The sequence below is a fragment of the Maylandia zebra genome, linkage group LG22 (genome assembly GCF_041146795.1).
Source record: "Maylandia zebra isolate NMK-2024a linkage group LG22, Mzebra_GT3a, whole genome shotgun sequence".
Lineage (NCBI taxonomy): Eukaryota > Metazoa > Chordata > Actinopteri > Cichliformes > Cichlidae > Maylandia > Maylandia zebra.
In genome coordinates this window covers 16,863,534-16,978,199 of record NC_135187.1, presented here as the reverse complement: position 1 = coordinate 16,978,199, position 114,666 = coordinate 16,863,534, and the positions used below count along the sequence as shown (strand labels likewise).

The 114,666-nt window shown below is 40.3% G+C and overlaps 7 protein-coding genes across 14 annotated transcripts; 4 read left to right on the top strand and 3 right to left on the bottom strand.

The window, feature by feature from the left end:
* Positions 1-559: 559 nt before the first annotated feature.
* On the top strand, positions 560-18,747 carry ptpn2b (protein tyrosine phosphatase non-receptor type 2b). 2 transcript variants are annotated; one of them, XM_004549173.4, is made up of 10 exons: positions 560-798; positions 1,330-1,420; positions 1,509-1,609; positions 6,235-6,333; positions 8,115-8,252; positions 8,870-9,079; positions 10,800-10,961; positions 12,476-12,672; positions 13,306-13,401; positions 17,801-18,747. In XM_004549173.4, the coding sequence occupies exons 1-10, from the start codon at positions 712-714 to the stop codon at positions 17,820-17,822; spliced, it is 1,203 nt and encodes a 400-aa protein (XP_004549230.2). In that variant the 5' UTR covers positions 560-711; the 3' UTR covers positions 17,823-18,747. The 2 variants fall into 2 exon arrangements, with proteins under 2 accessions (XP_004549230.2, XP_004549229.2); XM_004549172.4 differs by having other exon boundaries at positions 12,476-12,681.
* Positions 18,748-20,724: 1,977 nt separating this feature from the next.
* On the bottom strand, positions 20,725-23,601 carry psmg2 (proteasome (prosome, macropain) assembly chaperone 2). The gene is made up of 7 exons (XM_004549171.4): positions 23,375-23,601; positions 22,407-22,578; positions 22,054-22,112; positions 21,832-21,950; positions 21,571-21,750; positions 21,215-21,335; positions 20,725-21,115 (listed from the first exon to the last, which is right to left on the bottom strand). Exons 1-7 carry the CDS (start codon positions 23,429-23,431, stop codon positions 21,035-21,037), a joined length of 789 nt encoding a protein of 262 aa, XP_004549228.1. The 5' UTR covers positions 23,432-23,601; the 3' UTR covers positions 20,725-21,034.
* Positions 23,602-26,997: 3,396 nt separating this feature from the next.
* zgc:136493 (putative 2-ketogluconate reductase) lies at positions 26,998-37,325 on the bottom strand. Of its 4 annotated transcripts, none has more exons than XM_004549168.5 (7): positions 37,143-37,325; positions 36,890-37,011; positions 30,409-30,787; positions 30,143-30,314; positions 29,024-29,202; positions 28,853-28,949; positions 26,998-27,817 (listed from the first exon to the last, which is right to left on the bottom strand). In XM_004549168.5, exons 2-7 carry the CDS (start codon positions 37,004-37,006, stop codon positions 27,661-27,663), a joined length of 1,101 nt encoding a protein of 366 aa, XP_004549225.3. In that variant the 5' UTR covers positions 37,007-37,011; positions 37,143-37,325; the 3' UTR covers positions 26,998-27,660. The 4 variants fall into 4 exon arrangements, with proteins under 4 accessions (XP_004549225.3, XP_024654290.2, XP_024654291.2 ...); XM_024798522.2 differs by having other exon boundaries at positions 36,896-37,011; XM_024798523.2 differs by lacking the exons at positions 36,890-37,011; positions 37,143-37,325 and adding an exon at positions 32,835-32,880.
* An 8,038-nt stretch (positions 37,326-45,363) lies between these two features.
* On the top strand, positions 45,364-65,947 carry LOC101473406 (neurocalcin-delta B). Of its 2 annotated transcripts, none has more exons than XM_004549165.2 (4): positions 45,364-45,560; positions 59,870-60,300; positions 62,084-62,189; positions 63,742-65,947. In XM_004549165.2, the coding sequence occupies exons 2-4, from the start codon at positions 59,923-59,925 to the stop codon at positions 63,834-63,836; spliced, it is 579 nt and encodes a 192-aa protein (XP_004549222.1). In that variant the 5' UTR covers positions 45,364-45,560; positions 59,870-59,922; the 3' UTR covers positions 63,837-65,947. The 2 variants fall into 2 exon arrangements, with proteins under 2 accessions (XP_004549222.1, XP_004549221.1); XM_004549164.2 differs by having other exon boundaries at positions 45,365-45,560; positions 59,867-60,300.
* A 2,443-nt stretch (positions 65,948-68,390) lies between these two features.
* On the bottom strand, positions 68,391-88,912 carry grhl2b (grainyhead-like transcription factor 2b). Of its 2 annotated transcripts, none has more exons than XM_004549163.3 (16): positions 88,533-88,912; positions 86,677-86,848; positions 86,072-86,139; positions 84,359-84,731; positions 83,692-83,750; positions 83,397-83,553; positions 82,507-82,618; positions 78,494-78,588; positions 74,705-74,863; positions 73,798-73,855; positions 73,482-73,621; positions 70,623-70,660; positions 70,393-70,484; positions 69,545-69,630; positions 69,351-69,415; positions 68,391-69,261 (listed from the first exon to the last, which is right to left on the bottom strand). In XM_004549163.3, the coding sequence occupies exons 1-16, from the start codon at positions 88,550-88,552 to the stop codon at positions 69,147-69,149; spliced, it is 1,809 nt and encodes a 602-aa protein (XP_004549220.1). In that variant the 5' UTR covers positions 88,553-88,912; the 3' UTR covers positions 68,391-69,146. The 2 variants fall into 2 exon arrangements, with proteins under 2 accessions (XP_004549220.1, XP_076735374.1); XM_076879259.1 differs by lacking the exon at positions 88,533-88,912 and adding an exon at positions 88,245-88,519.
* Positions 88,913-96,968: 8,056 nt separating this feature from the next.
* Positions 96,969-99,644, top strand: znf706 (zinc finger protein 706). The gene is made up of 3 exons (XM_004549162.4): positions 96,969-97,070; positions 98,650-98,785; positions 98,911-99,644. Exons 2-3 carry the CDS (start codon positions 98,651-98,653, stop codon positions 99,004-99,006), a joined length of 231 nt encoding a protein of 76 aa, XP_004549219.1. The 5' UTR covers positions 96,969-97,070; position 98,650; the 3' UTR covers positions 99,007-99,644.
* A 4,562-nt stretch (positions 99,645-104,206) lies between these two features.
* LOC101471951 (14-3-3 protein beta/alpha-A) lies at positions 104,207-113,077 on the top strand. Of its 2 annotated transcripts, none has more exons than XM_004549159.5 (6): positions 104,207-104,344; positions 106,195-106,544; positions 108,112-108,235; positions 108,876-109,039; positions 111,327-111,422; positions 111,521-113,077. In XM_004549159.5, exons 2-6 carry the CDS (start codon positions 106,197-106,199, stop codon positions 111,596-111,598), a joined length of 810 nt encoding a protein of 269 aa, XP_004549216.1. In that variant the 5' UTR covers positions 104,207-104,344; positions 106,195-106,196; the 3' UTR covers positions 111,599-113,077. The 2 variants fall into 2 exon arrangements, with proteins under 2 accessions (XP_004549216.1, XP_004549217.1); XM_004549160.4 differs by having other exon boundaries at positions 104,334-104,414.
* The last annotated feature ends 1,589 nt before the right edge of the window (positions 113,078-114,666 follow it).

The window sequence follows — 114,666 nt, the reverse complement described above, 5'->3', positions numbered from 1 at the left end:
GTTATTTTCCAATTACATAATGTAATAACAATGTATCTATGTCAAAGATACATTTGCTTTTTGAATCATTGTTAAAATGTTTTAGTTTTAAATACTTTAATAAATACCCCCCCCCCCCCCCCCCCCCCCCCTCCCGGCCCCCCAAGCAATCTTTATTTGCCTGCCAGGCTTTTAATTTATTTGATAGAGGTAATAAAACGGATTATTTGCCATCAGAGCAATAGATACTGAATGAAGCTTTAGTGGCATAGAGATATTCTAATAATTTACAAAATACTAATGTAAAACACACACACACCAACACACACACACACACACGTACACACAACAGACAACTTATAAAAGGGAGCATGGTTAAAAAAAAAAAGCTTAAAAAAATGCGCACCAGTGCATTTTTAATATGAAATTAGATAGAACTCCGTGGATGTATACTGTAAACTAGTCCTTCAGACAAAGTTTTCTTGGAGTTTGACATCTTGTTTGTTCGCTAAACATCTTTGATGCATTTGATTCGTTAACCGCTGGAGGGACCTCTGTGGCGCATGCGCACCTTTCTCACTTTTGGATGACAACTGCGGCAGAGAGATAACGGACAAACACTCAGCGAGAGCTCCGCGGCGAGGGCAAGGGTTCACTGTTCGGGTAAAGGTTTCTCTGTCCTAAATAAAGTAATGAGGTAGAAAGTCAAAAAGTTAACCAACCCAACCGGCTATGGAACAGATTGCCACGGCTACGGTGAAGATGGACCAGAAGTTTGAGGAGATAGATTCAGAGGGCCGGTGGCAGAAACTCTACTCAGTAAGTCTGTTAGCATAGCAACCGCAAAGCTAACGCGGATTGTGAGTACTTAAAGCGCGCATTTATTGGAGTAAAACTAACAGTCCGGAATGCATTTACTATAAAGTTATAACCGTCTTTCCTAAATAATTTCCTTTGTAGCTCATTTTCATGATTTGCGTTATTTTTAGAAGTCGCTGACATACTTTACTTTTAATGTTACCGAAAGCTTAGTCAATGTCATAAGCCCGTGCATATGGTTGAAGCGATTAGCTACATTACATAGCTACGGACTTGTTTACACTGTTAAATCCGCTCTCCCCCCGGGAAGATCCTGCTCTTAGTTCATATGTAATGACTGCCGAAAGTTACCGCGTGTGTTTACGAGTAAACCAACTGGTTTTCTGATTGCTCTCATGTGATAATATATGCCTAGTGAAAATGCTCAGAGAGGGGCGGAACTGAAAATGTAACCGCTTGAATTTGGTACACGTAGTGATTTGTTTCATTACTTTTTCTTTTGTGTCGCTAAACCTTACTCCCGCTGTCCAGGAAATCAGGAACCAGTCCCACGAGTGTTCCTACAAAGTGGCAAAGTATCCGGAGAATCGCAACAGAAACAGATATCGGGATGTCAGTCCATGTAGGTAAACATTTGTATAAAGGCCAGACTGTTTACCTGTCAATTCACAGCCCACGCCCAAATAACATTTCCCTTATCCCACTTGCAGTCGATCACAGTCGGGTGAAGCTGAAGAACACAGAGAATGACTACATCAATGCAAGTCTGGTAGTGAATGAGGAAGCCCAGAGGAGTTACATCCTGACTCAGGCAAGTCCAAGGAGTTCTACACCATGGTTAACCCTCTGAGGTCTAAGTCATTATATGTGCTATCTCCTAACCCTAATCCTGCCCCACAAATGGTGCTTGGAATTTTATCAAACTAAAGCAAATACCTGAATCCCAAATATCTGTTGAGATGTTCAAAATATAACGCTGAATGTGATTCAGAACACGTTTTGCTTTTGTATGTACTATTTTATGTAGTTTAACAGTATCATTAGCGCATCATAAAGTGTTTAATAAGCTTCCACAACATGGGTCCACAAGATAGACAACATAATCATGGTTATTTTGTTGGCTTCAATCTGTTTTTGTGCAGTAGGACTTAGATGCCTCAAACTAAAACATACTTTACTGCTCTGTCATGTTTTTAGTTTGAAGTCTGCGCTTTTGACACAAGTTGAAACCTTAGACTCGGTGAGGATAAGGTTAAGATGCTAGGTCATCTTAAATCGGTCATGTAGTTTGGACACCAGAGTGTTAAGGATCTTGCTTTTAGGTCCATATAGTCCATTATTTATTAACACTGACTGATTATTTAGGCCCTAAAATATCTCTCTATATACACTTTTAGTTCTGTAATATTTATATGAATGTGGCTTTTCCCCCCAGTTCTTATCAAACTGTGTACATGTGGCTAGTTTGCATAATAGTTTCTGCATATGCCCTTCTTCTCCTCATAATTATTTATTATGTTAACCTGTGTACAATTACCACCCGGTTTGTTATTTAACCTCAGCCTCCAATTTCTAAAAATCCACAAAACCCAAACTAAAAGAGCTCAAAATAAATAAAGCAGGTTGGATGTTTCATTTGCTGTTAGACAGAGTTATTTGCATGTGGAAATAGACATAACACGGCACAGCAAATCCCTGAGCTGAGTAACTCAATCTGTTATCACAAGAAAACGAACTTCCAGGTGAGAATTTGACTAAGGGCGACCTGTTTAGAGATATCGACTCACACTTTTACCCCCATTCTCACATCAAAGAAGAAGCAAAGAGTTAAAGTCTGCATTAAAGTGGGAACATTAGGATTTTTTTTGTAATATTCAGGTTACTGGCTTGACTTGGCAGACGTGAATAGACCTGTTTGTAAGAGGTTATTAATGAGACTTACCTCTGAATGTAACCTAACCCTGTTTGACAAACAGAAACTGAAGTGGTCCTTCTTGCTTCCAGCGCCTCCTGAGACCAAAGCTCTTGTTCAGAATACAATTTTAATTTCTCCTAGTTATTTTGGATTAATTGGACCTGACAGTATAAAAACTAAGCATCACCAAACAAAGTTGTTTTTTCTTCTTATGGGGACACTTGGTTTGTTTTACACCATAAGACAATACAGTTACCAGTGTTTGACCCTTTAATCCCCAATTACTGTGGCTGTAAAACTACAAAATAATTCTGATCTTTGAGCTGGCATTTGAATTTTCTCTCTATCCCAAAATGTTTGATGAGTTATGGTAATGTGAAGCACACATGGTAAAACCTAGGCAGAGCTGATTTCCCTGTCTGTATTCAGACTACAGTACCTTGTAGATACTACTGTGTTGCCATGATACATCAAATATTGCCATAAAGTTGGTTTTCTCTATCTTCCGGATCAGTTTGAATTTTGTCTGTAGGACAAACAGTGACAGAATTACAGTCAGTTAAAGAGTGGCTGTGAAATGGACTGGCCGCTGAGCCGATGGTATATAAAGGGTGAACTTTATTGAGCAGAGTGAAGTATAAGGTGCATTATAGCTAAAAAAGTAAACCCCCCCATATGAGGAAAGCTGGTCATAGGAAGTTCCATAATGATCCATATGTGCTTATTCAAATCCTTTACACACATGGCACACCTGTGGCGGCTTCATTTATTATTTTAGCTCAGTTGTTCCTGATATGGAGATTAGCAGTCAGAAGTAGACAGTTAATCAAAATCCACATTGTTGTTACTGAGGCAGCTGAGCTATCATATGTCTGGTTGCACAGGTTCTGAGGTCCATTACACAGATTTAAAAATACTTCTTAGTAATTCTGTTCCTTTTACTAATTCAGACATGTTTTTGTTGTTAGTTTTATTGTTTAGTTTAATTTGCTTTGCTCATCCAGCCAAAGGACCGTGTCTAATGCCACAGCAAGTTCTTGTGAACTGTGGCCGTCTCTAACACAGTTCACAAGAACCACTATTCCTCTGAGTTTTTGTCATATTTTAGTGAAATAAAATATGCGCGTGGTGATTATCTAATAGCTCTTCACTTAAACTGTGCTGAAAGTCAAGGTCACATTTTTTTGTGAGTTGTAAAGGATTGTGACGGATGAGCTACTGTGTCATTGACGTTATGGCCAATTTAAATTCAACGTCATGAAAGTCCAGTAGTGCTTATTGTATCAATATTGTGCTAATAGATGTTTACCAACACTGTCATGACCTCTCTCATCCTTTATATTTAAATTCAGGACTTTGTATTAGCATGGCAGTTTGTATAAGATATTAATATAACACTAAGATATGGTATATATTAATTATACTCGGTGTGGTCAGTATATCTTCTGTGGTTGTGTGTTTGCTAGTAACTCAAAGAACAAGATATGGCAAAAGACATCCTGAAAACTGTGGAAATATATTTAGTTACATCATAAGCTGTGGATATTACACATGAACTGAAGCTTTCGTGTTTAAAAACAATCGCTGAAATACAGAGATGCTTTTGGAAGCAGCACGTCTCATCCAGCTTGCAGGCTGGCTGCCAGGGTTGCTGCTTGTCGGATAATGATGTCTAAATCTCTCTACCACCGGTTGTAATTGCAGTTTTGTTGAAAATATTTCCTTATATCACTAACTCTGTCAGTGATTTTTTTTTAGCCTTTACTAATTAAATCAGAATGACTGCAACAACATATTATATAATGACATTAAGATAAAAGTCATTTGAAACCTAAGAAATACCACAAGTTTGTGAAGCGAGAGAAGAGAGGTAGGCTAGAAGCTGTGAAACACTCACGTTAACAGAGTTTTATTTATCAGAAGGAACACTGATCTTTTATTGCTTCTTGAAAAGAATTAAAGGGTGTTTTCACATAATTAGCCTTTGAAATTCTTTTTATTGCTACGTTATCTGGCGTGACTAATAGTTGTTGACATTTTGAGGACACAGTTATTACAAATATCAGCTGAAATTCTCTCTTTAAGAGTCAGGAATTCATGCCACAAGAGTTGTGGTGATCATGTGACGGGTTTCAGTTGGTGCAAAACGTTGTATGAAACCAAAACCTTTACCATTGGTTCTTAACCAGACGTGCATTCTTCCTACACAGATTTGAATATTTTCAAGTCTTCAGGAAATGAAAGGACAAATGACTTCAACGGTCATCACCACAGTTAAACAGCCCGGGCTGATAAGACTCTTTATTTATGATTCTGCTCACCATGCACTGACTGCTACCTCGCTAATTTAAAGCTACTGAGCGTTTTCACGATTAAACACGACAACCCTGTATCGCGTGTTTCTCACTTCAGTAACAGATTGTAAAGAGTTGGGCCGGAGGATATTTTTGAGATGTTGACTAACAACATTTTTTAGTCTAGTTTTACACACTTGAGTTCTGTCAGTCATCCATAACATCCAGTGGGTTATTTTTTTTCACACTTTTTGTTTTCTTGTATTGCTTCTTTGGAGATGAGTCATCTGTGGTTTGTTAAAATGTTACAGCATCCCACTAGTCTGATCAGAGTCAGCTGAAAGTAGTTACACAAAGCAATCATTACACATTTAAAACTATAACCAAAATTGCAGCAGTTACTTTCCACATCAATAAATGTGATGATGATTTTTTTTTAAAACTTTTAATCCTTTAATTTTCTTTCTTTTTAATCCCGTATGTTATGTTTTCTTGGCTGTGATGATGGGCTTCTCTGTGGCTGACGACTGAAGACCGCGTAAAATGTTCCTCAGCATAACTCCAGAGAAATGGCTCGTGAGGTCAAGTTAATTCCTGTAGCACATTTAAAAACAAAGTGCTGTAAAATTATCAACAGAGTTTGAAAAAAAGGCATCATAAATTGAAACTCATTATGATTGAAATGCTGAAGAATAAAAAAGAGTTTTCAAAGAGTTTTGAATGTGTCTAATGTTGGAGAGGTCCTGATGTGAAGGAGCAGGGTTTTTTTAATATCAAAGAAATGAGCCGGTCATCTTGATGTTTAAGCACTTGTATTTTTTATTTCTGTTTAGCAGGAATGCAGCAGAGACTACTGACTACTGTACCTCTGTCTTATGTATTCTGAACATAAAGGCAGACTTTTAAGAGACTCATGAAAGACCTTTGACATTTTGATGGTTTTCAGCCCACCAATAATTTACTCAGCTCAGCCACATGGTAACCTTTAGCAGTTTTGATCTTTAACTCTTGCTGTCATGCGGCAAATCTCTGCGGCATGCTGACCATAAGATTAGAGACCAACCTCTGTGTGTTGCATGGCTAATATATTGAGTGGATCTGATGTTATTGTTCAAAGCATAGACATCACATGAATTTGTTTTGTGGACCTCTCACTCTTCCAGCTGTGTAACTGATTGAAGCGTTTGTTTGTTTTTCTGTTTATTTATTTATTTATTTTGTCCACAGGGCCCCCTCAGGAACACCTGTGGTCACTTTTGGCTCATGATCTGGGAGCAAAAGACCAAAGCAGTCATCATGCTCAACAGAGTCATAGAGAAAGGCTCGGTGAGTGTAGAGTACAGCAGATACAGATTACACTCTCTGGTATGACTTCTGTTATTCGACTGTGTGCACCCACACACAGAAATTTGCAGAAATATCAAATAGACCACAGAAAAACTTGTCAAGAGATCGACTGTTTTATCTTCAGCCACACACACACACACGCACACTTACTTGCTTGCTGGTAGTGTGAAATAATTTAAGCACTTTTTAGTGCTCATATTAAACTTTTTAAATGGTCAGATGTCAAGTAACACACCACATTTACATCCACGATGAAATATCCAATAATCATGACTGCATCCATGGATCCAATGACATTTTCCTAAGAACTTCACAGCGAGGTCTCACAGTGTTTCGGTTTGATGTGTATTTGCAAAGGGTTAAATTTTCCCTCGTCTCATCACAACAGTAGAGAAATTCCCACATCCAAGTCTTGACTTGACTTCAGTTGTTAATTACTTTTAAGCTGGCCCAGGCCCACACTCTCTGGTAAATATTTTCATTCAAATCCTTCACTAAGCTTTAAGTAATCCTGTTAATAAACAGGGAAACAAACAAATGGACAGACCTAAGCATCACGTGACCTCCTTGGCAACAAAAAGCCAACATTTGGTAAAAAGAGGCAGTCGGTGATGGCGATGGATAATCTCAACCCCCCAACTGAGGCCTCACAGACAGCTGTTTACTCAACAGGGTCGGTTCCTTACACATCTTAGTATCGTCCTTTTCTGTAGCGATTTTAAATCTGGCTGAAAATGCAATCTTTTGTTTTTATTTTCCAAACCAGCATTCCTGAGATGTCACAATGTGATATTAAGCCCCTTTTTTTCATAATCACAACATTATCTGATAACAGCTCTACTGTGTTTTTTTTGCCTATACTGGCATGAAACCTGAAGGAATTTGTTTTTCTTACAACACTGGCCGACAGACCTCGCAAGGATGGCTTAAGTTGTCTTTTTCGACACGCTCGTGTTACTCTGCACACACTGAAACAATAACCTGGCATCCTTATATTTACACACTGCAAAAGCCATTTTGGAAAAGCTCCATTTGAGTGGGAGAAATGTGTTTTTGTGTTTTTGTTTGTTTGTTTTTTGTCTGGATGCAGAGCTGCAACATGAAACGTGAAAAAATGTGGGTTTATAAATTTTAGAGGCTTAATCTGTATGTACTCTCGCCCTCCTCCTGTCAGCAGGATTACTGGAATTCAGTGTTTTGACAGTGTGTTCACACACAGATGTATTGAGTGGATCTGGGATGCAGCCAAACCTCTCAACTCCTCTAACTCCAGTGATCCTGCAATGTTCAGATTAAACACGCACACTAAAAGTCTGTCGTGCAGAGCAGCTGTGACCTCTCTGTTTCTCCGTAAAGCAGCTGAAGTGGATCCTGCTGGGTCATGAGATTCACTCTGTGCCGGTTTTCTTTGAAATGAAAGATACAGAGCACCTAATCAACAGATATTTTTAAACTCACAAGGATCTTCTCTGTAGATTGGCAAAGTTGAGTGATAAACTTAGACTTGCTGAATTGGAATTGAACAAGGCTTTACATTTGGCAGGGACTAACTGACATAAACGTCTACAGGAAGGAAGTACACAAATACTTTTTTTTACGCAGAGTTATACATGTTTTGTGTCATGTGACGTTAGCGTCAGTGTCACCGGGTAGAATTAAGAAGATATTTGACCGCAATGTGTGTAAAGTTATTATTCAGCGTCCCTGAATAGCCGCTTCTACTTCTCCTTTTAATGTGTGTGTTTCCTCTCATGTGATAGGAAAAGTGTGCCCAGTACTGGCCCACAGCAGAGGAAAGGGAGATGGCCTTCAGAGACACACGCTTCTTGGTCACACTGCTGTCAGAAGACACCAAGTCTTACTACACCACCAGAAGGCTGGAGCTGCAGAACATTCAAGTAGGCCACAGCATTACTCAGTGTGGGGAATTACCAGCAAAAGGTGGCGAAGGAGAAGTAAAATTTAGAGGTTTCACACCAAAGATTTGCCCTTATTCACTAATGACACATATTATTATTATGTTTTGTTTTTTTATCAGATTTTTACAAAGCTTTTCTCCCACGCAAACAAAGGTTTTGCAGTGTGGAGGTGGGAAGATGTCGATGGAAAATGTAAATGAGGTGCAAACGATGCAAGAGAGCAGTCTGATACGTTTTAAATAAATGGCAGATGCACAAAGTACAGCGTAAAATCAAATCATTTAATTTTGAGTTTCTGTAATCCTCCAGCTACTTGTTTCATCATATTTAAAATGAGCGCCAAAAGGAGCGTTCTTAATGGAAATTTACAGCCAAGTTTATTTTGCTGGATTGGTGTTTTTTCAGGAGCAGGTTTATTCAACAAAAAGAAACTGAAAGTGTTGTTGCTGACTTGTTTGCCAAGTCCAGTTCTTAAACTGAAGTAACCTCCAGTTACCCCAGTCAGCACTGATAAAGACAACTGAAAGTGTAAATACACATAGAGCAAAGTTTTAGAGTTTAACTGCTAGTGAGCCCTGCTTTATCTCCTTTCACAGACAGGGGAGAAAAGGGAGCTCTACCACTTTCATTACACAACGTGGCCCGATTTTGGTGTCCCCGAGTCCCCGGCTTCCTTCCTAAACTTCCTCTTTAAGGTGCGGGAATCTGGAGCACTGGGCACAGATCAAGGACCAGCTGTGGTGCACTGTAGCGCTGGAATCGGACGCTCAGGGACGTTTTCACTAGTTGACACATGCCTGGTCCTGGTAAGTCCTGGGTCTTTGTTCTACGCAAGCTCCGACTGAATGCGTTTCATGTATTTTTGCTACCTCCACCAAGGAGATTATTTTTGTAGTAGTGTTTGCGTGTGTGTCATTCTGCCTGTAAGCACAATAGCTTGAAAAGCTTTGAATGAATTTTGATAAAACTTTGTAGGGGTGTAGAGTGGGGTCATGTTAATGGTCCATTAAAATTTGGCTTACATCCACCAATGTCTTCAGGGTCAACATATTGATTTAATGGTCGAAAATTACTAAAAAAGCTTTATAACTTAGAAGCTACAAGTCTTAGAAGCTTGCAGTGTATTGTCAACATATAGAAAGTATGGTATATAGAAAGATTTATCATATCATGCCACATTTGACCTCTGATCTTTCCTTCACAGTCAACAGATTGAGCTAAAGGTCAAAGAGATAATAATGCTATATAGAGATATTTTAAAATGTGTTTCTTACTGCCATTGTTTGTATTGACAACATAGAGGCAGTGCTATATGGGGATTCTAAGTATATGGTTACTTTGGACCTCTGTCCTCTTCTTCAAGGTGAAATAAGGTCAAACCGCCATAAAAGATCTTTTGTGTTTAAAACTCTCCTTAAATTCTGCTGCCTTTGTTTGTATTGGCAACATTTAAGAAATGAAACTGATACATGGGGATTTTAAAAATCACTTTATAGTTTGGATCGAAGTTTAATTGTGTCAGGTTTGACTTTTGACCTCACTTTTACATTTCACATATGCCTTTCCTTCGAGTTGACCTCAGAATCTGTTATTTTCAATGTACTACACATTTTCTTATTTACGTTGAAAAAGGACAAAGAAAACAAAAACAAAATATATATACACAAAATACAATACTGTTCTCTTAAATGTAAATACTGCCCAGAGGGTGCGCTGCCCTGGGCGAGGTTTGCCCTCTTTGACCTGTGCTTATTTTAAAGATTAACACACAAGTTATTATTTGACATTTGTATGTGCACTTTATGTTAAGAAATGGCATGAGCTCAGTAACTTTCGTAATGAATCTATTGGCGCTTAAATATGAAAATAATTGTGTTTGAATGTCTGACTGACGCACCTTAAGCACGTAGATATAAGAGAAAAAATGCCGAAAAAATAAAAGTGAAGTACATTTACGTTTATCCCACACTCCAAATACAACACAGTTTTGCATTTTGAGAAAACGCAGTGTAAGGGTACAAAAATATTTTTAAAACTTCTACACTGAAATTATGGCTGTCTTTGCTTGCCCTTCCTCCTAAAAGAGCACAGTAAGGTGTAGCTTTAGAGGCAGGTTTTGATAGTTTATATAACATCCTGGAAATAAAGCCTGTTGGGAAATGTCAGAAAGCTCCTTTTTCCTCTAAACCAGCTGGCAAGCTGTCACTGTGTTTGTGTTTCATTGACAGAATCTGGCAGGCTTCCAGAGTGATAATGTTGTACTGTAGTTAACCATTCACTGTCCTTATTTTATGTGAGAGTTTACTCACTATAGCCTTCCAAAACAGACAGTGCTTTGAATAAATACAGGATTAACTTAAAAATACAGACTCAAACATTCAGGTTATTTACAAGTTTATGCTGTAGATGAAAAAATAATGGAGATTAAATTGATTTGGATTTCCCTTTGAAAACATGGGTTAACATAAAGAGATTTGGGATTTCCTTCTGGTTAATGGAAATGTGTATTATTGCTGTATCTTCTAGATGGACAAGAGGAAAGACCCCTCATCAGTAGACATCAAAAGCATCCTGCTGAACATGAGGAAATACCGAATGGGCCTGATTCAGACTCCTGATCAGCTGCGATTCTCATACATGGCTGTCCTTGAAGGGGCAAAGTTTATCATGGGAGACTCATCTGTACAGGTAGCTGTTCCAGACAGGAATAAAAAAATAAAAAACAATTAGGTGACTTTCTTTCTCAATCCGTTGTTCGTGTGTAAATTTGGAGGCCTGTGTGTAGTCCCACTTTTTTAGCAGGAGTTATTTTTTTCTGAAAAAGATTTAGAATCAGCAGACTGCGAAATATTTTCATATTTTACTGGGGGCTTACTTTGTGAATTAGTCAAAGAGAGATGGTGGAATATTTGGGGATTGGAAAGCCAGGCTGACAACTTGAGATCTGAAGGCTCAAACAAAGTATTATAATAAGCCCAGTGTGAATTACAATGCAAGAAAATGATAACTAAAACATTGGTATTCTGTTCTTCCATTTAAACTCAGACTGTGTGTTGAGTCTGAGCTTTTCTAGGACACATAGATAAACACAAGTATAGCAGTAAATATAAATCAAACGCATGGTATCTGTTTACTTTATATGGAAGGAATATTATTTATCTACAAAATCCCCAAGTTGTAAATCAAGGGAACTATATTTGTCAGTAAGGGAGCCACATTATGGCCACACTGATTTGGTTGGTGTGCATCACTATGATCCTGCTGGGTGCAATGTGTTCCCAAGAAAATTATTGCTTTTTGCTTCCTGCGCACTTGTTGAAGTAGTAAACATAAATTTTTTGTTGCGCAAAAGGGCGAGTGTGCAATTGTAAAGCGCAAACTGCGTCCAGGATGGAAACAATTGTATTATACTGCTAATACAATATATGCTAATACAATACAACTTTGACTCTTTGCAAACATCTGCACAGACAGCATGCAAATGCTAAGCTAGGCAAGACTCAGAGTGATGTTAAAGCTGAGTGCATGCAGTCCTCAGCCCAGCACCCAGAGCCTGATCTTCAACACGTAACAAAGGAAGTGTTGAGCAGTCAGACTATACCCTCCATTACTCCCTGTTGATGTTTCTACAGTAGAATCACCATGGCGATTGCCATGTAACGTGTAGTGTAACTAATTACTCCCTCGAGGGAGTAGTTAACTAACAATAAATGTGTAATACATTACCCCAACACTGCTACAAACCGAATACAAAGTCAACTTTTAGTCTTTACTTACAAAATAACTGTTTCCGTCTTTGCTCTCTGTCTTCAGCAATTATTGTGGAGATGAAGACAAGAGCAGACAAGGACACAGCAGTAATGTATTCAGAGCTAATAGGTTTAGAAGACTGCGATACACACTACCAAATTCTTCTTAAAATTTAGGTTTTGTTTTCTTTTGAGAGTCCTAAAAGGTAGACAGATTTTACATTGTATTGTCTCTGAATCCTTATCCTTGAAAAATGCTATCTGAGACAGTCCTTTACATGCAGCACCAGGCGCTCTGCGTTGTATTTACGTATTTAACCTCATAAACCTAACCTGCTCTATATACTTTTGTTGCACAATGTCATTTTACAGAGTGGAAACACACAGAATGTTTTGTCACTGGAAAAAAGTACTGCTGTTCCCATCCTGTTTGCTGTCAATCTTTCCGTGTAGAATCAGTGGCGGGAATTATCCAAGGAAGATCAGGAGCCGCTATCAGAGTCTCCCCCTGCACCTCAGCCACAGGCCAGGTGTCCGACGGAGCGGCACAATGGCAGCCAGCAGGAGGACGGAGGGGACTACAGACAGGACGGCAAAGCGCCTGCACAGTCTCCCTGCAAGGAGCAGGAGCTCGATGGCAGCACAGCACAGTCAGTACAGTGAGTCTGATAAACAAAAAGCGTGTGTAGATTATCAGCCAATAATCAGCTGATTGACCTATTACTGGTTCAACTTCTAACAAAGTATGAATGTCAGAGTGAGGATAGATGTAAAGTGAATCCGATGAAACCCATAAAAAATAGAAGAAAAAATTAAACTGGGATTAAAAAGCCAAACAAAACAATGAAATTAACTGAAATGACACTTTGTACTTAAATTTTAAATGGCAAACTTAGAGGAAACATCTTTAGTTTTAGACTTTTTCAGTTTGATCACATTTGTCAGCACAGCCGATTGTCATTATAAAGTGTGTTTTAAAACTGGTCTGACTTCTTTATTCTATCCCAGGCAATTACTTCCCACATTATAATAACTGAAAATACTGAAACTTACACTGATTCTAATGAGAACCAAACTGAAATGAGAAAATCCACTCTGGAAACAAATCTGAGAAAAACTAGAATCTATAAAACCAGGAGTAAAAACTGATGACAAAATGTTAAACTATACCGTCTCTGTTTGGTGTCATTTGGACTTGGCTACAGGCTACATGTGTAAAAAAAAAATTAAATGTACCGTTGTTACTAAACAACTGTTTACCTGCGTTCCTCCTTTCTACGCAGAAAACGACGCAGGGAAGACAGCATCTCCAAATCGAGCACAGCCAAGACACCCCAAAGCAAGTCCAGGACAAATGACTCTGAGAGGAAGAGAAAAAGGTGATTAAAGTTTTGGTTTAAACCACTTTTTACTCTCTTTTTTGTTTTTTATAGTCAAATCATCAAGTTGGTGTTCTCTGGGATGATTTTTCATGCACCATGTCAGTACCTGCTGAAATTTGGACTGCCAAGCGTTACATATGTGTGTAAAAAATAATCAACGTGGGCAAATTTAGGTAGTCCATTGGGGTTAATTACCCCAATGGAAGTCAGGTACACCACTGTGTTGTATTTAATAAATGGCTTTAGCAGTAAGCGAGGTGTTAAAATGCATAAATTGAGGCATCGAATGATTTTGCACTCTCTTAGGTCTTTATTTTCTTGTAGACAGCGGAGAAGAATTTTTATTTGACCACTGTTACGATGTCAAATACAAGAGGATACAAGTCATTTTTCAGCTACACTTTAATTTACTTTAAGGGATACACAGGCTTTCCCAGTGTGTGACTTAAACCTCTAATAGCAGAAGTTACCCCAAGTCGGTCTTGAAACTTCATTTTTTTTAGCTTTTATAATTTTCTGTTTCTGTTTCTCATAATTCTTATGCATCGACTCCTCTTGCCTAGCCAGCTGACACACAGCTTACGTTCTCATGAAGGCACAGGTTGACACCTTATTTCTGATGACAGTGCACCTCAAGAGAAAAAAAAAAACTGCTTCTCACTGAATCACTTCTGAGAAGGCAGCCTTTGTTGTGTGACATGTCAGCGTTGTTCCAGTAATACAGGCAAAACTGCGCCATTTCTGTGAAGATCTTACACTGTTGTTGTGGTTCTCCTGGACAGTTTGGGCTGCATTTGCTGCACATGACAAGAGCTCGGCTGTCCGGCGGGGGGCGGTGTATCTTTACCCCCCTCTGAGGCAGCAACGACAACCACGGAGAGCGCGTTTAACGGACGAAATTTACCCGCAGCTTTAAAAAAACAAAACAAAAGAAAGAACACCCACTCTTGTACATGGAGGTCTGTGTGTTTGCGTGTGTGCAGGTGTGTGTATGTAAGTGTGTATTGCTGTGTTTTCTCTTGGGGTTTTGTTCTTCCTTTGATGATTTGCTTGGCTCTTGTGGTTTTGGAGTTGTTAATTTTGGCTGCACTCTAGCATGCTGCGCGAGTGTGAGTACATTTGTGGTTGTTGGTTTTCGAAACTCTGAAATGTCAGGTTCGGTTGGAACAATGCAAAATGCTAATTATTATTATGCATCATATATTTGAATTTGCCGTCAGCGTTTTATCTCTGCAGTAAACCCTGTCAAGAAAGTGGGCGTACGAAAGATTAATCAACAACCTCTGCTTTGAAAATAAAAGTCATGCAAGGAAGGAGGCCTGGAAAGAGAAGGCAGAAGCATAGATTGTCCCTTGGCAGTTATAGAAAAATACATCAGTGATTGGACCTTTGATGAAGCCCTCCATCCTGCCGTTCTGACAAATGAGGAGTGGGTCTGACTGAAAACCCAGCTGAGTCTACTGATGGTCAAACGCCCACAGCTTCAGTTTTAAAATCTTGATACCTGTGCTCCAGCGGAAATCCACTCGGTGTTTTGTCAGTCGATGTATTTCTGAAATATTCGGTTGTTGTAAGCAGCTGAAAGTGCGCCTCTATGGATCAAACGCCACATCAAGATGCAGTCAGCGCTAACTTTTGAAAAATCAGCAGTCTTAGCTGCTCACAGCAGTTTGCTTTCTGTTTTCACAAAGCTCATTTTAAGCTATTTGCTGGCTAACACACAAAATAAGCAGCACTGCCAAAGTAGCAGTGAAACACCAGAAAAGCTTTTTTTTTAAAAAAGGCTCTGGTTCCAGATGTGAATTTCCCCATTCATTTTCTCTATTTACTTTTCCTAAAATCCTCATACTGAGAGTTTTAGGCCTTGATCAAAGCCAAACAACCCATGAGGTAAAGCATGACCATAAAAATCTTTGTTTGGGATCACAAAATTAAAGGAAAACAAAAGAAAAAAGGTGCATTACTGGGTACACAATTAATGGTGAAGAAATTACTCGTCCCAATAGTGCAAAACCTAATCAAACTGAATTCTTTTCATTTCTGTATTGCTGTAAAATAATAGTGTTGTGTGTGTGTGTGTGTGTGTGTGTGTGTGTGTGTGTGTGTGTGTGTGTGTGTGTGTGTGTGTGTGTGTGTGTGTATATATAAATATATATATATATGTCTGTGTGTGTGTGTGTGTGTGTGTGTGTGTGTGTGTTTGTGTTTGTGTTTAGTAAAGGATAGTGTAGTTGTGTGTATGGTACAGTTCTTTGTTCCCGATTGCAGTGACAGCTCTTGCAGTTTCTGAACTTTCTTCCCACTAAGCAATCTGCAGATTTAAACATTGCCACGGTAACACCAGCCTCCACCAATCACAGACGTTGCCGATTCAATTTAAGATTGTGGGTAGGCTAGTTTTGTTTTTTTGGTTTTATGGCCCATAATCAAAAATCCTCCTGGAGAACATGAATGGGATTTTTACTTCTGGAACCTCACCTGTGTCATTGTAACATTTGTGAGAGGAAGCAGCCAGAAGTGCATCTCAAACACACAAATCAAAGAGTTCAAAGATATATTGATGTATTTTCAGGATGATAATTAAAAAACAGTCTAAAGAGTACACAGCTGATTGTAGCTGCCTGTGGCTCTGCTAAGGCGTACCCTGATTTGTGATCCTTTTTCTTCTAACTTAATGCAGACAGTAAAATATATTAAAATAATCTTGTTGAATTCGGAAAGCCTCCCTAAACAGTTGCCCCCCACATAGAAAGAATGCAGGTTTAAAGAACATCTGCTTTGGCTTAACTTTTTAAAATAATGAGTGGATATGTCTGGATTTGCTGCATGTTTTTTCTATCTTGAGGACTTTATTGTGTCTGTTTTCCTAGTGGATTTGTGTATTGTGAAGTGCATCAATTGTGTTTTGGACTTTATAAAGTTTGAATATTAAATCAGCAGCTTTTCTTACTTAAACAGGCTGGAAGATCAAAAACACTTCCTGTTGCTCAACTAACAACTAATTTTTAGATCGTTTTCTTTTCTTTTCTTTTTTCTTTGCTTGTGTGTCTGGAAATAGTTGAAGTGCCTGTAAGTTACGTAAAGCGCTTCAGTGTTTACTTCTATCCAACCAACAGTCCCAGACCTCAAAACGGAAGAGGCTGAAACTACACACATGTAGTTTGATGTGTTATTAAAGCAGTCAGAGTTAATGTAAGTGTAATTTCAGGCCCGACTCCAGCTCTACAGCAGTCATCTACGTTCTTCATTTTAGCACTGATCATTAGATCTAATGGAGAGGGCAACTTTTGCTTTACTTTACAAAAATATTAAACATTTCTCTGAGATGTGGGGAAAAGCTTGGCTGTATCCGTAACATACCATTGTTGGTTGTGATTACACTACGTCTTTACCCTTGCACGTTGGAACTGGAGGAGCTGGTTTGGTAGCTCACTTTGACTCTATGACTACATACTACAGTTGTGTGCAGGGCTTTTCCTGCCTAGAGGAATTTCTGGCACCCTCCAGAAAGTGCAATAAAAATCACTGCCATTGTTTGTTGAAATAGAATTTACTCGAGCATGATAGACTTGAATTAACACAGACTCCTTACCTTTACTGTACTCTGGGTGCGGCTGGGTACTACACTGTAGCATTTCTGTATACCTGAACTTCAGTAGTGTGTTGGTAACGTTCCCCACAGAAGCACAGATTCATACAGTACCACAGCCAAGTGTACACATCATCAGCAGCACAGGGCAAACCACACCAGCAGTCGAAACACGAGCAACTTCAGCAGCTGGATACTGTTGGAGGTTGGCCTTTTAAAACAAACACTGGGCACTGAAATATCATATTGGTATCTAAAGTCTTTCACATGCAAGGCAATGCAAAGCTAGTCCTAAAAGCAAAGAACGAAACAGGGATGTCTTTGGACGCTTTAAAATAACGAAACATTTTCGTGTTTCAGCTGAAAGCTTCTGAACCACTCGGGGGTTTTCCTGGCTCTCATCGAGCCTTTGGAGGGTACATAAATATGATTGGTTGAGACAAAGACCTCAAGTTACAAAAGGTTACTATGGTATTGCTGGCCATAAACAAATAAACAGTTGTGGTGATCTTTTTCTTTTGGGGGGGATTTTTGTATGCAGGAAACCCCCTGTGAGTGTGACGAGTTTTATTAAGCATAACAGCTGCTTTTGCTGCTCTGATAGTCGGTCTGATGTTGATGTGATCAAAGTGATCTTTAGATTCCTGCTTTCTGCGGTTTCATCACGGCAGCTCGGCCAAGCCTAAGATACTAACGGGATTTTTCGTAGCACGGCTTCCTTTGATCACTCTTAAGCTTCACTGACCGACAGAAAAAAGTTTTTTTGAGTTTAACAGGAACTTATTTTTCTTTATTTTCTTTTCACAGGGCGAAAACCAGCGACTACTAACCACCTCCACCTGTAGCCACAACTCTGGCAGCAAAGCCAACATCGGCAGGGAACTCCAGCTCTCTCCCAATCTTCCTCACCTCCATGTCCTCAGCTAGCGCTCCTTTTCCTTTTCATTGCTTGTGTGTCTTTTTTTTCCCTTGCATACCGGCCTATCATCATTAGTTAGAGCCAACATTTCTGTTTCTTCTACCATCAGGAACACATCACGTTCACCTCCGGCTCACCTTTCCGATCTCTCATCCTCATTGTTTACAGTGGACACTTTGACATTCGTTTAAAGACAAGCACACCAGCGCTTTACCCCTCTGGCCACACCTCAACCTTAAACTGTCAATGCTGCTTCCGGAGTCAAAAGATTTGTTTTTTCTTTCTCTCGCTCTCTTTTTTGGCATTAATAATATTATTTTGCAGCTTTCTCATTCTTTTACGCTCATTTACATTCATGAAATTCAGACTGAAAATAGGGGCTATGCATTGCCAATTTGTAATGCTGTTTATATGTGTATTTTTGGAAAAGGGTAAAAAACATTTTTTCAGAGGCAAAAGTAAAAAATGTTCTATTTTTTATAATAAATTACTTGAAGTTTTTCAGGTGATGTGGGGCCGGCTGAATGAAACACACTGTCTCGCTCCCATGTGAGAAATTCAGTGACATGTAATGTTTCCATGATGTACATAGTGTTCTTCTTTTTTTTTTTAAGAGAGATGTGTACAAAATGACATATTTTTGCTTGTAAAGGAAACCCTGAATACCAAAAGAAGAAGAAAAAAGGACGAAAGCTTATGTTACACACCTGGATAAAGTAGAAAGCTGATTTAAAGCTGACTTGTTCTCCTTTTGAAACAAATTGTCTTAAGTTTGTTTTTGTTTTTTAGAGTGTAATCTGTAATTAAAACTGGTATCATCTAGTTTACATACAAACTGTTCTTCTGTGGTTATTTATCTACAAACCTGTTGGTTTGGTGCTATATTAATGAAATATAACAATAATAATAATAATATTAAAACAATAATATATGTCTTCTTTTGGATGAAAAGAAGCTGGATAAATTGGAAGAATTAGTATTTGGTTAGCTAAAATTATCAGTTGTAAGCTAAACGAAGATTACAAAGACACATAACCATCCATAAAATTATATTTAGTCATTTTTTAAATGTAATTTTATGATGATTTGGTGTTCAAGATGTAAAACTAAACATTTTTAGTAGCAGGAGGATAGATTTTTGTCAGTTTTTCCTTTAGTTTTCATACTAAGCTAAACTAGCAGTATGTAGGTTGTTGCCCACAGTGGTTGTAAATGCTGAGACCCAGTAAATATAGTAAGAGCTATACAACAGAAAAAACCCAGTTTAAAATAGTTGTGTTTGTCCATGAACAATTTATTGTGTTCAAATTTTATTCTATGTTGTATTTTGTTGGTTTACTTCCGTGGCATCTTATAATCTTCTATCTAATTTCAGGATGTGAGAGAATCCTAAAATTTAGGATAAGAAATATTGTCAGTATTAAAATATTTGAATTAAAAACCTGAATTAAAACTATATAGAAAACAAAATGCAGCTTCTTGCTTAAGAAATGGGACGACTAATAAAAACAAGACTTGGAAGTGGGCGTGGTCAGCACCAGAAGCAGGCTGAACTGCTGATGACAGGACAGTTTTGACTGTCTCATTGTTGCAGCAGATTCATCAGACCAGGAAATATACTTCCAAATTTATTCTATTGTTTAGTTTTGAAGCCTCAGTTTCCTGTTCTTGGCTGACTGGAGTGGCACCCAGCGTGGTTTGCACTTCTGCATATCTCATTTGTAACCAGTAATTCTGAGTTACTACTGATTTCCTGTCAGCTCAAAGCAGTCCTCTGCTTCTCCTCTGACACCAACAAGGTATCCAGAAAATCACTGGATATTTTATCCTTTTCAGACCATTCTCTGGAAACTCTGGAGATGGCTATGGGGGAAACTCCCAGCAGATCAGCAGTTTGTGAAATACTCTGACCAGCACGTCAAACAACCACACCACATTCACCAGTGGCTTAAATGATTTTTCTTCCTCATTCTGAGGCTTGTTTTGAACTTTAGCATGTCATCTCAAGCATGTCTACATGCTTAAATGCACTGAGTTGCTGCCGTGTGATTGATTGATTCGATTATTAGAGCAATTGAAAAGGTATAACTACAGAAACAGGTGAGTATCTTTTGTACCCTAACAAAAAAATAACCAAAACAATATTCTTTTTTCCTCTTCTTCAATGTGGTCAATTATGCCTATCAAATAAACATTAAGTGGCTTGTGTGTACATATTTAATAACTTATTTATGCCTAAATGGCACTTAGTAGAGTGCTTTTATTACAAAAAATGCTTTGAACTCCTTAAATCTGCCCCTGATGAATACCCCCATATTAATTTAAAAAGATATAATTAAAAGTAATAACTTGAAAAATCATTAGCAGTAAAAACTGAACTGAAATGAGCAAACAAAAGTGTGAAAATGAAACTGAAAACAAATCCAAGATACAAAACTATACTAGGAATCCTCAACTGCTTATACACCATTTTATTTAATGTCCTCAGTTCAAATTTACTTGTTTCTTTCAAATTATTCAGATCCAGGACTTTATTTTATTGCTCTCCCTTAAAAAAATCTCTGCTGTCAGCAGGACATTCCTTTCCCACAAGTGGTCTACACACAGAAAATGATTCAGACTGAAAGGAAAACCACAAAATGGCTTGAATCGGAGCGTTGTGCTGTTGTTACCATTATAGGTTGTAGAAAAGAATCAAATTACAGAGAGGTGGGACTGCCAGGAATACAGCATGGAGCCTGGCCAACCACTTTCAGTTAAGTGGGTGGAGGCTTAATCCAGTGATCCACAATCAAGATGAATTCACACCACATTCCTGTAGCAACGTTTTATTAGAAAAACATTTTTTTAAACCAGGAAATAGCAGTCCAGAAGTGAATGTTTGGGTCACATCCTGTATTTGTACATTTTATTTTGTTATGTTTGAGTTATTTAAGATACATTTCCAAGACGGAGGAGATTTATGTGGGCAATTTCCATCTTTCTATATGTCAGCGCTGCCATCAGTCACCGGGTTTGACCCCAGTCGAGAGTTGCTGAGGTCTGAAAACGACAATATGTGGAGCAAACGTCTTGCATTAAACACAAATTATAGAGGGTAAAAAACTAAAACACTATACATATCAGAACAGTGCAGGCGGGATGCCGTTTCCAAACAGGAGACTCCAGGAAGTCGGGATCTTCCATTTGTTGGGCTGTTTGCTCTGAAAGGAGAATTGGAGAGCAATGATTCTCCTCACAGTGACATTACCACTCCTCTGAAACTTTAGGTTGCTTTAATGCTGCGCCGTGGTGTCACTTACATTATCGTCCAGCAGATGGAGCCAGTCGTTGAGGTGGTTCGCCAGAGCGAAGGCATCGGGGATGTTGTCACCTTCTGAACAGAAGAGCAGCAGCACAGCCAGCGGGAGGTCCTCTTTGCAACTGTGCAGCACACGTGATCACACAAACACAAATAATATTAACAAGGAAGTCTTACTGAGGCGTTTCAACATACTGAAAAAGTGTCTGAACACACCTTTATTGTGATTTATATTGGAATAATTATTAAACTGTAACAGTGACCCATGCTCTTACACACAAAAATAAAAATCATTTTAAAACCAGCTCCCTGTGTTTTTGATGATCTTTTGTCTACCTGCAGGTCTCCTGTCTCTACCTGTCTGTGTAAAGTCCTTTGGTGATGCCTCCTCCGGGGATGCAGAGTCGTGGTTCCGTGTTTCCGTCTGTGAGTCCGGGGAAGGCCGGGACTCGCTCCATTTCCCTCCAGCCCAGCTCCTTCAAAGCGTCCGCGCTCCCTTTCAGCAGGGACGGCGTGACCAGGTACCTCAAAGGAGTGCTAGCAGAGACACGTGTTTGTTGAGCAGACATGATTGAAAAATGCAAAAGTGAAGAAATAAGGCGATGGCGTCGTACTTACCCCTGCAGCTGCTGGTCATCTCTCTGGTAGGCGTGGCTGCTGGAGAGGACGACAGTCCTGGAGAAGCCGCTGGATTTGATCCAGGACACGAGCAGCTGACGAAACTTTTTGGTCTTTGACTGCAGTTTAAACAAAGGTAGAACAAAAGAAAACAACAATAGGCATACAGTATGAAAGGAACTCAGAGAATGAACTGACGTCATACTGATGACTGATTGTTACCTGAAGAATTGGTGCTCTGATCTGAAGGACCGCCAGCTTCAGTTCTGCTGCTGCGTAAACTGTGGATTACAGAGGGTTACTTTTCTTTTGACTTCACAGCAGCTGCAGACAAAACTGCTGATCACCTGACTGATGGTTGACAACAACAGGACTAATGTCAACTAATAAGACAGTGCTGATTAAAAACAACCAGAAGATCACAGTTGGGATAGCGGACATCCCAGCGCACAGCAGTAAAGAGACAGTAGACTTGAAGGGAACATTTCTGAGTTGTTTTGTTTTTGTTTTTAATTTCTGATCAGAAATGTCGACATCTCTGTGTTAGACAGGCACCAGCAGTGACCCAACTGTACCTTCAGCAGGAGTGTGCAGCTCCTCGCCATCTTCTTTGCTGCTGGCATACGGGTTGTTCCCGGCCATCGGGATGAGACAGTCAGTGTGTATGTGGCCCACCCTACTCATGTTCAGAGTGGACACGATGAGATCCACGGCCAGCTGACCCACGTTACCTACAGCCACCGCAGGCTGGAGGAGGAAAGAGGGAGAGAAGTAACAAAAGTAAAGAGAAGGCGAGAATCGTTTTAATCACTTTTTCCTTTTCCTGAGCACATTTTAGTTGTGCAAAACATCTGATAAAGAAAAACATGCGTTAGAGAGGTCCAGTTTTTACTAGGCCTCTAAGTTTTTTTCAAGTTTTAGGACAGTTGCATTTTTTTTTTGTAGTTTTATTGCACTGTGCAAGTTTAAAGTCACCCCTTATTTCTTTATATTTTGCAATAACAATGGAAAACAGGTGCAACAAATTGTTCAAACATACATGGAAATACAGCAGGCAAAAACAAATTTGTACTATTATTCTTTAACATTTTCCATAGATGTAACTAAAACAATGGGAATAAACGTTGCCATGCATTATCGTGACAGGGTGCGCGTAGTGTCATGTGTCATTCATTCATCCCTTGAGTTAGGTGTCTTTTATGAGCTTGAATGATTCACAGGTAAATATTTAGTGGCTTGACACACAAAAAGACTGCTCTGAAAATACAAAGAAATAAGGGCTGGCTCAAGACTGTGCCTCTGCGTCCCTCCACAGTGGACAATAAGGCTGTAACCGTGGCGCAAACACCCAGCTTGAATCCAAGGGGTTTAACAGGACTTTTGCATTACACGTGTAGGAATTAAAGGTATTTTTATACACAGCCAGTTTCTTGGATGAAAATCACAGAAGTGAAGCTTTTGTTTTCCCCTGGTGATTACACGAGTCTCATATGAAAGCATGAAGCAGGAACTGATGGGAGGATTATTTTCGTCCGTCACTCACCATGACGAGGGTAAAATCTCTGAAGGAGGGTGCTGAGCTCTGCGAGGAGATAAACATGGTGCTGTTCAGCCAGCAGGCACACACGACCCTACAAGCCTTCAGATAAACAAACTAAATTAAAAGTTAGACATCTAAATTACAATCCCAAGGCAACTTTCGCTTCTATTTTCATTCCTCGCGTTGTGGACCTGCTCGGCTCTGTGTCGACTGTTGATGACGGTTTCAGTACCACGCGGGGATGCCCAAGTTAAATGTTACAGTGAAGCTTTGTTTGTTTTTTAATAGTTTTAAGTAGACTTCTTTAACAAGCATCCACAGATTTGTTTAAAGCTCCAAGTGTTTTTTTTATACTTACTGTCATTTAAAGTGGTGTTTTATGTGTTTCTATTACGATCAGGCATGTTAACGGTCAGACTGTAGCTCTGCAAAGATTTACTGCGCGTTAGAGATCCTCAACTCTGTTGCCTCAACTGTGCTGTGTTCATTTATCTATCGATACATACATCCATAGATCCATCCATCCACCCATCCGTCCGTCCCTCCTTCTGTCCTTATATGTACTATTGTATGTGTGGTAAAAACATACATAATTTATTTACACTCGGCAGAATTGCACATATAAATATATATACATGCTTCACAGAAGCATCAGGAGTCAGCTGATGTTCATTCACGCTTCCTTTCATTTTTATTCTATTTTTATTTCTCTTTAAATGAAGGATGCCTTCAAGGATGTGGTAAAGGGATAATATATTCCTCTCCAGCTTGTTGTGCTTAAAGTAAGATTAAAGGTGGTGTAGAAGATGAAAATTGCATAACAATCAGACATGTAAGTTACTAAAGAGAAACAGCTTTAATTAGTCAGTTTGCAACAGGTCAGTAACATGGTTGGGCATAAAAAGAGCACCTTAGAGTGGCCGAGTGTCTCAGAAGTAAAGATAGCCAGAGGGTCAACAATCAAGTTTACAAATTCTGGAACAATTTTAGAATAATGTTCCTGAATGTAAACTTTATGAAGATTCTGAGAATCTGTAGGAATCTCTGGGCGCAACAGACAAGGCTGAAAAATCGATACAGGATGTCCGTCATCTGTGGGCAAGGCGTTAAAAGCAGGCCTGATTCTATCATGGATATCCCTACATCTGTCACAGGGTGGAAGTAATTTTAATCTTTTATTCTGTGAGTTTCACGGTGTCTGCATGCTTTTATTTTGAAAGTGAACTACTTCCAGCCCACATCTCCCCAATTAAAATAATGTCTTCGCTGGGCTAAATCTAATTTAAACTGAACTGAGGCAAAGTGAAAAACTGTTCTATGGTCAGACGAGACAAGATTTGAAATCTTTAAAGTCAGATGTGGTAAACAAATTATGAAACCAACTGAAGAAGATTTCAATGTAAGGGTCTTCAAGCAGCTTTTTAAACTTTTTTAATGTGTCTGAAACAAACAGAGCATCATTTAAAACACAACTTAATGATTCTGTTTACACTGTATGCAAGAAGCCATTAACCCTGAGTACCCCACATGTAAGAGTTCATCATTATTATTATGTGATGTACTGCTCTGACTGCAGAGCGTGGGTGTCTTCAGAGACATATTACCTGGGTAAAGGTTCAGGATGAGTCACATCTAAAGCTGCAGCTCGAATTTCTCCAGACTGCAGAGCTTTGACTAAAGCATCCTGATCAACAGCCAGACCTGAAACATGAAAAGTCACAAAATCAGGCTGAAAGCACAGAGACTGGTGAGGACTCGCATCTCTGCTGACGTTGACCAGGGTTGCAGTGGGTTTCATGAGGGACAGCTCCCTCATGTGGCTGATCAGGCCTTTGGTTTCAGGGGAAAGGTTGACAACGAGCACAACAAAGTCGGCCTCCCTCAGCAGGTCATCCATGTTCTCACAGTAACTCGCCCCCCACTGACTGCTCATCTTCAACTCTCCTGAACAATACACACACACAAAATAATCACAAATGTACAATAAACACTGTATTAACGTCAGATTTAAAATTGGGATATTTAATATATATTTAAACAGCATCAAGTCAGTTAAATTTCTGGTATATTGATCAGTTGAGTAGCAGAGGGAGTTTAATCAGTATCAAATGCTTTGGTGATGATAAAAATTAACACCAGGTGCACTAAAGTGGCAACAATGAGACAAACCTTAAAGCAGGAATTGGTTTTACAGGCGGAGGCTAGTGACATTTTTCTCTCTTCTTCTTTTCAAACTGTTTTGTCCCTAGTTTTGCATTTGGCTAGGCTCAGTGTCACTACTGGTATCATGATGCCTGGACCCTACAAAGGCTGCACTAGTAGTCCAAGTCCTCCAGCATGGCACGCCAATACTTGCCAGAAGATTTGCTTCCAGCACAGTCTCAAGAGCATGAAGGAGCTTCCAGGAGACAGGCAGTTACTGTAGGAGAGCTGGAAAGTCCTTAACTCATCAGCAGGACTGGTATTGGCCTCTTAGTGCAAGGAGGAGCCTGATAAGCATTGCCTGAGCTATAAAATAACCTCCAGCAGGCCACTGGAGAGAATGTCTCTGACTAAACAATCAGAAACAGACTTCATTAGGGGGTTCTGAGGGCCCGACATCCTGGCCCTGTGCTCACTGGAGCCTGGTTAACATATTCAATAGAATACCAGAATTGGCAGGTCCAGGGTGGGCGCCCTGTGCTTCACACTGAGATCTGATTTAATTTTGTGTTAAAGTGTTCCTTTAATTCTTTTGAATAGTGTGTATTCATTTCACTATAGCAGGATATTTTCGATCAGTTATTACAGAATTTTCTGTCGCATAAACTCATAAACTGTCCAAACTGTGCTTACCTTCTGTTTCTGTTGTGATACAGGATCTTCATATCAAACCCTTTGCTTCTCCGAGCAATTCTGTATCCGATGTGTCCCATTCCTATGATCCCCAGAGTCGACCCGGTGACTTCGACTCCCATCGGGTTTTGTGGTATACTGGTAGTATTGGGGTCAACAGCTATTTGGTGACCTATGAGAAACATTTTTCTGCTTGTAATAAAGTTGCTTTTCTGCAACCTTATTACATTATTACCACTAGCGGCCCAGCAAATTTTAGGGTTGCAGTTATGCTGCAGTAGGTCTAAACTGCTGGGGGATTCCCATTATGCACTGAGTTTTTCTTCTTCAGTCAACTTTTTCACTCGTATTCTGTTTATACACCTCTCTACATTAAATTATTTAATTATTATTAATCTCTGGCTCTCGTCCACAGCGTGTCTTTATTCGGTCTTCCTCCCTTAATCCCAACCAGTTGCGGATTAAGGGTGCCGCCCCTCCCCGAGCCTGGTTATTCTTCTTGTTGAAAAGGAGTTCTTCCTTCCCACTGTCACCAAAGCACTTGCACATATGGGGGCCATATGCTTGTTGGGGTTTTCTCTGTTTTCTTTCTTTTTTTCATTGTAGGGTCTTTACCTTACAATATAAAGCACCTTGAGGCAACGGTTGTTGTGATTTGGCGCTATATAATTTTAACATTAAGTTATAAAAATTGAATTGAATTAAAAAGTAGGCAACACAATGGCCTCAGTAAAAGAAAGAAATGAGTTCCAATAGTGACCAGTAGAAAACCACCACATTCACACGGAAAATAGGGTACACAAGATTTATTTTTCTTTCAAAGCTGGAGATGTAATTCTGGCCAGCAGTCCAGGGCATAAGTGCACCATGGTCAGAGTTATCAGCCTGGTTCCAAACAGGAAAAGATGGTCACTCATAAGGACAAGCAGTCACATATCAGCCTTGCAACTTCCCCAAAAAGACTTTCCACCCACCTAAAAGGCCTTGTGTTAGTAGGAAGTGAGTAATAATAATGAGTAAGAATTATAATAATAATTACACATATTTTCCACTGAAATGACATCAACATACTTTAAAAACATGTGACATGTAAAAATAAGAAGTTTTTTTTTTTAAACTCGATTAATAAACTAAGAGTGGTTGCATTCAAGCTGCAACTTTTCTTTCGTTCTTTGACTTTTATTGCAAGTTTTTTGCTAACGTGAACATGAAACAGTTTTTCCTCAAACGAATTAAAGTTTCAACAGTCAGTCAGAGATTCAACACAGTTTATCCTATAGCAGGAATATTGTCCTATTCTTCACAAAAACCTACGTTTTTACAGTTTGTTGCCCAACAAGTGTCCACAATAAAACCAAAGAGCCAAAAATAAATCTCTAACTAACACCAGCTCACCTTCTTTTATAGGAGGGACAGAAAAAAATAGAAAAAATTCTTGGCAATATTAATTAAAATCATTTCAACTTGACTTCATTGGGAACAGGTAGGCCATTCACAGCTGCTACGGCATTATCCACCATGCACTGAACCGTCCGTTTTATTGTAGCATAGGTGTAGGTGCCAACATGGGGTGTGATGAGTACATTAGGCAGGCTGAGGAGAGGGTGATCCCTGCACAGAACACAGCAAGAAAAGCATCAGGAGACAGCTGATGTTCATTCATGCTTCCTTTAATTTTCATCCCATTTTGTGTGACTGCATGCACAGGCTGGTAAAGGGGGGATATTTTCCTCTCCAAACAAAATGAACACATCAGAGAGAGCGAGGAAAAACGGCTCAGACTGAAACACCACAGAAGACAACAAAAGTGCATGATGACAGAATCATTTCCATTGTTAATACCTAACCAAATCACAAACACTCTCAGGGAGGTAGGTGTAATATTGTCACAATCTACAATGAAAAAATACTCTCATGAATTTCTCAAGGCAAAAAAATGGAATACTATTCAATGGCCAAGTCAGTCACATAATCTCAACCCAATAAAAGATCCTTTTCAGATAGTGAAGACAAAACTGAAAGAAGAGAGACCCACAAACCAGCTGAAAAAGAAGGCGGATGCAGTAAAGCTCTGGCAGAGTAGAAAACACAGCATCTGGTGACACTCATTGGTTCTAGACTTCAGTAAGTCATTGACAGCAGAGGATTTTTAAACAACTGTTGAAACCCGTCCTTATATTTAGCTTTTGTTTTTAGTTTTTCCAATTAATTTTGAGTGTCTAAAAAATGTGTAAATGTATATATAAACATGTCTGTAATTCCTAAAGAGTTAATCTATTACTTCTGTTGAACCCCTTGAATTAAAGCTGAAAGTCTGCGTCTTAATCAGACTGTTTGATTTAAAATCCACTGGGTGGTGAACAGAGGGAAAATTACAAAGATTTTGTCTTTGTCTGACAAATAATGGACTTAACTGTACATCTTGAAAAAATATTAAATGTAAGATTCTTCAAGCGTCACACTGAAACCAGCACTGCATGGCTTAAAACACAACTTAAAGGCCCCGTTTTGTTCTAATAAGAGTCTGTTTACACTGTATGCAAGAAGCCATTAACCTTGAGTGCCTCACATGTAAGAGTTCATCATTATTATTATGTGATGTACCGCTCTGGCTGCAGAGCGTGGGTGTCTTCAGAGACATATTACCTGGGCAAAGGTTCAGGATGAGTCACATCTAAAGCTGCTGCTCGAATTTCTCCAGACTGCAGAGCTTTGACTAAAGCATCCTGATCAACAACCAGACCTGAAACATGAAAAGTCACAAAATCAGGCTGAAACTCAGAGACTGGTGAAGACTCGCAGTCACAGTATCCTCACCTCTGCTGACGTTGACCAGGGTTGCAGTGGGTTTCATGAGGGACAGCTCCCTGTGGCTGATCAGGCCTTTGGTTTCAGGGGAAAGGTTGACAACGAGCACAACAAAGTCGGCCTCCCTCAGCAGGTCATCCATGTTCTCACAGTAACTCGCCCCCACTGACTGCTCATCTTCAACGCTCCTGAACAGCACAAAAAAAAAAGCAATCACAAATGTACAGTTAATGCTGCCACATTTATTAATGTCAGATTTCTTTAAAAGCTGGGATTCAAAAACACTATAGTGCCAAAAGCATTTGCTCACAAAACACACGATGACCTCAAATGAATGTCGTGTTTTTAATTCCGCTCCGGACTCGTGAATCTCAACCCAGCAGCAGCGGTAACGTTTGCACGTCCTCTCCCGTTAATGCGGCAGGTGAATAATCAACTAACAGTGCATATTATGTTAGCGCGATCTGCCTTTTTACAAAGCCTGCCATTACTGTGCATTTAGGTGACCATGATGAGAGAGACAGACAGAGTCTGGCTGGCTCAGATGCTGGCAGTTCTCGCTGCAGTCTACCGGTAGCATCTCCTTTCGGGCCAGGATAGACGAAAGTTCAGTAAGTGAATGTGTTTAATTGTAGGCAGGGACATTACTGGATATTCTTGTGTAATTGCTACAGAATAATTTATTTTATACTTTGTTATTGCTACAGAAGAATATTTATTTTATTATTTTACGTTTACAATTTTTTTTTCCTGGGGACCCTGTGACACCCCATTGAAGAGCCATAGGCTGGATCTCTTAAGATCTCACTGTTGGGTTTGTAAGGCCATGTTACTCCTAAATTTCTATCTTGTTCAAAGAGAAGATATAAAACAAAGTTCTAAGCTAATTGACCTCAGTGTTCTCCTTTTTTAAAAAGAATTGATAAGAGAATTGATAAAGAATCGAATCATTAAACAGAATCGAAAACGGAATCGTGAAAATCTTATCAATACCCATCCCTATTTACAACGCTACATCTGAGTTTTGCATTGGGTGAGTGAATACTTCTGGCAGTAGTGAAGTACTGTGTATCTATTCAGGTCACTTTAGCAGGATTTTTTTGATCTGTTCGATGAATTGGTGCTTACCTTCTGTGTCTGTTGTGATACAGGATCTTCATATCAAACCCTTTGCTTCTCTGAGCAATTTTGTATCCGATGTGTCCCATTCCGATGATCCCCAGAGTCGACCCGGTGACTTCGACTCCCACCAGGCTTTGTGGTATACTGGTAGTCTTGGGGTCAACAGCTATTTGGTGACCTATGAGAAACATTGCCATATTTCCAGTTTAAATATCTTTGGGTTTTACTCAAACTGCTCCACCCTGGGATCAGATTTCAACCTTTGACCTCACCTTCAACTATCTTTCTTGCGGATGCCAGCAGCAGACCCATAGCCATATCTGCAGTGGCGACACTCACCACGCCGGGCGTGTTGGCCACCTTCACCCCGAGACTGGTAATGTACGGCACATCCAGGTGGTCGATGCCCACTCCTCCATTGGCGACCACTTTTAGTGATGGAAGCGAGCTGAGCAGCGACGGCTTGGCTGCAGGGAAGGTGTTCCACATCAGTATGGCCTGGATCTTTGGGCCGTGCTGCTGGGGGTTTTGTAGAAAGTCTCTGAGGCAGATTATGTTGAAGTGTTGTTTTATTATGTCAGTGACCTCTTCGATGAAACCCTGCTCGCCCACCTCTGAGATCAGAGCCCACGGTTTGTCCTCTGCCATCGTCTGATTGGATAAAGCACAGGATTCGTAAAGGAGAGGGTAAACAGAAAAGAAAGGCACTGGGACCAGTTCCCACCTGTTTCCAAACTTTACACTACGATCTGGATTATTGCCTAGCATTGACATTAGTTAAAATCCAGTTTTATCTTTTTTATTATCCCCAAATGTATCATCCAGATGACTAGAACCACTGACAGGTAAATTGAATGACATTGGTAACCAATGCTACGGTGGTACCTGTCAAACGTTGACGTGTATTTAGTATTAAGTACATAAGAATTGCTTTTTCTAGTCCATTTCCTGAACATTGTAGTTTCACTACGGCAGACCCACGTCATTGACAGCTGCCGTGACACCATTACGTAGCCAAGCTCGTAGTGCATGTAGCTTGGGAAGGTTTCTAATGAATCGCTGCATTCTTAAAGATTTTGAATGGAGTCAGGTGACCAAACAGAAAAAAAACCCTTTTCAAATGGAGTTTAAAAAAATGGATGTACATGGTTGTATTTTCTGTGATAGTGAGTTGGCAAATCTTTTATTTTAGTGTATTACAATGCAGTACTTATGGTTGCAGGCCAGGGGACTCATCCTGCCCCAGGATGTGAAACAACTGTGAAAATAATCAAGACTGGAATCTGTTCAATGAATACTACCAATTTGCTTTTGTTGGGGGAAAACTCTGTAAAAGACCCAGGAGAAATAAAGACACAATGAGACAAGATCACTTTTTATGCTTTAACGTGCACACGGGTAAGCTGTTCAGAACAACTCACAACGTGTACAGAGGCTGGGCACTTTTTATAGGAAAGACAGTGAGAACAGGATAAGAAAATACAAAACAGATAAAATAAACAACTCCATATATGGCGCTAGTCTCGTCAGCAGAGAGCTGGGAGAAAGCTGTGAGAGATAAAACAATCTAAAACAATATGTCCCAAAACAGTATGTCTTTGCTGAGAAAGTCTAAAAAGATAATTCTAAACTAATCTAACCATAGACAAAAGGGCATGCTTGCACATTTAAAAGAAGGTAAAGAAACATAGAATCATTTTTCCTGTAACAGCTTTTAACTGAAATATTTGTATTCACAAATGCAGAATTTTCAAGGCTAACCCTGACTTGACTGGAAGAATGATCTAAATCTGTTTAGTAAGTTTCCGAAGGTATTTAAAAATGGATCAGCCCTTAAATTATTCTCATTACTTAATCATTTTAAGTTAATCTTACTGAGTGACCCAGAATTATGAAGAACAATTACCAATTAACAAAAAAGTTTCAACTAATTCCTCTTGTGGGACACCCACACTGTATGTGTGCAGAGCTTCAGCTCCATGCACTCAATGACTCTGGAGAAATTAAAGGACATAATAGTTGACATGAAATTCTCAGTTGATTACTCTACCTGTGTGCCAACATTCACAAAGATGCCGCAAGATTCCAGAGAAATTAAAGGAAATTTCTTCTCAACTGCAAGAAGATTTGACTGAATTTCCAATAGAAGTAAATCAAATGAAAAACATATTCTCTTCATATCCTCATTTTCATTTCTTCATTCACACACACACACACACACACACACACCTTTACTGTGTCTTCAAAGGCACACTATAATAAACGTAATTCTGATGTGTCAATCCTTTTTTTTTTAGTCTGTTGAACAAAAATAAGCAACGAAGGAGAAGCGCTACCATAAAACTTAGTGCAGGAGCGCAAGAAAATTTAAGCCGCAGATAAGCGGCGGTTAGCTTCACGGAGATCATTTTAAGGTCGTTAGGATTCTCAGCTCTCTTTTCCCTACTCCCTTATGTACCATCCTACTCTCTTTCCTTGACCTCGATGACATTTCGAAGTCAAAGAAAAGTTGTTAAGAAAAGGCGACAAGGTGTACTTTTGGAAGGTATAGCCCTAATGTTTTCTTAAAATCACCACGTTTTTCATTAGCTCAGTGTTTTAGGTTAAATGCTCTGTGAGACTGTCGGTCACAGCCCACCCCTGGACCAGGCTCAGCAGCACGACCCACAAAACCTGTTTATGTTGTAAATTCACTCACAGTTGTTGAGCTCTTTCCCGGGTGCTCCTCAGAGAGGAAGAACTCTTTAAGGAACGCGCAGGATTTCAAAATAAGGGCTCTTAAAAGCAGTATGACTTGAAACGACAGATGTCTCCTTAACATGGATTTCTTATTCAAACATTTAAACTTAGATCATATTATTACATAACTGGACGTCTTTATTTACTAAAAATGACAGCTCACTTATTGTTTTTAATCTTATATATATATATATATATATATATATATATATATATATATATATATATATATACACACACACATACACACAGTGGGGCAAAAAAGTATTTAGTCAGCCACCGATTGTGCAAGTTCCCCCACTTAAAATGATGACAGAGGTCAGTAATTTGCACCAGAGGTACACGTCAACTGTGAGAGACAGAATGTGAAAAAAAAATCCATGAATCCACATGGTAGGATTTGTAAAGAATTTATTCGTAAATTAGGGTGGAAAATAAGTATTTGCTCACCTCAAACATGGAAAATCTCTGGCTCTCACAGACCTGTAATGTCTTCTGTAAGAAGCTTTTCTGTCCCCCACTCGTTACCTGTATGAATGGCACCTGTTTGAACTCATCATCTGTATAAAAGACACCTGTCCACAGCCTCAAACAGTCAGACTCCAAACGCCGCCATGGCCAAGACCAAAGAGCTTTCGAAGGACACCAGGAAAAGTATTGTAGACCTGCACCAGACTGGGAAGAGTGAATCTACAATAGGCAAGCAGCTTGGTGTGAAGAAATCAACTGTGGGAGCAATCATCAGAAAATGGAAGACATACAAGACCACTGATAATCTCCCACGATCTGGGGCTCCACGCAAGATCTCATCCCGTGGGGTCAAAATGATCATGAGAACGGTGAGCAAAGATCCCAGAACCACACGGGGGGACCTGGTGAATGACCTGCAGAGAGCTGGGACCAAAGTAACAAAGGTCACCATCAGTAACACACTACAACGGCAGGGAATCAAATCCCGCAGTGCCAGACGTGTTCCGCTGCTGAAGCCAGTGCATGTCCAGGCCCGTCTGAAGTTTGCCAGAGAGCACATGGATGATACAGCAGAGGATTGGGAGAATGTCATGTGGTCAGATGAAACCAAAGTAGAACTTTTTGGTATAAACTCAACTCGTCGTGTTTGGAGGAAGAAGAATACTGAGTTGCATCCCAAGAACACCATACCTACTGTGAAGCATGGGGGTGGAAACATCATGCTATGGGGCTGTTTTTCTGCCAAGGGGACAGGACGACTGATCCGTGTTAAGGACAGAATGAATGGGGCCATGTATCGTGAGATTTTGAGCCAAAACCTCCTTCCATCAGTGAGAACTTTGAAGACGAAACGAGGCTGGGTCTTCCAACATGACAATGATCCAAAACACACCGCCCGGGCAACAAAGGAGTGGCTCCGTAAGAAGCATTTGAAGGTCCTGGAGTGGCCTAGCCAGTCTCCAGACCTCAACCCCATAGAAAATCTGTGGCGGGAGTTGAAAGTCCGTGTTGCTCGGCGACAGCCCCAAAACATCACTGCTCTCGAGAAGATCTGCATGGAGGAATGGGCCAAAATACCAGCTACTGTGTGTGCAAACCTGGTAAAGACCTATAGTAAACGTTTGACCTCTGTTATTGCCAACAAAGGTTATGTTACACAGTATTGAGTTGTATTTTTGTTATTGACCAAATACTTATTTGCCACCCTGATTTACGAATAAATTCTTTACAAATCCTACCATGTGGATTCATGGATTTTTTTTTTTTCACATTCTGTCTCTCACAGTTGAAGTGTACCTCTGGTGCAAATTACTGACCTCTGTCATCATTTTAAGTGGGGGAACTTGCACAATCGGTGGCTGACTAAATACTTTTTTGCCCCACTGTGTGTGTGTGTGTGTATGTATATATATATATATATATATATATATATATATATATATATATATATATATATATATAACACCCAGCACGCTCCTGCGGGCGGTTTATCCTTCAAGCTCGGGTCCTCTACCAGAGGCCTGGGAGCTTGAGGGTCCTGCGCAGTATCTTAGCTGTTCCCAGGACTGCGCTCTTCTGGACAGAGATCTCCGATGTTGTTCCCGGGATCTGCTGGAGCCACTCGCCTAGCTTGGGAGTCACCGCACCTAGTGCTCCGATTACCACGGGGACCACCGTTACCTTCACCCTCCACATCCTCTCGAGCTCTTCTCTGAGCCCTTGGTATTTCTCCAGCTTCTCGTGTTCCTTCTTCCTGATATTGCTGTCATTCGGAACCGCTACATCGATCACTACGGCCGTCTTCTTGTACGTAGTGCTGCATTAACATCATCTAGCAGACCTTCTGAGGGTACTTCACGTAATCTTGGTAACCGGCTACGGGGGATCCAGGTTTCAAGCTTGGCCATGATCCTATTTTTCAGGTCAGTTCCTCTCGCACTCAATTCTCGGGTGGGGGTGATGATATCTCCCCCCTGACCTGGCGTCAGGGGGGAGATATATATATATATATATATATATATATATATATATATATATACACACACACACACATTTCAAAGCTTTAAGCATTATTAATACCTCAGGCTCTTCATGCAAACAGAGTCAGAGAGAGTTATTTCGATCACGTTTGTTCATAATGTGATTGTTTACTTATTACCGTAACAACGATAATAATCAAGTAACAATTAAAAATTTGTAACGAGGCAATCCTTTATATCTTAACCCTTATGTGTAACCAAATTCAACAGGTGTAGACTTATTAAACAACGCGTGCGGACATATATGACAGTTATAGACAGATATACTTGACAAAAGGAGCTTTAACAACAACAACAACAGCAATAAAAGCAGCTAGCATTCAATATTATTATCTTATTTTTTTTATTCATCATTTCATAAGAAGCTTTTAGTTAAGGTCACTGCCCCACTTGAGTGGCTCCAAACTGTGGTGGTTTTACACACTTGCCTAACAAGTGAAAGACGCCCAGAGACGCAAATCCCTTTGGGGTTGTGTCAGGAGCATTCCACATAAAAATAAAGAAAGAAATTAAGAAATCATCCTTAAGGTGTGTGGAGAGGAGCAACAAAGTAGTGAAAAGAAATAGGTTTGCATAAAAATTAAGAATTGTTGAACAGAGGAAAATAGATACTCCTGCTGAAAAATAGTATTATCACTGTTTAAGGAAGTTAATTTGAAAGATCATATTTGTTAAGCAAAAATACAGAGAGACTGAAAGAGTCTGGGGCAAAACTGACTAGAAGAGAATAATAAAATAGGAATAAATGGGGATAGTAGATCCCTTACTGGATTATCAGCCTAATAAAAGATTAAAAGCTAAATAAGTTGAAAATGGAGCTGATTGAATTGAATACAAGTGCAAAAAGGATGAATTGGATCTGGAGCATAAAATAAACTAGATCATAATTATAATATATACAAATTAATAATAGCAATAATAATTTAAACTAATATTAATACTATTAATAATAACAGAGCTGGGATGAAAACCAGATAAATAAATCACACAAACACATAATAAATGAAATAGGGAGGTTTGTGTGGTGTTTGGCAAATATAGAAGGTAGTGGTGATGATCTAAGAACATCTGGTGTGGAGGGTGTGACAGAAAAATAAATAAATAAGAGCATATTTTGGTTAGAAAGAAGATACGAGAATCAAGATGCCATCAACAAATAGATCTAAGTGAAATGCAGGAGTGTAGAGGATAATAATAATGTCTCAGAGATTGCATGTCAAATGTACAGTGAGGTTTAGTTATCACTTAGCTTTGCTATGTGTTGTCTTGCTGTTCATATGACTCGGTTTAATAAACCCTGTTTCAAGAATTCTGCTCTTTTCCAGAGGATCTTTGATTTTAATTGGATCTAAAAACTTGGTTACCTTGTTGTCTTCAAAATTTCTGACCCAACATCATTCGTTTCCATCATTTTCCACGCTGCACACACACAATCTGATACTAAATGATACAGGTCACAGGATCTCCTGAATGTCTTCACTGTAAATGAGAAGCTGGACAATACCATTACTTTCTTTAGCTGGCACACAGGTTTGTGCGGGATCGTCGCCTTAAGAACCCAAGAGGCAAGTGCTGGAGCCCACAGGTTCCTTACACGCCGGGTATAGCACAGACTGCTCATTCTGGCTGAAAAGTTAGTGATATTATGCATATTAATTACGAGCTCAGTAACAAAGAGCCCGTAGGCTGACAAAATTATTCCAAACATTCCTGTGTGCTTGGAGAGCAAGTGTTTTTAAAATAAGTAAGAGAGCTACCTTTCAGCTGAAACCTGGGTGGTTTGTCTCTGCTGCGTCCTCAAACTGGCATGAAGAGCGAGCTGGTGGGAAAAGAGCTTGTTCTAGAGAAATATTAAACACATAAGACCTTACAAGGATTATTTCTTTGACAGCACATTGTGACATGTACTCCCTCCAGCACGGAGAAGAGAGAACGGGAAGAAACCACTGTTCCCAGCGACTGGGCAGGTGGCTGTTTCCTGGATGCTGATTGGTGCACCAGCCTTAGAGAACGATCAAAGGTCAGTCGCCACTGTCCATAAAGAGACAGTCCATGAAACTCAAAGGAAGTTTAGAGTACATTTGGTTTATAAGTAATCTGGAAACCATTTAATGACAAGGGCAGAGTAAAAAGAAAAAGCGTCATTAGTACAAAATCAAATAACAAATTTTTACATTATGAACAGTGTTTAACCCCCTAAATATTATGCATTGTACACATGCAATTCATCCTAATTAGCATAACTGGAGGCTATAAAAGCTTTATTTTTTTCACCAAACAACCCACATATGCTCAACCATAAGAATATAAGCCAGTGCATCCAGTTATCCCAAATTTCTAAAAGAGTTCAGATGGGTCACGTTCACATCAGTCATGATGAAAGTCCTGAAAAACTGGTGAAGTCAGAAAATTTAAGGAAAACTGAGGCTGTGGGAGATGAAGAAGATGTTACAGTAACTCAGACATTTTTTTCTGCTTATCCATTTCAGGGTCACAGAAAAGGCTGGAATCTACCCCAGCTGTAGGAGGGGAGGCAGGTTACACTTATAACAGGTCACCAGTCTGCCTCGGGGCTAACACAACTGCTCCTCGACTGGCTCCTCGACTGGCCCCACAGCAGCTTGTGCTCCCACCCTTACATCATTTACCCTGAAAACACATATGTGTCAGAGCCGGATGGAAATAGGAGCATTTTTAAACATGCAAGACTGGGACCAGTCGCAGTTCTCGATGATTTTGTTGAACGGTGAGATGAGCCCAAACTTCAATTAAACAGTCTGACACAATGGTCACTGCTTTCAGAAAATGCACTCATACACAAGAAGTCACGTACTTTAAGGGACGGAAGGCACAATTTTTTGAGTCTAATAAATATCTTAAAAGATTTACTGATTGAAAGCTGAACTTTGAAACAAACTATGAAGCTGCCAGCAGAGGAAGAGAAACTGTCCTCTTTGTGCTGACTAAGAGCTCTTAACGACCAAAAGCTTCTTACAGCACTGAACTCCTCTCTGAGCCTCAAATACTTGGATTTCCACAAGGACACAGATTACTTTGAGCATGCAACCACTAGGTGGCAATCAGACATTAATCTGTGACTCTGGCGTGGAGTGGAGACCTGCTTGAGACTCTGCAACAAATTAAAGCTATGAATCTTCAGGCAGCAGCCATGCTCTATCACGCAGTTTGCTAAATATATATGTAACATTATATATATATATACATTTTTAAAGATTTTATTACATTTTTAAAATCTCTTGTAAACAACTGTTTTTTAGGGAGATAGAAGATATGCTCACTTAGCAGTTTAGCCTCTTAAATTTAAAATAATGACAAAGTACATGAGCGGAGAAAGACTCTTGTTCTAAGTCTGCATGTCAGTAAGTATAATTAGAGAAAGGTACACAGACAGTGTGAAATACTTACTTTCTTACTAAAGAAAGTAAGAAAGTAATGCATGTATTTTGGTTTGAAGTGTTGTGAAATGTTGTGTCATCACATGATTTCACATTACATCATTTAAAACTATTGATACTTTTTAAATAATATAAAATGATCATTTTCAAATTAATGCAGGGTTTGTAGCAAAATGTAAGAATGTAGTGTCTTGTTTTGGTTTGATATTTTTTTATGTGTATATGTGTGCGTGTGTGTGTGTGTGTGTACACTTGCATATGGTCTGGTTATGAATCAGTGAACAATGATTTGTAAATTATTAAATAGTATTGAGCAGTGTAGGATCACATAAGTGTAAACATCACCCTACTCTTTTTCAGGCATGTAAATTGTGTTGTATAAAAAAACTCAACGTTGTATTTCTTTTGCTTTGTTTATTTTCTGTTTTCATATTTACATGTCAGAAATAAAACATTTAATCAGTCAATCAGTCAAGTATCACGCTTGTCATAAATACACAGTGATAACACCCCTAGTTTGGACGGTAAAATATTTGCAAAGCTTGCATACAAAGCTTGTCTAACCACCTGTCATACATGCATTGTAAGCAAACACAAGTTTGCCAGGAATACTGCTCTGCAGCTGTAGTTCTTTGAGATAAGGTAGAAATGCTAAAATTGAGGAGGGATATTTTAGGGCCACTTTTCTTGTTTGATCAAACACATTTTGTAGTGTTGCTGCAGAGCTTTACATATCACCCTCACCTGATGAACCCGAGGTGTTTGCTTTGATGTAATTGCCTCTGTGTGTGTGTGTGTGTGTGTGTTATGCATCAAAGCATCAGGGAAGGTCATGTGTGCAAGGCGACTGCAGATCAGCAGCTTTCCTGCTTTTTACTGTTGCATAATCTCAGGCTCTCCTCTTCTTCTCCCTCTGTCCTTTCACTCCTCCTCCACACCTGTGTCTGTCTTTTTCTTTTCTCTTTCTCCTCTTCACCGGCTCCTCCCATCCAGCTCAACCTCACCCTTAAGCGTGTACGGAGCTGCAAGCTTCTCTCTTTCTGTGGCCAAGAGTCATTTAGGCTTTCATTAAGCCAGTTCAGATCTCCAGCCAAGCTCCACTTCCATCTGCTGCCACATCTGACAGCAGGTGGCCTTTTAGCAAAGTGCTGACTCACATGGTAAACGCAGCGATTACATCTCCGCCTCATTGCACAGCACTTTCAGTGCTCTTCGTCTCTGATCACGTGATTCGTGTCAGATGAGAAGGTCAAAGGAGAGTTTGGATTTTTGGGGAAATACCAGTTCTTCCAAATAAACACGTCACAATTCATTATGACAGAGTTTGTGGCGTTGCATGTTCGAGTCTCATGTCTAAAGAAAGGTGACAGGTGTTACAGCTGGCCTTAGGTGTCACACTTCACATGACACAGCAAAGAGAGAACAGAGAAAGGAAAAGTCCTTAACTACACTGCCTGTAATAGATCGCTGACATGAGGCCCATCCTTACTCTGCTTATCGGCAGCACACAGCTCTGAAGTCGTGCCTTTTTTTCTCTGTATGAGCAGATAAAAATAAAACAAAAAGCCATGGAGAGGACACAGGACTTTTATATTTATTCAGTGCTGTCTTATCTACTTCAACATTTTTTATTTTTGTTTTTCATGTATATTTGAAATGTGGAGGAAAACACAAAAATGTGCTTCATTTAGATGATTTTTTTTTTCCTTGCATGAATGTACCCACGAGGGCAATTAGTGGACTTTGATATTACCATGTGAAACATAGTCAAGAACTAAAGCGAAACATAAAGCTCCGGCAGTAAAAAGTTCACATTTGCACAGTTTCTTCTAGATTGTAAGGTGCAAAGGTTTGTGTTCATTTAAATATAAAAAGAAATGCAATAAAAACTCATATTTACTCTTAGATTTAAAAGCTTTTACCATTTATTCAAGTTCTGTCAAATAAATGTTCCCAAAGTTACACATCTCAAAGGTGCTCTACTGAATTTAGATTGTTGTTGAACATTGTAATGTTCAAGAAACCAGTTTGAGATGATCTGAGCTTTGCAGCAGCCATCAGATGATGCAAGCAACATTTTTTTCTAATCTTCTGTTATCAAATTTCAATCAGCCTGTGTGAACTGCAGCCTCAGTCTCCTGCACTTAGCTGACAGGAGCGGAGGTTGGTGTGGTCTTCTGCTGCTTCAAAGTTCAGAGATGCTCTTCTGTATATGTTGGTTTTAACAAGTAGCGATGCTCAGTTAGAATTTCAGCTGCGTGCCTGAATGCAGTGAATTGTGCTAACAAGGAAAATGAACAGGTGTACCTAAGGAAGTGGACAATGAGTGCATATTGGCCCTGTTACCTCACGGCACAAACCTTCTTTACTCCCTGCATGTGCCTGGTGGCTGTAGGTGCAGACATGAGCTTCAGTGAAAAATCTGAGTGGTTGGTGAGGCCAGAAAAGCAAACCCATTTCCAGGTGTAATGAGTACCGCATACCTGATCTTTATTTAAAGGTCAGTTTTTCTTCACTTACATTAATGATCAAAATCCTGGAGACTTATCTCTACAACGTACAAACTGCAACAATGCAAACAAGTACATCATATCGACTGTACTTTTAAAGGTACAAAAAGATACTCCACATTGTTTCACTACTATTATTTGAACAAACAAAAGTATCTGATTATTTGGCTGTTCAATTCTAAAAAATGAACAATAACTGAGTAAATAAATAAATGAAAACAGATGGAAGATCTCACAGCTAATTAGGGTAATAGTGACATGAACAAACGAGGGAGGCAGAGACTGACAGCTGAGAAGAAAGGATAGGTTTGGCTTCATCGCTCTGTGAATAACTACACGGGGGACAAAAGTTAGTTGTGCGTGCATCAAAATGAAACTTTTTATTGGTTAAACAACAGGACAGTTTTTCTTAAGAAGTGCTCCTGAATCCCTACTGAGATTTCCATCACAGGAACATGTTTGTTTTTAGTACCATTGGTATTGGTTTCGGGCCTTTTCTCTTTCTTGCAAAGATTTCTCTGTATTCTCTAAATCTTGGTAATCTTATGATGACAAATATTAGGTTGGTGAAGTGTTTGCATACACAGCGGCAAATCCCTCCTGATAGACTTCTAATATTGCACTTTATCTTTTGTCCCCAAAATTATGTTGTTGGCATTAAATTCAGAAATCCATCCACAAATAACCGATGTGCTCACTTTGTGCCTAAAATAATTTACAAATCACAGCATTCTGTTTGCATAAACTGTATATTTTACACAAGATCCAGACAAGTCTGTCGTTGCTAGAGGACATCTGCAATCCATTTCTCTCAGTAAAAAGTTGGACTATTTCATATATATAAAACACCTGTCTTCAATGACTCAGGCCACTCTGTGAAGCTGGGCTATTCTTTCAGAGGACATCCCCTCCTGCAGGTGCTGATGTCGTGCAGAAGCAGAAACCACACACATACATGCAAAGCTGACACCTGAGTCGCTGTGAAGAAGCCTGGCACGCAACGCGCATCGTGTTCTGGTTGAGAATAAATTCACCTGCTGGGTAATCCAGTCAGCCTGAGCATTAGCCTGCCGTGCATGACGTACAGCGCAGCACAGTGAAGTCGCAGGTCAACTCAGTGAAGCTGCTTTTGTGTTCTCATTGCTTCTCTCTGAACTAGCATTTGTCTGCAAATACAAAGACACATAAATAATACTTGGAAATCAGACATGTCTATACAGCATCAGTTTGTTAATAACTTTTCGGACCAGTGCCGGGAGAAATTTTTGAAAATAAGAATATAAACTCACTGAGCAGCAAAGACATCATGATGCAATCCTCCATGAGAATCTGAGTGCAAGTTTTTTGAATGTGCAACTTTTCCTTAATAAGATAACAATCCTCAGCCTAGGGACGACTGCCAAACAGCTTAGCTCACCTCCAAACTTTGGCCACACTCCTCAGCAGGTTCAGCAGCTCAAGGCTGGCTCTGTCTGATTAGGTAACAGATAATCATTAAGAAGAGGTTGTTGGGCCTCTGCTGTGCTGCTCAGTGGCTTCTCCATCCAGAACCGCCTACTTAGCCTCATCCGTAAAGCCGCTGTTACCTAATGATGGAGCCCGTGTAGAGCCATGGGCTGACTGATTTAGAAAGACTCTTTGCTGTTTGAGCTGGGGCACACCAGGCTTCACTAGTGTGTGTGTGTGTGTGTGTGTGTGTGTGTGTGTGTGTGTGTGTGTGTGTGTGTGTGTGTGTGTGTGTGTGTGTGTGTGTGCAGCTCTTCAATGGACAGCCAGTCAGATCAATGTTATGCAAACCTATTAGTCAGAGGTTGCAGTGTTGGCTTCACACAATACTCAGGGACTCTAGCCCCGGGTCAAACACGCTGATGAGCTCTCACCTCAGTTAAGAGTAACAATCGGTTAAAGGCAGCAACAGAGAACTGCGGCTTTATATCATCAAACAGTGCTAGAAAGACATTAATGTCACTGCATTAACTGCATTTTGTCCTTAAACAAGCATTCGTGTTTAAATTTGTACCATTTTCAAACTTGAAAATTGATGCATTGAGATTTTAGCAGCTTTTCCATCTGTCTGTATGTTTGCATATACGGTTAAAACCCAAACTTTTAAATGCAGTCTAATTTTGTTATATTTTTGTACAATCACATTTCCAGAAACATGATTTCAATCGAAGATTTCTGTGTAACGCATAGTTAATAACGCAATGCAATGATCCAGATGTGCAGTGGGTGGCAATGTTCTTATAGAGTGCAATACTATCTTAAATGATTTTATTTCACTTATCATTGTGACTGTTTCACTATAATCACTTATAAAATTGTGATTTTCTGTGTGTTTGCATTGGACAATTCACAATAAAGGAATCTGAACCTGGACCTGATGTGACTTTGAATGTGATCTACTGGGATTTTCCACAAAAACATTTCTAGAGTTTGCAGAATATGATCTGAAAAACAGAAAATAACCAGTGAGAGGCAACAGGGACTTAAAAAAACCCCCACTTGTTACAAAGTATGCAGAAGAGCATCTCTGAATCACAACATCATGAACTGTAAGCAGCGGGCTACAGCAGCAGAAGAGCACACTGAATGCCACGCCTGTAAACTGGTACAGGAAACTGAGGCTACAATTCACAAAAACTCACCAGAGTTAAACAATAGAAGACTGCAAAAATGATGATGAGCCTTTATGTTTGTTGTTTTTGCTAAACAGCATGAAAGCATGGATCCATCCTACCTTGTATCAACAGTTGAAGCTGCTTATGTTGTGATCATACTGATTGCACAAAACTGTATTTGTTAAACTTTGAATGATCTACTGGGTGTGCTCGCTATCTCCCTGTTTCAACAGATGGTGTTTCATGATCAGATTTTGTTGTTGCAAGCACCACCGCTATGTTTATAAGCTCATCTATTCAGGAAACAAAGTTAAGTGAATCTGAGCAAGGGAGGCCATCACCCTGCTGAATAATTATTCTGAATTCTATTGTAATCCTTTATTACATATTTCAACACTAGAAAGAGATCAAAAGAAGCTGAGATGATTCCTGTGCATGGATATGTGATTAATGTTCATCGAACATTGTTTTGTACAGGTAATGGATTGCTGTGATCAGTGTGATGAGCATTTTGCTGACTCGACAGGAGGGAGGGGGTTCTCGGTGTACTTCATAAGGCCATTAAGAATATACTCCCTGGAACACAGTCTGAATAATCCCTGTGGCTTTGACTTCCTTTAATCATCTTAGCCAAAGCATGGCTCCCAATGTGCCTGCATGGGAACACCTGTACTGGGCCACAGCAAATGGATGGTGGTTATCATCTTAATCACCCTCCTGTTCCTCATGCAATACTCAGAAATAAGCAAGCGCATTTATGCTGATCAAGAGAATGCAAAACAAAGCAAGTAAGCTGAACTTTAATGCAAATGACTGAAAATGTAGTCTTAGTGTCAGCTGTTTATCTTTATCATTTGAATCCATCCGAAGGTCTAGTTTGCACACATCCCACATTAGGGGAGAAACAAACAGTACGGCAGGTAAAAGATACAGAACGCATGCAAAACTGGAGAAAATGTTTAAATAAGAGCCGGAGCTGCCATAAACTGTGTAAATATTTAGTAAAAGGTGGCGCTGTATGTGCAGCGTTATTTAATTTTTTTAATGGTAAATAATTTGTAAGCAATTAATAAGTAAATAAAAGTATAAGTTATTTTAATGCTTTTTAAATTATTTTAAACAGGTTCTTGATCTGTATTCTTGTGTATGTGCATCAGGTGGCCATTAGCCACAAAATGACTTATAAAACAATTACTTCTATATGTTTATAGACCATTATAAAACATTAATAAACATTAATAAGCACATAGATGCTATTAAATACAGTGGGGTTATGTTTCATTTGATATACTCTCTAGTAAACGAACAACTTGTGGCTACAGTTTTTAAATGCTAATCGCCATTCAGGTGCCGGGCTCCTGTTGCCAGGAAACCGTGGCTTCCCATTGGCCGCTGCCGCTCCACGTGATGCCGAGCCTTGACGTCACGCCCAGAGGCTGTGGGGCTAAGCAGAGTGTGTGCAGCGGATCGGGAAAAGAGCCTGGTAGAGTTTGGACTGCGAGCACCCGGGAAACTCCAGCTCACCTACCGCACAGCTCTGCTTCCTCTGAAACATTCACCGTCCTCGTACTAATAATGGACTTCTAAAGAGACTCCTAACGAGCCCCCCACAGCAACTTGAAAGCGAGGTAAGCTGTCGCTGATGTTGTGTTCGTCTCTTCCTTCGCAGTTTGCCCGCTTCCTCATACTTTGTTTCCCACCCCTCCTCAGTTTTCCCTCCCCGCACTCAGGTGAGATGACTTTACAGGTTGAAGAAGCGTCCTTGTACCGCTTCCAAAGCGCTTGCCTCCACTTTTATTCGCTTGTCTTAAATGACCAAAACAAGCAGCCTTTTTTGCACATGTTTTTCTAACATAACTTTGCAGTTGCAGAGGTATTTCGCGACGCTAGCAGCGGATAAAGCTTTACCTACATTTCTAATCGGATGAAGGTGCTTCTTCTTGTCCTAAATGAGCCCCTGAAGAGAAGAGAGGTGTTCGTTTTCAGTCTTTGCACTCTCCATTTGATTGAAGCAGGAGTGAGAACAGGAAGTGAAAAAAGAAGGGAGTCCTGCTACCACACAAGGCTGAGTGAAGCAGGGTATCTCATTTCAGCAAATGCACATCAGTTAGCCAGTGGATTAAAGCAGGGCAAGGGTAGCTTTACTGGACTGGTGGTGCTGCTTCACCTTTGTCAGGTGAGTGGGCAATCTGCTTTCTGCAGAGTTTCTGGTTAAAGTGTGGGGTGTCTGGTCAGTGCACTAATAAGCTGTTGGAAGAAGACCCAGAAGGAAAACGCACAAAAAGGAAAGCCACTGAGAAACCACCAGAAAGCGTTTCAAATATTTGCAGGCTTCTGCTTCTCTTATCTGAGTCTTTTGCTTTTTGTTTGTTTAGTGTAGTTGCATGCACTGCAGACCACATGTAAGCCTGCTTGAGCTGCATACTTAAGGCAAAGAGTCTCTGTTAGCTTAAATAACAGAAGTCTGAGCATTTTGACAAACATAACGTGTATTTTAATTTAGAATAAAATAAATCCCACTTGTAGAAGCTGTCCTTTTGATTTCTTTTGAGGGATGGTAAAGGCTTCAATTTTATATAAGTAAAACTGAAATGAATTGAATCTTTTGCTTTATCAAGAGACTCTGGCTTAACCTGACACAAATCATGTTTTGTTTTTCCTATAGAACACACATAAAACATCCCTCTCACTCTTCCTGAGGTTGAGCAAAAGTAATTAATAAATTTAATGCGAGTTAAATGGGTATGGATTGATTAATTTGGTTAGCTCATAACAAAAAAGCTGAATATTTTTGCTGTTTAATAGCAATCAATTGGTAGCAATTGGTGCCCATTATGTGAAGATTTCCTCCCAACAGCATGTAGAGTAAATAATTAATATATAAAATATTGACTCTGTTGGTTTCAGGTTTCCATGAGACGGACCAGCAGCTAATGTAGGATTAAACTGACTGAAGCTCCATCTCCAAGTAGCTCCTCCAGGCTTCAGTTGAACTCGTGCAAATTTCTTTCTTTTTTTAAGGCGTCTTTTTGGTTTCATTTGTTGATGTAAACACTGTGGTGCATTACGGTTGAGTTTCCTCTGATGGTTCCAGTGAAGTGGCCACGGGGGGATCAGACAGGGAGGTGGTGTGAGGGGGAAAACATTAACGGACACAGAAGCCGAGAAATAAATCCGAGAGTTCAGTGGTCCAGAAGAAATGGGAGAAAGGAGGGTCATTCGCATGCAAAGAAAACAGAAAACACACTCACACACGAAACCTCTAGCTTCCAGACTTCTGATTCGATTTTAGTAATTCAACAGCTCGAGCGGCCAATACAGCATAACAAGATAATTGAAAGACCTGTGGAGGGTGGAGTCGAGATAATGGCCCCCTTGGTGTCAAACGCTTTCAGGATGCTCACAGATGTGTGCTAAATTTGAACAGATGTTCTATTTTCACCGGCGTGGGTGTCTTCTCAGTTTGTTTTGGGCCAGACTGACCGCACTGGTAGCCTGGTCTGTAGTTAGGCTTGTCTGAGCAGCAGTCTGCGCCTCTTTAAATTGAATTACACTTTTTTAGAGAGAGTAGACTGGGGGGGGGATAAAAGGAAGTGAAGGAGAAAGCTGGAGATAACACGAGAGAGAAGAAACAGATTCCGACCTGTCACATGGACTGTGTTTTGGATAGAAAGCCACATTTCTGGCATGCAGATATCTCTGACTGAGAGGGGTGGGAGTTGTTTAGTCATCTGATAGATTGACATTTCCATCTCTGTAGCCTTTTGTCTTTACAACAGGCTGTTTCAGGGAGAGACTCACATTTAGAGACTCTGTGCAAAAATAAGCGGCCCTCTCATGCAATCAGTGGCATTTTGCTGTGAGTGTGTGATGGCGTTTGTCCGTTCTGCAGCTCTGCCTCCTTTGGAGTCGTTGTCAGAGACGCTCCTTTTTTTTTCTTCTTTTTTTCGTTTTTATCTTGTTCTCATTCGCTCCCTCATAATGGCTTCGGTGTCATGATTGTGGTTTTCTGCAGCGCCTTGACGCACAACGCTGTCTCACAATGGGAGCTCATGTGCGCTGAATTATGATGAAGTTGTTGCCGTGGGAAGGGAAGAAGTCGTTTTTGACATTGGAGAGCAAAGTGCACGTTAAGCATATGTCGAACGCCAAAAGGTTCGTCGCGCAAGCATGAAATTAAAGCTAGAGGAGCAGATGGATTAACTGTCTGTTCTGTATGTCCATTAATAAAACTGTGGATATGTTTCAGCTAGACACATAAATTTGGTTTTATTTTATTTACTTATTTATTTTCTGGGGATTTACCAATAAATTGCTGGAATATTGGCTCCCTTGTCTGATATGTATCCTTGGAAAAAAAACAGTAGCTGTTATTTTTCTGTTATTTCACATCAGATTTGTGCTCGCTGAGTTTTTAAAGAGTATGTGGTGAAAGGCAGAAGGACTTTCTTTTGTTTACATGAACAAATGAGAAAACAAAATGGTTATTTAAAACACCAGCATCATCCCAGACTTTCACAGTCAGAAGCTGGAGCTCCTTCAGAGACATAATGATATTTTCCCCCCCCGATGAAATGACACACCGGTAGTAATAAATGCATTGTTAAGATAAACACAAACAATAGGGGGTGTTAGAAGACAGAAGTGGCTAACTTTAAAACTTTAAAGCTGTTGCTCACGCTGAAGGTTAGTCGCTAGGCCCAGGTTACCCTGGAAACCCTCTGATGTATTTATATATCTTATCATAAGTCAATCACCAGTATCCTGTCATCGGCAGTGGCTTCATTTATGCGTCTCAGAGTCGAGAAAAGCGTTTCATTATTTTCTTGGAGTTGAAGGTTGTTGACTTTCAGCACTCTCTGGTTGTCACGTCACTGAGAATCACTTCCTGTGTGGATGAAGAGCTTTAGTTTTTGTTTTAAGAGTAATTTGAGTTTTTGTCTCGGTTTTAATACCAAACTTTTACATTTTATGCAGCGAGCGATTGTTTTCATGTACTCTGAATCGTTTCTACTTTATTTGATGATTAAGACGAATGATTAAGGGTCTGTGTGTTTTGACCAGTGGTCTATAAATATGTTTGGGATCATGTCACCAAGAAATTCACGAAGTGATCAAATCTGAGAATCCAAAGTCAGAACATTTCAGCTGAATAGTCATTGATTCAGCTCTGGATGATGTTTCACATGTAATTGGAGTTGATTAAGTTTACCAACCTGCTTTGACTTTTAAGTTGTTTCACTTTTCCTAAACCTAAACCTTGAGTCGCTGTCGTACTAAGTTATTACAACTGAATTTCACTGTTGGTCTGTGCATCCTGTTTCACCGGCAGAAACCCAGTGAAACCTCACTCACATCCTCAGACTGTGTTGGATAATCAGCAGCAATCCCACTCTGACCTTACGCTAAATAACACGGCAGATAGAGTTGCTCGGAGACATTCAAGGAGCTGCTAAGGCATGCTGCACCGAACAGCCGTCGTCACTTGTAACGTGAGTGTGTGTGCTCCCAGAGCTATGCGGCCTGCAGCAGATATCTGAGGTGCTTTGAGATGTTCGGGATCATCAAGCATGTGATCGCTGATGGATGGTGGCCAGAAGATGTTTATATTTATGTGTTTTAACCTTTGACATGAGTGAAACCTCACTTTTCCAGCTGCACGAGACTACCTATGATGCTTCAGTGTGTCTTTGCGCTTCGTTTCTCCCATAAAAAATGCAGGAGTTTGTCGGCTTTGCACTTCACTCCGCTGGAATAACTCCGAAGTTCATCTATAACTAAAACTGCGCTTGTAAATAAGGCTTTCAAGGCCTTGTTGTTTGCTTTCATACTTCATTTTCATGCACCAAACGTCAGTCAAGTTGAACTCAACAAAGCAAACTGGCAGCGAGGATGAAACGAATTTAATAGAAACAGAAAGGACGTGAGATGAAGAACATTTTAAAGCTGCCAGCTGCTTGAACCTCGTCCAGTATTTCCCTTTCATTTGGAATATGTGTCGCAGCCTCCTCTTGGCACGTCTCCTGCAGAAATAAGACAGTTTATTTGTTTGTTTTGTTTGTCTTGTTTGTCTTGTTTGTCTTGTTTATCATTTTTGCCTCATGCTTCATCAAATCACCTGGTAACATCTTTGACCATTTATCCATTAAAGTGGTGGATTTACGTGCTAGTTAACGTGGACTGGCCTGAATTTTTGAATATGGAAGCACTTTAAAAAACCCCACCAAAAATAACATGGGGACAAAGATCTGTGATTTTCAGGTTTGAAGGTCGTACTAAAGCCTAGAAGGCAGCATATATAAGAGTTTTAAAGAGTTATACAGCCACAATCATCTGATCACAAATTCTTTCAAACGCAGATGAGGTGGAAGAGAACTGCAGATAAGCTACTCAAAGACGAAAGAGGCTGGTTGTGACGTCGGTTTGCCGTTGCGTAAACCGAGCCTCTGGGGGCGTTCACATGTGTCCTCGTCTAATGTGAGATGGTAAAAGTGTCATTTTTAATATCTTATCACAGCTGAGATGAAACAAACTTTTGAATTGCGGGTGGAGATCGGATTGCCGCCCCCGTAGGTCTAATAATTGCTTGCTTGTTAGGTCAAGGATAGCCGCCCTCAGCTCTGCAGCGCGGGCACAGATGCATCATATTTCATTATGAATGTGTCATTCATAAACTGTCTATCTGCGATCGTGTCTCTTTCGGCCTCTCGCGCTCTCCGTTGACCTCCTCAGATCTGTTCTTGGATTATCTGTTGGACTGTGGGGTTAAGATTTACCTGCAGGATATAAATGGAGCCTTGTGGCTGTTGCGTAAGTGGGCAATGAGATGTTCTGGGACGAATGCCGTGTGGAGGCCCTTTGAGTCAAACAGCACGAATGAGTCAAGTGTAGTACAGTGCGAAGAGCTGTCTGCATACTAGGGCTGTGCAATTCGTTGGATTTTGTTTTCAAGACTAGAAAAAGATAAAACGGGGATTGTGGTGATGCTCAAATCCAACTTTACAGCAGCGGCTTTTGACTTTCTCTGAAAACTAAGCCCACTTGCTGTCAGACTGATGCATTTTAAGCATGTTAAGATCTATTTTATGCCAAAAAAAGGTTAAATATGTGTGTAAGTACTGAATCTTCCTTTCTACATGCGGTTGATTTCGGTGTAGTTCTTGGTGGATTTAAAGGTGTATTTTCTCTTCTCTTGGCTTTGATCCTCCTGTTGGTGCCACTGATGATGCTGGTGCTGCAGGTGTGCAGTTTGTTTGTTGGGCTGTTTTTGGAGTTAAATCTGCCTGGAGGCCCAGCAGGTGTATCCCGTCTTCTGCTAAAGACCTCAAACCTCGAACACTAAAGCTCATGGTGGCTGTGTGTGCACCGTCAAGGCCGCACTGAAAGAGACAGCCTGTTCTGGAGAGCTTCACTAACACCTGTGCAGGCTGAGGTCAGCGGCTCTATCTCAGGCCCGTTCTCCCCTCCTCGGGTTAGACTAGAGTCACACTCTTGTGCTGACCTTATGAGATGGTTGAGGGAGAGCCCGGCTAAACCGCAAGATCCGTCTACTTGTCAAAGCATTAGTTATGTAACGGTGCCATCGCTGGTCCGCCTGCAGCACCAGGTAAGAGCCTTACCGGTTAATTGTTGGCAGTGATCTCACAGAGCTAGAAATAGCGGAGTTCTTAGGGTGACTGGCTGAAGAGATGTTCAGCTTTTTTCCCATCAGTATTTCTTTTAAAATACACACAGACCTTCAACCGAGAGCCGTTCCTCTCGACTGTCTCAGAGGGCTGCATGAACTGTGCATGATAGTGGAAGAGAGAGAGCCATCCATGCCTGAATCGAAAACACATCATTAATGGCAAACCTGCTGCAGCTAAGCTTTAATTTAAGTTGGATTTAATTACATCTGATTAACTGAGGGAGACGGGGGTCAGAGCAAAAGGTTAATGTAACATTAGCGATGTTTACATGTGCAAAATTTCTTCAGTCTCATTAAAGCTCAGATCAGATCTTCACTGTTTACACGGACCCTAAATAAAATGATCGTGACCCATCATGACGTGCATTTACTTGCCAAATAAATTGTTTTGACATCAGAATTTTCTAACCATCCGGAAATAGTAGAAGAAGTTGTTGATGTCCGATATTAAACAAACACCACTGTTTAGATTTCTCTGGCTAATGTAGCTCCTGCAGTTAAAAATGTAGTGCCACAGAGATGGTTTCAGATGCTTGTGAGCAAATAATGATGGTAGTAAACTGGGTTTGTTTGCAGCTGTAACTCCTGTGGTTACCCATAATTGCAGGGTGGTGTGTAAACGGCCTCACACATCATCATAGGAGTAATACTGTGCATTACTAAATACTTAGAATAACTTTATGTGCTTAAATCTGTCTTGTAGTTTTATACATATGTTTGTATGAAATAGTTTGTTAGTTTTTTATGAGCGGTAATAAAAAGGACAGGAAAACATTTGCTCTAATTGGCCTGTGCTTACTTACCAGTTAAACTGTAAATCATCTCATCAGTCACAGATCACAGTGGAGAGAAAAGAAAAACGCAGAGGAGATGCAAACTAGACACAGATAAACCTAAAGTTAAGTTTTCATTATATTAATTATTTGGCTCGTAATAAGTGTGCAACATGGCTCTGTGAGAGAAATGTGCAAATACAAATTAGACTGGGACAAAGGGGATTGGAGCATTAATTCATAGCCTCAAAGCAAACCGTCTAATTTTTCAAGGCTGCTGTGTCCTCATCAGCCTTTGTGCCATTTGAAGTTTAGTCTGCTTTTCGCTGGAAGATGTGGTGAAATCACTGATTTTATGAGTCTGATAACTCTTTGTCATCATCACCATCACTTTATTTCTAAAGCACTTAAAAAACTCCAACATAACAGCTGACCAAAGCGATGTATAAAAATGAGAGAACCAGAATAAAACAATAAATCAGCTATAAGTTAATTCATAAAAGCTAGTGAATTAACTAGCTTTTATGAATTAACTTATAATTGTATGTACCTGCGTATGGTACAGGTACATACAAAGGGCCAGAGTACAAGACAGATAGCAGCTCACACTGGGTAAAAGCCATGAAGTTTTAAAATCGACGAGAGATGGAACCTGTCTGGCCTGGCTAATTCCAATCAAAAGACAGTTAAAATAATCCAGGCAAGAGGCATGGATCAGTGTCTCTAGGTGGCTTCTAGACAGGATGGACTTGAATTTTGATAGCCACCTCATCTGAAAGATAGGCGACTTAACCACAGCAGGCCTCTCAAAATTTCAAAATCCCTGGTAGCCCTTCGGGCAGGGACTCTTCAGTTTTTGGTAGCCCAAAATAAATTTAAGTAGCCCGAATAAAAAAGAGAGCAATTTTTTGATTGATGTTTTGTTTCCTTTACAATATTATACTTTAATGTATAATATTGTAAAGGAAACAAAACATTAATCAAAAAATTGTTGAAAAACAAATTACAACATTGTATAAAAATTACAATCATCAACTCAAATACTTGGTTCTAATTGAACAGAAATTTATATGAACTTGTAAGAACTGTGTAGGACATGAATCAGTCTGTGTCAGATCCTGAATTTGAAATTTCCACTGAAGTCACGGGTAAGAGACAAGTGGAACCAAGATCTAGCTTTTTGAAGTTTGCAAAGACTGCTACATTTTGCCAGTGGTAGTTCACTCTTTGCAACATAGTACGCTGTTCTAAACAGATTTTTCAGGTTTATTTTTAGTATGTTATTTGCAATTGGTGTTTGTTCTGGGAAAGATATTGCAGACTGAGCAATAATGCATTTCTTGCATTTCTCATGGGTTCTAATGGGGGCCTTTCTTAAAATGACTGGTCCCAGTAACAAAGGCGCTTGTCGACTCAGAAATCGAGAGAAAACCAACAACACACCCGGCAGAACATTATGTTATTTACACTGGTGCACATAAGTGGTCCGCATGTGCGCATTCGCTGTCAAAATAAAAGACGCGCACCAGATAAGAAGTTGCAACGAGCGTTTGCGTCCATATAAAAAGCACTGTTTTTGTCCGCTAGAGTGGGATTTTCACGGCACATTCCACACCACATCTCTGTGCGTTCATCATTTGTTTGAAGCCAGCTCACCTCCTGAAACCACTTTTCCGAGAATACGTGCTTCTTTTGTGGTTCGGACTCCTTCTGACATTTGTTTGGAGGTGGAGGAACACCAAAGTAATTGCTTAAAGGAGCTTCTTCAACATCTTTAAGAGTTCTAAACAAATGTCTGTCCTCCTCCTGAAAATCTTATGTATGCAAACACGCGTTGCAACTTCATATCTTGTGCGCGTTTTTTTTTTTTTGTTTTGTTTTTGACAGCGAATGCGCACCTGCGAACCACTTATGTGCAGCCCTGGTTATTTAGCTCGTCATATTGCAGCCACAGAAATTCTTTTGTCCAAGAAACCATAAAGCTGCACTTTCTTTTTGCCTTATAGTCTGATTTGTCATAACTTTTCCGTTTTGTGGTAAGCTTTTCTTTGGCTGTCACTTCTTCACCCTGACCTGTCTTATTTGGCTCAGCAGAACTAAAATATATATCCTGCTGCTTTTACACACACACATAACGGTCAGCGATTCTCTGCGCGATCAACCTCTCATATGTTTAAGCTTGCTGTGGGAGATTTCACTTGTCATGTTTGCATAGTAAGCTAACGATTGATAAGACGATGTCAGAGGAATTGGTGCGCAAATTATCATCACTCACAGATCAGTGCTGTCGCTCTCTATACACAGTTCGCGCAATTGCAAAGTGAAAGCAAAAAACAAGCGCAAATTCAAACGTGATTTCAATATGTCACATATTGACAGTGGCTCACCGATGCCAATGACATAATTACCCAGCTACATTTCCAAAAGAATGCAAAAGCATTGACATATATTTTTCCTTCCTACTATAGCCCAACGGGCAGGGCAGAGATAGATTTTGGTAGCCCGACTGGAAAAATCGCTAGCCCCGAGACGTCGGGCTAGTGATTTTGCAAGCCCTGCACAGTGTTGACATGTGACTCAAGTTTTATACTTAGATTAGTGATGCTGGATTTTTTTTTTATGTGGGGCCAAAGAAGAAAAGTCAAAGGTAGGGATACAGCTGGAGCCACAGGATTTAAAAAGGAGGACCTCTGTAAATTTCTGTAAAAATTATGGAAATTCAGCGCTGTCCATCCCCTGATGTCATCAAGACAATCAAGAACCAATAATTTAAAGGAAAATAGATTTGACAGTCAACAGCATATAAATGAACACTTTCAAAATTTGATATTCATTCAGGAAGGCCTTCAGCTGGGTGTAAATAGCTTTTTTCCCCCTAAGGTAACTTGGAGATCGGCCTAAAGTCTTTCAATGATGAGGATGTACAGATCCTGAACAGGGAGGAACACTGGTTTGAGTTGAGTTGCCAGTTTTGTCTCTGCTATATCAGTTTATTCTTCTGTGATTATTTCAGCTCTTTAATGGTATGTACGGAAAATTAGCAACAATAAGCAAATTTTATGTAGAGTGAAAATAACCTTAAAAGCAACACATAGACATATTTAAACTGTCAACATGCTTTAATCCACCTCTGCTCTTTCCTTTTTTTGTAAAGCCATTAAGGGCAATACTAATTAACCTTCCCCCTCTGGTTTAAAGTAATGGAGAGAGGACGTATTAGCTGCCTCAGTTCCTCCATATTAATGTTTAAACAGCAAAGCTGGAGGGACTGTGTGATTAGGACCGCAGCTAAAAGCAAGCAAACTAACAAGCCATCAGTCGTTGTAGGAAGTGCAGTTTCATTCTTTTCTGACTAATTATGCGCTTTTCTTTTCTTGTTTATTTGGGCCCACTCACAGCGATAAACAGGAGTGATTGCAGGGTCAGTCGTCATGACTACGCAGGACCAAATAATCAAAAAAATGTACCCGAATCCATCGAGCAATTAAAATGCAGATTCGAGGCTGCGGTGGCACCAGTCAACGCGTCAGATAAGGGATGAGTTTATGAATGAAGTGGAAATGTCAGAAAATGTAGGAGAAAAATAAATGTTCAGAAAGGCAGATAAGCTAAATATATAAGCTTATATAAAAGATAAGCTTCTTGTCACAGTCGAGCTGAAGGAAAAAACAAAATAAGGAGCAGCTAAACTAGAAGTGCAATATATATATTTCAATATCATGCAATACTTTTTCATACCACAGTCAGTTCACAAGTTACTGTTTAATACTTGAAATGACTTCATATTGTCCCACATATTTGAATTTATTTGGCTTTGACTCTAATCTCTGCCCAAGATTTCTGTGTCCTCGGTGTATGTGTACAAATGGAAAATAAAATATTTTATCTTATCTTTTTAAGCTGAAACTAAACTAAACCAGAGGGTTGGGCACACGTACGTAACAGAAGCTGTGTTTTTGTATGTTAGGCGTAAAAATGTATTTTGGATGTGATAAGATTTCTTATAAAGATGGATTTTAAATGTGGGGTTCAAAGACACTTGGGGGTCTGGAATTCATAGCGGGAAATGATTTGATGGGGGACTGTTTAGACCATTAATGGGTACTACTGGTTATTAACATTGATTGCCTTCAAGTTCCAACAAACCCGGATCATCTATTCACTCGGTTTGCAGTTGTCTTAGCAATCCTGGGTATGCAGAACTTGCTTCTTAGTCCTAAGCTGTAAATACTGTGTTATCTTTTCTTGGATGATAAAATGTCTGTAAGGAATCACTACTTCTTGCGGGACAACCATTCACTGAGGGGCAGAGTGACTGCTTCATGACTCTTTGGGGTCGTACAGAAGTGAACTAACAAAATTAGCCTTTCAGTATCGCAGGATGTTTCTAATTTTAGAGATATTGCACTCTGATTCTTACATGTGAATCAGTAACATGATGTGAGGTTTTTATTTTTGCTCTAAATGCGGTGAACAAGTAAAACAAGAAAATAAACAAAATAAGCTGATATGTTTTTTGCAGGCTCAATAATTTATGAACTGACACCCTGAAGGTTTAATTTCATACAGTAACTTTTAGGACTATTAAAGCTTATTAGAAGTATGATAATGAACAGATGTGCCTGAAAAAGGAGAGCCGTAAAGGTCACCAGACTCACTACAGGAATCACTGAATGCCCATAGGCTGTATATAAAAGATGGTCACGGTGCCTCAAACCTGCACTTTTTTTGATGTCCAGCAGGGGGCTGGTGCAGATTCCACAGAAGTCTGTGGGGAATCAGACTTAATGCTTACTTACTAAGGCTTCAGTGGGAAAGGGTTCAATCTGTATCCTCATCCTGCTTTTTTCACACTCAGTTTCACTTCACCACAAAGACATTGTGACTTCTGCCACATCTCCAGGGGCTGAGCTGAAGGATCAACAGCAGTACAAACATAAACAAGAGCAGCCCACATTACCAATTGGTCGAGGTGTTTTTGCCCTCATGTAACCAGACACAGCTAATGTGCTCTGTTACTTATACAACAAACACTGGTAAAATTCTGTGTAGCATACACAGACTACCAATTTTCCACAAAAACATGCGGTCCACAGCAGGCTATAGCCTGCAGGTTAAGCAAAAAGCAGCATTCCTTAAAATCCGGTTTAAAAAGAGTTAAAAATAACGCCAAAGATCTAGAAGACATCCTGCAGATACCAGCAGAATCCTGAGGAGTGTAATGTTTAGGGAACGGTGTCCTCAGATTAGTGTGTGTCTTTAATGGGTTTATGAAAGGATAAAGCCCCCCTCTCTGTCCATATATCAGCTATACCCTTCAGCTCCAGACTGTTTGCGTCTGTCCAATTTAAAGGCACAGACTCGCTTCCCTGTCCGTACATCCACCGTGCAGTCGGAGACCCCCTCCCCTCCGTGTGGCGTTTTGCTCCAGGATAGGTGTGTAAACAGGTGCTAATCTCTGTTCCCGCTGCCGCAGAATGGGAGTGAACTACTGGTAAAACAGCAGGGAGCTCGTCTGAGGTGGCTGCCGCACTGTCTGCGCTCATTGTTTACTCTGAGTTAATTAGAGGATTATAGCCGCCTGTTTATGGAAAATGTGTGAGTGTGAAATAAAAGAAGACGAAATTGGATTTAAGAAAAACCAATAAAAACACAGACTGTTTAATTCAAGGCGCACACACTTTCACACTTGCTGCAGGATTACTTAAAGTACTGTCACTGCTAAATGAACTGATGAGGGTTAAATCTGTTTCCTGCCTTTTTTTAATTTTATTTTTTTTCTGTAGCAGAAGTTTGACTTAATCCTCTTAGCTATAAGAGCTCATGCTGTTTCCACAGTGTGTATGAAGCTCTGTCAATGAATTAATGGATCAGCTAAATGAGCAGAAAACTGTCTGCATACATGATGATGATGATGATGATGATTAAGAAACTGAAGACTGTACCTGTATGTTTCACTCAAGAGCTTACAATAGACTAACGTGTAGTTATTGTGAGCTAATAAGTTCACATGTGTTTGTTTTTGCTACATTTTATGAGGTTTACAAGTTTCATTGTCAAGATTTGGAATAGGAAAAAGGCCAAAAGCCTGAGTGTAAACAGAGAGGTCCTGGAACTTTATTACCCTTCCTGGAGCAAAGTACCTCCACTGCTTCGACCCGACCTGACATTGCTGATTGTATCTGTCATTATCCTCGGCTAAGCTTTTTACAGCTTCCCTCTTTCTTTAGCCTGAAGAACTCAGCAGCAAGCAGTGTGACAAGGGAGGGTGCTAAACAAATTAGCTACAGGGGAAGACGATGAACTTTGTCCTCTGCTGAGTTTCCTTTCTGCACCAAATTATTAGTTATGGAGGAGTGCAACATTTGTCACACTGTGTTTATCTTACTTTCCTCAATCAAAATGAAAGAAAAGCTGTCAGATGTTTTGATACCAGCTCAATAAGCCATCTCGGCTGCGATTACAGAGGATGTTGATAGCTGTGTCTGCGAATGAGCCTCAGAGTTCATGCAGGAAATGAAAGATGCATCTGCAGAGATGCATGCACAGGCAGAAAGGCATGTTATAGGTGTGGTTGTGCATCTGTCGTAGTGCTACACCATGAGAACATACAGTGGTCTTGTGTTGCAGTTGCTTGTGCACAAGATCAAGCTTATGCTTTCCTTTTATCTAGTGTGTGTGTGTGCGCGCATTTTTCCATTTAATCAGCCACCAAATAAATGAAAAAGATAAAATCACATAAGATAAGAGAGCATGTGCTAGTTCAGCGCCACATAAGTGATTTCCCTGCAGAAAGATAAGAAAGAACAGTGGAGAATATAAACAGATTTAATCAGTGACATTAATTTAATCAAAGGCATTAAATAAAATTTATAAATGGTACAAATTATTATTATTATTATTATTATTTGTATACTGTTTTTGTCCTTCCTATTTTTCATTCTTTCTGACCCTTGTGCTGCTCTAACATGTGAATTTTCTGGGTGTGGGATTAGTAAAGTCTTCATGCCAAAACACCTTAAGGGATAGGTTTACTGCAGTTTACTGTTTTTTGCTCTCATCAGGCTAATTTCTGGCTGCAGCATGCACCGATAAACACAGAGGGAGACCAGCATTTAGCAGATAATATTGGACTGGATGTTTATCAGCTGATGGCAAACTCGACTCAGCGAATGAAGCTGTTGTTCCGTGGGTGATGAATGTATATTGAGCTATTCACTCACTCATATGACAGAGCAAAACCGTTTTTCGGCTGTAAAATGTGGATTTATTGCCTTGCCTAAAAATAAAAGCTTGTGATGAATGGTTTTATGTAAATATGAGATATTTACGCGGAAAAGTTAAAGTGTGAAAATGCATTAAGCGCTTTTATTCCCATTTATATCTGCTTCCCGCCTCCTGTCTCAGTAAGCCTCGAGGTCACTGCAGATGATTTTCTAACAACCTTTTAATGTCTTCTGTTTTCCGCTGTCAGCAGTCTAAAGCATCGCTGCCCTCACACCGACTACAGCCTCAACGCAAGCAGTGACCATGGGTAAACAGAACAGCAAGCTCCGTCCCGACGTCATGCAAGACCTGATGGAGAACACGGACTTCACCGAGCACGAGATCACCGAGTGGTACAAGGGCTTCCTGCGGGACTGCCCCAGCGGCTCTCTGTCCATGGAGGAGTTCAAGAAGATCTACGCCAACTTCTTCCCTTACGGTGACGCCTCAAAGTTTGCTGAGCACGTCTTCCGCACATTTGACGCCAACGGAGATGGGACTATAGACTTCAGGGAGTTCATCATCGCTCTGAGCGTGACCTCACGTGGTCGGCTGGACCAGAAACTGAAGTGGGCGTTCAGTATGTACGACCTGGACGGGAATGGGTACATAAGCAAGGCCGAGATGCTCGAGATCGTAACGGTGGGTCTTGCTTTGTTTTTTTGTTCCTTTCTAACTTTATTTCCCTCCATCTTTCTGCTTCTCTAGCTTTATGTACCCCTCAGGCTTTTTAGAGGGAGCTGCATGCCATCATGCTCCCCTGCTCATAAAACTATTCCTGCAGTGGAGCAATATTTTGCTCAGCCATCCATACCAGCTGCTGCATCATATCTGCTTTTGTGCTCTGAACCATTTCACTGCCCACAGCGGGGAAAGCAACGATGTGTAATTTAAGAAACCAGAAGTTCCTCTCTGCTTCCCTAAAAAAGACTCGGCTGCGATGTGTGGTCCACCTTCTGATTGTCATATTGGCTCAACACTAGTTGGGACAGCTGCGTACTTCCCCATCGTTACTCTACAGGAAACAGGCTCCTCGCCTTATTGGACGAATGCTTCAGACGTCAGTCGGAGCATCACGCACGCTCTCACACAACCCAGCAATCCTGTACACATGTTGTTACATCACACGTTGCGGCGCTAAATTGAGCCGAGTACCAAAGAAGGTGTAATCCCATTCTCCAAAGTTGGTGTTGTTTATTTAAAGCGCATGCGTAAGGTGAGATGGAGCCTATATCTGGACATAATCCGATACATTAGCTGTTCCACGCAGGCCGAGTTTGAATTTAGTCTGTAAGACACAGGGTGGCTGTGGCTACAATGTAGCTTGCCATCACCAGTGTGTGAATGGGTGGATGACTGGATATGTAAAGCGCTACACAAATACAGGCCATTTACCATGATGAATTAAGTTTCTTTGTAATAAAACTGTTTAAAAAAAAAAAAAAAAAAGTTATAGTCATATTATGAGGAAAAAGCGGTGAACTAGAGATTTTTAGCTAATCCAGTCGAAGGACCTATTTGTCCATCCATAAATTACAAGAACCTCTATGCTTTCATGACTCATCCAGTGGGAACGCTTTCTGGCCAATCAGCGGCATGCATTCTGTTGACGTCACATTTGTGGGTTGACTCAGCTCACCTGGAATCCTGGCAGAGATAGTGGGGGGATACCAGGTTCTGCCACCTCATGCCACACCCTAAAATGCGGGCCGAGTGGGTACTAGTGGAAAAGAAGTAGCTTATGAGATGATGAAATTAATCACCATCTAATTTTCAGTTGCAATGATGAGAAAATTCCTCACGATAACAACAAATGTTTCACTTGTTCTCCCATTAAAATCATCCCATGCAGAGATGCAGGAATGAAAGGAAGGTGGGGGGGAAAAAAACCCGCCACCCACAACCCTTCAGATTTAACAAAATCTGAATTAACAAAAGTGATTTTCATATTTTTTTAACCTTTTTTTTTTTTTTTTTTTATTGCGGAAATTTTCTTCTGCTCCATATATTTAATAAAACCTAAAACAAAAATGTCAAAGAGTATTTATTTTCTTTTGTTTGTTTTTTTGTTTTTTTTTTACATGAACGCTTTCTGTTTATTTCCCTGCGGTGAAATCAGGCAGCAAAGAGTGAAAAATAAATGAAAGGGCCACTCTATCTTGCTTCTTCCCTGCAGAGATAAGTTGATCAATGGGTCACTAAGATGATCTTTTTTTGTGCACTTTGCAGTTGTGCTTAATGGACTCCAGTTTTCCACTGAGATATCATCTGTTTGTAATGCATTACAGCCACTCTTAGAAAGTTTGAACCTGCATAAAAGGACATTAAGGTTATTTTGTTGTTCAGTGCACGAAACACTATTTCGGTACTATTTTTCCCTCAAAATGTACATACTGAAACTGTTTTTCCCCCCATCTGTCTTCAGGCCATTTACAAGATGGTTTCCTCTGTGATGAAGATGCCTGAGGACGAATCCACACCTGAGAAACGCACAGATAAGATTTTCAGGCAGATGGACACAAATAGAGATGGTAAGGCTTCCTTATTATCTGTTCTTATTATTTCCATTTATTAATGTCAGCAAAGGATGCTCATGTTCAACATTGCAGTTTTCAAATAGTTTGTCTACAATACTTATACATACTCAGCGTGAGTATGTATAAGCTCTGGTAGTGGAGAGAGGACACTAAGTTTTATCAAAAGCAAGCACTTTATTGGCTGTTTGTAGTCCAAATACTACACTAAGTAAGTATTTGAAAATCAGAAATCAACACAGAAAACGTGGACAACATCAATAGATGATCTGCAAGGAAAATGGGACTGTTTATACACTGAGAGCTGATGGGGAATGAAACAAATGTGAAGGCAATCAAGACGATTGTAAAGGCGGGAAGTAAAAAGGTCGAAAGCAAGGAATTTAAAAAAGGGTGAAACTGCACTTCTATAAGGAGGCAAACGCTAAATAAGATCTAAAGAGGAAGAAGAGCCACAGGGTTGAACAGAGGGAACTAAAAAACCCAGGAAGAGGAATTCAAAAAACCAAGAATTCAAAACTGACACTAGCCCACTAAAACTCCATAAATTCAATAAGAAGTAAAGCCTCGTCCAGACAGGAAGTGATTCCCTCATCGCCTATCGCTCTGAAGCCAACAGAGATTCCAGACTCCAGTTGCCACGGTAACCCTGCAACCTATGCATTACCTTGCAGTCGCTTATAATCTGTGCCCCAATGGGTAGACGCTTGTATCGCTCGCCTTGTAGTTGAGAAAAGTTCATCTTAGGATCTGCCCCCTTTGCATTGCCATTTAGTAATTACAAATGATTTCCTGTGTGGACGCAGCCTCACGATCACATTTACAAGTATGGAAACCCTCAACCTGACAGTAACAACAACAACAAAACTAGCAAGTCTTAAACAGCAGTGAAACTAAAGCGAAATCACAACTTAATAATAACATTAACGGTGATGTTAATAATAAAAGCAAACAAAAAAGCTCAAAATCCACACAGAACCCTGGAATCATGACAGGATCTCCCTACAATGAGATCAGTCAGCTATGACTGTGTCTACAGCAGCCCCACCCACCTTCTGTTCAAACCTTCTGTTTGCATGGGTTGTCTAATAAAGAGAGCCAGATTACGACACCACCCCACACACACAACGCACATCTAAATTTTGAAGGTGCTCTTCAGATTTAGAGGAAACTGTTTCACTGGCAGCAGCAGCAGTTATCAGTCTTTTTAACTGCTTTGTTTTAAATTGCGCCATTACAGGAGAGGAGGCCTGTTACTTCATGGCTCACTGCTTTTTCCAATTTTTTTTTTTTTTAGTTTTATTGCAGCTACATTTTAAGCACAAATCCATTTCTTGATTTTTCTGTGTCTGTCCTTAAAAACTGGTTCCCACTCACAGTTGGTGTGGTTGTGCTTGTTGTCTCTTCCTCCTCCTGCCAGCTTTTGCAGCAGTTCATGGATTATAAAAAAGAGCTGAAAAAATAGTGAATATATATTTTTTGAAGCTGCTTTTTAAAATTGAACTATTCATATTGCAGCACCTGTTAAAGTCATTTATGTCTCTCACAGGTAAACTGTCCCTGGAGGAGTTCGTCGAGGGAGCGAAGAACGATCCCTCCATTGTCCGACTGCTTCAGTGTGATCCCAGCAGTGCTGGGCAGTAAAACGAAAAAAGGACTTTTTCCACTGCAGTTTAATAGATTTAACACATTTTCAAAATCTCTCCCATCTGACACACCTGAGATTTTTCTCTTCCACATGGGATACCTCGAGCTTTAGAGGCACATGAACGCAAACAGACACAGATTAACATGCACATGCTACAAATAGTATATAATCTTTCAGATTCCTACATGCACACACGGCTCATGCGCCTCTACGCCTGGTCAAAAACTCCAGACAAACACATGTGGGTTATCTCACATAAGGTACAGATATAAGTCAAAAGAACTGAAATCCCATCAAAGACTTGTGAAACGCAGAGTGAAAGCTGTGCTTTCTGTCTGAGAGGACGGCCAGTGAGGATAATTCAGCACATTTGTGAGGTACTCTGAGCCAAATCAAGTTTTGGCTGTTTGTTTTCCTCCCCTTTGTTGTTATTGAAAGCATTATTCCTGATGTAAAGGGAGTCATGCTGGCTTTGTTCTGTGTGACTGACTGACTGGGTGGTTCTTTAAGTATTGCAGTGTAAATCCATGTCAACACTGGAAAAAATGAAGTAAGTAAGCGTGGGCCTAAAAGCGTTCTGAGCTTACAGTAGACTGAAGATCTGGGAATTGTAGTTTTTAACCAAAGAGTAATTGTAGATGGGGATGAAAGATTATTATTTTTTGTTTATTTTTGTCTTTTGTTTGAATTTTTTTTGTACATTTTGGAGGAATGTTACATGGAACCAAAACTGACTCAGATGTCTAAATGAAGGGGAATATCGTGACTACAGATTACAACCATCTGCTTCTTTGAAAGTGACTTTTCATGCCAAGTTCTGTATCCACACCCACACATACAGTATGTACACACATTAATTTTAACTACGAATACACGAACTTGGCATATGCATAGAAACCGAGCTGTGATTCTCCTTCAACTATAGTTCAACAAGTATATAATTTGAAAATCAAAGATAGATGTTATATGAATATATATAGTACGTACTTATATATTCTTTTACTCTGTGGTAACATTGTAGCAATTCGCTGCAATGGAAGAGATTCATTTTAAAATGTTGACATATAAATTATTGGAATGTGATGATGAACATTTTCTTTTTCTTGACAAACATGATGTGGAAGAAAGTTGTACAGTATATTCACTCATATTTATGCTAGAGATGTTAAAAAAAAAAGGAGAGGACCACACATATTGCTATGCATTCAGCTTTGAATATCATCTGCTGCATTTTAAAACTTTTAAAAGTCTCCTACACTGACGTAAGATAATAAAATGCCGGCAGTTAAGTTTTTCCACTTCTCAGCGTCGATGTTTAAATTCCAATGTAATCTTACATTCTTGCGCAAATGTGACGTCGTGTCCTGAACGTGCAGTTTTTGTCTCACGTGCAAAAAAATAAAAAATCAATCAATTTCAAATTGATGCTGTGACAGATGTAAATGATAACGGTTGCTTAACTGACAGGTCGATGCACTGACGTTACCGTACATAACCATCTTTATTTGTGAAGCACTTTAAAATGACCACAATGGACCAAAGTGCTGTGCGGAGGAATAAATAATACATAGTAAAGAACTACAACACACTAGCTCACATGAGGTATAAAATACACATTAAAAATACAAGTGAAATTAATAAAACACACAAAACATTAAAAGTAAAACAGCCATACAATAATACAGATGAAACAAGGGTGAAATAAAGTCAGCATCTCTCAAGCAAAAGGTTTTTTAGGATTTAAAGCTGAACATGATGTAAAGGAAGTCTTCTTGTCTGGATAAATGTGATATTAAGGTGGAAAAATGATAATAATTTAATTAACACTGTTAACATTTCAATGAGGCGATTGGTACTACAGTCTCACATGTCATTTCAATAGCATCTTGTGGTCAAGTGCCAAATGTAGAGGAATTTTAAAAAAGGAAAAGAAAAAAACACAGTATTGTATCTGTTTATACTGTACAGCTGTGACCTGTCGAACAAAAAAAATAAAATCCAAAAGACTGTCATTTTGTAGATTTTGTATTGTTAACTTGCAAAATGTGTTCTGTGTAGGATGTCCATTTTGTTATTAAAATAAAGATAAAATGGGGAAAAAGGCTTATTGTTTTTTCACTGTCTTTAATGATATTTAATTTGAAGACACACTGTTAAGGAAGTTGACTGGAAAAAATGTCTACGTCCATTAATTACTTTGTAATTTTCTCTGCAGGCACCTCCACATGGGTTATGTTTGTGATGTTATGACAGCTACAAATACATATTTCTCCACAGGATTAATTAGTTATAATTTGTGGCCTTTTGACTCCTCATGCCATAGCAGTCTTATAATCCCCAACAGATTATATACAAGGCTTAAAAAAAGTGGAAAACAATAATGCTGGATATCTATATTCATATGGTCTGGGTAATGTGTTAGGAACTAAAGAATGCCATATTGTTTAATGGAAATGGAAATAACCAACCCACAGTGGGCCCCCATGTGGTTGTGCGTGTGCCTGACAATGTCGGGGCATGCTACTAATGAGTTGATGGATGATGAGAGATCTCCTCCCACATCTGGATCCGGGCATTACTGAGCTCCTGGACAGTCTGAGGGGCAACCTGGTGTTGTCGGATGGACCAAAAAAATAATGTCCCAGAGGTGTTCAGTTGGATTTAGGTCAGGCAGCCTGGGGGGCCAATAAGTGTATCAATTCCCTTGTCCTCCTGGAACTACCTGGATACCCTCTCCACATGAGCCCGGGCATGATACCAGTCCTGCTAATGGGTTAAGGACCTTCTAAGATCCTTTTCAGCTCTCCTAGAGTAACTGCCTGTCTCCTGGAATTTCCTCCATGCTCTTGAGACTAACTTTTTCTAGAGGACTGCAGGTGCAGCCTTTGGTAGGGTCCAGGTATGGCCTCATGCTACTACTAGTAACACAGATCCTAGCCAAATACAAAGCTAGTAAAAACAAAACAAAAATCAACAACAGAAAAGATGAGGAATGACAAAAATGGCCTCCAACTGTAAAATCACTCCTGTTTTGGAGGTTTGAACAGAGGGCCCTTTATCATGTTTCCACTAAGTGCAATATTTATTGGTGATGTAAAATGGGGAAACAGAATGACTCCAACCAATTTATATAAAGTCTTATTAGTTTTAGTGTGTTGTTTGTGTTTAGTTCTAATTGGTAAAGGCTAACATGGTGATAAACTATGAGAAAATGACATGCTAGCATACCTGATAGGTGCCAATACGAATGCCAAAATGAAATAATTAATAATTAATAGAAAATACAAAGCATCATGAAATAAACTGTCACTGCAATTCATCAAGACCCTAACGTGCTGGTACCCTGCACAGCAAGTAAAGGTAAACAGATCCCAAATAAAAGACTAAAGCAGAGGACATCAGGTAACCAGTTGTCCCAGAATGCATTCTTATTTAAATCACAATGGTGGCAGAAAGTACTACAAACTATATGTGATTTTCTTGTGTTTCTGTGTTGCCAAATATACTTTCAAGATTTGTTTTTAGGTGACAATGTAGTGTGACCTTTAAACATCTCTTGGAATTTGCAAGCTAGCTATTTGCAAATGTGCTCTGATATTTATGGAGATGCAAAGTCTTGCTGGCCTAACAGCCACCTTGCCTTGCCAACATTCGGCTGCCCAGGCGGTTGGAATTAACAATACTCACCGAGAACAGCCTGGTCCGGGCACACTGTGTTCAAGACCCCATTCACTGTAAGGACTTCTGTTAAACTGAAAGCATATTCATGAAAACTGTTCACCAAGTCACAGCAACATCTTGGACAGCTTCTTAGCTGTTATGAAACTGCAATGAAACTCAAACATTTGGAGCCTCTCTGAGAACAAAAGTTGAACTAAATATTTTATTAAAAAAAAATATCAGTGGCTCCACATTATAGTTTATACATTCACTGAACAAGTTAAAAGAAAATGCCTTGATCAATCCTGGGAGGAGAAATAAAATCCCTTTAGGATTACATTAAAAAGAGTATCTGATGTAAGAATGAAGCGCGAAACAGTCGCTTTGGTGATCCCTTGTGAATAAACTAGCAGCTGAAAGCTTAAATATTATTTTAATAAAATAAACTCTTATTAGCTTTAGCTAGCTAGTGTACCGCGCTAACTGGAAAATGTTAGCATACTAACATTCCACATTACATCCTCTAGATTACAAATAATAATAGTTCAAATGTAGACAACTCACCTAAATTTTAAAAGCTTTAACATATATATATATATATATATATATATATATATATATATATATATATATATATATATATATATATATATATATATACATACATACATAGCATAGTACAGCTCTAGCTGCTGTCTTTGACTCCAGTTCTATTCATTGTGTTTAATGTTGAGCTGCTTTAAAATGCACAAAGAAAACACACTTGTATATGTAATTTATTAGTTTGGTAACCAGACTTTTCTATGTTTAGTCTAACAGTCTTTCCTTGTGTACTAGTGAGCATGCTAGCATTTAACTCACAGACTCCTAATCACAGTTTTGCCAAAAAATGATATCGCCATACCTTTATTAATTTTTCAACACAACCAAACACTTGAGTTTCCAACAACAACAGCATATCGCTTGTCTCCAATGAGACTGTTTTTAGTCTTCAAATGTTATTCTCATTTAGGACTAGAAATCATATTTATTTTGACCTGTAAATACTACAACACGGCTGAAATGAAGGGATATGACATTTTAAAACTTAACGAGTACTGTTAAAGAGTACTAGTTAAAAGTCACTAAAATGTAGCACTTGAAATTCTTGGATAAATTGCGAAATTTAAAATCTCATTAAAGCATTAATAAATAACATCTAACAAAAAAAGGCCAGCATGCAAAGCTACTAAATTACTTGGGGTAAACTAAATCAAGCTGCAGCTAAATACAGTACATCAGGCATTTCACAAGTCTACTCCTGATGTGTTATTTGGCAACATAAAGTCTGTACAGAATGAGGATAAGCATACATATTCTTTTATACAAAACAAACATGCTGTGAAACTGGAGAATACGAATCTGTGGTCTATCATCTAACCCCAAACCAGTTCATAGGAACGTCCTTTCAACAAGACAATCAGGAAATGCAATTTGCTTCATAGTGTAACAGTGTGGGAGAGATATCACATGTTTCCACGTTGACCTCAAAGCATCTGTACAGCTCCAGTGGACTGTCTCCAGTAATGCCAGTCAGCTTATCAACCAGTCACAATGTCTCTTTTGATTTTTTTCCCCCACAGTCTCTTGAGTCAGTTAACAAGCTGTCAAATCTCCGTCAGCATGATCTTGAAGGCGTCTGCGTAGCTCTCGATGCTGAGGATGAAGGTGTCTTCGTTGGAGTAGTGCTCGATGATGTTATCGTCCATGTTCACCAGGATCCTGCCGCAAAAACAGCAAAAGTTTGATTTCGTGTGGAAAAAGTTCAAGCTCCAAGTTAGTTTCCTCTTCCTTTTGTTTGCCTCACTCACCCTTTCTTACTTTTCTTGTACACCTTGGCTATCCTCTCCGTCGGCACGCCATATTTCTCTGATATCTACCGATGAGAAAAAAAAACAGAAAAGAAGCAAAAATAAAAAAGCAGCTTATGAACAGGCGCTCGGGCTGCAAACAAACTGTGCCTTTGACATTAGTTCCCACGTACAAACAGAGAGGCATCACTCACAGCATCCATCAGGCCTCTGAGCGTGGGAGACTTCAGCATCAGAGCGTCGAACACCTCGTCTGTCTCCTTTCTGACATACAGCAGCACTGCAGACAGGAGGGAGGAGAGCAGGCCACCTTTTAGTTTATATACATAATAATGTGCCTATGATTGGAGTGCACAGACGGAAGCACTTAGAGGTATTGTGTTTGTCAAACTAATCAGCAACCATTTATAAATCCTTTTACTACTTTTCATCTGATGTCAACAGTCCTTCGGGGCCACACAAACACATTTTGTTTTTGTGACATTTTACAGACTAAATAAGCGATCGGAAATCTGAAAAATGCAGTTTCATAACAGCCGGGAGGCTGCAAAAGGAGGTGGTGTGACTCAGTGAACCTTGCAAGGAATGAACTTTCAGTCTCACAGAAGAAGAAGAAGAAGTGCTTGGAAGAAATGGAAACGTAAGCATCTGTGAAGCTCCAGAACAGCTGCTAAATGTACCTCTATCTGCTAACATACAGAAGATTACCCGGTGAGACAAATCATAGATGCTTCTGAGAACGGTTTCATGTTGCTTATCCAAATAATCAGTTAAATCAAAATGATCGAATTGTTACTAAGCGTAAATAGTGCTGCTCGTGTTACGTATGATGGAAAATATCTGGATGGAAAAGGTTCTGGGCACGGTGTTTCCCTTTCTCGGGCCTGATTTGTTATAAATTGCATCGTTAATCATTAGAAATGTCAAACTCTCTTGCGTATTTCCCTGCTCTCCTTCCTGGACTTTGTCATTTCTAGAAGGTCACTTAAAGAAGACAGAAGAGATGACGTCCAGGTGTAGGAGAAGGCAGCCGTGCTCGTACCTCTCTTGTGCGCCTCCTCTTTGATCTGCTTGTGAGGAGACGGGCACAGATCTTCATCTGACGACCTGAACATCCTCTTCACCACCACACTCCTGTAAACACAGAACAGCGTCAGGTCAAGCGCAAGCACGTCTTCTTTTTTCCATTGCGGTGATGTGCACTTAAACTGCTTTCATTTGCATGACTTATATTTGTATGAAAACAGGAGTTTCGTGTTGACGCGTACTCACCCTTCTCTCTCAATCTCCTCTGTGTTGAAGGTAAACACCTGAAAAGGAAGCTTTAGGTATTAGTGGCAGAAATTAATCTTATTGAAAATATAAAAACACGCAGAAATAAATCTAAAAGTCTTTTCTATATTTCTGCACATATACGATTTACATGGCTCCTTAAAAAACAGTTAAGCAAATGAGACGAGAATGTTTTGCTCGGTTGTTTTTGGAGAAACTTCTCGAGTAGTACAGATTTCTGTTGGGGTATGTATGTGAACCTTCTAAGATGACTTCACCCCGTGTTCGAGGTGACTGATCAGGTGTAATGCTCAGAGTATATTTAACTCCACAATGTTGATGGATTTCTGAATATAAACTGGACATTTGAGGTCCTTACACAAGATTTCTACTGGATTAGGAACTTTTAGGACTTGGATAGCAGGGCTTAGCTCAAGCCGTGTTCAGTTTGGGAGGAGAACCTCTGACCAAGGAACTCCTAAACCCTGCCAAAAGTCCTCTGTGAAGAAGGAAGACTTTTACAATGGCAGAGGTTGCTGGGGAAGTTAAGAAGCTGCCCAGTAGCAAGGCACCAGGTTTGGATGAGATTCTAAAGGCAACAACTGGTGAACCATCTGGTTCTTATATAGCTTTTCTAAACCTGCTCATTCACACAAGCCCTTCTTCTATCTAGGATTCACACAGATTCACATTCCGATGGATGCATTAGATTGAAGCAACCAGGGATCTAAACCACCAGCCTTCCAGTTAACAGATGACCTGCTCTACTTCCTGAGCTACGGCCACCCCAAATGATTTTCATGTGCAGGGAGGCTGGGCTGAGCCTTGGGGATAGGGTAAGGCTCTTGAAGGAGCCTGGAGTAGAACTGTTGATCCTCCAGGTCAAAAAGAGTTTGTCGATATGCTTTGAGATTTTGGTTAGAATGCCCCTTGGGGGCCTCCCTTTCTAGGTTTTCTTGGAGGAAGGGGCCGTAACACTATTATACAGGGTGGTGTATCTTGCAGTAAATTTTAAAATCCATGCCGAATGTAAAGTTTTACATGTAAATGTGTAATGTGTCCCATTCCAGACATGCAGCATATGTCCAAACAATAGTCAAACTCGTCTCGTGCAAGTATGTCTGGAGTCACGGCTGCTGTTCTGCTTCCCCAGCAAAGAGGACGTGTTTTGATCGTTACTGGTTAAATGGCTGAGGAATGAAAGCACTTTGAAATCGGATTATTCTTTTTGATACACCCTGTATATCTTGTCAACCCTGGGAATGCCCCAGGTTCCCCCAGGAAATACTGGGAAGTGTTGCTGGAGAAAAGGATGTCTGGAATACTGACTTTCAGGAAGCAGGTTAATTTTATTCTTCTTTGATTGTATAATTTATAGTTATAATTTGCTTCTTATATTCATTGTTTCATCCTTCCGGGCACAGATCCAGCAAAATATCCCAAAATATCCCAAGCCATCCCAACAATGGACTGTTCTCTCTGTTGAGGTCAGGAAAGCGATTCCGCTCCCTGAAGACCAACACAGAGAGACTGAGGAGGAGCTTCTTCCCGCAGGCGATACGGTCTCTCAATCACACCACCACACAGTACTGACCCACACATATGGTTCTTACACACACACTGGACTTTCTGGACATTGTTTTTGCACAACACTGGTCACTATATTCTTCATTTCCGGTTAATACTTGTACAGCTGCTGTTATTGTGTATATATTTATTTATATTTAGATTTCTTCATACATTCTTATATAGTTCTATATTGTGTATTGTGTATTTTGTTGTACAGTTATTTTATTTTCAACTTTAATTTATATATTTTATCTTATTCTTCCCAGTTAAATTTACCCTTCATTCTAATTTGTGTTGTACAGTTATTTCATTTTTAACCTTAATTTATATTTTATTCCTTCCTAGTTAAATTTACCCTTTTTAATTTTTCATATTTATTTCCTATCTTATTCATAGCCTTTCCTTTTTTTGTTTTCTTTAGGTCACGAGCAGTTGTCCAAGCATTTCACTACATATCGTACTGTGTATGACTGTGTACGTGACAAATAAAATTTGAATTTGAATTTGAAATATGGAGGGATGTTGAATTCTTGCGTGTTTGGATTCAGTGTTTTCATATCTCCAAACATAATGCTTCTTATTTATACCCTTAAACTTTATTTTGGGCTCCTCTGGCCAAGAGCAGATGGACAGCAGTAGCGTTCTCTTGTAGCCTTCTTGTGCACACCTTTGTTTTTCAGTCTTGTGCTACAGCTTTTACACATCTGGAGTGATTTTTATGAACCCACCGAGTCTTTATTTGTGTCTGACTGTATATTGATGGAGTTAAAACTCCTCAGAGACGCTTCAGTAACCTTTTCCAGCCGTAGAAGCAACAAAAACGCTTTTTCATAGGTCTTGTTTGCTCATGCCACGATACACTTCCTCCACAATATTAAAAAGATCAGACCTTGATCCTTGCTCGCTATATAAAAACATGGTATCACTTCACACCCAATTCTCATTTCACCTGCTAATCCTCAAGGTTCACATACTTTCACCACTCACAGATAATATTAATGACTGAACATTTTCATATATTTTCATCTCTTTTGTTTAATTCTGCCAAAGACAGACTCGAGGTAAGCTTCCTCTCAGCCTGTAGGCTCTGCAGGCACGCCATTATTTGTTCCTTTTATCCAGTTTTCTTAATAGGTCTTTGTTTATCCCATTGTGTTTCCTCTTTCATGTTGCCACCTACTGAGTTGGGGCTCTCTTTATCTACTCTAAGGACATGTGTGAAATTCAGATATTTTGGGTTACATTTTTGCAAAAATACAAAGTTTGCTTGAAAAAGAAGAGGTGACCTACCTGTCCGGCTCTCTGCAGGTTTCCAAAGTGAACATCGGGGATGAAGAGCACGGGCTGGGCATCCAAGTCGGTCATGGTCTTGAAATAGGTGGTGTCGGACTTCTTGGTGGCACTTATCACCCCGACGCCTCCGTCTTTCCCTGGAGATAAGTCCAAATGAAAAAAGCAGAATATGAATAGCAACAATTATTACTTATGAAGGGGAGATATATTCACAGTGATTTGCAAACCTCAAACTGAACCCTGGAGCTATAATTTTCTCTGATTATTTTTTCATTTTCATTCAAAACTAAATTATTTCTCACTCGGCTCGTACCTTTCGACTTCTTGCGTAACAGTTTTCTCTCCTCATCCCTTATTTTCCTCTCAGCTCCCTGGAAACAAAAAGAAAAGAGACATCAGTTTGTGTATATGAACAAGCCTCAGAAAAAAAACACATCTGTGTGTGTGTGTGTGTGTAAGCTTCATTTTGTGCAGAGGATGCATAAACTGACCACTAGAGGGAGGACTGATGTCATGATATAACTGCCTCACTGCAGCTACCTGTCTGAATATTTTACAGTGAGTGCGCCTCTTACTGGTAACTCCCAGCAGCTCAGAACACACAAGTAACTTCAGCTTAATGACTTCACGTCAATGCCACATGAACTGAGACAAAACCAGACAGCAGTTAAACTCACAGTAGCGTATTTCTGTTCAAGCTTCTGAATTTAGTTCACTGTTTGAGCTGTTATGTAATCTGTACAGAAAATGAAGGCACGAACTTCATTTATAGTCCTTTAAACTACAACTTCTTTAAGTCACACATTTTAGGCGCCTTTAATTATTAAAGAAACAGCTCACAACAAAGATTAATGAGGGTTTTTTTAAGGAAACAGGTCACAGTTCATGAAAAGAGTTTTTGAGGGTATTTATTGTCACCCTGAGTAACACAAGGCAAGTGCATTTTTATATCCATTGTATTCAAGAAAAGGCAGACACCTGATATCTCCATAACTGGGCAACTCACACCAAAACAATCTAGATGGACAAAAACGGCATTATAGGCCAGAGGGTAAACATGCACATGTGCGATTGGAGTGGGCTGTCCCTTTAAAATCTCTCCTGAGAAATGAATGAGTCAAGAAAATAAGAATAATCAAACTTACTAAACAAATAAGGCGCATTTGGTTCTGGCTAAAGGACTCCACATATAAAGAAATACAGAAGAAGTGATCTATCACCTTGTCACAGAAGACCTTGATCTGTGAGTAGGCCCTGTGCAGCGGCCTGTTGCTGCGGTTGTTGTAGCTATAAGTGTCAATCTGGATCATCAGAGGAAGACCCTTCACCCCCTTCTGAGACGAGAAGTCTGTGCTCAGGCAGTTCACTGTGATGAAGATCTTCAGGGACACAGAACAAGGAAGGAGAGGTGGAAATGTTAAAATACTTTAACTCTGCAATTTAGGAATAAAAGTACACTCAGTCCTCACTTTTTTAGATACGCTGCTCTTTAACGCAGATATCCAATCGGCCAATCACATTGCAGCAACTCAGTTCATTTATGCATGCAGACATGGTCAAGACAACCAGCATCAGACAGCTGTCAGACAGTATTTCAGAAACGGATTTACTGGGATTTTCCCACACAATCATCTCTAGGCTTCACAGGATGGCATCACGAGCTCGAATAACTATCTTTACAACCAAGGTATGCAGAAGAGCATCTCTGAATGGGCTACAGCAGCAGAAGACCACACTGGGTGACACTTCTGTCAGCTCAGAACAGAAAATTTAGGCTGACCAAAATTGTACTCTGGAAGATTGGAAGAATGTCGCCCGGTCTGATGAGTCTCAACTTCTGCTGCAACTTTTAGATGGTGGAGTCAGAATTTGACATAAACAACATGAAACCTTGGATCCATCTTGTCTTGCATCAATGATTTAGGCTGCTTGTAGGTGTAATGGTGTGGGGAAATTTTCTTGGCACACTTTGGGCCCCTTAGTACCAATTGAGTATCATTTAAACACAATGTACCCATCTTCTAATTGCTGCTTCCAGAAGTATAACACGCAAAATCTCAAATCACCCCAATGAGTTCAGATGTACTCTGATGGCCTCCACAGCCATCACATCTCAATCCCACATAGCACCTTTGGGATGTTGTGAAATGAGAGATTCACATCACAGAACGTGCAGCAACTGTGTGATGCTATCATTTCAATATGAATCTAAATGTCTGAGGAATGTTTCCAGCACCTTGTTAGAGTCTGTCCATATTTAAATCCCAAAGCGAGCCAGCATGTTTTAATTTTAAAACTCAAATGTTCGGCATACATAGTTTTGTCAGCTCTGAAACACCTTTAGTTAGCCAGTGGGAGCCTTTCCCCCCCCTTTTTTTGACAGACACTTGGCTGTTAAGTGTCTAACAAACAAAATTCCTTTCCCCTGCGATGTGTTTTCTTCTCAGCAGATAAAAATCAAAAGTACAGAGATAACAGATCAGTGAGAAACTGTTTTCTTTTTCATGTGGTGGTGTTCCCATCAGTTAGAAAAAAAAAAATCTGTTATGTTTCTGCTTTTCTTGTTCGTCAAGCCTCGGCACACATCGCCATCAATCTTTGGTCTGTGTTATAAATGTGCAGTACAACAAAAGCCAAGGAGGTTGGTCATTAACTTGAACCATAAAAACTCCATTATCTACAGCAGCCAAGAGGAAAGCCTGTGGAGAAGAGGCAGGGTCAATGCTAAAGCGCCATTCTTTTATTATTCTCTGCTCTGCAGTACTTCTCTCACTTTTATTTTCTCTGATTTTTCTATTTAAACACCAAAGCTACAACCGTTAACTGCACCACCCGTTTATAAATACATGGCAGAGCAAGGTGAGCCGCTAAAAAGAAAAGAAAAAAATTGATAAAGATCGAGTAACTGTTTCTCAACAGCACCCTGTTGGAAGACTACCAGCTTAAATCCTTGAGATGTACTTTAGTGACATGTAGGAAGATTACTCGGCCTCATAAAATGAAAATAAAATATTACATGGGAACTTATGCTGTGCACTCTCTCTGGTTTCTATTTATGAAGCAATAAACTCCATTAAAAGTTTAAAATAATAAATAAATATAATAAAAATAATCAAGTACTTGTGCAAAGGGCTAACAAAAAAATCTCCCATTTCTCTCAGAGTAGTTTGTTTGTCTTCCCGTACAATAATAACTTTTCTCTCTAGACAGATGGGCTCTTGTGTCTAAATATTATGTAGCATTGGTCCATTTTTATGCTCGGGCGGGTCAAATCCTGCTGTTTTAACAAAGCTGTGTCTCTCTGATAGACACAAGGTGTTTTTAGGCTTCAGTGCTGTGACCCACGGGCATTAGAAAATAGTAAAACAGGTATGTTACTCTCAACTCATTACAAGGTGGTGCTTGCAAACGTCCCTGGCTGTCACTGGGCAGGCATCACTTTTCAGTCTGCAGGGATAATGGTGTAAACAACCATATTGTAACCCAAACCACAACCTCTTCTTAAACCTAACCAAGGAGTTTTTGGTATCTGCACCTAACCTGTCACTAAAAGCAAAGGTTAAACTGAATGGAAACAAATAAAAATTAATCTCCCAAAACTGGGACAAAAACTGTGATTTCTTGGTGACAGAACTGTGACTTCTGAATGCAGCTCAACTAAAGAAGGCCAATAACTCTTAATATTCGATATTTTCCACTGCTGATGAGTCAAATCAACAATGTCAAAGGACATGCTGACATGGGCACAGTATTTAAACGTTGCATCTGCAAGCCACTTTGCAACCCACCATCACCTAAGCCCCTCTTTTTTCTGCTGTGTCTGATGTCGCAACTGTTGTTCTGGGTTTTGCAGCTGTTTTGATCTCTTTAGGCTTCACACAATAGAACAGTATAACAGTTGTAATCTTCCTTTGACTAAAGCGGCCCCTGACATAAGTTTTTCTTCAAATAAAAAGCACTTAAAGCAGGAACCTCTGTTTCAGGCGTGCACACCATATCATTTGCGCTTTACTCTGAAAATAGTTCTATTGTGTTTAATTGAGGCTCAGCCTCTGGGTGTTGTGTTCTTCTTTATTGCCTTACATCTTATTCATTTGACAAGCAGTGTTTTTCAACTTGCTATCAGGCATATCAGGCGTGTAAAAACATATCATGGAAGTGAAAAAGACTCTGTCTCTTTAAAGTCCTCCTGGTTTTCTTTTAGTCCTGACAGAGAAGAGCAAATACACTAAACTAGCAGGGCAGTACACCTGTTTCCGTGGTTCAACATGCATACGTTCAGGCTCAATAGTTGTGCAGATTCAGAGAGGCAAAAAGAGTGACAGAAGGAAAGAAAGACAGAAAAAGATGAACAGACAGAGCAAATATTTATCTAGAGAAGTGAGCTTGCATTTTCTCCAGCACTGTCTTTGTCCCCAGGCTGCTATTACAATGAAAGAGGCACACAACACGGAGTGATTCACACAGTCGCTGGTGCTCACACAGAAATGAGGGCAAAACAAACAACAGAGGGTGGGGACGGAGACTAGTGTGTGTGTTGGCCCTTGGGGGCACTCTGGAGTTCAAACACCGGCGGGGCTCCGTTTAAGGAGTGGCCACAAAGGAGGACAAACAGAGCAAAGCTACGCAACACTGCCCGGCAGTTTTATGACACGCAGTCAAAACCACTCCGATCACAGCGGCAGAAACCATTTGCCAACGTTTTAGGAATCAATTGTTGATTTCAAAATGAGCGCAAGAGCGTTAGTGATGCCTACGGGTCAGGCAGGTGCTTGCATCACATTCGAAAGTGCTTTTGTTTGCCAACAACTGAATCAGCTCAAAAAACCTGTCCCACTGCTTTTTCTTATTTCCAACACGCCTCCAGCAAGAGTAAATACTATGGAGTTTCTGGGAAAATTACAATGACATTTATTTCCTACACACACACACACACACACACACACACACACACACACACACACACACACACACACACACACACACACCCAGCCGTAATAAATTTGTACCTTGGCCTCTTCGTTCACATCCCAGGTGAAGGAGACGGCGTTGTAGGCGATTTCTTCAATGTTGCTGATCGTGTTGAAGCTCTCCTTGTAATCAGCTGTGGGGACACACGGGGACACGGTTCATTTCAAGTATGAGTTCTTCAGCAAACAGTCATACCGCCCCTCAAACCGGTCAATAAAAGCAGGTAGCTATTGTTATTTAAGATAAGCAATGAAATGACACGCTTCACTTTTGTGAGATAAAGCCTTATCGGCAAGAGCAAACAGAGACTCGGGCTTCAAAGGCAGCAGGAGGAAACACAGAAGACTATTGGCCGCAGAGGACCACATTAAAAGCCAGTCAGATGAGTGCATCAGATTCATATTGTTGACCTCAGACTTACAAACAGGATGGACTTGCAGGGCTGTGGTATGCTGGCATAATGACTCACATGTGGCCCGGGATTTTATTTCAATGTAAAGAGTGAATCATGACTATCATTACTGTAAGAATGAATTTACGTCTGTCTATTTTAGCAAAGAGATTTCACGCGTCCCTTCATTTTGAGGATTTAGACTGTAAAACTGCGGAGAGATTTGTGCTCATGTGGCCCATTTCCAAAGGTTTATATCGTTATTTGGAAGGAACGCCACAAATATGCAGATAATGAAGAAAGCATTGCCTGCCACACAATTTTTTGCCACTAAGTAAAGTATAGAATCCATCATCCATCCATCATCTCCAAGAAATAGCCTTGGAATAAAAATCTTCGTGTGGGAGGATGAGATCCAATTGTGATCAGTTCAATGCCCCCCGCCCCCTCTGTCAGTGACTGCTCATCTCCTCCCTCAACCTAACCACCGTTACAGCAATACTTCCTGCTTTCTGAACAGGTGCACAAAGCTGCAAGGCGAGCAGCAACAACATGCCTGTCTGCTAACAGCCCACTTTAAGTAGGCTCATTCAAATGATCCATTCTGTGACGCTGCCCAGGGGCATGACGGATCCCGCCTCATCCCCACTAACCCCCACGACTCGCTATTCACCTCAGATCACTGAATATCTTCGAGTTACCGCCGCGCAGTCTGAGCTAGCTGAAGCTGCGGGGACGACGGCCCGTCCTCGATCGCTGGCCTGGTTTGTCAGCATGATCTTTAACGAATGTATACTTTTTGAAAGATGAGCGTGTCCGTGTGCAGATAATATCTCTCTGTTGATACATGATAACGATCTTTGTATCATATATGCACACCTATAAACAGAAACTCATTACACTAGCAAATGCCAAACAGGGTGTCAAAGAATTGCAGGCTGAAAAAGCTACCACACTTCCTCCAAACAGACGCACACATGCGATTACATGAAAACAGCAGTAAAATACCTTTAATTTCCAAGTAATCATGTTAATGCTGAGATGAATTCAAGTTCTTGCTTTGCAGTTATTTGAAGACTATTTATGTAATTTGATAATAAAATGTGCCATATAATCTTACTCTTTCTCTTAACTGTGTTTTCCTATGTGTCTATGAAGGGACCAGGAAAGCAGACAGCTACATTTGGTGCACCTGGGCAAAGCAGTCCTGGATGACAGAAACTCTTATGTTGGCTCATTAACACCTAAATTAGCATGCTTTCCCTTTAGTTAACCTCTTTTTTATTTAAGTTTTGCGACTCATCTCTCGTTTCATTTAGTTATAACAATCTCTTATTTTATTGTCGTCCGCTGTGTGATCATTTCTGCACTTATCGTAGTCTGGGAACCCGTCTAGAAAAAGTGGGCTCCTATCCAGGATCTGAACACTGAGCCCTTTTGCAAACTGAGGTTTTATCTTCTAGGATTGCCTGGGTGCCCTGTCACAGCAACAGCACAGTGGCTCTAGATCCCTTTAAAAGTACAGTTCAGCATTTTGAGAAATGTTGTTATTAGATGCCTCATATCACTTTCAAGTCCGTGGTCACAGTCAGGAAACAGGAGGCTCTGTTTATCATCAAGACTACTATACTTTCTGTCTGTCCTGAATACACAGTAAACCAAACAAACACGACTAAAAGTCAATAATGGATCTTCCACAGGGCTTTAGGAAAACATTTAATGCCAAGATACTGAATCCTGAGTTGGCCCATGTGAATCCTAGAAAGTGCTTTGAGTGCTCAACTCAGTTGCTGCCTCTGCAAGCTGCTTTGCAACCCATCCTCCATCCTAGCTCCTTGTCCTCATGCTATAACCAAGTTGCTGTGCATACTTTTATCTCGGAAATCAGATGTCACTCCTGACCTTTGTGGGTCCAGACTTTATTTTGCTCTTGAGCTCCATGTGTATTTGTGACACACTAAATAAGCAAGCCACAAATACATAGCAGTGGTTGCTGTTTTACAGTTTTACTAATGTCAACATGCATTTGGATTGTGAAGTTGGAGTTGCTGGGGTTTCTCCAACTTCCTGAGTTGGAAATTTGACTTGATGGGTGTTCCACTTGAAAATTCTGATTTGGAAGTTGGGATTTACCACTTCAAATTGAATTCTACTATAGCTGCAACCTTCAAATCTTCTTTGTAAAGTAAAGTTTTTAACCCAAGCTTTTCAGGAGGAAGCGTGCACGTCATTACGTAATAAAAAGCAAGGTGGATGTAAAGGAAAAAAGGGGAAAAGGTTATTTATTCCACACATAACTACAACTACAAAACAAGCCTCCAGTTGAACTCTTGATTATATGTTTATCTTACTAATATACCTTAAACAACTGTCAGAAAACTGTTGCTCCACATCGTGCTTACTTGCCTAACTTAATCCACGCATGCCGGGCCGGCCCAACCACACAGACCAACAGACAGACAAACAGAACAGACTCACAAAACCAGGGAGAAAAAATGGAGCACAACATTTACAAAATCAGCTTAAAAAAATCAAGAACAAACATTAAAAACGCAACAAGTTAAAGCTCATAACATATTATTTAAATGTGACTTAATATATTCAAGCTAAATATTGGCCTGAATTCTCTATGACTACAACAGCAGCATTAATCATATATCTTTTGTCTCTGATTAGAGCCTACTTTCACTAAAGTGGTCCTGACACAACTGTCTTTGAAAATGTTCAGTTCTTCCAGTGGATCTACCCATCCGAGAGCAAACTGACCAATATTTTCTTGACTAAAAATGAAAGAAGTCCAAAATGTTAACGGGTTTGGCATCCTCTGGATCGTCTCTCCCGGCAGATGTAAAGATGTGTGTGAATTGTAGGCTGATTGGGACTTGTCTCGGGTTGTATAAATATAAGAATTAAGATGAAGATCTAAACTGGGGAAGAATTACTTCCAACAGACCACGACCAGCTAAGGTAACAGTGTGGCTAGCATTCCTCTCCCTGTCCTGACAAGCTGCCTATGTCTGTGTGTGCTTCTCCCATCGAATTCTCCCACATACCTCTACATCTCCGCTCTCCGAGCAGGCCCTAGCTTGTCAAAAGGCAAACCGCCTACTCGCTTCTCACACACACTCATTCAACAAGGCGTAGAAAAAGACGGTTCAAATTCAAATGCATCAACTGAAAATCGACGGCAGACAAAAGGTCAAAAGTGTGACGATTACGAGTCTTCAGATGAGAACGTGTTTACCCGTGGGAAACGCTGTGAGACGGAGTTTCACAACTTCAAGTTGAACCCTGCTTTGGATTATTGTTTTTCTCTCTTTTCACAATTATTTCTGCTCAGTCTCCCAGGTAATGTGAAAGAGATTAGAGGATTTAAGTGGTGGGTCTCAGCCATACGTAGACATTAGGAGACTCAGGTGTGTGTGCGTGTGCGACGGCCCAGCCTTTTGTCTGATGGTGGGTAGCTGTACGGCCACAGACAGACATCTGGGTGGAGGCTTGTTTGCTCTCAGTTTAGCAATGCTGTGTTTATTGGTTAAGCACATTCCAGCATAAATGTGTCATCTTGTCCTTTGCTTTGTGCGTTTTCATTCACTCATCTGTTCAACATGGGAAGGAACATGAAGACAAAAAGATGGAGGGAGGCAGTGAAAGTCTCACCGATGTCCAGGACTCGCTGTTTGGCCGTGTGCTGCCGGGAGTGCCAGTACTTCCAGTATTTAAGCTGCTCGTCTCGGTTCTTATCCTCACTGAACACCACCATGATCACACTCTGAGGAGGGAGACGAGACAGAAAACAAAACGTTAACACGACTTATGAGTCAGACAACACCAGTCCTATCTGACATTCATTTTTATATTACAGCTTGGCTTTTATTTGTAACTTTGGACTCAGATTATCTCCAGAGAGTTGCATCAATATAACAACAAAAAGGGGATGATCACCTCAAAATTTACCCAAGTTTTAATAAACTCTGTCTGAGTGATTAGGGTTAACTGTTTCCTGCTTATCCTAGCCAAACTGCTCACATCATAATGGCCAAGCTATGAAAAAAAAATCACATTTTATGAAGTTAAAGGCACATATTTTGCTATTTCACAGCTTCATACTGGACTCTATCTTAATCTGAGAGTTTATCTGCACTTTCCATCTGCAGCCAGAGCCGGGCCTTGAGATGACTACATTAGCGATAATACTCTTATTGACACCACAAAGAGAAAATAGCAGAAAATCCGCTTTAAAAGTGAACATTTGGAGGAGCTTGAAGCCTTTTAGCTCAAGGGGATTACTCCTGCATATGGTGACCTCATTTGGGAGTTTGGAAATGTGTAATACGATCAGCAGCCAATCACATAAAATAAGGAAAAGAACAACAGATTCTCCTTAATTTCTTACCTTTGTTTTAGCTCTGTTTTTGATCTCCACATATTCTTCTGGGCAGTATCCGATTCATAACATCTGAGTTTATATTTTAGCAATTTTAGCAATTTTACTTGCTACAGGTCATAATGCCGAAAGAGAGATTAAAGACGGATGTGGACATGCTCACCCGGACTTTACTGATGGGGTGTCGGAGGCGCTTGTTGGCGCTGAGCTCGTTGAGCGTCACAGCGTAGAACTGGCCTTTGTTCAGGTAGGTCATCGGCCCTTCGCCCTGCTTCTGACGCAGCGAGCGCGTGGCGTCCAGCGTGTACTGGAAGCTGTCGCTGTACACACAAACACACCGAGAGCCCCGTGACTGGAAATGACAATCGCACCGAAAGGCTCTTCTGGTTACAAAATGGTCTGCATGTGAACATTTACGCCACAGCCACTGTGATAGCAGGTGGGCTTGAGTCACTTACATTCCCTCCTGATGAAATAAGAAGTCACCTGTGGCTAGAGAGGAAGGCGAGTGGTACTTCTGTTGAAAAGGCACAAAAACACAGAAAAAGAGGAAATTATTCAATATAAAGGCACATTTTAGAGGAACTGCTCAAACAATGCTGCAGGTGGAAAGACGTGAAGGTCCTGGTCAGCTGGAGACCTCCGAGCTACAGGGAGCACATCGGATGGACGAATGTAGTGAGCCTTTAACCTCTGAGTGATTCATATTTGTACATTTATCAGTCTCTGTCCAGCATATACAGTTCAAATCATCAGCAGTCCTCTTGTGTTACATTTCCTGTTTTAGTGCCTGCTTTATTTCTCTTCCCGGCATGCCTTCTAGCACCTCATCATTCATGCAGCGGTGGTTTATAGGATTATAATAACAACACAGCAAAAAGAAGAAAAGAAGCAGACCTGATCCTGTCATTGCAATGCATTGTGGTCTACTGAGCAGCTTTGGACAGTTGCTATATTCGCTGATTATCTTGTAGATTTACTGGCATCAACAGCACATAAACTACAATGCCCAACAAGTTTAGCACCAACAGTGTGCTTTTTTTGTTCAGTGTTCCCTTAAAAAGAAGCCGATTCTATGTTTATCTTCATCAGTGTCTGTTCATGTCACACTCTTTCCATTCTCACCGCGTCTCGTTCCTCTTCGTACGGACTGTCAGGCGGGCTCTGCTCGTCGTCTTTGGCGTACGAGTTGTGACTGACCGTGGTCACCTCATACGGACTCTGTTCGTAGATCACCCGCGCCGAGTCTTCTCCTTCCACCCTGTAGTGAGCCCCCCCTCCTGGCATGAAGACGGGCGCATATACCTCGGCCTTCACCACGGCAACAGCCGGAGAGCCTCCGTCCCCCGACCCCGTCGAGCCGCTGAACTGCTCCCGCTTGGTCTCCTGGTGCTCGGTGTTCAAGGACAGGTTGACGGGGACGGACTTGAGGACCTGAACGCGGTTGTCCACCATCTCCACCTCGCTTTGGCTGCTGGGGTTGTTCTGCAACATCGGCCTGAATAAAAACATGAAATTAATAGGATTACATGTGTTTCCTTGTGAAACGCACAAACTATTAGATAGTAAAATTATTGGGTGAGCTACATCTTGAGGTAAATGTCTGCTGCTCTCTTTACGGCCTCAACAAAAAAAAAATAAAAAATAATAATAATCATAAGTAGCCCTAAAACTGATGTTCGTTTTAGTAAAAGAAAGGTTCCCTGTGGTGTCTTTTGTGTGGGTTTGATGTACGCTAAAGCAACAAATGGAATAAAACAGGTAAAACATGCATTCACTATAAATAGATATCTGTATATGAATATGCAAAATCTGTCTGCAGGAGGCAAAAGCTTTGGCACTTCAGGAAGCTTTTTGGTTTATGAACAATCAGGTTTTGGTTGCATGCAGGTAAAAAGCCTGCATGGAGGGCATAAAAGGCTAAGCATTTGATGAACTGCGATCTCAAGACCACTGATTATAATCTGATGATGTTTAATGCAGGTTTTTGTAATTTATATGAATACAGCAGTGACTTAGCCGATTCCCAGAAAAATCACATTGCGACTGTATTTTGTGCTTCTTTGCTGTTTTTTAACTTCAGGGGGTCGTTTTTTGGCTTAACTCTAATAAACATGGTTACAGAGGGTCAATGCAGGTCTTTAAAAAAGTCCCCTTTTCATATTTTAAGATGTAAAAATGCGTTCGCCACTAAAATACAACACATGCAGGTTTATGTAGAAGAAGAAAACTCCAATGAGAAGCTGCTTTCATTTAAAGGTTAGCACTAATTTGCAAGTCAGCGTTGAAGAGCTGAAAAATAATAATAAAATAAATGTAATGATGCTCCCAGGCACAGTTTCTCTAAACACTCACGCAGCATGTTGTCTAAATGGAAATGAGGCGATGTTTCCCTTTTTACAGATCAGTAAGTAGATAACAGCAGTTTGCTCCCAGAGCCGGAGCGTATTATATCATCAAATCTTTTGTATTCTTCTTTTTTCCTCAGGGAGCGGGAGCCTTTCATTGGCTTCAGTCCAGTCTGGGCTTCTTTCTTTCAGTATCAGTGCTTGGAGTGAAACAAGACTCACTGATCTGTGATATTTTCACACGTTCATGCTCCTGGTGTTTGTCTCATATCACTGCGACCTTAGATTAGATGACTCGCTACTATTGTAACTGAAAGCAATTTTTGAAGAAATGGCTTTTTGTATTAAACAGTTTTCATAGAACATCTTTTTAACTGTCTACTTTCATTGCACTGAGCGCCCTTGTTTGTTTCCACCTGCTGCTGGAAACGTCGACCACCATGTTGGGCGTATTTTCGTGGTGTTTCGAACGAGGCGAGTGTTCACTGACCTCTTCTCCTGTTCCTCTGTAATTTCAGTGGCTTTGGAAAGTTGCAGAAGTCTCTTTTCTTTGGGCACCTACAGAGAAAAGGAGGACAGTCAAGTCACTCTCGGTCAAGCCTATAAGGGAGCTGTAGCTCCCAGTTTAGTGTCCCACATGCAACATGTCACCTGTTTACGTCAGACCTCTGTGCTGTGTAATGTTTCAGTCGATTCAGTTAAAACAATTGTCATTGTGGTCTGATTTAACTTATTTGACAAATCTAAATAGAAAGGAAATGTCCAAAATATGTTAATTAATATGCTGCTACATTTTAATTATTATTTCATCTCCTTTCAGCCAGCTTTCCTCTGATTGGCTGCCCCTCACAAACAAAAAGCTCTGATCAGCAGGTGAGTGCCTGAGATGACCATATTGGGGATATCTGATCTCAGTGACATCATAAATGTCAATCAGTAGAAAAACTGTGTTCAGAGCTTTTAGACAGGGCTTACTTGCACACACACCGAGTTCATTATCACTTTTGCTATGTTGAATGTTTCATTAATGGTACAGATGCATGAAAGAATCAAAGGCGAAGGACAACAGGTGCTCTTTATGAGGGTTTTGGGCACCTTGTAGTAGTCGTAGAGCAGACCCAGGGCGTTGGCACTGTCCTCGTCTCCATTGATGCTCATCATCGCCTTGGTGGCGGCTGTCAGCGGGTTCTCCAGGTACGACCGCCACGCCTCATCCTCGCTGGTGTACGCCCTCCTCTCGTTGGGGACCACCACTACCAGACGTTTGCTTGAGAAGCACAGGGATTTAAACACTGTTTTACACATGTACAGTTTTTTTTGGTAGGCGATCAAAAAAACATGACAACTGTTATTTTCCAGGCTGAACTGTGATGGATGAACTAATTAGCTAGAGCAGCGTTCACGCCTGTCTGTTTTTCTCTGTGTGTTTTCCTCTTTGCTCTTTAGGCTCACTTAAGATCAGATCAGAGACCAGTTAAATACACACAGTGTTGCCACAACATCTCTCTGAGCTCAGCCAATCACAGGAAAGGCTCCGAATGTGGCAACTTGCACAACGAAATGCTCCTGTCATGTCTGACAGTGGCCATTTTTCATTTGGCTTTCATGTTTGTGGCTTCAACACACTTCTAGACATTTACACAGGAAATATTAATGAGAATTTTTTTCTTTCATAGATCTCTGTGTAAGTGTATGAAAGATCCGCTTTCTCTATTTGTGCACTGCGACCAGTGATGCAAAAGCTTTATACAGAAAATAAAGGGCAAAAGAGAAGCTCCGCTGTGTCTTCCTTATACTGAGTCACACAAAAAGGCACGATGGCATGCTTTCTTTACCCGGCTGCAAATAAATAATGCTCCTGCCTTTGGATCGAGCTTGTATTGTGAAAGAGGGTCGCCGGAAAGCAGACGTCTGAGCGATGTTTAGGAGTTTTGGAGCTTTAATCTGCTGGGTTTGAGTAAATGTTAACGCTGTGTGTCAAAATAGAGGCAGACACCTGCTGCTTCCACTTATGCGGGAGACAGCAGCTCTGCAGAAAAACTGGAAAATCAACTATGGGCAGCCACACTTTGACAACCATATTTGTTGCAACATATACTTCTAATAGTGATGATAATGGATGAAATAATAATTGATTATCGTGTTGGGAATGATCTAACTAAATGAAATAAGGCATAAGATTATTTTTAATGCAGTTAATCCCTGTTATAACAATATTAGACACAATTACAATTTAAATTACACAGAATTTGGAGAAAGCAGGACACCTGTAACATCTGGTCTGTATTATTAATATTATTATGATTGTTAAGGAAAAAATAACAATTTTAATTTTTAATTTTCAAGAGCAAAATCCTTCTGACTCTATTAAAATTTTAGCGCTGCAGTCCAAAGGTTGATTTCTTTAAAATAACTGTTAATAAATAAAGGAGTTTGTATATCCCGTTAGAAAACAACAGAAGAGACCAGCAGGCTTTACAAACTGTTCCCATTCACAAGCAGATCCAACACGCTCTCTAGGCCTTAAATAGGAGGAGGGAATGAAACGATGCAATGATATCCAAAAGCAGCACAAAAAAGTATATTTTTTTAGTTAAAGTGTTTAAAAATAACAGTCCTTGCACCCTGAAGGTTTTCCCATCAGTCAAAAATGGCGAATTCACCTCTAATGAAATCCACGGCGCCAAGCTTGTCAGCTTCTCCTCCAGGCCCTAGAACAGCTTCATATCTGTCATAAACAGTCCAAACGGAGCGAAACCGGTACGCGAGCCCCATTTTACACCCCCCTTATTATTATTTTTTTTTAAAGTGTGTGTGTCCTAAACAAAGGTAATCCCGGGTTTAAAGCAGCTTCGTTTTAATAACAGACTCAAAAGAAAACACTTGAACAACTTTCTCCCCCCCGCATGTAGAAATCAGCAAAGATCCTCTCCTCTGGCTCGATCACTTACTTGTCTGTCTCCTGTGACATATTTAGCTTCCTCTACGATTCTTCCTTGTGAAACTGGACTTTCAAGTCGGAGCAGGTAATAGAGTGAGAGTGAGTTGCCAGAAGTTGGGCTACAGGTAAGTCGACTTTTTCTCGCCCCGCTTCTTTTCTCCCTGCCCCTCTCTCCCTCTCTCTCCTCTCTCTCTCTCCCTGTGTTTGTGTTTGGCTTGCCTCTCCTCCGCTCCTTCCACCTGGGCAGGTAAGGCAGCAGCCAATCCCTCTGCGTCTCTCTCGCTCACCTTAAACGTAGATTACGGTGACAAACATCAGCGTGTCATACTTAGCGCATTGCGATATTTGCCATGACTCTCTTTTAATGGCAGCCGGTCAACTTTGTGGCTCTGAATTCTTTCACAGTGGAACAATTGAGGCTGAGGGCGAGTCTGCCCGCTGATTGGCTGCTGTCGAGGGGAGAGGAGATCCGATTGGCTGCTGGGGGCAGGTAGAGGCCCACCTTACCTGCGAGCGAAGCAAAGACGCCGCAGTGACACAGAAAACGAAGACACACAGGAAACAGATTAGATTTACGGATTTTTACGGCTTCAGATATGATTTGATTCTGTTATGATTGATTATGTTTGAAACAGGAGGACTCGAGGCGTGACTGCACAGCCTCGAACTGGCCACTCACTCCCTCAGGCTGTCTTTCATTCCCCCATCGGCTGATTTTACTTCTGACCCCTCAGATTTCAATAGTGACTCGTGTGTGTGTGTGTGTGTGTGTGTGTGTGTTCCAGGTAATCTCAGAGCAGAGCGAAGGCAGGGAGGAGCCCTGTCATTAGCTGACACAATGCCATTGTCCCCTTAATGAAGCTATTGTATAAGGAGATCCCAGTGTTTAGGAATACCCTGCCAGAGCAAACAGTGTGTGTGTGTCTCTGTGTGTGTGTGTGTGTGTCATACAATGACTGTGGAAGTGGTCAGGTGGGGTGCAAACAATCTATAATTGCTGAATATAAAACTTCATTTTTCTTTTTTTAATGAAGACGGTTGATGGACACAAGTGTCCATTCACAGAGCAGAGACACAGCAAATAAAACTATACTATATAAACAATATGTCGACTTGTTTGGTCAAAGAGAAACAGGATAAGTGGTAGGAAATTAATTATTTGAGCACAATTGTGATATATGTTATTTTTGAAAGCTGAATAAATGGTAAAATAGTTTAAGATTTTAAACAGATAACGCTGTAAACAGATTTACAGCTTCTTCTATTTTTAGGTTTTGACCCCCTGGACATGAGTTTTAATGTGTAATGCATTAATGAATTTAATACCATGAAGTCTAAGTAAAAGAGAATGATGACAGGTAATCTAACCCCATACTATAAGAATATCTCATTTCTATCTTTCTCCCAAGTCCTGAGTGTCAGAGAGTCAAACATATGAATCCAGCTGAAAATGATTTCCTTTTATTTGCACCCCCCTCCCCCCTTTTTCTTAGCTTTTCTTAGCTCTTACAGAGTTACTGAGTTACAAAGACTGTAACACATGTTCACAGTAGCCTCACCATAATTTGCTTTTACATCAACAAAAATTAGTATAATTTAATTTACATTGTTACATCTTTTTGTATGTTTTTAGTCGCAGGATTGAGAAGTGTTTTATTTAAAATGTGCATATTTACCCACAAAAAATGCAGTGCTGTGCACAGTCAAAATCTGTAAAAATACAGTTCAGTGCACCAGTTTGAAGCATTTTTATCCATGCTACTTTTTTACTGTTAATTTTCCTGTGTTTTTTTAACCTCTCATTGAGTTATATCATTTACCATTTTGGGAAATTTCCATAAAAATTAGCAATAAACTGGGAGACAATGACTCTGTGCTGAGTGTTGCTCATATATAAGGAAAATCCCAGTAGACCTGTGATTCTGTTTAATCTGCATTACTGATACAGCTTAAAGTATAAAACTCCTTTATTTTACTCAAAGAGAAGTTTAAAGGAAGGACCTGTATATCTATATGTTATTATAGAGTATTAGTGGTATAAATATTTAAGTAAGCGTATAAAAAGTGAAATTCTTCTGCTGCCTTTGTTTTCTCCTTTGCATTTCAGGGGGAAACAAATCACGTTTCATCTCCTCCGAACCCGAGCAGTTGTCTAAGTCTGCACCTGAGTTTTGTTGAAGCTTGAGAAACGGCTGGGGAGACGTTTCCAAACTGGTTTGATGGAAGTGTTTGCATGACAACATGCCAGCCTTTTGCTTATGAATGCTTTCGGGCGCCTTTATATGGAAATCCAAAAATTACGTTTCAGATTCAGTTAAACCGTCAGCAGTGTGTGTGCGTGCATGTGTGTTCCTGTTTGTGTGTCTGAGGATGCGTGTGTTTGCGTGCCCTGTTGGTGATTACTATCCTCCCTTGTCCAATTTGTTTTACAGAGCACCTGGGCCTTGGCTGAGCTCTCTCTGTGTACGTGTGTGTGTAAATGGGACTGCTAGATAAATACAGGTGGGGTCCCTTTCTTCTGACAACACACAGACTGAGTGAAAGAGCAACAGAGAGACAAAAGAAGGAAATAAAAATGTTCTATTCAGCTCTGTTGCCTACCTCCTTCCAGCTTTATTGCTGCATTTTAAGATGCATGTGATTACAGAAGAAATAGATTCAACAACACCAGAGAGGTGCAAAATTACAGCGAGGGCTGTTACATTACACAAGAGCGGCTTTTACCTAAATGCACCCAAGTCTGTGTTGACTCATAATCCATGCACGACTCATTAACGCTGCACAGAAAACAGAGTGAGATCAAAATAATGGTTGTACATGAGCTTTTCTCTTATCTTTACCTTCCCCTACATGACTCCCGCCTGCTGGAATCTCAGCCATGGGGCGAGATGACAGCTGAAATCGTGCGAGGGCTAACGTACAAGCTGCCACAAGCAGGCCAAAGCAAGACTGGAAAGTCAGGGGCCACGAGCCACCACATACTTTTCGTGTGTGTTTGTGTGTGTGTGTGTGTGTGTCCAACTGTGAGGTGAAAGGTGTATCCTGCATTCCAGGCGTTTTTTCGCAGGAGCAGCAGCTTGTCTGGACTTGGCTGGGATTTTGTGTCTGAGTCTACCTGTTTGAGTTGAGAAGCCCACAGCTGAGAAGGAGACAGGGGTGTGGGTATGTGTGCATGTAGGAGGGGGGATGTTGACATTCAGATGGAGGTTAGATCAAGAAGAGGTGGAGGGAGGGGGTGGATGAATGACATGAGGGGTTGCAAACACATGCTTGAACATGAATGAAGCCAAACATAGAGGATAAGGTTGACTGCAGCATGGGTGCTCGAATAATATTAGCTTTGGTGTCAGAATTAATACTGATGACATCCATTAAGCTTCTTCTGGTTATCCAGTTCAAGGTTTGGAGGGGATCATAGGCCTAAAGGGTACACACTGGACACGGTGCCACCCACAATTGAACAAGCAGTTAAGAAAATGGATGGATTGACTTTGTCAGTGTAACGAGCTGTCCCAGGTGTCTCTGTGCTGCTGATGCAGTGGGTGTCATTGATGCAGGCTCTGGACGTGTGGGTTTCCCTCATACAATCCACTGAGAGACTTCTCTGGTTAACTGGTGATTCTAATTTGAAGTGTTTCTTTGTCTTTGTGTGATAGACTCCCAACCTCTGCAGCTTGCCTAATGACATTCAAACTACTACTTTAAGTTGCTCCCATATTCACCAAGAGTCACCAGAGCAGTTAAGTCTGCATTTTTGATTTGGCAGGTTTTTGCACCAGACACCTCGCAGGACCAAATCGGGGCATTTTCACTCATTAGGTGAATGTGTGACTGTGCAAACCACTACACTGCAAAACCACAACAGAAAAGATCCTTGAGGTAACTTAGAAACCACAATTTCTCCAGCATTGCAGCTCTGATGGTCTGCAGCACATGCAGGCAGTCCAACCACCCTTAAGCCCAATTTTTCTCAGTAATGAAACAAAGCGTTGCAGTGGTACTGACACAGTGCCTTTTTACTCAATTCGAGCACGCAAAGTGCTTCCTGCTACAAGTCACATTCACCCAATCACCCAAACATTCATACACCACTTTTCTCTTTGTGTGAGCACTTCTGGTAACATTCACTCCTTGATGGATGCTTTAGGGGAAATTTGGGACTTCTGCCCAAAAGATACTTCAGTGTGTGAGCCACGGATCGATTCGCTGAATTTCTGATAACTCTGTAAATAACCAGCGCTCTACTGGTATCTGGTCTCTAAAGGATTATAGTTAATAAAACTGTCCAAAACTTTCATAAAAACATTTTGTTGTCCTTATAAACTGCTCTTCACATATTTCATTTTTTAATCCTTCAGTATTTCTTTGTGTGTGTCCGTGTGTGTGTGTGTGCCATAGTCTCCAACCTATTTACTTACCCTCTTTCTACCCTTTAATTAGTCTGTCAGAGCACTTTAAACTAACCGTGTGCAATGTACAAACCTCAGTTTCACATTGTCAGATTTTGGTAACTTCCAGGACCGTAAAAAAGATCTGCTTTGTCTGATAAACTACAAATTCCTTTAAATTTGTGCTAAAGCTGCCTTCCAGTGCTGCTGACTCCGTTCACCAACGGTCACAGTTGAAATATCAGAGAGCTGCTGCTGGTGAGCTGTCACCACCTTCACAATCAGCCTCTGTTTGACCAGCTTATGTCTGCCTGACCCAAGACCTCACCTCTCCTTCAGCTGCACTCTGCGAGGATGTAGGCGTGTGTGACTGCGCGGAGGTAAGAAATTAACTTCCCTCTCCCCGAAGGCATGATATGCCCTTGTGATGTGATTTCTCGGAATCAGTTTTAATGAAACAATGAACAGAAACACTCGTTTCCTCAGAGTGGGTTGATATCGGCGGTTTAATCTTTAATCGGGTTGATGTCTCTTTCTTCTTCTTTCTTTTCTTGCCGTGAAATAACCTTCCGAGCGCTTCCCGTGTTGTTTACATCAATAAAGCCGGGTTGCTGAAGCAGCAGTGAAAGTTGTCGGCTAGTGGATTTGTTGTGACTGTGTCACCGCTTGTGTACAGCCTGACTGGTCTGGCAACATTGTGGCATGTCACAGTGATGCGAGCCGTGGTGTGGACTGCGGCTAAACCTGTTGGTTCGGAAAAAAAGGGAAAGCGCGAAAGGGGGAGCAGTGAGAGGAAGTGGCTAATGGGGAAGATGAAATCCAACTTCCTCTACACTAAACAGCCTCCAGAGGAGAAAAGGAGGCCTTGTTCACCTCTGACAGGGGACGTTTCTCCCTCTGTGTGCGGTTTTGCTGCCAGCCTCTTTTATTTTTCTTCTTAATTCTGCTTAACCTCGTATAAAGTGTATAAACAACCAAAAAAAGTAAACATTTGACAGCAACATAGCAAAAAAGTAATTTACACCATGATCTGGGTGTGAGGAAGGAAAGCCCTCATGGTGGGAGGAGAAGACCCAAATGGAGGAGAAAAAAAACACATCTCTTGCTGTCTGTGGCAAACCCTGCTTATTCATACTCACAATGGACAGCCAGATAATATTCTCCTCCACTGTTGAAGATGACACCTGGAAGATTTGCTTTCACACAGCCCCTAAGGCTGGAGAACCCCACCCCAAACCTAAGCTAGCAAGTCCCTGCACAAAATCCTCCAGGGTGGGGGAATCTGAGCAATGTGTGGCTTTTGTCAACCCACCCCCTACACACGCTTTTCTTTCTTTTACTGTCTGCCCCCCTTCTCAAAGCATAATCACATCCTTCTCTCTTGAGAGATATTTCCCTCTTTTCACAAAAGACTGAAAAGATTATCTCTCTTTTCTTGGTATGGGGAGGTGGAGGGGGTGCGCAACAGGCCTGCTGGAGGCTTTTCTCACAATGATAATATTTCTCTCAAGAAATTCATGACACCTGTTGAGATGATCTCCAACAGGAAAATGGACCATAGTGCCTGATAGTGGATAAAAATAGATCCTCCTCTCTCTCTCCTACCCAAACACAGTGGCTGGATTACTCTAATGTGATGAAATGAACAAAAACACACAAACAGCAGGTTTTTTCCTGTTTTTTTATTCACACTCTTATTAATAATTTGGTGTTATCGAGACAACTTGTCTGCATATCCATCGTGTGATGACTGCAGTTGCAGAACATTTACATATTAGCTGAATTTAGTCAAATAACGAGTGGCGGTGAACAGCTTCACTGTGACCAGTGTCAACGACAGAAGAGATAAACATCTAATGCAGCACAGTGAACCACATGATGGTGCGTACAGGCCGTGCTGCTGCAGTGTTTGCATAGCACTGCGTGGTTAAAATATGTATGATAAATGTAAAAGTGCAGCAAACCTTTGAGGTGAGATTGTTACGATGACACGTCAGGATGTTAAATTTTACTCCTGGTATCATGTGCGTTCCAGTGTTAGTGGACGCTGGTGGCACACTAACAAATTCCTCCACACATCATACAAGTGTTCACTGTGGAGCACGGCCGGTTCCTCCTCCAAAGAGGCCCCCTAGTGTTTTTCTGAGGGAGCTCATTTCTTTTACTGTGGAGATTTTGGGACTCTTTCTGTACCAACTGTTTGCTTGTGTAGCAAGCAAACGTCCACCTGTAATCCCAGTGAAAGACACAGAGAAGAGACAACACCAGTGATGAAACACTTCATAATAATTACAGCAAAATGAAAATATCACAGCTTACCCCTTTATTCTAGTGTAAGTATTTGAGTTTTTATTTTTTGAGTATTTAAGGTAAATATAATTACATTGTTATTTCAAATAAAGTGCGTTGAAATTCCATTTAATTACAGGTGAATTACGCCCTTAGTGATGGACCTTATTATGAAGTGTTACCTGACCTGACATATATAAAATAGCACCATCAGCACCACCAGCTGAAAACCTGGCATATCTCTGTATGGTGTGGAGTGTGGCCTCAACAAATTAGAGGAACCCGGATAAGTGGAGGGCAAAGAAGAAGTGGCAGACCTAAAAAATCTACAGGAGATGAGCAGTATCTGAAAGTCGTGTTCTTAAAAAACAGGAAGAAAATCCAGCAGATAGATCTGGACCTTCAGTTGATCCATCTGTTTACTGAAGGCTCATCAGAAATGGTCTCAGGGGAAGGAAGTATGGCTGAAAATCAGTGGTAACAGAGTTACAGACTGCTGAAATGTTTGATTGAAATCATTGTGACTGTACATAGATGAGGTCTGGATGAGAGTCCTTCAAGAAGCTGGAGAACTACTCCTCAAGAAATTGCAAGAAATTTTGGCTAAGAGAGTTCAGGCTGTGTTGAAGAACAAAGATGTTCATACTTTGGTATGAACATCTTTGTTCTTCAACTTACTGACATTCAATTCGATGGAGTTGTACAAACACTGTTTCTGCCTTTTATCTTGTATTTCCATATGTGTTTACAGATGTTTCAATAAATTGCTGCGCCTGCTTCCCATTTTCATAATTTTCACAGCTTAAGGGAAAACTTTACAGGGAAAACTTTTCAAGGTTGATGATTTAGAGTTGAAAATGCAGACGTTGATAATTATTCTTCATTTGCTCACAACAAATTAAATATTGTAAATAAAGATTTTCTATTTGAATATTTCATTCATCAAGATTTTATTCTTTTTGAGCAGTGTATACAATAGTAAGATTACCATGTGTCAGTACAGAGGAATAATGTCCAATTTTGACTAATGTCCAATTTTAATTAATGGTAATAAAATAAGTCCAATTATGTGAAACGATTACTTTTACATTTTCACAAAATTTATTTTCACAAAATAAATGAATGAAGATGAAAACCCAAGCGTAATATTTGCACTTTTGTGCTCTAAAGATCAGTATTAATGATACAAAACTGGGTACACAATGAATTTTAACTCAAGGCCCATCATATTATGTTTAAATCAAAAAGCTTGACTTGATTTCTCAGTCAGTGTTGGTGTGGAATCCTGTACATGAAACTACAGTGACTGATCTAAACACTTGTACCTCTGTAATTCAGACACTAGGGGGCGACAGTGGCAACATTCTGTGTCTTCAGCACGTCGATTTGAACAACGGTGCATTCAGGGATCCCTTCAATATTTGTACATATCAGCTCACCTTTTATTTAGATTTGGTTAACCTCGTATGCTGTTCCTTTACTTTCTGCATCTCAGAAAAAGAATTTTGGCTGACCACGAAGAGGACTTTTATGGTATATTATGTTACAATGATACTTAATGAACAAACGAGCACAGGTGCACTTCTGATATCTTTAATGACTGATTATTACCTTATCCTGTAATTCGCAATGCAGTTTTATATACGATGAGAAAATGTTTTATCTTGTATTTTGTTTTTATAATTTTTGTCCAAATACAGTCTCTTAAGTAAACATTTTTAGTCGCTAAAATCAGTGAAAGTATATAATTACCGACTCTTGTCATGGTCAATGAACAGAGCGTGACGTTCACCTGTTAGTGTGAACTGTGCAGCTGTCACATTTGAGTGTGCAGGCACCTAGCAAACGACACGTACTCCCATTTTTAAAAGGTAAGGGCTCTTATCTCTGTAAACATTTATTCGCTATAATATAAGAGTATATAGCTTGTCTGTAAGAATGCTACTCCCGGCGAGCAGTGAAATCTTCATATGGTTAAACCGGTCGGCGAAGCTAACACGAATAGCACGTACAGTGTAAACGCTACCAACTGTCAGCTAGCAGCTGGATTAGTGAAGACAAAGTGACGTTAACTTGCAAATTGTGTTGTAAAACAGAGGAGAGCAGCAGACAAACGACGAAACCTCAAAAAGCAGTAAGAGCTGAGTAAATATATCACCGACATTAGCCATTTTTAATGACTAACTAACAGGAACCAGTGGAGCTACTTAGTTTTTAAAGAGCAGCTTGTTTAAAAAAAATGGTGTTAACGTGGTTTTACAACACTTCACAACATTGCTGACCAACAGAGGGCTATTTATGGAAGCGTCTAGTGAGCAAGGCCACATTACCAAGTCCCTGGACCCCCACAGTGCAGTCTGTCAGTCACAGTGTGTGTGTGTGTGTGTGTGTGTGTGTGTGTGTGTGGGGGGGGGGGGGGGGGGTGTATTTCTGCCCCCTAAAAGCAATCTAAATGATAAAATCTGTTGCTTTTTTTTTGTGGCCCAGCATTGTGTTGTTGTTCAGCAGAACCTTATTTTTGGTCTATGGGTTAAAGGTACCACACACTCAGTGACTGTTTGTCCTGTAGTTATGAGCCTCGACAGACATCTTGGTTACATAACCAAACCTTTACTGGTATCCACCCAAACCGTTATCAAGCAAGGTTCTCACTCACTGACAATCTGATCTGCAGAGAACAGGCTAAACTAGTCAATTAAAGCTAAGATCAACATTTAAAAGCCTGTAAGAGCATGAGAAAACTTGTTCCTTTGGTTGTAAAGCTTGTAAAAATGCCAAAATGTAATTACCTTGTAGCATAAAGCTGACAAACCTGGTCCTGGTCCCCCAAAAAGGGGGAAAGTTACTTTCTCTTTGAAATGAGAAAATCACAATGGTAAGTGTTTGTAATGTTTAGTGCACTAATACTGTCAAACTTATTTTACATTGTGGGCCACATAAAGCTCGTGTTGATCTTAAGTGGGCCGAAGCAGTGAAATCAGTGTTTCTGTCAGCATAAAGAAGTTTAACTACTTACTATCTATAGTAGACCGTAAAAATGTCATGTGATTGTTTATCTATAACTTAATTTGGTGTAATATGACCATTAGGGTGATGTTTATCAGTGAAGGTAATGCTGTAAAACTGAAACTTAAAATACAGTTAAAAGTCCAAAATTTATGCCATACTTCACATTTTCCAAAGCCATTCAGTGGGCTCGTTTGAGTCTGTGCCAGGCCTCTTTTGACCCCCAGGCCTTATGTTTGACACTGCTGCATTAAACCCTAAACTGCATTTAAGGAAGTCCTTGCACTGTCCTTGATTGATCACTGTTTTCTAATTGTTTATGAGCAAACATGGTATTATTAAGCTGCTCCTTACACACAAAAATAACCGTAATTAGTTGTTTACTTACTGATTGCTCATGCATAAGTATTCTGTCCTTACATCTTCCTCTCTCTGCATTCCCAGCATGGCACGAGGGCATCAGAAGATTCAGTCCCAGCAGAAAAACGCCAAGAAGCAGGCGGAGATGAAGAAGGCCAAAGGTCACGATCAAAAGACGGCGGCCAAGGCAGCGCTCGTATTCACCTGCGCTGTGTGCAGAGTAAGTATGACCCCTCAGAACTCCCAAATGAGGGTGGGAGTCATATTTGAAACCAAATGCAGTGCCTTTTCCTCCAAATCCTCCTTTCCTTTAACAGCTGTTGGATGTTTCATTTCTTCTCACAGTCTCAGATGCCGGACCCCAAAACCTTCAAGCAGCACTTTGAGAGCAAACACCCAAAATCCCCTCTGCCCCCTGAGTTAGAGGGAGTGGAGGCATAGGTGGTCGTCGACATGGATACTAAACTCTTCAACCCTGTGCCGGCTCTGCTCTCGTCTCAGTCTGACAGCAACGGATGATTTCACGTGACCAACATGAAGCACTTGTCTATTAATTCTTTAACAGGCCGGGTCGAGTCCGGTGTGCTCGTCTTCGAATACATGTCACAGCAGACCTGTACGACCTGTGAACGATGAAAAGTTGTAAAAGGAGATGGCTTCTTATTCAGCTTCCCTGAACAAACTGGCGTATTGGAGTATTTCTTGCTGCCCGCTCTTGTCTCTTTACGCTTTAGCTTTGGTGGATTGATCGCTCGAGATAAATGCACAGTGTTTGCTGAAGTTACAGCGGTGACAAAACTGACCTCGTCTTCTTAATTAGTGCTTTGAGCGCTGAATGGAAACGGGGACTGTGAATCTTTATCCATAAGTGCTCAGAGCGTAAATCGTCCTCGGTCGTGTCTGCCTGGTTATTACTGCATATTCTCATTTTAATTCATCATAATTTCGTAATTGTTTCAGTAAAAAAAAAGTGACATTTTGATAGCCATTTCCAAGCTGCTGGATGAATTGTAAACCAATGAATGTATGCTCCAATGATGAATTGTTAAGTCATTTTATTAAAGGTTCACTTTGTTGTAGCTCTGCTTTGTGTGATAATGTTTTCTGGCAAGGATGAATTTCACTGATACATTATGTGTTTAAGCAGGTAATGTTATCACAAACAGTCCCTGTGTTCCTTCACTCTGCTTGTGTGTCGGTTGTTTAATTTTGTGCCGAGTAATTTATTGTCTTCCTTCCAAAGTCTCTTTTTTACTTTCTCCTGCCTTTTAAACCTGACTGTTTCTTTTCTTATTACTCAGCGAGGCTGCATGTGAGAACCTGTTTGCCCTTCGGGATTAATGGTCTTTGACTCAGAATCTGGGCAGAGCAGAACAAAGTCTGTGCGATGTCCGATTGTGAGACTAGCTTGGGCAATTACCGTGGATTTACAGCGAGCGAGTGGGCGTCCAGCTCCACTCTTTCCAGGCACCGCCTTTTCTTAAACCAAACTGAGTATTCCCAATAGTGAGATGGGATTATCTACTGTTTTGGGCTATAAGTGAGGAAAGGACAACCTTGAACAAGTCCAGGCGTGAGCCTCGATTCCATTCCTGAAAACGGCTTTAAAGTGGATCTCTGGAGATCATTTCCAGTGCCATGTTTTTATTTTTTGCACTCTGCTAGATTCAGTTCAAATTCTTTCTTATGCATCTTATATTGAGCCTCTGTACAGCTCAGTGCATCCTGTGTAAAACAAGCTCTGTGCGCTCCTTCAACTTTAATCTGACTTTCTCTGATTTGCTGCTTCTCATGTCTTAGTCATTTAGACATGGTTAAGATAACTTGCTGAAGTTCAAACTGAGCATCAGAATGGGGAGAAAATGTGATTTAACCGGTTTATGGTGATTGGTATTAGACGGGCTACTCTTGAGTATTTCAGAAACTGCTGATCTACTGGGATTTTCCCACATTTCCTCTTTTTGACAGATGGCTATGTCCAGTGAAATGTCTCTGTGTGAAATCCGCTTTTTGATGTCACAGTTCAGAGGAGAATGGCCAGACTGCTTCAAGCTAATAGGAAGGCAACAGCAACTCAAGTAACCATTCACTATAATAAAGACATGCAAAAGAGCATCTCTGAATGCAAACATTGAGCCTAAAAGCAGATGAGCTACAGCAGCAGAAGACCACACAGGGCGCCGCTCCTGTCAGGTAGGAATAGGAAACAGGCTACAATTCACACAAGCTCACCAAAACTGGAAGAAGACTGGGCAATCGTTCGGTCTCAAATTCCTTTGTGACATTAGGATGGTAGAATCAGAACTTGGTGTCAATAATGTGAAGGTATAGACCTATCATGCCTTGTATCAATAGTTCAGGCTGCATATGGTTTAAACCCCACAGCCTACCTGAGTATTATGGCTCCCTTTATAACCAGTGTACCCATCTGATACGTGATTATATCATATCACAAAGCTCAAATAATGTCAAACTTTTGTTGAACATCACAATAAGATCAGTGTACTCAAATGGCTTCCATAGTCACCAGATTTCAAACCAATAGAGCATTGTTGGGATGCTCTATTGACAAATCTGCAGTAACTGTGATGCTATCATGTCAGCATTGACATTAATCTCTGAGGAATATTTCCAGCACCTTTTTTAATTCTGTGATACCTCTTTAACCATCAGGTGTACCTAATAAAATAGCCAGTGAGTGTACAGTGATCACTGATCACGTCATTTTCTCTGTGCTGTTAGTTACATAGTAACTGTCGAGCAAAACAGATGAAAACAGGCTGGATAAATAAATACTGGTAGTTACACAGTTATTACATTTTTAGTCTCGTGACTGTAAGGCTGTCTTTTTTACTTCAGTTCATTGCATGACAGCATACCGTGCTTGGATAATGACCACTGGTTTTACACTCCTTTTTGTGAGGCAGTGTGGGACGCTTTGGGTGTGCTGCATAGGCTGAGTGAGTAATACCGGACACACCCCGGGAGTAGAATAAAATGTGTGAAGCCTGAGTTTTTGGCTTACGGCTTACTCACATGTAGGCTGGCCCGGTTTATTATAAGCATCCACCACTTTAATAGTATTTACTGTGCGACAGAAAATGAGGAAAATCATAAAACTTTTATGTAAATGAATGTCATTTATGTGTCATCAGCTCTCACCCACCAAGAACTGAATGTATCTGGATACAGAGCTTTAACTGTAGGGATGGCAGGATGACTCACAGAGAATAACTGGCAGCTGACATGAACATCATCCCAGGAGGTTCTGACATTTTTAACTGAATAAATTAATCTCCTCTCCCAGCTACACAGAGCTTTACTCACCAGTTTAAACACAAATATGTACAGGAAGTGACAGAATCGGTACCAAATATCAAAAACAAGTTCAAATTGTGCATCTGTTACCTTGGATCAGCTGAAATGGCTCAATGTGCAGCAGTTAACAATCAAAAACCTCTAAACCATTATGCAACTCGGTCTGCATAAAGAGGTCTTTAACATGTCCAGTAATGACAAACGCTTCACTTCAGCTGAAACACAATAACTGCAAGAATATAGTGTGTAAGCCAACCATGCAGACATGGCTACAACCACACCATTGCACTTCATGTGTGAAGTCACTCAAACCATAAAGACCACACCATCTGTCTTCTTTGTCATAATTAAATCATTTAGGGGGAAATGTGGCTTGACTTCCTTTAATTCTGACTACTCAGAAGTAACAAACACACACACACACACACACCACGGTCAGTGAGACGCTGCCTGTTGTTTTAGTTGTTTGAGCAGCTCGGCCAAATGACTCACAACCCACATTGTTCCCCAGCCTCCTCACACATAATCCACATCCTGCCTTCCCATCTGTAAACTTGTGAATCAAAAACACAACACATGTTCATTCATATAAACACATACACATATGTAAGATTTTTTTTTTCTACAGCCTGTCTTTGATCTCAACATGCAAGAGTCACAGGAAAAAAATGAGAGCACTCGTACAAACTCGTTACAACTTAATTAGGTTAAGAATTTCCCTGTGGCTATAGATCATCTATTTTCAGCTCTCATCGCACTAGTGAGAAAGAAACACTGAAGCACCAGCTCAACTCCAGTGTCTGGGCATCGTGGCACCTGCTGTGTTGTTTCGGTGTTTCTGTGGAACAATATTTTCATTCATTTAGTTTATGTGTGGTGTAATAATAGCTAGTGATCAACATGTCCAGCAGGAGGTTGGGAATATTTATTTGTATTTGTCAAACACTGCTTATCTACCTTACTCTAGTTCTGCTTGGCCACTGATTAGCACACCTCTAATTCTAAAACTTCTGTGCATGATTTATGTCTCTAAGAAAGTACTGCAGGGTCTGATTGGTGTCTTCGTCCATCCCCAACCCTGATAACAGACTTGCTTGGATCGCTGCTACTTTCAACCAGTTTTACAAGGTCAGGGGAAGTGATCCATCACAATAGACCTAAACCTGAAATTTGTAAAACTAGAATAACTAGAAAAACATGACTGATGTCTGGACTACTCAATGGGTCAAGGCATTTGAATGAAGAAGCCTTTCTACTGAGAAGAGCCACAGTACCTCAGTATTTATATAGGCATTAGATAAAACAGTTTCAGTATACATAATATTAGCCTGACACCAACATAATTTTGCATAATTTCCTCATTTTATCAGTTCCTCTCTATACATGTTAGACCACTCCTTGTAGAAAGCTCTGATGGGTATAGTTTTACATGATAAAGGTGTACAAAGACACCGCTATTTGCAGCTTTTTCTGGATTAAAAAAAAATTAAATGCCATTTTGCGATTTTAGTGTTTGTTTCTAAAAGTAATGACATATATAGAGAGCACACGTTATCATAATCGTTTTTATCACGTTTTCAGTCTCAGTAAAAATGCGTATTCTTTGTGGGCAGGTGTGCACAGCTAACACAAACGGCCGTAAAGGCAGAGTACATAGCGCTGCAGAACTGTACCCCCCCCCCCCCCCCCCCCCCCCAGCATGTTTACACTGAGTAGGAGATGCTCTGTATCTCATTGTACAACTGTATAGTGACAATAAAGGCATTCTATTCTATTAAACGGCAAATTATGAGAGTGAAACTGAAATTACATTAATATCTAAGCCACGGGCCAATAATATGCTCGTTTGAAAATATAATAAGGTAGACAAAACCACTTTATGTCAATCCTGCCCCACTTCCGGGTTCCTCCTCCTGGCTTCTATCTTCTTGCATAATGACCTTTCACACACACAAACACACACACACTCACAAAGGATTTATTTTTTTTAAAACACAAACGTTTTTCCTTCCAGTGTCTTGATAGATATAAGTATGGTAGATATAAGTATAAATTCTCCTGAAAAGTTTCATTTGATTTATAATAACTATAAACTACATCTCCCAAGCATCCTTGCGGGCGTACCGGACAAACCAAGCGTTTATGCCGTTTGTACGTAAATATAAAAAAAAAATTAAATCTATATTTAGAAGATTTTTTACATAATGTTTTACATTATCATAATCATATTTTTGTTAATTTTCTGTGAGATTCGTTTATTTGTTTTTTGCTCATTCGGCGCAGTCTTAAAAAAAATTGCCCTTAGATTTGGCTACCATAGCAACTCCCTTCTTACGTCACCCATCCGGGCTCGACCCTGCTGCCGTGTCTTTGATTGGAGGGAAACCCCGTGGATGAGCGGGAGAGATCATCAGCTGTGCGGCCGGGAATCAGGAACAACACCGTCTAACGACACTCGCAGGTTAGTTACATCTATTTACTGCTCTTGCTCGGTGGTGTTTTTATCCAAAGAGTCCCTGCTTGTGCTTCTGGTAAGGTATCTTTTTAAACCCTGCATTAATCGCCGCATCTAGCGGCTGTAAGTGGAAATCGTTGATGCTCCGCGCTGCTCAGTCATTGTTCGGTGCTCGCCTGACAGGGAAGCGTTACTTACGGCAACGTTAACCCATCTATTTTTGTTCGCTCGCTGTTTTTAGAGGACGCCTCTCGTCCCTGCTAAGCGGCATTTTTTTGTGAATGAAGCAGTCTAAAATGTGAGAATAACTGTGGCTAGAAGAAGCGGTCTGGTTTGCTTTCCGGGAAGCGAAAAAGGGCGTTCACTGAGGACTGAACGAAGCGAGGCTCCTTTCATTCCTCTAACCGACTCAGTGACACACTTATTATCCTATAGCCGCCTGCAGCGTTAGGAAGCTTTCCCCAAATTAAACGCAGAGACTGTGTAATCCATATCGTTTATTAAGCTCTTGAAAATGATTTTTTTTGTTCGGTCTGCATTCGTGCCTTACATGGTACGCGCTGGGTGGGCAGGTGTGTGAATGAGTGTGACGTGAAACTGGGTGGCCGACATTCCTCTAAGGGGTGCAGGTGGCAGCGTGCAGGGAAAATTTTCTCACCCATTTTGTGGCTTTTGAAATGAATTCATAGGTTTGGGATTTTTTTTCTTTTATATATTTTGCTTTGTAAACAGGCTGCACATTTATTCGCACACGTAGTCCTTTTATACTGCAGCATCTTTTACCTGTGAAGGGGTCTACATATTTTTTTTAAAAAGGAAACGAGTTCCTCAGCATAGGTTACTGTCTGTATTCTACTACAGTAAATTAGACTTCCTGTCCTGTGCTATGAGCCGATTTACAATCATTTAAGTTAAAACTAAAACAGATCGTTGACTGGCCGAAGTTAATATGCAACTAGTCTGAGATTAGCTCAGCACTGTGGCATGCGTGTTAACTGGCTGTAGAGGAAAACGGACAATGTTGACAACTTATGCTGTGGGACATTTTGATGGAAGAACTAAATGATATAAAATAGTCTGTAGACTAATAAAAAAATAACCACTGATGACCACTGATTTCTGGGGAAATGTCCATCATCTAATGTAAATTTTCTGGAATTTCATAACCACTTATAATTTTTTTTACATGCCGGCTACACTTTTCCTGTGATCTATTATGACATTTTGCCTATTCTTGTCTTCAGGATAGTGAGTCAGAAGAAGCCTAAAACTGTATCTGCTGTACAAGTCGTGATTATAGGCACTTTCCCCCTTTGTATTTCTAAAGACTTAGAGTCCAAATGATTTAGTCACCACTTTAAATCAAGTCTGTGCCCGATCGAGTGAAGACGAGACAAGCAGATTGATTTGTATTTAAGGAAAAAAAAAGGTGCTTTGCTGGTGTGGACACACCCAGTGTTCCCATGAATTCTTAACAGCCGACACACTGTTGTTTTAGCTACAGTCCTGTCAGAGTTTTTGATTATGTAATATGCTTCAAGGTTATAAATGTTCTATTTTCTCACAGTTAACTAACTGTAATATATAATATATTTTTTTTTTTTGTTAAAAATGGGGATGTCTTCACAGTCAAAATGTTTAACACATACCTGAGAAATGAGGTTATGCTGGAATAACAGCACATTTACTTGCACAGTAGTCCTCCATTATTCACATATAGTAATGAAATCTACTTTTTCTCTCTCTACAATTTCTTTGCTTGGCCTCCCTTAACACACCGTCCTTAACTCCTGTCCTGTTTGTTTTGTCCTTCCTGACTCCCTTTCCTCTCTCCTTCCTCCACCCCCACATGACAGTCATGGCAGACAGAGAGGAGCTGGTACAGAAGGCCAAACTGGCCGAGCAGGCTGAGCGCTACGAGGACATGGCTGCAGCCATGAAGGCTGTCACAGAGCTGAACCAGGAGCTCAACAACGAGGAGCGCAATCTGCTCTCTGTTGCCTACAAGAATGTGGTCGGAGCTCGAAGGTCCTCCTGGAGGGTGATCTCCAGCATCGAGCAGAAGGCTGAAGCCGAAAAGAAGGCTGAAGCCGAAAAGAAGGCTGAAGCCGAAAAGACGCCTGAAAGCGAAAAGAAGGCCACGCTGGTCAAGGAGTACAGAGAGAAGATCGAGGGGGAGCTCAAACAGATCTGCCAGGAAGTTCGGGTAAGGAGGAGCAGAGGTGTTGAAGCTAAATGCTTGTTGCAAGAAAATATAAATGCACAGCAGCTGCTCCTCTTTGTATTAGTCCAACCTGTATTCAGATAGTGGCCGGTCTTGGTCACCTCTGTCTAGTGTGTGTGTGTGTGTGTGTGTGTGTGTGTGTGTGTGTGTGTGTGTGTGTGTGTGTGTATTTATTTATTTAATTTAAATAATCAAGCTGCAAAAGCCAACATCGACAGCAGTTTAAAAAGAAAAAGAACAGCTTCCTTATGAATGGAAGCAAACACACATCCCTTACAAAAAGTAGTAGTAGAACCATGCTTTTTACACATTAGTGACACCTACAGGTATGTTGTGGTGCTTGTGTTTATGTGGTAGGGATCTAAAGAGGGACAATATAAACCTGCAGCTAACAGGATTTAAATATTAGTCATAGTTCTCAGCATACAAGCACTTGTCTAGGTTAATATGGCTTTACTTACGTCGCTGTTCACCTCTGAATATCTTAGCTGTAGTATTTAGGCCCATCTTACACAGTTGGAACTATGAACACAAAGCACCAAGTAGGCAAATGAAGGCACTCTTCCTAGCAGTTGTTTGAATATCACACAGATAAACTTCAGTATTTGGGTAGTTTGGATACATCCTGTATTTGCGGATTCACAGCCCTGTGACCTTGTGACCTTTAAAAGGAAACTTAAACATATAGGCCCACTACACTGATTCAACTCCATAGACGAAAGTTTGCATGTTGTAAAGCATATCTAGCTCTACTATAAGTAGATATAGTAGATTAGTATATTTTACTCAAATGAAACTGTCTTTGATGTTTTATATTAACTTATACACAGGAAGCGTCCAGTACGCATTAAAATTGCAGCGCATGAAATAGGACTAAAAAGTTCAGCACTTCCTGCCAAAGTCCACATGATGAATCAGATGGGTGTAGCCTAGAATTTTAAGGCCTAGAATATGATTGGCAGCTACGTTAAAGGAAGAGGAATATTCCCTGCTCATAGTTTCACTGGACAGGTGTGTACTCTTAACATACCTGTCGAGTGATTTCTACATATTTCATGTTAATTGTGGTGGAAATGGGGAAATGCACATATAAAGGGAGACACATTCACTCTTACAAACTTATAAAAAGATATTTAAATTATTTACCAAGTATACTTTGTAAAGAAAAAATAGCAAAGCTCGGTTGGACTGCAGCAAACAGTAGGTCTTGTTCTGCAGTGCAGCCTGGGTGAGATCTACATAGCAGCATGTGGAGCACTTCTCCACCTGCTGCAGATACGTGATCGCTGTTGATCTCAAAAGCATGAGAACTGCTGTTGCGACTTCCAGTGTATGGTGGTGGATTTGGAATACATTCAACCATGTGAGCAAATCCCCTCTGGATGAAGTAACTGAATGATACTGAGCACCTCCATAACAGCACCCTGGCCCAGTGAGGCAGCCATTAGGGAAAAGGAGTTAAAAATGTCACTGGCTCACTTATAACTGCTGGGGTTTGTGTGTGTTGCACGTGTTCTTTAGAGTTAAACTTCCACATTTCTTTTCGCAGGACCTGCTCGACAAATATCTGATCCCCCAAGCATCAGGCGCAGAGGGCAAAGTCTTCTACCTGAAGATGAAGGGAGACTACTTCCGCTACCTGGCTGAGGTGGCTACCGGAGACGAGAGGAACGGTAAATAAAACAGACATCATACACCGCCCCTTCTTCTTATCCTGTCGTGCAGTCACTCAAGGTAGTGATAGTGAGTGCTTATGTTCAGGGTTTATGAAAACCATGCGGTGGTGTGTCACGCAGCTGCCGGTCGGTGGGATGAACGTGTGCTGACTGGGCGTCCTGAACATCCTTTTTAGGGTAGGAGACCCTAGGACTGGTTCAGGTGTTGTTTTTAGCCAGAATGCTAACGCGCTTCTCGTCCTTGACCTACAACTGTCCGCCAAAATGCTGGCAAGTGCTGCTGCGAGGTTGTCATGGCAACTGCAGCAGCAGCAGGGTGTTGGCTGCTTCTAGTTGCCAGAAGGCATTTTAGATTACTTTTCTTTTGTTAATTTTGGGTGGTTTTGTAAAAGATTGTTCTTTTGTTACATATTCCATAAAATATCCATCAAATCCGCTTTCAAATGATTGGATACTTCATCTTTTTGGTTCTGAGGACCTGTACTTGACAGTGGAGCTGAATAGAAATATTAATCAGATGATTTTACTTTTTGTTTAATGTATTTTTGTTGTTGTCTAACTTCTAAAAATTCAGTGTGTGGTTTCCAAGAAATAATTTTTCTCATTTGAAACCATATCTGCTTTTTTGCTTGTGCAGAAATTGTTAAGAGCTCACAAGGTGGCTACCAGGATGCCTATGACATCAGCCTAAAGGAAATGGAGGCTACACATCCCATCCGCCTGGGCCTTGCGCTGAACTTCTCCGTCTTCTACTACGAGATTGCAAACCTGCCTGAGGAGGCTTGCAAACTGGCCAAGACGGTAAGAAGGGTCCTCTGTTTGTTGTCCCTCTCTTTAAAAAGCACTGAAGCATCATGAAAATGATGTTAGTACCACTTTTCCACCAGAGGTGTACAGGTACTGATTTTGAGGCCATTATTAATGTCATGCATATCACCTTATGGATACATAAAAATAATAAATACACTTAGTAGCATGCGTGCACTCTCTCGTAGCCGAGTGTCACTCAGTGGTTTCTGTGCCTATCATTGCCATGAGTCTGAAGATTAAATTGATATTCTGCTATCTCCGGTCCTCGCACTGCTGCTAATCTCCATGTCTCTGACTTGACTCTGATTGGTATGACCCTAACCCTTTGGTGGAAATAAGGTTATGCTTGAAACTACACTGTTAGTTTGTCAGCGGAAAGGATGATGAGTCTTTTAAAATTTTCTGCTTACAGTACTCTTTATACTTTAGGATTTTGTTAAAGGAGACCTTGAAAAATGGGGGAGTAAAGGCAGCGTTTCTTTTTCACAACATTCTGAGGAATTGCTGATAATAGTACAGACCCTTGATTAATGTAATTGATACCAAAGACAACATTAAGCCTTTCCACTTCCACGACTCTGTTAGGGTCCACTTGTGTCCAAATGATCGGACAGTAAGTGCTCGAATGGGTGTCTTTGTGCCTGCCTGTATTCTTGTGTTTTTTTGTGACCATGCTTAGTTAGTGCACTGTAATGTACGAACTATGAATGTGTTACAGCCAGCACACTTCAGAGAAGTAAAACGGGTATAACAGGAGTGACTGGTTGGCCGTTGGGTCTTCTGTTGTCCGTGTCACTCAAAGACTAAAGATAGGGGTAACAGTGTAACTGTCGGGTGTGGGATAAAGCTTTGAATTTTTTTTAAAATAGTGATATAATTCATTCAGACTTTTATTTCACGGTGACCAATCAAATCAAAGTGAGATTTAGGTTTAGATGGAATCTGTTAGTATCGCCACACACTATTAAACCAAAGTCACTGCTATAAAGTAAAATAAAGCTGCTAATGATTATCATTTAGAAATTTCTTGTAATTTCCATGTTAACCTATGGCAACCACATGTCAGGATCCCACAAATTTACTGTGCCCAGGCAAGAAGACTAAAACCCTCCAATAAAGCAACGGACTCGTATTTTGAATTCAATTTTCAGCTCAGTTCAGATTTATTTATAAATACAACAAAGGTCACTTTAAGGAAAAAAACGAATTCAAGAGGAAGATAATTCTGGCAGCGGGAGTACCCGGGGAGAAACTACGCGAATATAGTCCAAAGACATGCAGTTAGTGGGGACAGGTTAATTGGAAACACTAAATTGCCCATAGGTGTGAATGGGGGAGCGAATGCGATTGCTTGTCTCCAGTCTAAGTGTTAGCCCTGCGACAGACTGGCGACCTGTCCAGGGAGTACCCTGCCTCTCGCCCTAAGACAGCTGGGATAGGTTCCAGCTCCCCCCGTGACCCTGAAAATGATAAGCGGAAGCGAATGGACAGATGGATAATTCTGGCAGGGGCAGCCAACAACCAACAGTCAGTGCACCATTGGAATTCCCCAGCAGCATAACTATGGAAGCGTTTGTGACCACCTGATCCAGCCCTAACTATAAGCTTTATCAAAAAGGGAAGTTTTAAGCCTAATCATAAAAGTAAAGAGGGTGTTTATCTCCCGAATCCAAACTGGGAGCTGGTTCCACAGAAGAGGAGCCTGAAAGCTTAAGGTTCTGCCTCCTGTTCTACTTTTAAATATCCTAGCAACCACAGGTAAAGCTGAACCTCACTGCAATACCTTTCATCACACTATGAGAGAACATACTATTGAAAGAAAAAATAAATAATTTGATGGACACCGCAGTAGTCTGGACATTCCTGGCATCACATAACAGCTCGCCGCTAGATTTTTATATAACTTCTTGTGTTGACGTCTTTGGGACACTTTTTTTTTTTTTTTTTTTTTTTTTTTTGTCATTCGATACAGTTAGGAAAAGGCTAAAATAATTGAGTGTGTTTATGGATTTGTGAATAAATGGTCTGCCAGAGCACAGTTTTGTGCAAACACTTGTACTTGTTTCTAAAAGACCACCCCATATAATCAAAGTAGTTTACAGTATCAGGCACAACACAGATGTACCCTTTTATCCTAGAGATCTATAAATGGCTGCTTGTTGTTGCTTTCTGTTTAGCTTATTGTTTTTGGCCCTGCTAATACAAGCTCACTGTAGGCACTTTCAAGACTGTACTCTGGGTTTTGGAAGTCCTGATTGTTTCACTGTGTGTCTTCCAGGCCTTTGATGATGCCATCGCCAAGCTGGACTCACTCAACACTGAATCTTACAAAGACAGCACCTTGATCATGCAGCTGCTCCGTGACAACCTGACTGTGAGTGTCTCCTCTTGATGAAACTATATTAAAATTTGGTTTTCCCTTATGCTTATACATGAGCGCTAAATTTATTATCTTGCACTTTTTAAATGCAGCTGTGGATGTCGGACCCAAGCGGTGAGGGCGGGATTGAGGTAGAAGAGGGGGAGCAGCCAGCTGAAGACAAGAACTGAACTTCAGACGAGAAAAGAAACCCCGCAGTTTTCTTTCCCTTTTTTTTTTTTTTTTTTTAAAAAACCTCTCACCAGCCTAAGTTGTGTGTGTGTGGTTGTGTGTCCACATACATGCACAAATATGTATGTTTACACTCCACTCTGTGTGTAAAGTACAGTATGTGTGTGCAGATACATTGAAGCATTGAAGTGTATGTGTTAAGTGTATCAACACCTCCACGGGGAAAAGAATGGAATAGATTGGTTGTTTTTATTTTATTTTTTAACATAACTCATTGTGTGACCCAGTGGATGTTCATTTCCTTTAGAATTCTTTTCCTTTAAATAATTTTGTCTCTTTTAGTCCAAATGAAATCCCTCCTTTGGATCCAAATCTGCCCCATTCTCTCGAACCTTATTCACTGTAGCAAACCGCTGCTGTTGCAGGAAAGCAAACCAACCAACCTCGAAGTGTAACTTTGATAATAATTTGTATGTTTTTACTTGAACTGAACATTTACAACCTTTGTGACACTTTAGTCCACAAAACTCCTTTGAGGCACGTGTTAAAAGGGAAAAAAATGGTCACAGTAGTCTGAATTCATTACTTTTTTTTCTTCATCTGACAATAGCAGTACACACATACTGTTGGCAGGTTTCACCTATTACGGTATTGCTTGTATCCATACGGCCCTGTCAGTGTCCAGTGTAGCAGGTAGAGATTTTTTTTTTTTTTATTAAATGGATGGTACATGTGTCATGGCTCAATGGGTTTTTACAGTGCTTTCAGGCATAGGAAAGGTTTTCTATATGAATGACCACTTACAAAAGCTGTAATTTACTTTTGGTTTGTTGAGAGGGTTACATTCCATTTTACTGACATCTTTTCACTCATCAGTGAAACGAGTAGACTGTAATGTCCTGCAGTTTTGCATACCACGTGACAAGCTATATAGACAGCCTAAGATAAAGTTAACAACTTGATAAAATGGCTCGATACTGTAACTTTTGATATTTTATCTCTTCAGCAGTGCAGAGGATACTTTTTGCCATGTGCTTTTATGTGGCTTTCTACTCTTTTTCTATTCAGGTGTTTTTTTGTATTTTCTTTTGTTTATTTTATTCCCTTATTGAGTATTGATTTGACTCCTGGAATGTATGTGGTTCTCAGTAGTCTGGTGTGAGGGTTAGGCATCGCTTTTAAAACTGGCAATCTCTGCTTAGGATTAGGTGGAATACAGTTACATTTATCTTCCTTGAAAGTACATTTTGAAAAGGCAAAATTTCAAACCATGGCAAATATAAAAATGAGAATTTTAGGTAAGTTGATAGGAAATTGCATTAAGGTCATTTAGTGATCACAAAGTAGTGCCAGTTTCTTCTAAGTACAGTATCTTGGTTTTAAAAAAAGTTGGGATGCAGGATTCGGCGAGTAACGCTCTTGGGTATGTTATTTGGTTATGTGCTTTCATGTAAGTGGAATTAAAACATTCAAATTAAGATGGTGTGCTCGGTTTCTCTGTTCTTTATGTGTGATGTGAATTGTTGGTTCACAGATTTCACTGAGACAAACCCACAAATGGCCCAAGCATGAAATAATGTTTAAAGCAAAGAAATGAGGGCTGTTCCATACAGTCATGTGAAAAGTTTCCACAGGGCTTCAAGCAGTCATGTGGGAAAAAGTCAAGCACATCCTATGACTCAATAGCTTGTAGAACAGACCTCGGCTACGTTAATTTGAACTTTATCACTCTCTCACATTGTTATGGAGGAATTTTGGCCCACTTTTATTTACAATGTTAGGGTGTTGCTTCAGTTCATGGAGATTTGCAGGAATTCACACCTCTGTTGAAAGTCCCACCACAGCATTTGAATGAGGTTGAGGTGTGGACATAACTGAGCCATTGTAACACCTTGATTCCTTTGTTTTTCAACCATTCTGTTATAGATTTCCTGCTGTGCTTGCGTCTGCAGCAAGACAATGACCGCAGTTTTGGTCAAACTTTAGTTATCAGACAAATCATTTTGGCATATAGAGGAGTTCATAGTAGGATGAGTGAGTGCAATTTGCCCATTTTAGGACTCCTCCACTGCCATGCGTAATCTTAATCATCTGTCCAAAGAACATTGTCCAAGAACTCATCCATCCTTGTTTCGACTCAATTAAACAAAGACCTACTGTACTCGTGTTCTTTTGAGAGAGAGAGGAGAGGGTTTCTCCTAAGTAAACTTTAAAACAAGCCATACTTGTTCCTTGTTCCGGCTGGGATGTCCACTACTGGGAAGGTTGTGGCATTGTGTTCACACACATGAATGTCAAAATGTCTGCTTTTATAGAAGCGCTCACACGTACTCGAGTGTATTTGATCATCTGCACCATAGCTGCTACTTGACCAATTAATTCCTATGGAAGATTTAAGCAATTTTAGGTGGCTGAAGTGAATAAAATTTGAATGGCATGTCAAATTTCACCCTTTATATGGGATAAAACCTTGTACTCTCATCATATCACTGCCTGTAGAAGAATTATAAAGCAGTTTGAGGTGCAAAATTAACACTAAAGATCAGACACAGCTGTATTCTGGTCTGACGAGAGATGGATGCTTCCTGGACTGAAAACACTGCCCTCTGCAGATAGTGATGTATTAAAGGGCACATGTGATGCATTTAGGTGGAATGTGGGAGAAAATATTCTCACTTATTCACTTTATATCTGTGGGTATTTTTTTTTTTGATCAGTGGGCCACTTCAGATCAGTGGGTCTGTTCACCTTTGATCAGTGACAGTCACTGAAGCTCTCTTTCATTTCTGTAAAGGTATCATTTAATGACTTAAGTCACTAAATATGTATGAAAGCTTAATAATGTAGAGTTAAAGGGGTGTGCATCCTTCCTTAAAACCCTTACATATAGTCCTAAATAACCTCAGACTCTTGCCAAATGAGGGAGGGGTGTCTCAGCCATGCCTATCGCAGTTTCAGTGTTAAAACTGATTAGCAGTTGGGAATGTTGCATGTATGTATATGAATATGGGCATTGCCTTTCCCGCCAGTTGATACTAAAGAGCGCGAATTTAGCTCGTTCTTCTGC

Excerpts from the sequence above, each read along its gene's own strand:
- znf706 (XM_004549162.4), top strand. The coding sequence starts at position 98,651 with ATGGCACGAGGGCATCAGAAGATTCAGTCCCAGCAGAAAAACGCCAAG. Across the intron at positions 98,786-98,910 it reads TCACCTGCGCTGTGTGCAGA|TCTCAGATGCCGGACCCCAA; the intron begins GTAAGTATGACC and ends TTCTTCTCACAG.
- grhl2b (XM_004549163.3), bottom strand. The coding sequence starts at position 88,552 with ATGTCACAGGAGACAGACAA. Across the intron at positions 83,554-83,691 it reads TTATTTCATCAGGAGGGAAT|CGACAGCTTCCAGTACACGC; the intron begins GTAAGTGACTCA and ends TTGTGTGTACAG. Across the intron at positions 69,262-69,350 it reads TACAAGAAAAGTAAGAAAGG|GATCCTGGTGAACATGGACG; the intron begins GTGAGTGAGGCA and ends TTTTTGCGGCAG.
- LOC101471951 (XM_004549159.5), top strand. The coding sequence starts at position 106,197 with ATGGCAGACAGAGAGGAGCTGGTACAGAAGGCCAAACTGGCCGAGCAG. Across the intron at positions 106,545-108,111 it reads AGATCTGCCAGGAAGTTCGG|GACCTGCTCGACAAATATCT; the intron begins GTAAGGAGGAGC and ends TTCTTTTCGCAG. Across the intron at positions 108,236-108,875 it reads TACCGGAGACGAGAGGAACG|AAATTGTTAAGAGCTCACAA; the intron begins GTAAATAAAACA and ends TTGCTTGTGCAG.
- zgc:136493 (XM_076879255.1), bottom strand. The coding sequence starts at position 30,910 with ATGTCAATGCTAGGCAATAATCCAGATCGTAGTGTAAAGTTTGGAAAC. Across the intron at positions 29,203-30,142 it reads TATCACAACAGACACAGAAG|GAGCGTTGAAGATGAGCAGT; the intron begins GTAAGCACCAAT and ends TGTGCTGTTCAG. Across the intron at positions 27,818-28,852 it reads CATCCTGAACCTTTGCCCAG|GGATCACCCTCTCCTCAGCC; the intron begins GTAATATGTCTC and ends TGTTCTGTGCAG.
- LOC101473406 (XM_004549165.2), top strand. The coding sequence starts at position 59,923 with ATGGGTAAACAGAACAGCAAGCTCCGTCCCGACGTCATGCAAGACCTG. Across the intron at positions 60,301-62,083 it reads AGATGCTCGAGATCGTAACG|GCCATTTACAAGATGGTTTC; the intron begins GTGGGTCTTGCT and ends ATCTGTCTTCAG. Across the intron at positions 62,190-63,741 it reads GATGGACACAAATAGAGATG|GTAAACTGTCCCTGGAGGAG; the intron begins GTAAGGCTTCCT and ends TGTCTCTCACAG.
- ptpn2b (XM_004549172.4), top strand. The coding sequence starts at position 712 with ATGGAACAGATTGCCACGGCTACGGTGAAGATGGACCAGAAGTTTGAG. Across the intron at positions 1,421-1,508 it reads ATATCGGGATGTCAGTCCAT|TCGATCACAGTCGGGTGAAG; the intron begins GTAGGTAAACAT and ends TCCCACTTGCAG. Across the intron at positions 1,610-6,234 it reads GGAGTTACATCCTGACTCAG|GGCCCCCTCAGGAACACCTG; the intron begins GCAAGTCCAAGG and ends TTTTGTCCACAG.
- psmg2 (XM_004549171.4), bottom strand. The coding sequence starts at position 23,431 with ATGTTTATCTCCTCGCAGAGCTCAGCACCCTCCTTCAGAGATTTTACC. Across the intron at positions 21,751-21,831 it reads GATGACCAGCAGCTGCAGGG|CACTCCTTTGAGGTACCTGG; the intron begins GTAAGTACGACG and ends TGTCTCTGCTAG. Across the intron at positions 21,336-21,570 it reads AAAGGACTTTACACAGACAG|TTGCAAAGAGGACCTCCCGC; the intron begins GTAGAGACAGGA and ends TGTGCTGCACAG.